The sequence below is a fragment of the Callionymus lyra genome, chromosome 19 (assembly GCF_982586985.1).
Source record: "Callionymus lyra chromosome 19, fCalLyr1.hap1.1, whole genome shotgun sequence".
Lineage (NCBI taxonomy): Eukaryota > Metazoa > Chordata > Actinopteri > Syngnathiformes > Callionymidae > Callionymus > Callionymus lyra.
In genome coordinates, this window is record NC_141836.1 from 5,025,410 (window position 1) to 5,167,100 (window position 141,691).

General features: G+C 41.3%; 9 protein-coding genes, 2 long non-coding RNA genes and 1 pseudogene across 20 annotated transcripts in view; 5 read left to right on the plus strand and 7 right to left on the minus strand.

Moving 5' to 3' along the window:
- Nucleotides 1-5,402, plus strand: part of tmem269 (transmembrane protein 269) — an 8,546-nt gene extending 3,144 nt beyond the window's left edge. Inside the window, exons 7-14 of one of the 6 annotated variants that reach the window (XR_015709455.1) lie at nt 2,230-2,373; nt 2,436-2,636; nt 3,555-3,593; nt 3,707-3,786; nt 4,311-4,388; nt 4,457-4,505; nt 5,132-5,190; nt 5,261-5,402. Coding sequence is in view for 2 of the 6 variants with exons in the window: in XM_087782181.1 (XP_087638307.1) it covers nt 2,230-2,373; nt 2,436-2,636; nt 3,555-3,664 (455 nt within the window). In the remaining 4 variants the exon portion in view is untranslated. Of the gene's footprint in view, nt 1-2,229; nt 2,374-2,435; nt 2,637-3,554; nt 4,267-4,310; nt 4,389-4,456; nt 4,506-5,131; nt 5,191-5,260 lie in introns of those variants that run through there. The other 5 variants (XR_015709456.1, XR_015709453.1, XR_015709454.1 and 2 more) reach the window with 5 other exon arrangements.
- On the minus strand, nt 5,279-7,524 carry kcng1 (potassium voltage-gated channel, subfamily G, member 1). Its single transcript, XM_087782183.1, has 2 exons — nt 6,583-7,524; nt 5,279-6,025 (listed from the first exon to the last, which is right to left on the minus strand). Exons 1-2 carry the CDS (start codon nt 7,414-7,416, stop codon nt 5,279-5,281), a joined length of 1,581 nt encoding a protein of 526 aa, XP_087638309.1. The 5' UTR covers nt 7,417-7,524.
- Nucleotides 7,525-22,174: 14,650 nt separating this feature from the next.
- On the plus strand, nt 22,175-24,527 carry LOC148059093 (tripartite motif-containing protein 16-like). The gene is made up of 2 exons (XM_087782180.1): nt 22,175-24,129; nt 24,325-24,527. The coding sequence occupies exon 1, from the start codon at nt 22,446-22,448 to the stop codon at nt 24,063-24,065; it is 1,620 nt and encodes a 539-aa protein (XP_087638306.1). The 5' UTR covers nt 22,175-22,445; the 3' UTR covers nt 24,066-24,129; nt 24,325-24,527.
- Nucleotides 24,528-26,577: 2,050 nt separating this feature from the next.
- On the plus strand, nt 26,578-27,172 carry LOC148059094 (uncharacterized). Its single transcript, XR_015709457.1, has 3 exons — nt 26,578-26,905; nt 26,966-27,036; nt 27,095-27,172. It is a non-coding gene; the product is annotated as an uncharacterized LOC148059094 (long non-coding RNA).
- A 110-nt stretch (nt 27,173-27,282) lies between these two features.
- LOC148059095 (tripartite motif-containing protein 16-like) lies at nt 27,283-30,800 on the plus strand (annotated as a pseudogene).
- A 7,964-nt stretch (nt 30,801-38,764) lies between these two features.
- Nucleotides 38,765-41,216, minus strand: LOC148059096 (tripartite motif-containing protein 16-like). Of its 2 annotated transcripts, none has more exons than XR_015709356.1 (2): nt 39,011-41,216; nt 38,765-38,815 (listed from the first exon to the last, which is right to left on the minus strand). XR_015709356.1 is itself a non-coding variant. In XM_087780808.1 (2 exons), the coding sequence occupies exons 1-2, from the start codon at nt 40,914-40,916 to the stop codon at nt 39,075-39,077; spliced, it is 1,572 nt and encodes a 523-aa protein (XP_087636934.1). In that variant the 5' UTR covers nt 40,917-41,216; the 3' UTR covers nt 38,777-39,074. The 2 variants fall into 2 exon arrangements, 1 of the variants encoding a protein (XP_087636934.1); XM_087780808.1 differs by having other exon boundaries at nt 38,777-39,725; nt 39,996-41,216.
- A 1,408-nt stretch (nt 41,217-42,624) lies between these two features.
- On the minus strand, nt 42,625-57,218 carry nfatc2a (nuclear factor of activated T cells 2a). Of its 3 annotated transcripts, none has more exons than XM_087780807.1 (10): nt 56,783-57,218; nt 53,444-54,344; nt 52,848-53,007; nt 49,231-49,433; nt 48,988-49,160; nt 48,344-48,484; nt 47,391-47,446; nt 47,188-47,320; nt 45,999-46,475; nt 42,625-43,297 (listed from the first exon to the last, which is right to left on the minus strand). In XM_087780807.1, exons 1-10 carry the CDS (start codon nt 56,838-56,840, stop codon nt 43,242-43,244), a joined length of 2,358 nt encoding a protein of 785 aa, XP_087636933.1. In that variant the 5' UTR covers nt 56,841-57,218; the 3' UTR covers nt 42,625-43,241. The 3 variants fall into 3 exon arrangements, with proteins under 3 accessions (XP_087636933.1, XP_087636932.1, XP_087636931.1); XM_087780806.1 differs by lacking the exon at nt 56,783-57,218 and adding an exon at nt 55,231-55,432 and having other exon boundaries at nt 46,005-46,475; XM_087780805.1 differs by lacking the exon at nt 56,783-57,218 and adding an exon at nt 55,231-55,432.
- A 3,934-nt stretch (nt 57,219-61,152) lies between these two features.
- Nucleotides 61,153-85,714, minus strand: atp9a (ATPase phospholipid transporting 9A). Its single transcript, XM_087781042.1, has 28 exons — nt 85,566-85,714; nt 82,150-82,294; nt 80,129-80,242; nt 79,955-80,063; nt 78,449-78,507; nt 78,127-78,178; nt 76,626-76,720; nt 75,465-75,545; nt 75,313-75,388; nt 74,366-74,442; nt 74,140-74,300; nt 73,920-74,062; nt 72,163-72,275; nt 71,481-71,690; nt 70,331-70,492; nt 70,155-70,247; nt 69,183-69,266; nt 68,597-68,767; nt 68,173-68,271; nt 67,224-67,313; nt 66,991-67,135; nt 66,831-66,895; nt 66,403-66,558; nt 65,019-65,083; nt 64,847-64,955; nt 64,716-64,773; nt 63,914-64,117; nt 61,153-63,280 (listed from the first exon to the last, which is right to left on the minus strand). Exons 1-28 carry the CDS (start codon nt 85,631-85,633, stop codon nt 63,144-63,146), a joined length of 3,141 nt encoding a protein of 1,046 aa, XP_087637168.1. The 5' UTR covers nt 85,634-85,714; the 3' UTR covers nt 61,153-63,143.
- A 758-nt stretch (nt 85,715-86,472) lies between these two features.
- sall4 (spalt-like transcription factor 4) lies at nt 86,473-111,972 on the minus strand. 2 transcript variants are annotated; one of them, XM_087780804.1, is made up of 4 exons: nt 111,918-111,972; nt 88,576-90,969; nt 88,214-88,515; nt 86,473-87,836 (listed from the first exon to the last, which is right to left on the minus strand). In XM_087780804.1, exons 2-4 carry the CDS (start codon nt 90,914-90,916, stop codon nt 87,402-87,404), a joined length of 3,078 nt encoding a protein of 1,025 aa, XP_087636930.1. In that variant the 5' UTR covers nt 90,917-90,969; nt 111,918-111,972; the 3' UTR covers nt 86,473-87,401. The 2 variants fall into 2 exon arrangements, with proteins under 2 accessions (XP_087636930.1, XP_087636929.1); XM_087780803.1 differs by lacking the exon at nt 111,918-111,972 and adding an exon at nt 92,850-93,033.
- A 608-nt stretch (nt 111,973-112,580) lies between these two features.
- LOC148059100 (uncharacterized) lies at nt 112,581-113,088 on the minus strand. The gene is made up of 3 exons (XR_015709357.1): nt 112,999-113,088; nt 112,713-112,841; nt 112,581-112,647 (listed from the first exon to the last, which is right to left on the minus strand). It is a non-coding gene; the product is annotated as an uncharacterized LOC148059100 (long non-coding RNA).
- Nucleotides 113,089-113,652: 564 nt separating this feature from the next.
- Nucleotides 113,653-117,519, minus strand: zfp64 (zinc finger protein 64 homolog (mouse)). The gene is made up of 6 exons (XM_087781362.1): nt 117,334-117,519; nt 117,137-117,277; nt 116,000-116,146; nt 115,879-115,941; nt 115,566-115,817; nt 113,653-114,874 (listed from the first exon to the last, which is right to left on the minus strand). The coding sequence occupies exons 1-6, from the start codon at nt 117,353-117,355 to the stop codon at nt 113,700-113,702; spliced, it is 1,800 nt and encodes a 599-aa protein (XP_087637488.1). The 5' UTR covers nt 117,356-117,519; the 3' UTR covers nt 113,653-113,699.
- An 11,999-nt stretch (nt 117,520-129,518) lies between these two features.
- LOC148059102 (tripartite motif-containing protein 16-like) lies at nt 129,519-131,753 on the plus strand. Its single transcript, XM_087781140.1, has 2 exons — nt 129,519-130,439; nt 131,139-131,753. The coding sequence occupies exons 1-2, from the start codon at nt 129,519-129,521 to the stop codon at nt 131,511-131,513; spliced, it is 1,296 nt and encodes a 431-aa protein (XP_087637266.1). The 3' UTR covers nt 131,514-131,753.
- Nucleotides 131,754-141,691: the final 9,938 nt, after the last annotated feature.

Below are 141,691 nucleotides of genomic sequence, written 5' to 3' on the forward strand. Positions count from 1 at the left end.
TGGGTTCGAATCCCTCGCTTGAGTCTCGCTCACGGGTTCGAATCCCTCGCTTGAGTCTCGCTCACGGGTTCGAATCCCTCGCTTGAGTCTCGCTCACGGGTTCGAATCCCTCGCTTGAGTCTCACTCACGGGTTCGAACCCGTGAGTCTCGCTCACGGGTTCGAATCCCTCGCGTGAGTCTCGCTCACGGGTTCGATTCCCTCGCTTGAGTCTCGCTCACGGGTTCGATTCCCTCGCTTGAATCTCGCTCACGGGTTCGAACCCGTGAGCGAGACTCACGGGTTCGAATCCCTCGCTTGAGTCTCGCTCACGGGTTCGAATCCCTCGCGTGAGTCTCGCTCACGGGTTCGAATCCCTCGCGTGAGTCTCGCTCACGGGTTCGAATCCCTCGCGTGAGTCTCGCTCACGGGTTCGAATCCCTCGCGTGAGTCTCGCTCACGGGTTCGAATCCCTCGCGTGAGTCTCGCTCACGGGTTCGAATCCCTCGCGTGAGTCTCGCTCACGGGTTCGAATCCCTCGCGTGAGTCTCGCTCACGGGTTCGAATCCCTCGCGTGAAAGTGTCATCAGAATAAACGGTTGAACATGTCAAACAGTGAAAGTTTTACTTTTTAATAACACAAATCTATAATTTGTTTTAATTTAATAACTTTATTTTAAAATTCAATATTCTTTTCTATTCGTGACCTTCTAAACTCTCATCTAAACTCCATCTAAAAATGTTGCAGTCAGTCATGATGACTCGACCCACGAGCGCTTCTACGTCGCCACGTGCTTGATTGACATTTTTATATACTGAATTCAAAAGGCTACAAATATTACAATTAAAAAATATATCTTTTAGTTCCATCATGACATAAAAGTTGAAACCAAGTAGCTCGAAACTCTTTTGGTTTCACCATGTGGAATTATTATAGCAACATTTTTATATTGAATTAAAAAAATGCAGAGTTTGTCAAATAAATCATTGAATAATTGGAGTTCAAAGGTCAAACTCCAAGTGTATAAAATAATAAATTAATTTTGAAAATATTCTCAATAATTCAAAACGCATTAAACCGCTCAATTTAGAAACGGCTTAATTCGATTATCCATACAAATACATTTTGATAACAAAAAATGAATCAAAGTTTCCACATTGAAAGTCAATATTCTTTTGACCCTAATATACTTCCCTGGAGGCCGTGATTTATTTTTTCTGCTGCGTGACCCATTTCAGTCCAAAACATGTTTCCAAATAAGTGGAATTCTCGGGGATCACCCTCCGAATTGTCCTGGTTATCCTTTCGCTTTTGGCCGCGCTGCATGCCTGGCGTGCCTGTTGCGCGTCGGAATTCTACCATTCATTCATTCATTCATTCATTCATTCATTCATTCATTCTAAAGCGGCGAAAAACATGCTAACGGAGGAATGTTGTTTGTGGAGCTTCTGGCCAGAGACTCCCATGTTTGTTTTTCAACATGTTCACACAATTACACACATGTCACTCCTGTCAGTTTCCATCGAGGATCCAGAGATTTAATTTGAATTAAGGAAGGATTATAAAGTAACATTTTAAATGTTGAAACGTAATTATTACTTTATTTAGAGCGATTTTTTTATTTAAGCATTGATATTTTTTATAATTAAATAATTCCTATATTAAAATGTATTAAAAGTTTTTTTAATTAATCGTTTTTTTCACACCGAGTTTGATATTAGTTCCTGCAGATTCTTAACCCTTGTGTTATCTCTGGGTCATGGTGACCCGGAGGCACGAAAACGACCTGCCTGGCTTCCATAAATGCATGTGCAGTGTGTCGCAGGATTGGCTGAAAGTTCAATCAAGTTGCTCTGCACTTTTTTCCTAGAACTCTACATTATCAGTATAATCTTGATCTTTAAAGTATATACTTTTTTGAATGTTGTTTTGATTGTTTAAGCGCTTTGTGACCCTGGTCTGGAAAAGCGCTATATAAATAAAAATTACTTACTTACTTACTTACATTAAAAACAGAGAAAAATATTCAATCTTTTTATTCAATTATTAAACTATATAATGATAATATAAATATATAAATAAAGAATTCTGACCAGCTCTAGTAGAAGAACTCACATTTCCCTGATCTTTTGGATAAGCGCTGTACAAATATAAATGACTTAAAAATATAGATAATTTAACCGTTTGAATATACAAAGTATTGAATTATTTCCCCCCCGCTCTGATAAACGTCCTCCGCATGTTTTCCAGGAGCGAAGCTGGACGACTTTGCCGACTTCACCACTTTCGGAATCGCCACGTCGCTGATGCTGCGGACGCCGGACCTGCTGGACAACGTCCTGTGCATGTGTTACGTCCTCGCCGTGTTCGCCCGCCTCTGCTTCTCGTCCAGCGGTTGGTTGTTTCCGACGAGTCGGCGAGAGGCGCCCCCGTTTGACTCTGGTTCTGGTCCACAGGAATCCCCTTCATGTACCGCGGCCTGCCTTGCCCCTACGCCTCCGCCATCCTGGCCAGCGCGTCGCTGCTGTCGGGGGGGAACGTGGCCATGCTGAGGGTGAGCGCCGTGGTGATGATCGTCTTCATGTCCAGCCAGAACTTCTACCCTCACGACCGGGTGCTGGAGTCTCAGGCCTGGAAGAAAGCCGTCTTCGCTGGAGGTACTTTAGCTTTTTCCACGAGACCATTGAGTTAGAAATATAGATCCTTATTTGATTGAAATCATAATAAATCTTACATTTTTAATAAGGTCAATATTCAGCACAACTTTTAATTATTTGTATTTCAATCATTTATCATTTGACCGTGTCTTATGGTTTATATTTCAATGGAATGTGTTCAAAATTTTTTAATTTTTTAATTTATTTACAATCAACATGCTTTATTCACGTTTGTGTTGGTTTTGAAATTAAACTTCCGGCCTCTAGATGGCAGCAGTCTTTACATTCTCTGCAGCTAAATGAACATTGAAATCCCGCGAGATCCAGGCGATGACTGAGGACGAGAGGATACAGTGAGTCCAGCAGCTTTAAAAGCTGATATTTGGACATATTTTGGTTTGAAAACAAATGAAAGTAGTTACGACTTCATCAAGAGTCATGTGGTCTGTAAATACTACAACACCAGAGTCAAGTACTGGACAATACTACACATATATACTTGTTACTACACTATCACAACACCAGAGTCAAGTACTGGACAATACTACACATATATACTTGTTACTACACTATCACAACACCAGAGTCAAGTACTGGACAATACTACACATATATACTTGTTACTACAGTATCACAACACCAGAGTCAAGTACTGGACAATACTACACATATATACTTGTTACTACAGTATCACAACACCAGAGTCAAGTACTGGACAATACTACACATGGATACTTGTTACTAAACTATCACAACACCAAATATATTCTTACTACAGTATCAATATATATCGTCTTTTTGCCTCTGTATAGTAGCGTATCGTATCATGGCGATACACATCCCTTCCCTGAAAACTGTGTTTTAACCTTGTTTGTTTTCAAACTACTGTCCCTCTTTGATGATGTCATTTCCTTCCAGGAGTGGCGATGGTCTTCTGCTCGTGCTTCCCAGCAGCCTGTGTGTACTACCTGCTGTGGTCCATCTCCTACACCCTGTTCCCCACCTTCATCTGGAGCAGCAAAGTCTAACCCTGGACTCCTGTTTTCTTTCTTTCCCGTCCACATTTCCAGAGGTCGTGCTCCAGCTCCGCCTGACCTTTGACCTGTTCTGGGGCTAAGATTGGCTGGACGGTGAGAGGTGAACGTTGCAGGTTCATCTCTGCTCTAGTATTAATTCTGTCTTTCATCTGTGTTTTCAACAATAATCATGAAGCTCGTGTTTTATTTTTCTATCTGTGAACGATAACTCTTTTTATTTTTATTTAAAGAGATTTGAATGTAAGAAAGAACAAAGAAATACCGCTTAATCAGGATTAATTACATTTGTTAACCATTAATTTTAATTAACTCCTTTTAAAAATGAAAAAAAAAGAAATTCATGGTATAATTGTGTTTTATGAAATTTTTTCTAGAACTTTTAAAGTTGAATTAATCATAAATTCTTTTTTTTCACGTACGTGTAATAAATATGATGTTCTTTATGCTTTCTACCAACAATATTTAAAAAGGGTCACCGTGGGAATACATTTGTTCTCGTTGAAGAAGTCCATGAGGGTTAAATCAAAGATGTTTTTGCTTAGAAAAGTGTCTACATTTATAGAAACATCAATAAATCGAACCATAAAAAGGGACTTTTGTGTGATGTTTGCCGTGATGACTCCTCTGTTGTGTCCAGGTGATGATCTTATGTCACCTTGTTTAACATTATGACCTCGAGGTGTGAACGCGCCAGGACGAGAAGATGCTCGTGGAGGTTGAGTTGAATCTTCATCATCCATCATCTTCTCCACACATTTCTAAACATCTGCTGTTTTCACTCAGGTGTGTTCAGGGTTGTGTTGAGTTCAAGGTCACAGGAACGTTCCCCCCGGTGAGTTTTCCCTCCAACACAAATGTGTTTTGGTACAATTTATTGTGACGTAACAACGAGTCGTAGATCGTCAGCGTCCAAGTTCATCATGAATCCTTCAAGTATACACGACAACAAACACACACTTGATATTTCACTTAACAATTGTGTCGCACTGAACACAACGTAAACCTGATGACGCCATGTTTTTTATTCATTTATTTGGAGGAGGGTGTTGGTAAAGGTAGATTTGTTTCTTTATTATTCAACATATTATTCAACAGTTTCTAAATTCTAAAAAAAAAAAATTGTTTATTAAAAAAAGTTGCTCAGAAAACAAGTTTAAAAATGTTATTTCAATCAAAAATTGTTAATTTTCTATGAAAAAAGTTGCTTTAATAATAAAAAGTTGCTTCAATGAAAAGGATTTAAATCACAAATATTAAAATACTTTATACAAAAGTGGTGCTTTAATCAAAAAAAATGTTTTATCTTTTTTTTTCTTTATAATCTTTATTATTAAAGCTACTTTTAAGTTCATTTAAGTATTTTTGCTGTTATTGAAGCAAATGTCTTGAATGAAATAATAAAGAAACAAATACGTCTTAATATTTGTCTGAAAGATGTTTTTTTCCCTACGATGACAGGACAACTTTAAGTTGGCGAATAACAATCTTACTTTCCTGTCAAAGGATTTGGTTCTCAAGTGAGTCGCCAACATTTTCACTACATTTGCACTCGATGAGGTCACGTATGTCTCACTTCCTGTCCATGAGCTGCTACAGAGGAGGTCTCTAGGAAGGCTTGAGGAGATCTCGGGGGTCCAGCGAGAGCTCGCTGCCCAGCCCCGCCATGCGGCTGCGCAGCAGGAAGTGCGTCCTCCTCTGCAGCGCCCTCTGCTGCTCCTGCTTCAGCTCCACGTAGGAGCGCGAGAAGGTGTGGAAGATGGAGGTGACGGGGAACGCCATGAGCAGGATCCCGCTCAGGATGCTGCTCAGCGCCACCACCTGGCCCGGGATGCTGCGCGGCACCATGTCGCCGTAGCCCACCGTCGTCATGGTGATGACGGCCCACCAGTAGGTGGCGGGGATGCTGCTGAACTCCCGCGCCGACGACATCTCCGTCTCGATGAGGAAGAGCAGCGGCGAGTAGAGGGCGATGGCCACGCACAGGAAGAGCAGCAGAAGTCCGAACTCTCGGGTGCAGCGGCGAGCCGTCAGACCCAGAGTCTGCAGGCCCAGGGAGTGGCGCGCCAGACGCATCACGTAGAGGATGCGCAGGGCGCGCAGCACCCGCAGGACCAGGCCCACCTTGTCCAGGTAGCTGCTGCCGGAGCCCAGGCGCCCCCCCGAGGTGCTGTCCAGCAGCAGCGTGATGTAGTAGGGCAGGATGGCCACCACGTCGATGAGGTTGAGCGGCTGCCGCAGGAAGGTCAGTTTGCTCCGGTCCTGGATGAAGCGCAGGGAGAACTCCAGCGAGAACCAGGCCACGCACACCGTCTCCACGATGAAGATGTTGTAGCACATCTGCGAGCAGCGCCCCTGGTCCACAGACGGAACAGGAAATACATCATTATCACGGTCAGACATGTGCTGCAGGAGGAGGCCGCCAGAGGGCGCCAGAGTGGTAATTACAACGCTACTGATGGAACTTTGGTATAAATCACTTTTTTACTACAGTAAATATCTTTAATAAAAGGTTGTTTCGAATATAAATTAATCATTTTATTTATCATATAATTCTATTAAATATTTTCAAGTCAATCAACAGATTAAAAACATTTAAAGAAGTCAACCAAAAAACTGAGTGTGTAAAGTGTGTCTTTGTGTGTACGTGTAAGATGTGTTTGTGGGTGAAAAGTGTGTGTGTGTGTGCATGGAAGGAGGGTTTGTGTGCGTTAAAAAGTTTTTGTTTGTGGGGTTTATGTAAAGTTCATATTTGTCAGTTGTGTGAATGTGTAAAGTGTGTGTGTTAAGTTCATGTGTGTGTCAAGTGTGTGGGTGTATGTGTGTAGATTGTGTGGTGTGTGTGTGTTGTGTGTAGTGTGTGTGCGTCAAGTGTGGTGTGTGTGTGTGTGTATGTGTGTGTGTGCTCTCACAGCCTCCTCCTCCTCCCTCATGGCTGGCATGGTGCTGATCGACAGGTTGACGGCCGTGATGGTGACGAACAAGACTGACAGGCAGGCGAAGATCTTCCCAGGAAGTCCAGAGTGAGGTCTCTCCACCATGTCCCTCAGCCGGCCCATGCAGCGACTCAGACCCGACTCGGCCGGGAGTCCCGCCTGCCCCCCCTCCGACTCCAGCAGCTCCTCCAGGTACTCCTCCTCCTCCGCCCTCTCCAGGGCCTCGAACTCGTCCATGCGCTGCAGGAGGCGGCGGCGGCAGCACCACTCCAGGTTCTCCTCAGGGACCCCCCAGTAGAGCAGCTCGTCCCTGAAGGACAGGGCGCACATCTCCCGCAGGGAGCGCAGCTTCCCGGCCCGCAGGTAGACCAGGATGGTCCTGAAGGCCCCGGGGCTGCGGTCGAAGAAGAACTCGTTGCGAGCGACGTCGTAGTCGTCGCAGACGCGCATGATCTCGTCCAGACTGCTGCACTCGTGCAGCTGACCCAGGCGGCTCAGAGGGAAGTCCTCCAGGGTGGTCCAGGGCAGCTGGTAGCGGAGGCCGCCCACGTTGATGACGGCGTGGAGTTTGCGCGAGGCAGGGAGGCTCCGGTCCGACTCCGGGGCGCGCCGGGCCCTCTGGTAGAAGACGCCCTTCTGGGGCTCGGGCTCGTGCAGAGGCGGGGGGTTCAAGGACGTGTCGGAGCAGCTCAGGACGCTGTAGTCGTAGTCGGAGCCGTCGCCCGCCAGCAGGGTCATGGTTACTGCCGCGTCCTCATCCTCCGGGCCCCGCAGACCACCTTCAGGGACGGGCACGTAGATCAGCGTCATCACAGTATTCAACCTTTGACCTCAAACATTTCAAGTGTTGGATATAAATAACTTTCATATTTTCAAAAAGGAATGATTATTTTACAAATGAACTAATTTCAAAAGTTCAATTATTTTTCGAAGTTGAATTTCTCACGTTTTTTTTTTAATCAATGAAATGAGAAAAAAATAAAAATAATTAAAATATATACAGTATATTTTGAATTTTTTTCTAAAAACGTGTATTTAATTAATTAAAAAAAACAAATTTTTATACAAATTATATGGTGTGAAGTGTGAAGTGTGTGTTTGTACGTTTGTAGTGTTTGTTTTGGCATGAAAAGTGTGTGTTTCTGCAAGTAAAATTTGTGTATGTGTAAAGTGAAAGTTTTTTGTTTCTAGTGTGTTTGTGCATGTATAGTGAGTATGTGCATGTGTTTCTGGAACTCCTGTGTTGTTCTCAGTATTATCTTGATCTTTAAAGTATATACTTTTTTGAATATTGTTTTGATTGTTAAAGCGCTTTGTGACCCTGGTCTGGAAAAGCGCTATATAAATAAAAATTACTTACTTACTTACTTACATGTAAAATTAGTTTTTGTGTGTATGAGTAAAGTGAACATTTGTGTGTGAAAACTGTGTATCCGTGCATGTATAGTGTGTATGTGTGCGTGTAAAATGTTTGTTTTTGTGTATCTAAATATTGTAATGACAGTAATTAATATTTGTGTGCATGTATAGTGTGTATATGTGTGTTGAAAGTATACATTTGTGTGTGTTTGTGTGCATGTTGTACAATGTCTTCAATTACAAATTCAACCTTAGAATATAGAAATAATCCAAGTTTCAACATTTAAATGTTAAATACTTCAACATGACTCTGAGATACTTGTTCAGCAGTGACAGTAGTAACGTCTCAGTCGTGTTAAACACAAAAATACCAACAACTTGTAGAAAAAAAACGTGAGAATAGTTAAATAAAGATGGAAAACAAGGTCAACTCGAGTGATTTAAACCAGAACTTTCTCTTCTTTCTCAGCCGTGTGGACGCAGGCGGACTCGAACCCGCCAACACGTCAACAGCGTTGTCCAAACAAATCCCAGCGACGACAGTAATGGAGGAGCCAGTCAGGAATTAAAGTGTCAGCGCGGATCAGAGGCAGCGAGGAGGAGGACGAGGCCCAAATGGAGGGATGTCGACGTGTGACTGGATGGTGATTAGACACCTGGCTGTCACTCGCTGACGCCGTGATTACAGGAGTTAAAGAGAGGAAGGATTAACTAAAGAATGAATGTTCTTTATCTTTTTATATTTGGTTTTTCTAGCGCACAATCGAGAATCTCTCAAATCACCGTCTGTCGATTCTTGACCTTCGTCTCAACGTTTGTTCTTTTTGCTTCCTCTGATCCCTCAGCGTTTCCCTCACATGTCCATGTTGGAGCAGATTGTCGTCTCCCGGTGCCAAGTGTGATCCACGGGCCATGTTTCTCCAGATTGCCTGGTGAGTCACGAGCCTGCAGGGTTCTGCTGCTGCATCTGCCTTTGAACATCGTTGATCTTTCGTGTTTCATATCCATCCCAAACCACAAATGCACAGAGTGTGATCTCAACTATTTATGGATCTCTTATATCTCACTTCCCCACCCTCAACCTGTTGCACCACCACTGGGATTCGCAATCCAACTTGACCCAGTCACCCGGGTGTGAATGTTGCTTCTGTGGTGCGTTCCTATTTTCAATTCCATTTGAATTCTGAAGGATTCTTTTTTTTCCTCTTAAAAACAAACTGTAAATAATCATTTCGTTTTGATTTATTGATCATGTCACATCTTTAAAACGTCACAATATACTGTTCTAAAATCCAACAATTCTAAATTCTGCGACCAAACGTTAAATAAAATAAAAAAACTTGATTTTTTTTTTAACGTAAACAGGTTAATGTACAATTAAATTACTGCCAGCAGGCGCTAGGACCCAGCGGAACTGCAATGATACGTCAAGAAAATGTAATTTATTTTTTCAAATTCTACAATTTAATCCTTTTTGTCACAAATAAAATATCGACGTCTTCAGAATCTACTCGTGTATTTTTTTTATGACTTATAAGACAATATTTATAAAAATCTTTACAGATAGGGTGTGGTCTTCGCTGATTGGCTGCACCTGTGTTGGTAAGCTACGTGTTAGCATTAGCTCGCCTATTTATTCGTGTTTACGGTTCATTATTTATTATTTATTGGAAACGGTAATATATTAAGGTAATGTCTTATTTACTTATTAAAATCATTTCGCGACCAACATGTTAAATTAAAGATGCATTTTATTTGTTATTATTTTTTAGTATTGACTTCATATGTGATGTAGTTTTTTTACACATGTTTTTTTTTCTTTGAATTGCAGGACAACCAAGAGGACGATTACATTTTTGGTAAGATCCTTCTTCTGGTTCTGCTCATGGATACTGTTTCCTGGATTTATGTCAGGTACGTGAGTAGAGATGTGTATTGGCAATAATCTGGCGATACGATACGTATCATGATACAGGGTCAACGTAAAGGTATATTGTGAAATATTGATGCTGTAGTAACAAGTATATATGTGTAGTATTGTCCAGTACTTGACTCTGGTGTTGTACTATTTACAGACCACATGACTCTTGAGGAAGTCGTAACTGCTTTCATTTGTGTCCAAAACATCAGCTTTAAAAGTCCACTGTATCCTCTCGTTCTCAGTTGTCCCCGTGATCTCATGGGATTAAAAATTGTCAACGACGAGAATGTTTGTATGTACAGTATTGTAAAAACTATAATTGTTTTATTGTACAAACACATTATTGAACTATGAACCAAACACATAAAATATGATTTGCAATGGATTGTATGACGACAGACGTCAGCGCCTGTAGTCGTTCACTGCTGTGATCCTTGGCTTCTTGGGAACAGGAATGATGGTGGAGGATATGAAACAGGACGTGACAGGACTTTAAAGACGCGTTAAAGATGTCCGTGAACATCGGAGTCAGCTCATTTAAAAACAATGTCTGGTGTTTAGATTCTCATCTTCACATCTGCCTTATAGTGACTCAGGATTCTTCGTATCGTGAATATTCTGAACAGCTTCTTCAGAACGAGCTCGGCTCTGTCGCCACCTCTGTTCTTAGGAAGCGTGTTCGGGGTGAAGGACGAGGGAAGGTTTAAAAAAAAAAAGCCCGGGATCAGCCACAGGCCTCTAGAGGTTTCAGTGAAAATATTAAGGTGGATGAAAAGCTTCTACACAGAGTTTGAGTCCGGTCAGTAAAACCGCTGCTGACCGCTAAGTTGCATCTTGCTCTCAAAACCAGACGAGGAAATTGAGTGTTGCTTCTGAAACACGTCAGGGTTACACCGTCACCTCAGGTGAGATCCGAGTCTAACCTGTGCTGCAGGGTTTCTCAGCCAAGTGTGGAGGTGAGGGTGTGAAGCTGAGGTGTCGGAGGAGGATGAGCTCCGACGATTTGACTTGATTTACTTTCCTCTATGTCGCGACAATAACCATGAAAGCAAAGGGTGAGGTTCTTGTTATTTGTGGCTGTTTCTTCCTCCCGTTTGTGTTGCTCCTGAGTAAATAACATACATGTTGATGAACGATACTGATTATATAAAGATTACATAACATTGAGGACTCTAGATTTTCGGCGGCTATTTCTATCGTCCAACGACGTTACGCAACAGCTTCTCTGTGGCGGATCATGAAGGTGTGACAGCGGTCGCGAACCTTGGAGCATGTGTGTGAAAGTTGCACAGAACATCTCAACAGCTGCTGGAGCCGTGAATGTGTAAAACGTATCGATACATGCACTGAAGGAAGAAGAGGCGACAACAAAGCTGTGACCTCGTCCTCTCTGAGGAAATATCAATACACTTGTATGGCTTGTTTTCTTCTCTATTCTGTATCGATGTCTAACAGAACTGTACACATTATATTTTGTTGGCTGTTGAATAATATTGTTGAATTATCATGGTTCTTTTATGGTTTATATTTCAATTATGTATGTCTAACATCATTTTAAATCTATTTATTTACAATTTACATGCAAATCTTCGAAATGTTTTATATTTTTATGTGATATGCAATTGAAATTCAGGCCATTAGGGGGCAGCAATCATTACGTCCTCCGCAGCTTAAGGAACAATGAAATCTTACTAGATTCTGGCGACAACTGAGGACGAGAGGATACAGTGACTCCAGCAGCTTTAAAAGCTGATGTTTGGACATATTTTGGTTTGAAAACAAATGAAAGCAGTTACGACTTCGTCAAGAGTCATGTGGTCTGTAAATACTACAACACCAGAGTCAAGTACTGGACAATACTACACATATATACTTGTTACTACACTATCACAACACCAGAGTCAAGTACTGGACAATACTACACATATATACTTGTTACTACACTATCACATCACCAGAGTCAAGTACTGGACAATACTACACATATATACTTGTTACTACACTATCACAACACCAGAGTCAAGTACTGGACAATACTACACATATATACTTGTTACTACACTATCACATCACCAGAGTCAAGTACTGGACAATACTACACATATATACTTGTTACTACACTATCACAACACCAGAGTCAAGTACTGGACAATACTACACATATATACTTGTTACTACACTATCACATCACCAGAGTCAAGTACTGGACAATACTACACATATATACTTGTTACTACACTATCACAACACCAGAGTCAAGTACTGGACAATACTACACATATATACTTGTTACTATACTATCACATCACCAGAGTCAAGTACTGGACAATACTACACATATATACTTGTTACTACACTATCACAACACCAGAGTCAAGTACTGGACAATACTACACATATATACTTGTTACTACACTATCACATCACCAGAGTCAAGTACTGGACAATACTACACATATATACTTGTTACTACACTATCACAACACCAGAGTCAAGTACTGGACAATACTACACATATATACTTGTTACTACACTATCACATCACCAGAGTCAAGTACTGGACAATACTACACATATATACTTGTTACTACACTATCACAACACCAGAGTCAAGTACTGGACAATACTACACATATATACTTGTTACTACAGTATCACAACACCAGAGTCAACTACTTGACAATACTACACATATATACTTGTTACTACACTATCACAACACCAGAGTCAAGTACTGGACAATACTACACATATATACTTGTTACTACAGTATCACAACACCAGAGTCAACTACTTGACAATACTACACATATATCCTTCGTTTCGCTGAATGTGGCTCTGTGAGTGAAGGTTATTCTTCTCTATGTTCACATATTAAACACTGAAACGTTCTCTCCGGCAGAAGACACAGGAATGTTGATGGTTTTTGTTACTTCAACTATTCTGTCCCCTGACCTTGTTGATACATTCCATCTCACTGTCCATTAGTCTACGAGACTCTGTTCTCTCGGAGACTAACATGTTTTTTTTTATTAAGTTAAGAATCATATCTTAGCAACAAGTGTACTGTTACTGTCAAAGTCTGACCTCTTTGTCATCGTTGTTAGAATTCAAGGTCCTTCTTTTTTAACTGGTTTAACAAAGAGCTTCACGATCATTTTTCCATTATGCTTGACTTGTATCTCCCCACATCAGAATTTCATCAGAGTCGGGAACAAACGAGGATTGCTCAGACTTAGGTTGTGTCGAAAAGCACTTAGACAGCACATACCTCTGCCAAAGAGCTCGTTTCACTTGCACAACACGACAAAGTTCTACTGTATGTTGAGACACGAACAACTAACGAACCTGATGATCTTTAAAAAACTTCCCATGGATCATTAAATAGTCTCAAATAGCATTACATTCATGAATTTAAAAGGCATTAAAATGTCGTTAATCAAATGTAATTAAGTCTTAAAAAAGCAGGAGTAAGATTTATGTTAGCTTCCAATCTGGAAATATTTAATAAAGTTTATTTGTTTTTAAGATAATTAACAGCAGAACTGCTTGACGTCACGATTCCACGTCCACTAGGTTCACGTAGCAACGTAAGAAATGCACATTTCTTTGGGCAACATTCAATGACATGACAATAGTCCAGGCTTGAGGAAATGTTTCATAGTCATTGGACTAAAAAAAATCATGTTTAATTTGGTTGCATTGTTCCCTAAACTATCTCATTAATATGGTGTTTTTTTTTTTACCTTATTACATTCTTTAAAAGTCTCCTAAAAACCTCAACTTGGAGGAGGACGAAAATAGAATTCCAGGTTCAGACTCGGAGATGAAGTGTGAGCTGCAACATGGTCTTGTTGAAAATCTATTCAGACTTGGTAAACATCCATGATTGCCAATCGAGGATCAGAAGCGCTGATTGTTGTTGACTCAGTCCGGACTGAAAATCTCTCCGCACACTTTTCCACGCAAGACTCTTTCTTTCGCTCTAATGACTTTTGCCCACGTTCACGCACAAAGACACCTGGGGATCGCACGTTATAATTACTTCTCGGGCCCGGTACGATACGCCGCTCGACGAGGAAGGAAACCATTAACTGGTCTTATTATAGTTGTAATTATGTGGAGGAGGAGAGAAGAAGATCATGCATCACGTCGCTGTAGAGAGGAGCTACTGTGGCCGACGTGTAATCTCATTATTGCCTTTATTCAACTGTCATATCAGAAGTGAACGTCGGGAAATGAGCCCGCATGAATCATCCCAACTGGAACCGTTATTCAATTAAAGAGCATTATCTCATGAGCTCGTGTCCTGTGATGGTGCCAGTGTTGTTGCTTCGGTCCGAGTATTGGTTTAGAAACAAACTCTCCTGGTTAACAAAGTCGTCTCTTTAGACTGTTCGGTTCTTAAAGGTCACGACCTGTGGTACAGTTGGATAACAACCACTCAAGCAGTGGTTCTGTGTTTTGGGAGTTGATTCCAGTCATATTAAACTGTTGATGCGAGTCTCTGACGCTGATTTATACCAACGATAGCGTCGCCTAGGAGACCAACATGGTCTGATTTCATAAACTATACTCATCATGGAGTCTTTTCTACCTACAGTATGTGGCCAACAACACGTGTTATATAAATATTTATATTTCTCTTGAGTCTCAGTTGAAACGCCACATTTTCCTCACAGTTGTAGGACCGAGGATTCAATAAATGTAGCCTTGCTTGTATGTGGATGATGTCATAACGTCATCTACCAACGATGGTCGACTTCTTTAATCAAATAAATATTATTCCTGTACATTTGCAATAACTATCATAAATATAATTGTCTCTTATCGGTTGACCCAAAGCATTTATTGTATAATTAAAAACGTGTTTTGATATGAAGCGACTAAACTTGTCTCAGAGGTGAATGACAGAAGTTGTGCTTTGTGAAGTCAGAAAAGTGTTGTTGCGTACTACTTTAATAAAACTATATTATTGGTATTTGTGAATGAACAGCCGCGGTCGTTGGTGTTATAACGCTAGGGGGCGCTGCTCTACGTGCACATATGGTTATAAAGAATCCACTGAACATGGAGGATGATTCTTGATTGACAAGAGTGAAGCTTCTGTTTGACGCTGGATCGTCTTGTCACCCAAACGTGTCTCGACTTCTTCACGTGTCTAGAACAAAAGTGTGTGGTGATGAATGTGTCGCTCCTGCCCTGTGTCTCACACCAGAGACAACATTCCCACGTTTTCAAAGTCTCCAGGAACTTTACTGTGACCCCCCCCCCTCCACAACTCCCCTCAACTCCTGACCAGAACCAGCAGCCCTTGAGCAAGAACCAGACAAACGTACTCACGGTGTAGAATCCTCCAGATCAGGACCACGGCTGCTCCCGTCTCGACTCCAGGTGGTGCAGGCGGAAAACACGAGGAGGTTCTCTGGTGGTGATGAGCAACAGGCTGCCTCTCTCCTCCCGCTCCTCCTCTCTCCTCCCCCTCTTCCTGGAGCGCTGACATCATGTATGGAAAGCTTTGAGGAGAAATCCATGGCAACTACCAAGAGCCGTCTCGACCTTTCATGTGAATCTGGCTCTCTTGACTGGTTACTTGGTGAAGGTGCTAAATGATGGTGATGAAGATGATGATGAAGATGATGGTAATGTTGCTTATGGTGATGAAGATGATGATGGTGATGATGATGGTGATGAAGATGATGGTGATGAAGATGGTCATTATAATGAAGATGATGATGAAGATGGTGATGAAGATGATGATGATTAAGATGATTATAATGAAGAGTAAGATGATGAAGATAAAGGGGAAGATGATGATGAAGATGATAAAGATGATGGTGATGAAGATGATTATAATGAAGATTAAGATTATGATGATAAAGGTGAAGATGAAGATGATGATGGTGATGAAGATGATGATTATAATGAAGATGATGATTATAATGAAGATGAAGATGATGTTGAAGATGATGATTATAATGAAGATGATGAAGATGATGATTATAATGAAGATGATGAAGATGTTGAAGATGATAAAACAATTTACTCGAAGACACACAGACGTGGAGGATCACAAGGGTCTGTCTTTGATTCTGGTTTGAACTTGTCCTGGAGTGAAGGAACGATGGAGACACATGGACAGTTTGTGTAAAAAAAAAAAAAAAAGCTGAGCTAAAAGGTAAAATTCTCCATCGACTGGATCTTCACTAAGGTCTGCAGCTTTACAGTTATAGTCACGTTTGTAGACACCAGATATTTCTCTGCAGATATCGAGAGTCTCTTCAGGAGTGATTGACATGTAAAGTCAATGAATTTGTTCTGTTACAAACTGTGTCAGTGCATGATGGGAGTGCGACGGGTACGGTGAGTAATGAAGGTGTAATTTCAAAGTGAATTAATGGAGTCACTTATTTAGGACTCAATACTTTTATTTACTCGCCTCTGAGCTCCTTCATTACACCGTTAAAGAAGGTCATGAAGTGATGCTGTATTTGAGCTGGTTCTGGAAGAGTCTCGATAAAGATGGTGCAGAGCTGAGGTTCAAACATGGCTCGAGTCCTCATGACTGTCTTTGTTTTATTGGAGTGAACGCAGGAGTCGCTCTGGACTCGGAGAAACATCAAATTACTGTCATTCATAAAATTCTGTCGAACGTCTAAACAACATGACGTGTTTCAAGTCACGAGTTCACAGTATACTGTCACAACAATGGCTTCATGGAAGAAATAACGTGTGCGTGAAACCGTGAAAAATTTAAATTATTACCTTTTATTTTGCAACAGAAATGCACAGTAGAGTTAAAAATGAAAGTATAATTTTAAAAGTAAACTTAAAAGTCAAAATGTAATTAAAAAAGTCCATCAGTATATATATATGTATGTATATATACTGTATATAACTTTGGGGAAACCTTTTCATATTTTCTGTCATGATTTCTCCAGCTGGTGTTGAATTATGCTCTTCTTCGAACAAATTACCCTTTGTTTTGTTTTGTTTTGTGGAAGAATTTTCAGGAAACTGAAAATTCCCATTAACAGTTACATTATTCCGGCACTGGGGGGAGCCAGAAACACTCTTTTAAATCCTACAAATATGGGCTTTAAAGTGTCCAATTAACTTTTACTGTAAATTAAATAATTGTCATCATGTCAAAGAAATTCCTCTCGATAACTAATAATATTAATCTAAGTCTAAATTAGGTTTTAATGCTGATATCAAGCAATACAAAGAAAAAGTGATCACAAGAAAACATGTGATGCTCATTCTCTATTGATTTGACCTGTTAACCTAACACTTCCTCAGAGGTCAGAGGTCAAAGGCGAATTGATGATTCTCCAGAGTCTTTTATTGTGAAGGTCATAAGAAGCGTTGACTTAAAAAAACAAAACACTTTCCCTCAGTGTTGGTAACGTTCAGTTGACACTGGAGGACGACGAAGAAGCATCCTCTCGTCCTCTGCTCCCGCAGAAATAAAGTCGTTGTTTCCGTAGACGTCAGCGCGGAGGCGGCTTTTGTTAACGTTTGCTCGTGAGCAGCTAATCACGCGCATTCATCCGCCGACAATCCATGACCTTCACTTCTCACCTCGTCTTTCCACTTCAACCGACCTGTGAGTCGCTTCTGCGTGTGTGTTTGTTTGGTCGCTTCATCGCAGCCGCCGGACTGAATGACACGCATGTTTGACATTTAAAAAGTCATTTACTGATGGAATAATACGGTTTATAATGGGCCTCGTGAGATCATGTTTGCTTCATACTATCTCAATCTCAATAAAAACGCTTATTTTTGTGATGACGTGAAGCTCTAGCGAGTCAGTTCAGATCATAAATGTTTTAATCACATATAGACCGTAGGAAATGATATTTGTGGAATTTAAAAACATCTTTAAAATACATTTTCAATATTTCAATCATTATTCAGTGTCTGATTAAGATGGTTTTAAGATTAGCAGCAGGAGGTTCGTCCTGACTGAGTCTGGTTCTGCTGGAGGATTCTGCCCGTTAACAGGCAGCGACCGCTGTCGGTGACTTTGATTCGCTCAACTCTTTTTTTCTTCTATTATTATGTTGTTTTCAACACTGGCGATAGAAGTTCATGATTCTGATATACAAGCTAATGTTTTTATCGTCTTCATCTCGTTTTAAATGTCTTTATCCTGTTTTAAAACTGTAGCGCTTTGACCAAATTTAAAGTCAAATACAGATCAATTATTATTATATAGTTTGATTTAAATTGTGAAGTGAGTTTGTTCCGATCCCAGAGTCCAAGTGAGCCGAGAGGGAAACACAGCGGCGCCTCTGAAGCCAAACTAAACACAGACTGTTGACGCAGGATCAGAGCGAAGCACGAACGTTCGTACAGTGTCTCGTGAGACCCCGAGAACACACACACGGGGGCGTGTCTGTGACCTCCGTCTATTCCTGACACAGCTGTGCTTGTGTTGCCGCTGCTGTCGACGAGTCGTTCTGACCCCTCGGTGGGCTGCGAGGTGCGTCTGCGTGGGAGTTGTGTGCGCTACAAACAACAAACGCACACGTTTATGTAGATCCGCTGCAGAGAGCATTAAATCTGGCTTTTCTAATGGAAACTACATGATTATTATATAACAATTCATTTTACCAGAAAGAAACTACATGATTATTATATAACAATTCATTTTACCAGAAAGAAATGGAATAAACATGTTATAGAAATGTAAGTCATGGATGTAATTACAATTTAAATGAGCAGTTTTGTTAAAAAAAAAAAAACAACAACGTGATATTTTGACATTATTTTTGATTATTGGTTTACTTTTTTTATTTTAATGCATCTCTAGATGTTATCGTAACCAGGCTCTTCCTAAAATACCCTTATATGTTGTTTTTGTGAACAAATTAACGGGCAGAAAACTACAGAAATAAAAATTGTCGACATCGCGATTACATCATTTGGACACTAGGGGGAGCCATAAATATTCAGTGTGTGTGTGTGTGTGTGTGTGTGTGTGTGTGTGTGTGTGTGTGTGTGTGTGTGTGTGTGTGTGTGTGTGTGTGTGTGTGTGTGTGTGTGTGTGTGTGTGTGTGTGTGTGTGTGTGTGTGTGTGTGTGTGTGTGTGTGTGTGTGTGTGTGTGTGTGTGTGTGTGTGTGTGTGTGTGTGTGTGTGTGTGTGTGTGTGTGACTAATTATTTAAGATTCTTGGAAGAGCTGCAACATTCGCCCACACACGTTGTGTTTGACTATTTATAGCATCATGAACTGTGTAATTACTGTTGTGTAGTTGCACTTGTGTAGTTACACTTGTGTAGTCTTTACCAGTGAAAAGAATCCTGGTTGCAGATCACGTCCTGGATTCACCTCTACTCCTGGTCAATGTTCCCGCAAAGTTGCTTGAATGTTGATGCAAGGACAAGTGTTGGCCTCGGGTTCAACGTCGTACTCGTTCACATCCTGTTAAGCAAGTCGCACTCTTGCTATGGGAATGTCTCGTCCGTCTTCGAGGGGGGTTTGAATCCTTTCCTTCTCGTCACGAGGTTCTGGCGGTCGACGTGTCCGGTGATAACAAGCGGCTCCTCGCGAACACATCGGTGGTTGTCGTGGTTTCAGCAGCAGTTGTGTGTGGATGAGAGTTCATGGTCTCATCACGTCCACCTGCTGCCGTCACACACTCCAGAGTCGAGTTCACGCGACCGACCACCGACAACCCAAAATAGCTGCAGTTAGAATCGGACGTCGCTCGGTTCGACCCGCTGGACTTGACCCGCGGTACCGTCGGATCAAGTCTTGGCGACAGAAAACAACATTGATTCGACAAATGAAGGCGTTTTCTGAATCGCATGGATAACTTTATGCTTTATTTATATTTGATATTTATGTTGCTCTTGAACATACAGTACAAACGCAAAAATGTAACGATTTTAAATCATCAACAGTTACAGATTATTAATATCTATTCACATTTTGTATCTTTGTTCACTTTAATAATATCACTCATTTAAAGGCAACTAAAGCTGTGATTTCTGCAATATTTTGGAAACAAAATGTATTATTGTCGATAAATAGAAATGCGATTGACTCTTGTCTCCACAAGAGGGAGACGTTTCTCCAGAATAAAACCTTAGCGCAGAGAGATTTTATTTAAATTGTTGAAACATTTTGTCTGGACTTTGAACATGAATCTATGAAAACATTGTCACTTGACGTTTTTATTGAGCTGATGAGAAAGAAACATGTGCACGTGTTTGTCAATGTGGTGAATAAGACGAATCTCTAATGGACGAGTTATGTTTCCTTAGATCCACCAGAGGGCGCTCTAAGAAGAAGAAATCACACCCGGATGTCCACCTGCGCCGTCACAGTCACGTGACCAAACGAGCTGATGCTCCAGCTTGAACAACATTGAAGATGAAAACTTCCAACATGCTCATGACCCTGGCTTACTGGGACATCTGCGGGTGAGAACGTTGACTTTCTACACAACTACAGCAGCTGAGAACCATGTTGTGACTTAAACTCATATTAATGACGAAACTAGCGTTTATTAAAAGTCGTGATTCTATTTTGTTGAACTTTTATATTCATTCACTTTTGTCCTGAAGTTTGTTTGTAAATAAAACAATAGAACTGAGTCTTTCTCGTTCATGCATGTGTCGAAATAAAGTCACTTTCAGTAAAACTCTACTTGTTGAAGCTAAAGCTAAAGCTAATGCTAAGAAGAGCGCCTGACACTGATGAGGTCAAAGGTCAAATAAACATTGGTCAAGAAAATGTGGTAAAATATTGTAAAAGGTCTTTCAAGTGAAGCTTTTATTGATGGAATCTAAGGTTTAACGTTAGAAAAATGATTATTTCAAAGGTTTTACTTTTGTTTACTTTGTTGATAGTTTTTACATTTTTTAAAATCCACCCTTAAATCTGTCAAACAGTGTTTATTTATTTTGAGAAATAAAAATCACTGGAAACTAAATATTTAATTTAAACACTCGGAACATTAATTTATTTTCCTTTCCTTTATTAAAGATTAAAACAACATATTCACTCAATAGTTTATACAGAATGAGACGTTTATTCATAACTTATTAAACAAAGACCCACATGAACAAAAAAGATAATAATAGAAATAAAATAAATACATTTAAATTTGCTCCTGAAAAAACCCCACAAAAATAATCCTAAGAAAACGTAGTCAAGTAATTTATAAATAATACTTTCAGTAAAGTTCTTCAAATATCATGGAACTACAAAGTTATTGATGGAGAAGAAGAAACAACAACATAAAGTGAGAAACATAAACATCTTTCAGTGAAAACGGAACTAAACACAACAAAAGCTTTTATAGAATAAAGAAAAGGATTCAGGATGGAAACCATATTTAAACAAGAGAATCAAGGTCATCGTATCGTCACGTGGTTTCAAGGAAGCTTGAACGTTTGTGGATCAGCAGGTTGGATCAGATTGTGGCAGAAACTTATTTGTTACAGTGATTTATTTTTAGATTAAAAAAATGTTGGTCGACTCAAATCTCATGTCTTGATGTCAAACATCGTGTCTCTTAAGTCTTTAAATTCTAATGGTAGTGAAAAGTCTTCCGAAATTTAAATTTTTGAATGTAACTAGAGACCGGTAATTCCGGCCACTAGATGGCAGCAGTCATTTCATCCTCCTCAACTAAAGTAACAATAAAATCCTGCGAGATCCTGGTGATGACTGAGGATGAGAGGATACAGTGACTCCGTACATGTTTGGACATATTTTTGTTTGAAAACAAATGAAAGAAGTTACAACTTCGTCAAGAGTCATGTGGTCTGTAAATACTACAACACCAGAGTCAAGTACTCGACAATACTACACATATATACTTGTTACTACAGTATCACAACACCAGAGTCAAGTACTCGACAATACAACAAATGTATACATGTAACTACACTATCACAACACCAGAGTCAAGTACTGGACAATACTACACATATATACTTGTTAATACACTATCAGGACACCAGAGTCAAGTACTGGACAATACTACACATATATACTTGTTAATACACTATCAGGACACCAGTGTCAAGTACTGGACAATACTACACATATATACTTGTTAATACACTATCAGGACACCAGTGTCAAGTACTGGACAATACTACACATGTATACTTTTTACTACACTATCACAACACTAGAGTCAAGTACTGGACAATACTACACATACATTTTGGTTGCTACAGTATCACAACACCAAAGTCAAGTACTCGACAATACTACACATACATACTTGTTACTACACTATCACAACACCAGAGTCAAGTACTCGACAATACTACACATATATACTTGTCACTACACTATCACAGTATATTGCAATGTTTTTGAACCGTTTCCCCTGTATATGAGACATATTGGCTGATTTGTGAAATGTATATTCACACACACGTGAGAATCAAGGTGTGTTCAGGTATTTGTCCTGAATCATCAGGTGGTTTTATAAGTTTAAACATGTGGGTCAACAGGTTGATCAGATTATGGCAGCAACATGAAACTATAAAGAGTTCAGCTGTGAAGGGAGAGTTTCAGTGGCAGAGACATGGAGACTAGAGTTGATCTGAGCAGAGAATCTTTCTCTTGTTCCATCTGTCTGGATCTACTGAAGGATCCAGTCACTCTTCACTGTGGACACAACTACTGTAAGACCTGTGTTGAAGGTCACTGGCAGGACAAGAACATCTACAAGTGTACTCAGTGCAGACAGAGCTTCGAACCGAGACCTGTCCTGCAGAAGAACATACTGTTGGCCGAGCTAGTGGAGGAGCTGAAGAAGAAACAAGCAGCTGAGGACCTCTGCTCTGCTGGACTTGAAGATGTGGCCTGTGACGTCTGCACTGGGAGGAAGATGAAAGCCCTCAAGTCCTGTCTGGTGTGTCTGGTCTCCTACTGTCAGGAACATCTTCAGCCTCATCTAGAATCTCCGGCCTTCAGGAGACACAAGCTGGTCCAGCCGTCCAAGCAGCTCCAAGAGATGATCTGCTCTGAACACGAGGAGGAGAAGAAGATGTTCTGTCGTTCTGATCAGCAGCTCATCTGTCATCTCTGTGCTGTGGACCAACACAAAGATCATGACATCGTCTCGGCCGCAGCAGAGAGGAGGGAGAGAGAGAAAGACGTGGATCAGAGTCAAGGAAGGATTCAGAACAGAGAGAAGGAAGTGAAGATGCTCCAGCAGGAGAAGAAGAACATCAGAGTCTCTGCTGATAAAGTAGTGAAGACCAGTCAGGAGACCCTCAACCAGATGATCCAGATCCTCCAGAGAACATACTCTGATGTGGAACAGCAGGTCAGATCTCTGCAGGAGACTGAAGCTGCTCGAGTCCAAGGACTTCAGGAGCAGCTGGAGCAGGAGATTTCTGAGCTGAAGAAGAAAGAAGCTGAGCTGCAGCAGCTGTTACTCACCGACAGTCACATCATCTTCCTGCAGAACTGGACCTCACTCTCAGAGGTCAGTGAAGACACAACCTCACTCTCAGAGGTCAGTGAAGACACAACCTCACTCTCAGAGGTCAGTGAAGACACGACCTCCTCCATGACCCTTGAGCAAACTCACCGCCGCTTTGAGGAAGTGACAGCAGACCTTCTGAGAGACACGTGGACCAACATCTCACTGATGATCCATCCAGAGAGAGAGCAGTTCCTCACACACTCACAGGACATCACTCTGGATCCAAACACTGCAGAGTCAAGCTTGATGTTGTCTGAAGGAAACAAGAAAGTGACAAACATAGGAGAACATCAGCCTCGTCCTGATCATCCAGACAGATTCAATTTTTGGCCTCAGGTCTTGAGTCAAGAGTCTCTGACTGGACGTTGTTACTGGGAGGTGAAGATAATAGGATATGATGATGTATCAGTTTCATACAAGTACAGCAGCAGATCAAGATATGAAAGTTTATTTGGATTAAATGACAAATCCTGGACTTTATATTGTTACGACTCTGGTTGTTCATTTAAACACAACAACATCAAGACTTTCATCTCCAGAGTCAGACCCTCCACAGTGGGGGTCTACCTGGATCACTCTGCAGGTCTTCTGTCCTTCTACAGCGTCTCTGAGACCATGACTCTCCTCCACAGAGTCCAGACCAGGTTCACTGAGCCTCTTCATGCTGGAGTCTGTGTTCAGACCTCGTGTGAGTTTGTGAAGCTGAAGTAGACGACAGTGAGATCGTGTCTCCAGGAGTGACATCATCACATGAAGCTTCAATGTTTGGATGAAAGTCTCTGAGAACATTTGTTGTTTGTGCTGCAGTGAAGACACAGTGACGTCATGTGACTCGACTTGATCCGATTCTCTGGGATTTGATTCTCACTCACGATGACGAGTCTTCTTTAAATCTTCTCCACTGAACACGTTCATGATGGATCTGGTGTTTCTCCTTCTCTGACGAGTCAAACCTGTCAATCATGAGAAGATAACTTTGACCTTTGAACTGATCACGTTCAATCTTGTTGATGACAAATAATTACTTACTTACACACACAAAAATCTTTACAGAAAGACATCAACATTTAACAAATATGTTTTATTGTAAATGATGTTCGTCAAACTCATTTTATTTCTGGTTGATTTTCAATTTTATTTTCGTTTTGAGTATTAATTACTTTATGTTTTAGATGTTCGGGCTCTGTTTTTTTTCAATTGACATATTTTGTTACTGTTTATTTCAAAATGTTTGGCATGAAAAATTTCTGGTTTGTTTTTATCTGTTTATGAATAAACACGAATGGAAATTCGTGTTGTTACGCATCACTGTCGTTTGAGGGCGCTGTGGTTACTACAGGTCTTTAAATGAAATGAAAATGAAATTTAAATGAGAAGCGGACAAGAAATTGAAAAACAAACATTGGTTTAAGTTGAATACAATGTTTTTTAACCTTATAATTGCAGAAAATGAATATTTTTGTTCCCTTTAAATCCTTCAAAGTGTTTCAATATATTATTTAAAAGATCAATTAAACGATGAAGTTTCAGAGGATTCACAATGAACGTGCGCGCGCATGTGTGCGTGTGAGAATCAACAAGAAAGTGACAAACATGGAAGAACATCAGTCTCGTCCTCGTTTTAGTTTAAGTTTTTCTAAAGCATAGACTCCAGCCAACCCTGTGAGAGGTTGCAAGTTCAACTCCCATCCTTGTCTTTATTATTTGAAAGATTAACGTTGAAGTTTCAGCGGATTCTCAATGGACGAGTTATGTTTTCTTAGATCCACCAGAGGGCGCTCTAAGAAGAAGAAATCACACCCGGATGTCCACCTGCGCCGTCACAGTCACGTGACCAAACTAGCTGATGCTCCAGCTTGAACAACATTGAAGATGAAAACTTCCAACATGCTCATGACCCTGGCTTACTGGGACATCTGCGGGTGAGAACGTTGACTTTCTACACAACTACAGTAGCTGAGAACCATGTTGTGACTTAAACTCATATTAATGACGAAACTAGCGTTTATTAAAAGTCGTGATTCTATTTTGTTGAACTTTTATATTCATTCACTTTTGTCCTGAAGTTTGTTTGTAAATAAAACAATAGAACTGAGTCTTTCTCGTTCATGCATGTGTTGAATTAAAGTCACTTTCAGTAAAACTCTACTTGTTGTTGAAGCTAAAGCTAATGCTAAGAAGAACACCTGACACTGATGAGGTCAAAGGTCAAATAAACATTGGTCAAGAAAATGTGGTAAAATATTGTAAACGGTCTTTCAAGTGAAGCTTTTATTGATGGAATCTAAGGTTTAACGTTAGAAAAATGATTATTTCAAAGGTTTTATTTTTGTTTACTTTGTTGATAGTTTTGACATTTTTAAAATCCAGCCTTAAATCTGTCAAACAGTGTTTATTTAAACTAAATATTTAATTTGAACACTTGGAACATAAATGTATTTACTTTCCTTTATTAAAGATTAAAACAACATATTCATACAATAGTTTATACAGAATGAGACGTTTATTTATAACTTATTAAACAAAGACACGCATGAAAAAAAAAGATAATATAGAAATAAAATAAATGGATTTATCTAAATTTGCTCCTAAAAATAACAAATCATGTTTTTTATGTTTTATTATTGTATTACAAAACTATTTTATTGTTAAAGAATAGTTTCTGATGTTTATCTCAGCATTAATTTTTATTAATGAATGAACACGAATGAACACATTAAAATGCACTATTTGCTTTTTGTTACGTGTCAATGCCGCTTGAGGGCGCTGTTGTTACTTAAGGTCTCGGAGCTGCATTTAAACGAGAAGCGAACAACAAAGTCAATCGTTTAAAGAAACGCAGACATTGATTTAAATTGAATACAAGATGTTTTATGACTTAATCCCTGCAGAAAAGATACATTTTTGTTCCCTTTAAATCCCGAAAGTGTTGATTTAAGTCTATAATTCCAGCTCAGATCTATTCATAAATACAAAGTATTCCAGAAAAATCTAAGTTTATTTTATATAGGTTTTAAGATTATAATATTGATGATTTAAATCAGTCAAACAAGTGAAGTAATTGTATAACTTTTTTTTACTTTTATTTCTATGTACATGTTTGTATTAATTGTTAATTTGTTTGAAAAAAAACTGTGATAATTAATATGATAAAAGGTTTGGTAACAAAGCTCTTAAAGTTGTGTTCACGGTGTCTTAGAAACATCTACACATGAAAGTTCATGACATGTTTAATCGTTCAAGTGATGATGAAAATAAATTATTTGAATCATGAACTCCGGAGGAAAATGACAAACACTGAATATTTTCCTCCATCATTCTGAACCTTTAATGTATTTCAACTCTTCACAGTAGAATCTGTTGTTGTGTAGTTTCATTGATTGTTCTTCTCTTTAGTCTCCAGCTGGCTCAGCTCGTCCGCCCCCTGCTGGAGTTCACTGGTACTGGGTACGAAGAGAAGAAGTCCAACTGTGGAGAAGATTGTTGAACATATCTGACAAAGATTGAAGCTTCAAGGTCATCATGAGATCCATCCCTTGCTAACACCACCTGTGAGTGTCTTCAGTCGTCCATGAACTCTGGTTTGGTCCTAATGTCTCTTTTCTGAACAGGTGGTGAGACTGAAGAGAAGGTGTGCGAGGACATGATGGAGAAGCAGGTGATGGACTTGAGGAACATCTAGGTGAGGATGAGCTCCTGTGACTGTTGTATTTTTGTGACATCCTATGTTCTGCACCCAGGACCTGCTGCATGGAGAACCTGAGGAGTCTTCATGCTTTTCTTCAACTTCCTGGGCGACAGGAAGTGGTTGGATGAACACTTGCTCTTCATCCAACCACTTCCTGTTGGGGAGGAGGGGCCATAGTGGGGTCCGCAGAGGGGGGAGGAGAGACCAATTTTTGATACCATAGTTTTAGAGATTTTCCATATGCAAAATAAAAGTATAACCCCCTCCTTTTGCTCTCTTGATGTTTCGGGGGAGGACACGGCCCTACTACCCCGGATTCGCGCCCGGTCTGGTTTGCTCCAGCTCCCTGAGTGAAGGGTGGGATTCGAACCCTGAGCTTGTGAGGCTCAGAGAACCGCCAGTCGGTTGATCTCACCACTACACTAGATCACCTTCACAGCTAATATTTTGGTTTTGTTCTATTTGACCTTCACTCTCGGTCAAAATCTCAAAACTAAGGTAGCAGCTGGGGCTTGAACCCATGACCTGTGGTTGTTCACGCAGAGAGTCCAACCACTGGACTAGATCACCTTCACAGCGATTATTTTGGTTTTGTTCTATTTGACCTTCACTCGCAGTCAAAATCTCAAAACTAAGGTAGCAGCTGGGGCTTGAACCCATGACCTCTGGTTATTCATGCAGAGAGTCTGACCACTGGACTAGATCACCTTCACAGCTATTATTTTGGTTTTGTTCTATTTGACCTTCACTCTCGGTCAAAATCTCAAAACTATGGTAGCAGCTGGGGCTTGAACCCATGACCTGTGGTTGTTGGTGCAGAGAGTCCGACCACTAGACTAGATCACCTTCACAGCAAATGTTTTGGTTTTGTTTTATTTAACCTTCACTCTTTGTCAAAATCTCAATAATAGAATTACAGGTAGGCCTTGAACCTAAGACCTTTGGTTGTCTATGCAGGGAGTCTGACCACTACACTAGATCACCTTCACAGTAAATCTTATGTTTTTGTTTTATTTGACCTTCACTCTTAGTCAAAATCTCAATAATAGAATTACAGGTAGGCCTTGAACCTAAGACCTTTGGTTGTCTATGCAGGGAGTCTGACCACTACACTAGATCACCAGTCGTAAAAAAGAGATCTATATAGTACCATTTATTTATTTATTTTTTACATTTTGGGTGGTGGTGTGCCTCATGATTTTTTTCTATGAAAAAGTGTACCTTGTCTTGAAAAAGGTTGAAAAACACTGCACTAGATCACCTTCACACTGATTTTTTTTCGTTTTGTTTAATTTGACCTTTACTCTAAGCCAAAATCTCAAGACTAAATACAGAGTTGGGTATTGAACCCAAGTCCTCTGGATGTCAATGCATAGAGTCTGACCACTACACTAGATTACATTCACACTGATTAATTTTTCGTTTCGTTTTATTTGACCTTCACTCTCAGTCAAAATCTCAAGACTAAAAAAAACAATCAGGCCTTGAACTCAATACCTTTGGTTGTCTATCTAGAGTCTGCTACCACTACACTAGATCACCTTCAAAGCAGTTATTTTGGTTTTGTTTTATTTGACCTTCACTCTAATTCAAAATCTCAAGACTTAAGACATAGTTGGGCATTGAACCCAAGACCTCTGGATGTCAATGCAGAGAGTCTGACCACTACACTAGATCACCTTGACACAGTTTTTTTGTTTTGTTTTATTTGACCTTCACTCAAGGCCAAAATCTCGACTAAAACATAGTTGGCATAGAACCCAAGACCTCTGGATGTGAATGCAGAGAGTCTCACAACTACACTAGATCACAATGATTTGTTTTCGTTTTGTTTTATTTGACCTTCACTCTCAGTCAAAATCTCAAGACAGGCATTGAACCAAAGACCTCTGAATGTTGATACAGAAAGTTTGACTGCTGTACTAGATCACCTTCAAAATAAATTTTTATTATTTTTTTTTTATTTGACCTTCATTCTAAGTGAAAATCTCAAGAAATAGTTGAGCATTGAACCCAAGACCTCTGGATGTCAATACAGAGAGGCTGGCCACTACACTAGATAACCTTCAGATTGCATTTTTCGTTTTGCTTTATTTGACCTTCACTCTCTGTCAAAATCTCAAGACAAGAGTAACAGGTGGGCTGTGAACCCAAGACCTCTGGATGCCCATGCAGCGAGTCTGACCGCTACACCAGATCACCTTCACAGCAAATATTGTGGTTAGGATTTATTTGACCTTCACTCTGATTTAAAAATAGGTCACTGGCAGAGCAGGAGCGTCTGCGAGTGTCCTCAGTGCAGACAGAGCTTCGAACCGAGACCTGTCCTGCAGAAGAACATCCTGTTGGCCGAGCTAGTGGAGGAGCTGAAGATGAAACAAGCAGCTGAGGACCTCTGCTCTGCTGGACCTGAAGATGTGGCCTGTGACTTCTGCACTGGGAGGAAGATGAAAGCCCTCAAGTCCTGTCTGGTGTGTCTGGTCTCCTACTGTCAGGAACGTCTTTAGCCTCATCTAGAATCTCCGGCCTTCAGGAGACACAAGCTGGTCCAGCCGTCCAAGCAGCTGCAGGAGATGATCTGCTCTGAACACAAGGAGGAGGAGAAGATGTTCTGTCGTTCTGATCAGCAGCTCATCTGTCATCTCTGTGCTGTGGACCAACACAAAGATCATGACATCGTCTCGGCCGCAGCAGAGAGGAGGGAGAGAGAGAAAGACGTGGATCAGAGTCAAGGAAGGATCCAGAAGAAGATCCAGAACAGAGAGAAGGAAGTGAAGCTGCTCCAGCAGGAACAGGAGAACATCAGCGTCTCTGCTGATGAAGCAGTGGAGACAAGTCAGGAGACCCTCAACCAGATGATCCAGATCCTCCAGAGAACATACTCTGATGTGGAACAGCAGGTCAGATCTCTGCAGGAGACTGAAGCCGCTCGAGTCCGAGGACTTCAGGAGCAGCTGGAGCAGGAGATTTCTGAGCTGAAGAAGAAAGAAGCTGAGCTGCAGCAGCTGTTACTCACCGACAGTCACATCGTGTTCCTGCAGAACTGGACCTCACTCTCAGAGGTCAGTGAAGACACGACCTCACTCTCAGAGGTCAGTGAAGACACGACCTCCTCCATGACCCTTGAGCAAACTCACCGCCGCTTTGAGGAAGTGACAGTAGACCTTCTGAGAGACACGTGGACCAACATCTCACTGATGATCCATCCAGAGAGAGAGCAGTTCCTCACACACTCACAGGACATCACTCTGGATCCAAACACTGCAGAGTCAAGGTTGATGTTGTCTGAAGGAAACAAGAAAGTGACAAACATAGGAGAACATCAGCCTCGTCCTGATCATCCAGACAGATTCAATATTTGTCCTCAGGTCTTGAGTCAAGAGTCTCTGACTGGACGTTGTTACTGGGAGGTGAAGATAAGAGGATATGGTGAAGTAGCAGTTTCATACAAGAACATCAGCAGATCAGGATATGAAAGTGTATTTGGATTAAATGACAAATCCTGGAGTTTATATTGTTACGACTCTGGTTGTTCATTTTTTCACAACGGCATCGACACTTTCATCTCCAGTGTCAGACCCTCCACAGTGGGGGTCTACCTGGATCACTCTGCAGGTCTTCTGTCCTTCTACAGCGTCTCTGAGACCATGACTCTCCTCCACAGAGTCCAGACCAGGTTCACTGAGCCTCTTCATGCTGGAGTCTATGTTTGGTCCTCGTGTGAGTTTGTGAAGTCCCGTTTAGAAACAAAGTCGTGAGAGCTTAGTGGCTTAAGAAGTTGACTCCTTTTACTTTACACGTTAATGGTGAGTATAAATAAGTTACTTGCATTAATAACTTTATCTTGACACCTGCAGGTTTAGTAACAACAGCGCCCTCCAGCGGCATTGATGCGTAACAACAAGTATTTTATTTTCATGAGTAACTTACTTTACGTAAGCATAAAATTAGACTCAAGTAATATGAGAGGTTTAAAGGGAACAAACTAAGTCGTGATTCTATTTTGTTGAACTTTTGTCCTGAAGTGTGTAAATAAAACAATAGAACTGAGTCTTTCTCGTTCATGTGTCGAATTAAAGTCACTTTCAGTGAAACTGTACTTGTTGTTGAAGCTAATTCTAAGAAGCGCACCTGACACTGATGAGGTCAAAGGTCAGAAGCACATCATCCACACATGCGCAGAAGGTCGACTATTGTAAGGGAGAAGTTTATACATAATTTAAGGTTCAAAGTTAGAAATATGTTTCAAGGGTTTTACTTTTACGTTTTTTCACTTTATCGCCTTTAAAAGGGTTAAACGTCACGTAATAAGTGACATCAGTGCTTTCATTACGTTTATATGAAAGATTCCATGTAAATATAGTTATGAAAGAATTTAGAGGAAATTAAAAATAACTAAATAGTTGTAATTGTAAAAATGTTGTAATTAAAAAATACGTTTGAACGAAAGTCTGCTGATTAAAATCAGACAATATTTTTCAACACTACATTTTTGTCAGTGTAAGTAATTTGTAGACGGTCCCTCATCTGATGAGTCTTTCACGCTATTTTTGCTGTTTACGTTCAACCACGAGGGTGTAGTTCAATAGTTAGTGTAACAATGATCAAAATACAGCTGACTTTGTTATATTTAAAAAATCCTATAAAGAGGTATTCGAGCACAAAGATTGAATCTGTCGATGTCGAGCCAACTTTACTTAAGTATCTTAAGTTATGTTAGGTCCTGGTTCAACATCCAAACATGAGGAGACGCTCGTGGACGACCTTCTAACAAAGTGAAGGATCATAGATGATTATTTAGAACTAATCTTTTCGTTTTCTTCTATTTGACCTTCACTCTCGGTCAAAAATCTCAAGACTAAATTACAGCTCGACTCTGTTTGAGTTCGTTTGGACGCCTTTGACCTTCACTCTTGTAGATCTGAGCTCTTGATCAGTTGAACTTGTGTCTGATAGTAGCTCAGTCAGTTGAGCACTGGGTTAGTAACTGAATGGTTATCGGTTCAATCCCCACACTGTCATGTTGCTCCAGTCACTGGTTCTTTTAAGGAGGGGTCAGATCTCTCTTGAAAGTATGCAATTGTTAAATAGATGCAGACAATTATATTATTCAGAGATAAATGGTCACGACGCCTCGGTCAGTGACCAGGTTAACCTTTTGTTAAATTCTTTTTTATTAGCACAAGCTAAAGTTAACCACACTGGCAAGAGTTATAAGTTATAAAAGTGTCTTTAATGTCTGACTTACATGAAGTTGACCTACTTAAGTATCCTTAAGTTTTATGAAATGGTTTAAAAAAAGTTAATTTTCTAAAGGTAACATGTTTAAAAACATCTTGAACACGGATTATACTTTTATTTTGCAGCTGAACAAGTGTCTTAAAAATGTCTCTACGACCCACAGGAAGTGGTTCAAGTGAGATCAAGTGAGGAAGTGAAAGAAAAGCGTGAAGAATCCTCAGGTTCTTCATGCAGCAGCTTCAGATGCTCCTGTGGTGGAGAACAGAGGATGTCACAAGTCTACAGGTCAAGTCCATGACCTGCTTCTCCATCATGTCCTCGCTCACCTTCTCCTGCTCAGGAAGGAGACATTAGGACCAAACCAGAGTTGATGGACTGAAGACACTCACACAGGTGGTGTTAGCGAGCCATGGATCTCATGACGACCTTGAAGGTTCAATCTCCGTCACATATGTTCCACAATCATCTCAAGAGCTGGACTTCTGCTCTTCGTACCCAGTACCAGTGAACTCCAGCAGGGGGCGGACGAGCTGAGCCAGCAGGAGACTATAGAGAAGAAATCAGTGAAACTACACGTTTACACGACAACAGAATATCAAGTGAAGTTTCTAAGACACAACTTTAAGATGTTTGTTACAAAATCTTTGATCATGTTATCCTAGTTTTGTCCTCGAAAAACAAGATATTTATTTAAACGAGGGAAACAAAAAAACATGGACCAAAAACATCTTGTATTCAACTTAAATGTTTCTCTAGAGTTTGTTGTTCACTTTTCATTTAAATGCTGCTCCGAGGCCTTTAGTAACAACAGCGCCCTCAAACGGCATTGACACGTAACAACAAGGAAGTATTTCAATAGTTTCAACATCTTTTCATTCATTTTAAAAAATATTTTTATAAAAAAACAGGGAAGATTTAGACGACGCCTGTCATCACTAGAATCCGCTTTAATTCACTAAACAGTGAGTTTAATACAAGTTAAATAAAGGTTAAATAAATAAAAATGATTACATACATACATACAGCTGCTACCTTAGTTTTGAGATTTTGACTGAGAGTGAAGGTCAAATAGAACAAAACCAAAAAACAAAGCATGAAGGTGATCTAGTCCAGTGGTCAGACTCTCTCCATGAACAACCAGAGGTCATGGGTTCAAGCCCCAGCTGCTACCTTAGTCTTGAGATTTTTGACTGAGAGTGAAGGTCAAATAGAACAAGACCAAAAAAATGAAGAGTGAAGGTGATCTAGTCTAGTGGTCAGACTCTCTGCATGAACAACCAGAGGTCATGGGTTCAAGCCCCAGCTGCTACCTTACTTTTGAGATTTTGACTGCAAGTGAAGGTCAAATAGAACAAAACCAAAATATTAGCTGTGAAGGTGATCTAGTCTAGTTGTAGCACTCTCCGCATAGACAACCAAAGGTCTTGGGTTCAAGGCCTGGCTGTATTTTTAGTCTTGACATTTTGACTGAGAGTGAAGGTCAAATAAAACAAAACGAAAATATTTGCTGTGAAGGTGATCTAGTGTAGTGGTGAGATCAACCGACTGGCAGTTGTCTGTTTTGATCAGTAAACAAAAAATAAAAGTTGAAAATGTATATATTTGTTCTATCTTATTTTAGAACGGTGCAGCATTTGAATCTTCATGTAGGTTCTCAATCTTATTTGAGGACATGAGCATAATCATTCTTATTGAGCTCATTACCTCCTGTGGTCTGATGGTGTAGTCTCTGCTCAATGCTCGTGGGTCGTGAGTTCAAGTCTCTGTCTGGTACATTTTAACAATCGGATTTGTTCATGTTAGTTGAACAAATATTAGAATCGAAAATTCGCTTGTGTTGCTGAAAACCTCATGTGATTAACATCTGCATCTCAGAGTGGAGGTGCAGGACAGCTACTGGTTCAAATCCTTCATTTCACTCAAATTTTCATCAACTATTGAATTGTTGGGAGTGAAACGTTTGCAGAAAGACATCTATGTGGTGAATTAGGTCACTGAAAAAATCTCTGCAAGTTCCTTACTTCTCTACCAACAGATTTACAAGAGTGAAGGTCAAAGGCGTCCAAACGGAACTAAGCAGAGTCTAGTTGATCCAGCGTAGTTGCTAAATTCTTGGCATGGGCAGCCAGAGGTCTTGGGTTCAAGACCCAGCTGCTACTTTAGTCTAGAGTTTTTGACCAAGAGAGAAGGTCAAATAGAACAAAACCGAAAATCTTAAGTTGGAAGGTGATCTAGTGAAGTGGTCAGACTCTCTTCATTGACATCCGTAGGTCTTGGTTTCAATGTCTCTCTTTAGTCTTATATTTTGACTGAGAGTGAAGGTCAAATATAACAAAACCAAAAAAATGAAGAGTGAAGGTCATCTAGTCTAGCGGTTTGACTCTCTGCGCGAACAACCAGAGGTCATGGGTTCAAAACCCAGCTGCTACCTTAGTTTTGAGATTTTGACTGAGAGTGAAGGTCAAATAAAACAAAACCAAAAAACAGAGTGTGAAGGTGATCTAGTCTAGTGGTCGGACTCTCTGCATGAATAACCAGAGGTCATGGGTTCAAGCCCCAGCTGCTACCTTAGTTTTGAGATTTTGACTGCGAGGGAAGGTCAAATAAAACAAAACCAAAAAACAGAGTGTGAAGGTGATCTAGTCCAGTGGTTAGACTCTCTGCGCGAACAACCAGAGGTCATGGGTTCAAGCCCCAGCTGCTACCTTAGTTTTGAAATTTTGACCGAGAGTGAAGGTCAAATAGAACAAAACCAAAATATTAGCTGTGAAGGTGATCTAGTCCAGTGGTCAGACTCTCTCCATGAACAACCAGAGGTCATGGGTTCAAGCCCCAGCTGCTACCTTAGTTTTGAGATTTTGACTGCGATTGAAGGTCAAATAGAACAAAACCAAAATAATAGCTGTGAAGGTGATCTAGTCTAGTGGTCAGACTCTCTGCGCGAACAACCAGAGGTCATGGGTTCAAGCCCCAGCTGCTACCTTAGTTTTGAGATTTTGACCGAGAGTGAAGGTCAAATAGAACAAAACCAAAATATTAGCTGTGAAGGTGATCTAGTGTAGTGGTGAGATCAACCGACTGGCGGTTCTCTGAGCCTCACAAGCTCAGGGTTCGAATCCCACCCTTCACTCAGGGAGCTGGAGCAAACCAGACCGGGCGCGAATCCGGGGTAGTAGGGCCGTGTCCTCCCCCGAAACATCAAGAGAGCAAAAGGAGGGGGTTATACTTTTATTTTGCATATGGAAAATCTCTAAAACTATGGCATCAAAAATTGGTCTCTCCTCCCCCCCTCTGCGGACCCCACTATGGCCCCTCCTCCCCAACAGGAAGTGGTTGGATGAAGATCAGAACACTTGATCTTCATCCAACCACTTCCTGTCACACAGGAAGTTGAAGAAAAGTGTGAAGACTCCTCAGGTTCTCCATGCAGCAGCTTCAGATGCTCCTTTGGTGGAGAACAGAGGACATCACAACTCTGCAGGTCAAATACAACAGTCACAGAAGCTCATCCTCACCCAGATGTTCCTGAAGTCCATCACCTGCTTCTCCATCATGTCCTCGCACACCTTCTCCTCTTCAGTCTCACCACCTGTTCAGGAAGGAGACATTAGGACCAAACCAGAGTTCATGGATCGACTGAAGACACTCACACAGGTGGTGTTAGCAACGAAGGATCTCATGACGACCTTGAAGGTTCAATCTCCGTCACATATGTTCGACAATCTTCTCAAGAGCTGGACTTCCTGTCTTCGTACCCAGTACCAGTGAACTCCAGCAGGGGGCGGACGAGCTCAGCCAGCTGGAGACTAAAGAGAAGAACAATCAGTGAAACTACAGTTTACACAACAACAACAACAACAACAGAATCTAATAAGTGAAGTCTCAATACATTCAGATGTTTCTAAGACACTAAACACAACTTTAAGATGTTTGTTACCATGTTATCCTAGTTTTGTCCTCAAAAAAACAAGATATTTACTTAAACGAGGGAAACAAAAAAACATGGACCAAAAACATTTTGTGTTCAACTTAAACCAAAGTCTGTTGCTGTCTCAAATCGCATACTAGCATACTAAAAGTTAGTATTTTTAGTGCGTTGGTGCGTCTCAATTCTTAGTATGCGAAATTTAGTGCGCCATGCACACTAAATTGGCGTACTAACACGCCCACAAAACTGAGTATGGTTGGATGCACTAACCACCCTAAACCTCCGCCATCTTGATGTAATTTTAAACGGAAGTTACGTCATATATAAATGCATAAATATTAATATACTTACAGGTGTGTTTTCAGCAGCATTAGAAGGATGACACGTCTTCGGTGCTGATACCAGCTTAAATATCTCACGAATATTTAGATTCTCATATTTTTTCTTTATTTTTTTTTCCAAACTTTCAAAATGTGCTGCCAGCAGGTGGCGATAGGATTCCAACAGTTGGTTGAAACATCGTTAAATAGAAGAAGAAGCTGTCGAGTCATTTCCGGTTAGTGTGTAGCAGCAGAGTTTGATTTAAGACATACTATCTGTGGAGAATTTGCGTACTAGTTAGTACGTACACTAAACTGATGCATACTAACTTCTAGCATACTAAGAGTAGTATGCAATTTGAGACAGAGCACGTGTTTCTAGAGTTTGTTGTTCGCTTTTCATTTAAATACTGCTCCGAGGCCTTTAGTAACAACAGCGCCCTCCAACGGCATTGACACGTAACAACAAGGAAGTATTTCAATAGTTTCAACATCTTTTCATTCATTCATTTTAAAAAATATATTTTGAATCAAATTATTTTGTATTACATAATAATACGACCGATGTATTCTTAATTTTGAAAGTAAAATATAAAAATATTAATAAGATTTATAAGACAATAAATATTCACTATATATTGAAATTAATTTATTGAAGCAAAATAAAAAAAATGGGGAAGATTCAGACGACGCCTGTCATCACTAGAATCTGCTTTAATTCACTAAACAGTGAGTTTAATACAAATTAAATGAAGGTTAAATAAATAAAAATGACTTCATGGCGATCAATGATAAATAACACAGATATATATATATGACACAAGTTTAGTTTAGGTCGTAACAATGTTAAACACTTTACTAACTTTAAATAATGTTTAATGGATCAAATGATCCAAATTTTAGGATCGCGACAGAAAACTAATTCAGTTATTGGATTTGTTTACATCACTTTTATTGTTATAACATATGATCATATCTGAGCATTTATTTTATTCACGTTTATTTGCAAAACTTAATTTAAGATTTAAAAACATTTGAAGGCGATAAAGTGAAGAAACGTAAAAGTAAAACCCTTGAAACATATTTCTAACTTTAAACCTTAAATTATGTATAAACTTCTCCCTTACAATAGTCGACCTTCTGCGCATGTGTGGATGATGTGCTTCTGACCTTTGACCTCATTAGTGTCAGGTGCGCTTCTTAGCATTAGCTTTAGCTTCAACAACAAGTAGAGTTTTACTGAAAGTGACTTTAATTCAACACATGCATGAACGAGAAAGACTCAGTTCTATTGTTTTATTTACAAACAAACTTCAGGACAAAAGTTAATGAATATAAAAGTTCAACAAAATAGAATCACGACTTTTAATAAACGCTAGTTTCGTCATTAATGAGTTTAAGTCACAACATGGTTCTCAGCTGCTGTAGTTGTGTAGAAAGTCAACGTTCTCACCCGCAGATGTCCCAGTAAGCCAGGGTCATGAGCATGTTGGAAGTTTTCATCTTCAATGTTGTTCAAGCTGGAGCATCAGCTAGTTTGGTCACGTGACTGTGACGGCGCAGGTGGACATCCGGGTGTGATTTCTTCTTCTTAGAGCGCCCTCTGGTGGATCTAAGAAAACATAACTCGTCCATTGAGAATCCGCTGAAACTTCAACGTTAATCTTTCAAATAATAAAGACAAGGATGGGAGTTGAACTTGCAACCTCTCACAGGGTTGGCTGGAGTCTATGCTTTAAAAACTTAAACTAAAACGAGGACGAGACTGATGTTCTTCCATGTTTGTCACTTTCTTGTTGATTCTCACACGCACACATGCGCGCGCACGTTCATTGTGAATCCTATGAAACTTCAACGTTTAATTGATCTTTTAAATAATATATTGAAACACTTTGAAGGATTTAAAGGGAACAAAAATATTCATTTTCTGCAATTATAAGGTTAAAAAACATTGTATTTAACTTAAATCAATGTTTGTTTTTCAATTTCTTGTCCGCTTCTCATTTAAATGCGGCTCCGAGACCTGTAGTAACCACAGCGCCCTCAAACGACAGTGATGCGTAACAACAAGGAAGTATTTCATTATTTCATTTCCATATTATGTTTATTCATAAACAGATAAAAACAAACACCAGAAATCATTTTTTATGCTAAACATTTTGAATTAAACAGTAACAAAATATGTCAATTGAAAAGAAAACAGAGCCCGAACGTCTGAAACATGTGTAAGTAATTATTTGTAATCAACAAGATTGAACGTGATCAGTTCAAAGGTCAAAGTTATCTTCTCAGGATTGACAGGTTTGACTCGTCAGAGAAGGAGAAACACCAGATCCATCATGAACGTGTTCAGTGGAGAACATTTAAAGAAGACTCGTCATCGTGAGCGAGAATCAAATCCCAGAGAATCTGATCAAGTCGAGTCACATGACATCACTGTGTCTTCACTGCAGCACAAACAACAAACGTTCTCAGAGACTTTCATCCAAACATTGAAGCTTCATGTGATGATGTCACTCCTGGAGACACGATCTCACTGTCGTCTACTTCAGCTTCACAAACTCACACGAGGACCGAACACCAACTCCAGCATGAAGAGGCTCAGTGAACCTGGTCTGGACTCTGTGGAGGAGAGTCATGGTCTCAGAGACGCTGTAGAAGGACAGAAGACCTGCAGAGTGATCCAGGTAGACCCCCACTGTGGAGGGTCTGACTCTGGAGATGAAAGTGGCGATGCGGTTGTGTATAAATGAACAACCAGAGTCGCGACAATATAAACCCCAGGATTTGTCATTTAATCCAAATAAACTTTCATATCTTGATCTGCTGATGTTCTTGTATGAAACTGCTACTTGAACATCTTCTCTTATCTTCACCTCCCAGTAACAACGTCCAGTCATAGACTCTTGACTCAAGACCTGAAGATATTCCATGAATCTGTCTGGATGATCAGGACGAGGCTGATCTTTTCTCATGTTTCTCACTTTCTTGTTTCCTTCAGACAACATCAACCTTGACTGTGCAGTGTTTGGATCCAGAGTGATGTCCTGTGAGTGTGTGAGGAACTGCTCTCTCTCTAGATGGATTATCAGTGAGATGTTGGTCCACGTGTCTCTCAGAAGGTCTACTGTCACTTCCTCAAAGCGGCGGTGAGTTTGCTCAAGGGTCATGGAGGAGGTTGTGTCTTCACTGACCTCTGAGAGTGAGGTCGTGTCTTCACTGACCTCTGAGAGTGAGGTCGTGTCTTCACTGACCTCTGAGAGTGAGGTCGTGTCTTCACTGACCTCTGAGAGTGAGGTCGTGTCTTCACTGACCTCTGAGAGTGAGGTTGTGTCTTCACTGACCTCTGAGAGTGAGGTCGTGTCTTCACTGACCTCTGAGAGTGAGGTCGTGTCTTCACTGACCTCTGAGAGTGAGGTTGTGTCTTCACTGACCTCTGAGAGTGAGGTAGTGTCTTCACTGACCTCTGAGAGTGAGGTCCAGTTCTGCAGGAACACGATGTGACTGTCGGTGAGTAACAGCTGCTGCAGCTCAGCTTCTTTCTTCTTCAGCTCAGAAATCTCCTGCTCCAGCTGCTCCTGAAGTCCTCGGACTCGAGCAGCTTCAGTCTCCTGCAGAGATCTGACCTGCTGTTCCACATCAGAGTATGTCCTCTGGAGGATCTGGATCATCTGGTGGAGGGTCTTCTGACTGGTCTTCACTACTTCATCAGCAGAGACTCTGATGTTCTTCTTCTCCTGTTGGAGCGACTTCACTTCCTTCTCTCTGTTCTGGATCTTCTTCTGGATCCTTCCTAGACTCTGATCCACGTCTTTCTCTCTCTCCCTCCTCTCTGCTGCGGCCGAGACGATGACATGATCTTTGTGTTGGTCCACAGCACAGAGATGACAGATGAGCTGCTGATCAGAACGACAGAACATCTTCTTCTCCTTCTCGTGTTCAGAGCAGATCATCTCCTGGAGCTGCTTGGACGGCTGGACCAGCTTGTGTCTCCTGAAGGCCGGAGATTCTCGATGAGGCTGAAGATGTTCCTGACAGTAGGAGACCAGACACACCAGACAGGACTTGAGGGCTTTCGTCTTCCTCCCAGTGCAGAAGTCACAGGCCACATCTTCAGGTCCAGCAGAGCAGTGGTCCTCAGCTGCTTGTTTCTTCTTCAGCTCCTCCACTAGCTCGGCCAACAGGATGTTCTTCTGCAGGACAGGTCTCGGTTCGAAGCTCTGTCTGCACTGAGGACACTTGTAGATGTTCTTGTCCTGCCAGTGACCTTCAACACAGGTCTTACAGTAGGTGTGTCCACAGTGAAGAGTGACTGGATCCTTCAGTAGATCCAGACAGATGGAACAAGAGAAAGATTCTCTGCTCAGATCAACTCTAGTCTCCATGTCTCTGCCACTGAAACTCTACCTTCACAGCTGAACTCTTTATAGTTTCATGTTGCTGCCATAATCTGATCAACCTGTTGATCCACATGTTTAAACTTATAAAACCACCTGATGATTCAGGACAAATACCTGAACACACCTTGATTCTCACGTGTGTGTGAATATACATTTCACAAATCAGCCAATATGTCTCATATACAGGGGAAACGATACAATAAACTGCAATATACTATGATAGTGTAGTAACAAGTATATATGTGTAGTATTGTCGAGTACTTGACTCTGGTGTTGTGATAGTGTAGTAACAAGTATATATGTGTAGTATTGTCTAGTACTTGACTGTGGTGTTGTCATAGTGTAGTAACAAGTATATATATGTAGTATTGTCTAGTAGTTGACTCTGGTGTTGTGATAGTGTAGTAACAAGTATATATGTGTAGTATTGTCGAGTACTTGACTGTGGTGTTGTCATAGTGTAGTAACAAGTATATATTTGTAGTATTGTCTAGTAGTTGACTCTGGTGTTGTGATAGTGTGGTAACAAGTATATATGGGTAGTATTGTCGAATACTTGACTGTGGTGTTGTGATAGTGTAGTAACAAGTATATAGATGTGTAGTATTGTCGAGTACTTGACTGTGGTGTTGTCATAGTGTAGTAACAAGTATATATATATGTGTAGTATTGTCGAGTACTTGACTGTGGTGTTGTGATAGTGTAGTAACAAGTATATATGTATAGTATTGTCCAGTACTTGACTGTGGTGTTGTGATAGTGTAGTAACAAGTATTTATATGTGTAGTATTGTCCAGTACTGGACTCTGGTGTTGTGATATTGTAGTAACAAGTATATATGTGTAGTATTGTCCAGTACTTTAATCTGGTGTTGTAGTATTTACAGACCACATGACTCTTGACGAAGTCGTAACTGATTTCATTTGTTTTCAAACCAAAATATGTCCAAACATCAGCTTTAAAAGCTGCTGGAGTCACTGTATCCTCTCGCCCTCAGTCATCACCAGGATCTCGCAGGATTTTATTGTTACTTTAGTTGAGGAGGATGTAATGACTGCTTCCATATAGTGGCCGGAATCATCGATCTCTAGTTACATTGAAAAATGTAAATTTTAATTTTAAAGACTTTTCACTACCATTAGAATTTAAAGAGTCAACGAGAGACATGATGTTTGACATCAAGACATGAGATTTGAGTCGACCAACATTTTTTTTTAATAAAAAATAAATCACTGTAACAAATAAGTTTCTGCCACAATCTGATCCAACCTGCTGATCCACAAACGTTCAAGCTTCCTTGAAACCACGTGACGATACGATGACCTTGATTCTCTTGTTTAAATATGGTTTCCATCCTGAAGCGACAGATCAAATGTTTAGAGGAGAGTTTGTCAACATGAAGGACACGTGTGTGTCGTCTCTGGATCTTTACCAATGTTGCGAGTCGAAAATAAAAAGAGAAAACTATTTATTTTCTGTCAGCGTTATTTTGTGGATCAACTCTGTGTGAGACCTTTTTTCGCTTTGAACTCAAATTTGGAATTTTCCTTGTGTTTCTTTTCACGTCTGGTCCTGACCATTTATGACACAACTGTTGTCATTATGTGTGTCGTTGTGAGTGGCTTAACTCTGACCTGGGAATGTTTCGGGACTCCTGGGTCACGTCTGCAGCCACTTAACAAGTGAAAATGAAAGATTTTAATACAGGTTTATTATTGATACATGAAGCAGGAGCAGAATATTTACAGAGGTTAGATTCACAACTGGCTCGTCCTCCTGTCAGTGTGTGTGTGTGTGTGTGTGTGTGCATGTGTGTGCGTGTGTGTGCGTGCGTGTGTGTGTGTGTGTGTGTGTGCGTGTGTGTGCGAACTAACTTCTGGTCACAATGAAGCTGGTAAAGGATCTCGGCATGTTTCTCTAAAGGCACTTTGGCTGAAAAAGCTTATTTTTTAAAAACATGACATGAAGCTGCTCTTCGGGTGTTTACAAAGAAGTTATGTACAACCTGGTCATAATGTTTTGGTCGTCATTTGGCTTCAGATGAAGTTAAATATAAACGTGAGTTTAACACATTTATAATGTTACAAAAATAAAAAGCATTTTTTTTCATTTTCTCCAAATAGAACAAAGTATAAAAATATGTACAAAGACTGCAGGAGAGCCACGACGACTGTGTGTGTTTGTGTGAGTCTGTGTGTGTCTGTGTGTGAGGCACGACACGCTGCGGTGAAGCTTTGATCACCGTGGATATAACCCCCAGCTTCACGTTTGTTGTTGTCGTCAGCGACAGTCCGGAAGGTTGTGTTTCCCTCATGTCTGCTCGCTGACCTGCACGCCGGTCAGATCCTTGGTGATGATCTCGTTCACTGTGGAGAAGAACATCTGCGGTCACCGGAGAGAACAGTGTGTGTGTGTGTGTGCAAAGGATAGGGCTAAACTGGACAGCCTTATTAAGAAGGCCGGTTACGTCCTAGGGCGCCCCCTGGATCCTGTGGAGGAAGTGACTGGAGGGAGGATGCGGAGCAAGCTGGGCTCCATGAGGAGGAACTTGTCTCACCCTCTCCAGCACACACTGAGGGCATTGAGGAGCTCCATCAGTGATAGGATGCTCCATCCCAGGTGTGTGAGGGAGAGGTACTGCAGGTCTTTCCTCCCTGCTGCCATCAGACTCCACAACAAGAACACAGCCAGATAACTATTTAACTGCACCTCTTGTTATTTATGTAAATATGATTGTGTATATATTATATAGCGCAGATTTATCTTTTATTCTATTTCTCGTTTTTATTTCTGGGTGTTTTTATTTCTCTTGCTGCTGTTAAACCGAATTTCCCCTCGCGGGACTAATAAAGGTTTTCTGATTCTGATTCTGTGTGTGTGGAAGTCATTTATATGTATAGAGCGCTTTTCTAGACCAGGGTCACAAAGCGCTTAAACAATCAAAACAATAATCAATCAAATATATACTTTAAAGATCAAGATAACACTGAGAACAACACAGGAGATCCAGAAAAAACAAAGAAAAAGTGCTTTTCTTCTCCTCCGGGATGCAAAAGGTGCTCGCACTGGCGTGTGTTCCCCACTAGAGGGCGTCATCCGCACAGTCAGACTCCACTTCCTGCCGCTCGTGTTTCCACGTCAACACGAGAGGAAGGGTGTCGACACGGAAACTTTCACCGAGCGCTGCTCTAAAAATAGACGCGTGTGTGTGTGTGTGTGTGTGTGTGTGTGCGAGGCCCTTGTCAATAAACAAGTTTCAAATCAAACACTTTGAGGAAGTGATGTCACGAACGTGGGTCTTCTGAAGTTCCCGTGTCAGAGTGCGACTCTTGAAGTCCACGGGTTCCTGCCTCACAGTGGCGGCTCAGTGTGTCGTGAAGGGTTGGCAGCACCGACACCTGAGGTCAGGAACACTCGCGCTTCTGTGCGCCATGTTTCACACACACACACACTGACTCAGTGTCAGCCGAGGTGTGTGTTCGTTTGTGAGTCCACATACACACACACACGCTCGTGATGTTGACGTTTACCAGCCGAGTGTAAACAAGCGGTCGCCATGGAAACGCCGCCGCGCGTCCGACCGAGACTAACGACTAACTTTATCTCGTTCCCACACTCGGTGACCCGGCAGCCCGTGTTGGCCTGCACACGCGTGTGATGATCGGGACCATGAGACGAACAGGAAGTGGTGCAGGATCGGCAGTGACACGACAGGAAGTCACTCGAGTCAACCTGATACTTTCACTCCAACTTGACAGGACGCGCCACGTCACCGTTGAACTACACACACACACACACACACACACACGCACACGCACACGTTACCACGACTACTGTGGTGTGTGAGTTACCTGCACAGGTGAGTCTGTGAGGTCCTCTGAGGAAGAAAAGTCCCTTCATTAAACTCATCTACACTGATGGTGCTGTTGAGCCGCCAAGAAATACACACTCGTGCCTTTTTTTCCACACACTCTCTCGCACACACACACACACACACACACACACACACACTTGTGCACCTCCTTCCGTACTACCACTGCTCTGCAAACACTTGGGGGGGGGGGTCTAGCAGCATCTCACTGTAGAGCGAGTGAAGATCAACATGTCTCCATTGATGGTCATGTTTCTACACGTATGTTCTACAGCAGGCGTGACGGATACGTGGGTCGAGGCTGGCGTGAGTAGATGGCGTGACATAATGAGATACGATCTAAGAAAGTATCTCCAAGAGCTCTGATGCTGCAGGTTCAAAATAAAGCGCCACAAAAGCCGGTTTTTCCTCCTGATCTGAGACACATTCTTAAGAACAAACTTATGTTGAAACACCGTCACGTTAAGACCTTTCGTGAAACACTTTTATCCTGTAATCATAGTAAGAAAACACGCGTGTGTTGCGCAAGCGAGCCACAGATTCCAATCAGACAAAGCGCTCGGACGTGATGACGATGATCCGAAGTTTAAGTTTCTGACTGTTTAAGTTTAGAATAAGCCACTGCTCTGTAAATACAGTTTTCTTGATAATTACCGTGTATGACACGTTTACACCGGAGCTCGTCTGAACTTATTTACTTTATTTTTTTTTTTCCATGATCACACGGAAAGGAGAATCTCGAGGTCTTGCGGTTGATTTGAATATGATTGACGTATATTTAAATAGGGATGAACCCGTCTGAATTCTACATTGATTTGCATGAACAAAGGAGAAGTGCATTCGTGTCACGCACAGATTCTTACATCTGAATACATTTCCTGGGTTTGAGTGTACGACCATTTTTTCAGTAGGAAATGATTAATAGTATAGTAGGAAGACATTTTTGGAAGTTACTCTCACATGAAAAGTATCCAAACATGAGGAAATATACTCCTTACTGACTGCACTATTTGAGCATTGAATCCTCAGATCCTTCCATCATGGCTATCAGAGTAAAGTTCTAAATCTGATGAAGGTAGAACTTTTGAACTTGATCATTTTAAAAGTAGCTCGCCAACCGACAGGATGTGGGAACCCCCTGCTCTACAGAAGGTAAAGGTCAAAGGTCAACATGGACTGAGAAGCGGGGAACTTACACTCACCATCATCGAGGAACATCTGGTCCAGGTTCTCCTCCTTCACGGAGACCCTGCTCTTCTGGGGCGAGGGCGTCTGCATGTACTGGTCACAGTACAGCACCTGCTGCTCGTCCATCTGCACGCCTGCAGAGAAGTGGATGATGGACGAGTGCTGCTGGGCCACGGAGCCGGTGTGGACCAGCACCGAGCGCTGCGGCTCCGGGGCCGACCCGTGGTACCCGGCGGGACTGCTGCTGAGGCTGCGGCCCCCACGGGAGAAGACGATGGCGGGACTCTGCTGATGGAAGCGCCCGTCCTGGTCGGGCAGGCTGGAGCTGAGGCGCTGGCAGGAGGACATGCTGGACAGCAGGCCGGGGTCCGGGTGGAGGGAGCCGCGGTAGTAGGAGTGAGGGGGCGAGCCCAGGATGTGGGACACGGTGAAGCCCATGTGGTCGGCCTCGTACTCGTCCGCCGGCTCGGTCTTGATGGACGGAGCTGAAGAGATGCAGCTTTGAGTTACCAATCTGTCGTTACGACGTCACGACACAGGAAACAATACGTTGTGATACTGAAGGATCAACATTTACAACTAGATACTGATACAAATATTGGATACTTAGTACCATTTTTGATTGATTGATTTAGAAATTTAATCAATATTTATTAAAAAAAACAACATTTTACAACATGTTACAATTAACAAAACGACATTATATATTGACAAGTGCAAAAAACGAATGAATGTTATAAACAACGGTGTCGATACTTTAAAAATTGAATTAGATGTAACTTCAAACAACATCCTAGTATCAATACTTTGTTGAGTTTCAATACTTTTGACTACTGTATTAGGAACGAGGACATATTTGCTGTATATCAACTGCTTCGATTGGTTTTGAAGTCGAAACATGTCCAAACATCAACTTTAAAAGCTGCTGTATCCTCTCGTCCTCAGTCTTTCCAAGGATTTCATTGTTCTTTAAGCTGCGGAGGATCTAAATACTGCTGCCATCTGGTGGCCGGAGGTTTAATTGCAACACAAACACTGCGAGTGTTTGCATGTTAGTTGTAAATAAAAATCAAATGATTTTATTTAATACTTTATTGAAATATAAACCATAAAGAACTATGATAGAAATCAAATATGATTTTAAAGTCGATAAATATTGTGGTATTTAAGAGTATATTCTGAGTTACACGTTCTCACATGGCAGAGGTGTGAAGGTGAAGTGCTGCGCTTGGCTTCTCTTCCTCTTCCCGTTGATGACGTAGAAGTTGACCTTGACGGGGCGACAGGCGTTCAGGTCCCTGTAGGACGGGACCTCCACGAACAGGAGACTCTGAGGAGACACACCACCGTCACCGACGACAACTCAACAAGCTGAAGCAGGCGTGGAGCCGCGAACGCACCGGCTGACTCTTGTCCTTGTCCACCGTCGCCTCCATCTCCCAGAGGTGCTGCCCGTCTGAGGAGAGAAGACCGGGTTCAGAACAACCTTAGAGTGACGGAGGAAGTGGGGCTGGAAACTCGGGGGTGAAACATGAAGGTGGGAGTGGAGTTCAGGTCGTCAGATTGAAACCACATGTCGGGGGTGAGTCAGCAGGAAAGAAAAAAAAAGGAAAAAGGGGGGGATTCCAAACTTCCTGCCAGCGAGAGCTTCGAACACGATGACTCCCGCTCTCCTGGCGACCGGCTTGTTTGCCTGTCGTTGCTAGTCTCAGGGATCCCCCCCTCGCTATCCCCCCCCCCCACCTTTGTGGTTCTGAGAGCAGCTGCTGGGTCCAGAACACAGAACCTCGTAAATACTTTTTCCAACTACTTTCGTAAGAGGGAAGCCGGAAGAAACGGAGTGACGCACTACGACTCCACGATCGGTCATGTGACTAGTGGTGTGTTGACAAGAATCAGGAGATACGATACCATATATAGTGATACTGCAGTAACAAGTATATATGTGTAGTATTACTTGACTCTGGTGTTGTAGTATTTACAGACCACATGACTCTTGACGAAGTCGTAACTGCTTTCATTTGTTTACAAACCAAAATATGTCCAAACATCAGCTTTAAAAGCTGCTGGAGTCACTGTATCCTCTCGTCCTCAGTCATCGCCAGGATCTCACAGTTATTACTTTAGCTGCCGAGGACGTAATCAATGATTTAAAAGAAAAGGCACAGTGAATATTTGCAAGTTGATTGAAAAAATTAATATTAAAAATCGAATTATTTTATTTCAAAAACATGTCATTGAACTATAAACCATAAAATAAATATTGTAAACAGTATCGTGAAAGAAATGTTGCGATCTATGTCGTCGATATTTCTCTAACACGTAAATATCCGAGTTGAGGTTCGTGTCTCACCTGGACTTTTCTCCATGAACACCACCTTGGAGTCGGAGCTGAAGTTCTGACCCGTGAGGATCATCTGCTGACCTCCCCGGACCGAGCAGCTGTCCGTGTCCTGCTTCTCCACCAGGGGGAGCTCATGAGCGGAGCGCTGGGCTGCAGGGAAACACGGAGCGTTACGAGCTAGACGGACGAAGAAAAGGGAAATAAGAGGAATAAAAGCTGTGATGAGAGAAGTGGTTCCTGGACGCCAGTGATGCGTGTGAGGACAAACAACCTGGTGACCTTTGAGCAGGTTCATCCTCTCGTGACGCTTCACAGCTCAACTGCTTTGGTCTGATCATCTTCACTTATGGCGATATAAAAAGAGAGTTGATCTATTCATTTAAAATCCAAACAAAAAGAAAACATTTTTTCTCTGTTTTCATTCTTTCTAGTTTGTATTTGCTTTAAAAAAAAAAAAAATTCAAGCTGATCTTGAAAGACATATTTTGAAAAATCATAATTAAATTGGATTGACAGCCCCTAATGTGGACCCTGATCCAGAGGCGGTCGTCATGACGACCCTCAACATTAGCAGTTTCCTGGACCGATCAGTTCTGATCAATCGTGGAAAGAGAAGTTGTATAAAAGCCCAAAAAAAAAGTGTATTTTCTTACAGCACTCGACGGGATGCGATGCCACCTGCAGTGACACGTGTTGGCCACTGGGCTGCGGGATGAGTACCCGGAACACCAGGCGGACTCGGGTGTTTTTGCGCCCCACGTCCGTCTCGCCCTTCCTCAGCTCGATGTCGGCGTTCCTCAGCTTCAAGATGCCGGCGCAGTCGATTCTGGGACACAAATGAATCTCATGATCACACAACTGAGCGTGATCACATGACCCGCGGTCAGAGTCCTCACATGGCTCTCATGTTGTTCTTGGGCTCCAGCGGGATCTCCAGCACTTTGGTGCCGTGGACGATCTTCTCGTAGCTGCTGGTGGTGACGGTCTTGCCGGTGATGCGGTGCACCTGGTAGAAGGCGTGCGGCTTGAGGATGCGCTCGTCGGCCGTGCCGATGAAGATCTGCAGCCCGAGCGGCTCCTTGCCTCGGTACCCGTGCAGCTGCAGAACACACACCGGGGTCAGGACCCGAAAAAGATGGCGGGACTTTTTTTGAATCTGACCCTGTTCTTGGCCGCCTACTACAGGAAGTGTTAGTCACGGCGATGGTGAGATACTTTTGGAGTTGAAAGTGTTGCTCAAAGGCGACGTGCAAGAAAACCACAGAGAGAAGCTGCAGTTGCTGAGGTTAGCAACAACCTTTAGCTATATAGCATTACAACGCTACAAGAAAGACGTATCGCAAATTCAAATATAAATATATATAAAATCAGAACTAAAGCTTCATACTATAAGATATTTTTGGAACTTTTTGTTGTCTCCCTTTTTTGGGGGGATATAAATGATATTGTTGCAAGATGCTAACATACATCTTTGACTTCTATTTAAAACTAGTTTTTAACAGTAACGTTGAAGAAAAAGCTTTATTTATTTTAATCCTTCTATTGGACAATTCATTTTATAATATACAAGTACTTTTGCTCAGGCAAGATCGCTGAAATAGTTATTTAAAAAGTGCAAATCTTGATAAACAATTGTAAAGCTAACGTGCTAACAGTTAGCAAGTGTGCTACGGGTGTTTTACTAGTGGTTGTCCAAGAAAAATTTCTCAAAGTCCTTCAAAATCTTGTCTGGTAGCATAGCTAACGTGCTGCCATGAGACTTAACTTAGATGTTACCTATATTATCAATGAGTTAAAGATTAAATTTAACATAGTTGAGAACATGAGATGCTAACATGTATGAAGGTGTGCGAGCTAACGTGCTACCATAAGAGTTAACTTGGATGTTACCCATATTATCAATGAGTTAAAGATTAAACTTAACATAGTTGAGAGCATGAGATGCTAACATGTATGAAGGTGTGCGAGCTAACGTGCTACCATAAGAGTTAACTTGGATGTTACCCATATTATCAATGAGTTAAAGACTACATTTAAAATAGTTGAGAACATGAGATGCTAACATGTATGAAGGTGTGCGAGCTAACGTGCTACCATAAGAGTTAACTTGGATGTTACCCATATTATCAATGAGTTAAAGACTACATTTAAAATAGTTGAGAACATGAGATGCTAACATGTATGAAGGTGTGCGAGCTAACGTGCTACCATAAGAGTTAACTTGGATGTTACCTATATTATCAATGAGTTAAAGATTAAATTTAACATAGTTGAGAACATGAGATGCTAACATGTATGAAGGTGTGCGAGCTAACGTGCTACCATAAGAGTTAACTTGGATGTTACCCATATTATCAATGAGTTAAAGACTAAATTTAACATAGTTGAGAACATGAGATGCTAACATCTATGAAGGTGTGCGAGCTAACGTGCTACCATAAGAGTTAACTTAGATGTTACCTATATTATCAATGAGTTAAAGACTAAATTTAAAATAGTTGAGAACATGAGATGCTAACATCTATGAAGGTGTGCGAGCTAACGTGCTACCATAAGAGTTAACTTAGATGTTACCTATATTATCAATGAGTTAAAGACTAAATTTAAAATAGTTGAGAACATGAGATGCTAACATCTATGAAGGTGTGCGAGCTAACGTGCTACCATAAGAGTTAACTTAGATGTTACCTATATTATCAATGAGTTAAAGACTAAATTTAAAATAGTTGAGAACATGAGATGCTAACATCTATGAAGGTGTGCGAGCTAACGTGCTACCATAAGAGTTAACTTGGATGTTACCCATATTATCAATGAGTTAAAGACTAAATTTAAAATAGTTGAGAACATGAGATGCTAACATCTATGAAGGTGTGCGAGCTAACGTGCTACCATAAGAGTTAACTTGGATGTTACCCATATTATCAATGAGTTAAAGACTAAATTTAAAATAGTTGAGAACATGAGATGCTAACATGTATGAAGGTGTGCGAGCTAACGTGCTACCATAAGAGTTAACTTAGATGTTACCCATATTATCAATGAGTTAAAGACTAAATTTAAAATAGTTGAGAACATGAGATGCTAACATGTATGAAGGTGTGCGAGCTAACGTGCTACCATAAGAGTTAACTTAGATGTTACCCATATTATCAATGAGTTAAAGACTAAATTTAAAATAGTTGAGAACATGAGATGCTAACATCTATGAAGGTGTGCGAGCTAACGTGCTACCATAAGAGTTAACTTAGATGTTACCTATATTATCAATGAGTTAAAGACTAAATTTAAAATAGTTGAGAACATGAGATGCTAACATGTATGAAGGTGTGCGAGCTAACGTGCTACCATAAGAGTTAACTTAGATGTTACCTATATTATCAATGAGTTAAAGACTAAATTTAAAATAGTTGAGAACATGAGATGCTAACATCTATGAAGGTGTGCGAGCTAACGTGCTACCATAAGAGTTAACTTAGATGTTACCTATATTATCAATGAGTTAAAGACTAAATTTAAAATAGTTGAGAACATGAGATGCTAACATCTATGAAGGTGTGCGAGCTAACGTGCTACCATAAGAGTTAACTTAGATGTTACTTATATTATCAATGAGTTAAAGACTAAATTTAAAATAGTTGAGAACATGAGATGCTAACATCTATGAAGGTGTGCGAGCTAACGTGCTACCATAAGAGTTAACTTGGATGTTACCTATATTATCAATGAGTTAAAGATTAAATTTAACATCGTTAAGAACATGAGATGCTAACATGTATGAAGGTGTGCGAGCTAACGTGCTACCATAAGAGTTAACTTGGATGTTACCTATATTATCAATGAGTTAAAGATTAAATTTAACATCGTTAAGAACATGAGATGCTAACATCTATGAAGGTGTGCGAGCTAACGTGCTAGCCGAAGATTCAGATTCTTCCCTGAGCGAGAACGGGAACCATGACAACCACCGCGAGCTTCATATCCAGGTACGGAGCGCCGGACGCAAACACTGTGAGAGCAGTCGGAGCGTTGTCACGGCGACGGCCGGAGCAGTGAGTCATGACAGGAAAAGAGCCGACCGGTCCGGCCGACCTCGGTCGAGTCCGCCGGGACCGCCGTGAGACACAAGTGGGGCTTTATGTGGTCAACAAAAAAAAAAAAAGAACACGTCGCCATGGCGACGACAGTCAGAAGGGAAGTGGACCGGGCACGTGTCAGAGATAATGGGCGACGGCTCTCCAGTCAAAGCACAATTATCTTGATGATGTTTCTCTTTAAGGAAACAACGGCGTGAGAGGAAGTCGTGTGTTTTTGTGGTGCGCAGCGGAAACACCAGTTCTAGTGTGAAGAAGTCTGGTCTTCACGACCAGTTTCCATAACCCTGTCTATCGAGGTCGTTTAAGTCCCTTTTTAACTCTTCAATCGACGGATGTTTTCTCTGTGGCTCAAGAACGTGACTCAGCACTTTCCCCTGTTCTGCAGCTTGTAGAATCTCCAAAATAAACCGCCGTACCTGCACCACGGGGTGTCCCCCCGTGTGGGCCTTCACGGCCCCCCGGCTGCCCTCGGTCTCGTAGTGGGCTCTGTGGTGCGGCTTGGGCTGCACCTCGATGTGGAGCTCGTACGGGTCGTGGCGGCTGGGCATGGGCCACTCCAGCGGCGGCACCGGGATGCTGCGGGACACGGAGGACACGGGATGACAAGCTGCTACTTAGAGGCGTTACAACATCATCATACGTCAGGATTTCGCAATATTTATTCTTTGAATATTCACGGCGCGTTTGTTGAGTTTTGTGTTGCAATTAAAACTTCCAGCCGCTAGATGGCAGCAGTCATTTCGTCCTCCGCAGCTAAACATACAACAAAATCCTGCGAGTTCCAGGCTATGACTGAGGACGAGAGGATACAGTCGACTACAACAGCTTTTAACGCTGATGTTTGGACATATTTTGGTTTCAAAACATATTAATTCTGCAACACCAGAGTCAAGTACTCGACAATACTACAAATATCTCCTTGTTACTACAGTATCACGATAGATCGTTGTATTGTATCGCCAGATTCTTGCCAACACACACCACTACTAGGATGTCTGAGTCCTGGGTTTACCTGCAGAGGCTGGACACCAGAGGCTTGGACCAGATCGGAGGGATTACAAAGAAGGACTCTGGGGCGGGTTTGGTCTTGACGTCCTGGTCACACACCAAGTAGTTCCCGTCCACGTGGCTCTCCGGGAGGAGGGTGTACAGTTGGTTGGACGTCTTGACTATTTTGGTGGGCACCAGGCCCGGCTGACCGGTGCCAAACCCGTTGGTGCCATCAGAGGGGCTGCTGTGTGTGTAGTGGGCCCCCATGTGCTGCTCTTTGTGAGGGGACGGGCTGCGGGAGCGGTGGCAGGGAACCAGGCCTGGATTCCTGTACATGTCGTAGGTGCGCTTGCCTTGAGGGGAGGTGGAGCGGGAGCCGGGCCGAGAGGAGGCGGATCCGTCCTCCACTAGGCTGGTGCGGGGAGACGTGCCTGGGGAGGTGCGGGGCGAGCCAGTGTGGATGTTCTGTAACCGGGGGCAGAGGTCTCCGGGGTTCTGGGCGCTACTGGGGGACACGCAGGGGGAGCCCCAGGGGGAGTAGCTCTCCGAGTGCCAGCTGGTGGAGGAGTTGCTGCTGGCGGGGCTCAGGCACTGGGCCTCACGGTAGGCCAGGTTGTCGTGGCCGGGCACGGTGAGGGTGGGCCGGGGGCTGATGTTCAGGTGGTGGCTCTGCTGCGCCTCTCGGCCGTGGTTGTAGTGCTCCCTGGAGGGGGTGATCTCGATACGGGGGCTCAGGGCGAGACCGACGGGACGGGTCTGGTCCAGGTAGTAGTTCCTGGTCTCCTGGTTCTCGTATCCCACCAGGACCTCCGCGTTGAGGTCGGTGTAGGAGGACTTGAGGCCGTAGGGCAAGGTCTGGTCCAGAGGGTAGACCTGCTCCGACTGAGGGCCGAGGACTTTGTGGGGGTCAAGATTCGGGTCATCTGGGAAGAAAAATATTAAAACGGTCAAAAGGGGAGGAGCCGACACAGAGAAGAAGAACAAACAGTTTTTAAGTTAAGAAAAATGTTAAATTACATCCTTATCATGTGTCAGTGTTAGTTAGCATAGTTTAAACTTCAATGTAATGTTCTTTCTAACAATCATGCAGACACACGACGAGCTAGCAAGTGATCGTGATGCAACGAAAACACAACTGCGGGTTCGCAAGATAGAAATAGTAGCTTCATGCAAAAATATAGCAAATTACAGTTGAAAAGGTGAAATATAAAAAACAGAATTCAGACCGGAAATGTTTTGACATATTATCCGAAAACTTTATTTACTGACTGACTTACTTATATTTGTGTTTAAATCAACTTTTTTCCTTTTATTTGTTGTCAGACACAACTTCAAATGAGACAATGGAATAATTATTTTTATACTTAATCACATCAGCAGGACAGTAAATGAACTTATTATTAGAAAAATGTTGGATTAAAGGTAATTATCAGGAAGTTTAAATTATCTACTGATGATAAAATTGACTTTTGTTGTTTAATAAGGTTTTTCTTTACAGTTATTACAGTGTGTTAATATCGTTAAGCGTCTATTTTATCATAAGCGATTTATATAAAACACGATAATAGGTCGAAATACGATTTTCTACCTTTTTTAATTCAAAATAGAAACTATTTTTTTTAAGGGAAAAACAGTTACACAAGTTGAACTTCTCGTTTCCACGAGATCATTAAACGCCATTAAAACCAGGAACACCTGCACAGGTGCGAACACAGACTGAACTGCGGAGAAAGTTCGATCCATTGAACGAGGTTCGACTCGTGGGCTCAGAGACAAGAAAAGGAGGTTCAGGAGGTTCAGGGTTCAAACCTTGTCCCTCGACAAAGTGGCTGCTCGGCGGTTCATATTCGAACAGGTACGCAAAGTCCAAGTCGCCGTCGGTGCCGTTGACCCCGCTCAGCTCCTCCGGCTCCTTCTGCTCGTAAAGAGAGCTCATCTGTTTGAAATGCCTCCAGACGAACCGCTTCGGAACCGTCCCGGGAGAGTTTAGTGGACCTGCAGCGAAGTGATGCTTCTGAGGGTGGTGAGGGGGGCGTGGGGGGGGTGGGGGGCTGAGGGGCGACTTCCTGATTCTAAAAACTCTCTCACGCGGATATATCCCTGAAACCTTCCAATAGCTGAGCGTCTTTAAAAACAACTTTAACGACTTGAATTTTCTCTCGATCTTTTAAAAACTATATTTTTTCAAGAATTGAAGGCGGGAGGAGAAACTTTGGTGCTGCCCTCTGCTGGACGAACGCTGACATGACAGACGCAAGTGTGGCAACTTTGATTTTCCACTTTTAAACAAACATCTTTCGCTTTAATTAAGTCGTCAAATATTTACAGCGAGACTTTTTATAGCTCTTTAAACAGAAGCCGGGTTTTAATATGAGAGGGAAAGCCCACTGACGCAGGAGACCTCGATGACCCTGAAGCCCCGGCGACATAACACACTTACTGATAAGATAGTTCATATAAATGACATTATAAAACAAATATTACTACTGTTTTTGTTTTTTTTATTTGACACCTCATTGACAACATTTGTATATTTGAAGAAGAAAAGAGTGTATATAGCAGAACGAGAGAGCGCTTCCTTCTCTCTCGTTCTGCTATATACAGTACAAATGAACAAATAAATATCAATTTCATGTTAAAATGGAACCGATTTTAAATTGGTTTGTGGAATGAAAGTGTTTCTTATTCCTAATTCTTATATCCAGTCCATTTTATTGTGTCTGAAGATTCAAAATATTTGCCTGTTTTAATTTATTTTCTTAAAAGGTTTTAATATTACTGGATGTATGTTAAATGATATTAAAATCAAACTGTAAAAATAGTAATAATAATGTCATTATCAGCTTAAATATATGTTGATCAACCGCTTCTGGAACAATAAAATATTAGCACAAGTTTCAGTGAAACTTAATTTCAAATAAATGTAGTTTTAATTAGTTAAACACATTAAAGTGTGTATTCATAGCATTAACAAGATTGTATTTTAAAGTAATAGAGATAATAACAGCATAAATAATACGAAGGAGTAAATAGTCATTATAACAATTCAACTAATTCACTCATTCATTGAATTCACATGCCAGAAAAACTCACTTATAAACAATAAAATGACACAAAAGTTTGCTTAAATAGACACAAACAATAGCAATAAAACAAACATTAATTGAATTATAAATAACTAGGTAAAGAGTTGAAAACGTGATTAAAAAAAGTCAATGAAGAGTTGTTATTTTCTTTAAAGAAGGTCCCGTAAACGACATTAAAGTCCTCGCACATGCAGCAGTTGTCAGCAGGATAGAAGGAGAGTGAGTTGATAAACAAATGGTTTGATTACCAGATAATCACAACACTTGAGCAGTACCTTGATCCATGGACCTCATGTTGTGGTACTGAGCCAGTCTCCAGGTCTCTCTGAACATCTGGAGAGAAGGGCAACAAAAAAAAAAAAAGTGTCGCGGGAGAAAACAAAAAAGGAAGAAATAGCGTCACAGCTCAAACATAGCAGGGAAAAGTTCTCAAAAACAGACGGAGGATCTGCTGAGAAACATGCGGCCGGTCCTTCCCAGAGCTCGGAGCGGATTAGTGGAGCATCAGGAACGCTTTCCTTCGCTGCTCTGGGTGTTTATAATGCTCCAATGCTGTAAAATAACGGGATTCCCTCACTGTTTCCTCCTGTTTGGTCGCCTTTGCCATGGAAACCTGGAGCGGCTCCATGTCGGAGACTCAGGGCTTTCCTGCAAAGCCCCCACACTCAGGAATCCATGACGTGCCCGGGTCCGGAGCCAGAACATTTCTGTGGCTTCTCTCAGACAGTAGCGCACAAGAACTTCATTGTGGCCCATGAAGAAATCTCTGTAGCCCCGGTCGAGGAGGACCTGCTCACTGGACTTTGTACATTCAGACCTGACTCCGCATGCTGGGTCAGAACCGAGCCCCGGTCTGGACCGACCGGCCCAGTCTGCTGGAGACTTAATTGCGAGGCCGTTTGAAGACGTAATATAGAGAATTCCTTTGTTTCCACTGAGGGAAAGAGGCTACTTTGTGTTTCCATTTCCTCATGGAAATGAGCAGCGTCTTCTGACCAGCACACACACTGACCCCAGTGGTTCGGGGGCCCCTTCCTCCATGACATAGAAATTATATAAGTCAGGGATTTAAACCAACAACTTCGGATCAGAGCCAACAGAAGAAAAAAAAGAAGCACTTGACATCCTTGTTTTTCCTACACTTGAAGGCAAAGTTGCTGACACACTAGGTTGAAGTGGTTAGCGTGCTAGTTAGCTACGTGGCTAACACACCTGAGGCAACACACCTGAGGCTCAACTGTCGCCTAAAGTCAAGATAGTTTCATGTTTTTTTCTGAAGTATTTCAATGTGGCATCAACGTTTGACTGAAATCCAGATCTTCTTCTTGAACCTAATAGCAAAACGCTATTTTCTTAGCTAAACCTTTAGAGTACGGTTAAAGTTAAAGTACTAATTAAAGTCCCTAAAGTGCTAAAGTTGTGAAAGTGGTTTAAAAAAAAGAGAAGAAAAAGTCATTTTGAATTTGATAAATGTTTTTATCAAATTCAAAATAATGTCAAAAGTTTAGGATCAAAACAGATTATTCAGACGACTGGTTGAATCATACGAATGTAGCTCAACGTGCTAGCGTGGCTACAATGTAGCATTAGCAGAGGGAGAAGATTAAAGAGGATAGATAAGTGAATACAACTTAAAAGAGTGACAAAAGATAAAAGATAGATAAAGAAGATACAAATACTACCATTGTTTGTAGTTCTAATGAGTAAACAAGTATCATCTAGTTTCATGTGGAAAGTTTGTTCGATTGTGTGTAGATGTCGGACATGATAGAAATAATAACAATAATAGATTGAAGAAGACTCTTGCCGGTGTCAATAAATCTAGGACTGTTGTCATTACGTCATGTGTTCGTCCTACAGAGGATCTCGACGCCTGAACCGAGCTCCTGCCGTGTCGTGGAAGTGTTGCGCAACGACTCGGCTTCTTTCATTAAAAAAAAACAAACTGTTCAAATGGGAAAGTCTTCCAGACGACCGAGAGTGCACTTCCGACACCGAGCTGGAGTTTCCATCTGTGTGAAGCTGCCCCGGTTGTCTGGAACCCCCTCCTGCACTTTTCCAGGGTCTGACACGAGAGCGTCCAAAACTCTGGAAATCAGATCTGGGAGCTGCTGCGGGTCTCCTGGAGGAGCTCCGCGTCTAAAAGGGGAACATGTGGCGCTAAAATTGTTTCTTACACGACAAGCTTGGAACGTCCTTGTGGCTCGGAGGTGTCGGAATATTTTCGACCGGGTCAGCGTCACGGGCCAAACTAAGCCTCTGTCGATCGAGCTATAGCAGAAAACTAAAGTCTGGGGAGTTTGTACTTGTACTAGGTGAACTAAATACTGTGTTTTAAAACACCATCAAATAGTGGTATAATGTAAGTAAGTAAGCAAGTAAGTAATATTTATTTGTATAGCGCTTTTCCAGACCAGGGTCACAAAGCGCTTAAACAATCAAAACAATATTCAATAAAGTATATATTTTAAAGGTCAATATAACACTGATAACACAACAGGAGTTCCAGAAAATCAAGGAAAAGCCTGAACAAATAAAAACGTCTTAAGATGTTTCTTAAAGGAGTCAGTAGATCATCAAGCGCAAAGAGAGGAAGATCGTTCCAAAGCTTAGGAGCAACAGCCTGAAAAGATTTCTCTCCTCTGGTCCTGAACGTTGTGCGAGGAACCATAAGTAGATTCTGATCCACAGACCTCAGAACCCGAGCTGGGGTGTAAGTCTGGATCAGATCAGTGATGTAAGGAGGAGCCTGACCATGAATAGATCTGAAAGTAAGAACCAGAATTTTAAAATGGATCCTGAAAGAAACTGGAAGCCAGTGAGGAGTTTTAAGGATCGGAGAAATGTGAGTTCTTCTACTAGAGCGGCTCAGAATTCTTGCTGCAGAGTTCTGAATCAACTGCAGGCGAGACAGATCCTTCTTGTACGAGATGTAGATGTAGCTCCAGTCAGGCACATCATTTCGTTTTGATACTGAATCCACCTTATACAAGTCTATGATGTCGAAAGCAATGGACAGCGGTGATTGGTCGGCTGGGCGGCAAAGCATCGTGGGAGCCGTTCATGTCATTGTTACCGAGGATGATGGTCCCTCACATCCAACGTTGAGTCCAACGTTATTTTTCCCAGCCTACCTTTTAACCAACAAGCTTCCAGACTCATCTGTGCGAGTCGTGATATGGACTTTCATCGAAGGTGACCTTCACGGTTCTCTTAGAGGCGACTCGACAACAGGTCGCAGCCTCAGATAAGAGCCGCCGCCGAAACTTCTAAAAACGGTGGCGTGTGAACACGAGTTTAACGTCTGCTGACGATTCCTGGATTACATTCGGTGGAAATAAAAAGATTCCCGTTTATCTGTGGAAAAAAAAAAAATTCTCCATCCGTCTCGGGGTCGTCACGGAAACTACATACGTGAAGCCCGACCGCGTCGTTAGCAACAATTTTTGAGGAATTCAGTGGAAAGGCGGAAGACGGAGTTGGCAGTTTTCCTAGAGGGCCAGCTATGCTCCAACAGGACTTCCCTTCAGTCGTGAGCCGTCAGAGATAAGAGCTCGTGTAGGATGTGAGCTGAGCCAGAGGCCACAGATGAATTCCACAGAATCTATGTACGTATGTTTACTCAGAATACTGGTCACCGCTACAGTAGTCAGGACATGGATCTTCTTCTAGTATTCCGTTACCTCAGTGAGCAGAGCCCTCGTAGATTCGGTCGACATCCAGTCCGTGTGGTTGGTTCGCATTCCCAGTCGTCTGTCGTGTAATTCCAGGCTGGAAACTCGGAGCGAGCAGAAGCCTGAACTCAAGTTGTGCAACGAGAGTTATTAAAAGCACAGATTCTTGAATTCAAGATTAGGGAAAAACTGGTGGCACTCTGTAGGACAAAGAGGTTTGGAAGGAGAGTAAGTTGCTCATTTATGACCCGGAATCTGGTCCAAGTCAAACTGGTTTTAAGGCTTTTAACGGGTCTTAAACTTAATGAGAAACTTTCGTTTTTAACGTGGAATTTATGGATGAACCAGAAAACAGATTTATTCACCATTAAATGATTCTGTTTACAGGTTTAGCGACGGGGGGATGATCACGATTCATGTTTGCACACTTGAAAAGATCATTGCACTCATGGCCACAGTAGGAACACAATGATTCATAGTCAATAGATCTGACTTAACTGATATTAAAGAGTTTATAAAGTCAGAACACTCTCCTAAGATCCTGTTCTTCTTTCACGACCACGACTCACCTCCTCCGACAGATGAGCATTAAGTCGTCCAAGAGCTGTGAGGCTGTGAGGAGTCTGGAGGCGAGAAAACACAAAGCGAGACCAGGATGACCGCAGAGATGTCCCGTGTTTTCCATTAAGAACCAGATTGAAATGAAAGATTTACGTCATGCAACAGGTTGTTGTCTGGAAACGCCGCGCATGGAGCAACACCTTGAAACAGAAAACATGCATTACATCTTTAATTATTGACAGATTTCAGAGAAAAACCCATACAACTCACCATCTTCCAGACTCACGGCTGGTCTTTGAAAAGTTCCTACGAACTGTAGTAAAATCATCACTTCATGAAAGCGAGACGCGAGTGAAAACATGGGATTTATTCGTCTCCGACACAACATGAAGTCCCTTTTGATCTGATAGTAGAGTGCAGTCATCAGTGTTTTATTTAAAAAAAATTGATAAATAAAAAACAAATACAGGTTATTTACAAGCAGCCAAAACAAAAACTACACGAGTCATTAGATACAAAACAAAACAGTCCTTGTGGGGTTATTTCATCAGAGGTTATGGCACGATTCATCCGTTCACAGCAGAAAACCTTTTGAATCACAAATGATAAAGTTATTTATTCAAGAATTACTCACTCTTTCATGTCTACACTGATGAAGGTATATTTTCAGGCTGCACAACATATCCACGTAGATCATCCCAATGACCCGTAGAACACCCAAAATAAATATAAAGTGCATTTGAACAACTGAAACACCCTTAAACTAATTTGTTTATCGTGATAAAGATGAAAAATAACTAAATAATAATGAATTTTCCCTTCAATATAAAATAAAAACATTATAAAGAGTGAAAACGAAGAATCATAATGTTTTATCATGCAGCCTGAAAACACCACCAGAACCTAAAACTTCTCACATCGAGCTTCTCTTCTGGTGAAAGATGATCTGAGGTCAGTAGCGGCGAGAGCCGAGGCGGCTCCGGGATCGGACGACCTGATTGGCCGGCGAGTATTTCTGGGTAATGGCTTACATGGACTCATCATGCGGTGATTACAAGGGGCGACCACATGAGAACGCTTCTTCTGGGCCGGAGCCGCGGCGACTTGATTTAACTTCAGACGCCCCGGGTTTTTTCGGCTAAAATAAACAGGGTCACGGTGACGCACGCGCCGACACACGGGCCTGCAGTCTGGGCCGTGAGCCCTAAACCGCTTCGTTCCTCGGCTTCCGGTCAGAGCTTCGTCGGTCAAGCCGCGTCATCGTCCTTCTGACTACAGGGGGCGACAGTCAAAATGACAAAGGCGTTTGTTTTCACTGACGACTAACAAGTCTTAATTTAAGAACCGTGAATCATCCAACCACGCTTCGCGCGTCCTTGGGCAATCAAACCGACAACCCTTCGGTCACCGTCCTTTACAAAAAACATGACAAACCAGAACGGTCAGGAATCAGACCAGCAACCTGACCTATACTCACACAAGATGCCTGATCATGACATGTGCTTGGACAAGCTTGTGCCCGGGATCCAACCGTCAACCTCTCTGTCACTGAACACGGTTATAATAAGAGCCACTTCCTGTTCCTGCACTGCTTTAAAATATTCAACCTCATCAAATAAATGATCTTCCAGGAACTACATTAGACTGGTATTGAATGAGTGCCATGCTCAAAGGAACAACTGCAGGGAAGAGTGAATGGACCACCCAAGGAATTCAACCCTAGACTCTAAGCAAACCTGCGATTAAATGGTTACGTATAAGCCAACAACGATCGACCTGAACGTCGCCGCTATCGTGTCTTGCTCAAGGGTACGGGCAGGCATCGAAGTGCCCGGCTCAAAGTCATTTCCCACGGCCTGCCTATCATTAAAGGAATTTCAAGGTCCTTCATGGCTTCAGGAATCAAACTACCAACTCTCTCGTTTGAGATAAATACTTGCTCAGTCAATTCATAACGACTCAAAAACACCATCAAGCTGTCATACTAGGGACACTTTACGGTCGCTGGTTAGATTCCAGTGCAGCATGACAGAGAGTGTTGCTCAATGGTACTTGAGCGGCAAATTTAAGTCGCAAATTCATAAGTGGAAAAAGTTGTGTTGTGTGAAAACACCGTCTCTGGTGAGGTCCAGTGATGGCTCAAGGTCTCGTATTAATGGTATTTGAACCGGCAACATTCTGCGTGAAAATCTCGCTCTGATAAATTAAGTGATAAAGAATCTTCAAGTTGTTATTTTCGGACCTTCATGTTAGTCGAGGGAAAGCGGATTTCGGATTATTGGTTGACCAACCTTTCAGGACGAATCCGCACACACACACACACACACACACGCGCAGAGTTAATGGTTGTAAACCGGTGTTTGGATCCCGTGGCCGGTGCAGGAGAGGTCGGGGGCCACATTTAGGCGGTGAGCTTGGAGTAGCTGGGCGGGGAGAAGCGGCGCCGCAGGTACTTGAGGATGTAGAGCGGCAGGCAGCTGACCAGCGTGATGACCGTCACCTTCCAGAGGAACGACGGTGACGTGATGAAGTTCACATCTGCAGACAGAAGGAGCAGAGAAGGTTATTTCCAGGTCGGAATCGCTAAACCAGCACCTCGAAAAAAAAAATGGACGGGCTGACGTGTGGTCAGCATCAGGACAAAGTTGCACTTCCTGTTTTGTTTTCGCTCATCGGCGGCGAAATGACACGTTGACGTCACTCGCAGAGCGACGCTGGCGTTTAAAAAACCATCAGCTGCAGGATAATGAACAACGCCGGACTCTCAGTATTTCAGGACGGACTTCAAAGAGGTCAAAGTGACCACAGGCCCGTCACGGTCTTGTGTGTTGTGGAGCGGCCGCCGAAAATAAAAGGCTCTGCGTCACATAAATAACAGAAATAGAAGGAAAGCTCAGTTTAGATTTATGTGTCCGAATGAGGAGTTCTAGGACGGAGGGACACCACGGAGAGAAACCTCCACATTTTACGGGGCCCCTCAGTCACATGACCGCTTTTAAATATCCAGTTCTTCACTGGAACCACACTGCTTTTTCCAAAGGAAGGCAACAAAAATGCAAGTATTTCCTTCTTTTTTTTTTCAAACACTGGGGTGTTTGAGTGGCGGGGTCAGGCCGGGACGAGGTTCTGCGAAGGTCGACCGGCGGGGGCCGCCCTGACGCACTCGCTCACCGATGAGGTCGTGCATGAAGACCAGCGAGGCGATGTAGCAGGCCAGACTCAGCAGCTCGCCCACGATCATCAGCCAGTGCCACGTCTGGATGGTCAGCGCCACCATCAGCAGCTCGGTCAGGATCAGCGAGGTGAAGGAGATCGCCACGATGTGGACGAACTCCGACTCGAAGAGCAGCAGCGCTCCGTACATGATGATGGTCCCTGAGGAGCAGAGTGTTAGGAAGTCATCCGCAAACATCATAGTCGAAACAAGCTCTTTCATCTCATCAGACTCGCCACCAGCTCACTGCTCGCTAAACACTGCTTGCTCTCAAGAACTATTAAGAGTTATTATCTTTGTTTCACAATCCTACCATAAGTCTGCATTTCTTTTTACATAAAGTAAACAAAACATCTCAATACAAAATAATTATAAAGAAACAATCCATGGTAATAAATAAAAAAATACATTCAGAAATACAAAAAATTAAAAATTAAATGAATATATACTAAAGAAATACCAAAAACAACATAATGGTAAAAAAAACGAATATGTATTTGGAAAAAACAACAACAACATAATATTCAAAATACAATGTTAGTTATTTATTTTATTTAAAGAGTTTGATTTAATTTCAAGAATTATAAAGACTATAATTACTTAATTAATAAGGACAAAAAAAACAATTTGAAAAATAACTATAGAACGTAAATATGCATTAAAAAAATTAACGAATTAGGCATAGAAATAAATTGATATGAATATCCAAAAGCTGGTTTAAAAATAAAATATTCTTAAATAAAATACAATATCACTCACCTTGATAGATACTTATCAAAACCCAGATGAGAAAAGTCTTGTAAGACAACGGTCGACCCTGCGTGACCACAGACATGTCATTAGTGTTAGTTAGTAACAGTTTATACACCAGAGTGAGACTCTTCCATCACCTTTAGAAGATCTTTGTACAACTCGGGATACAACATGGCCACTTCCGACTTCACGTCTTTATCCAGCACCAGCGAGAACACGGGGAACATGGTGTAGACGGTGGAGTATCTGCGACACGGAAGGACCGGTTTTCACGAAGACGTTCGACAGGGTTGCTGGTTGGAGTCTTACCCGATGATGAGGAAGCCTTGATAGAGCGGCACCGACGCAAAGTAGAACACGGAGGAGAAGACGGCCTGACGGGATAAGAGGAAGTTTGGAGTGAAACACACTTCTTTAAAATACACATCAATCACATCTTAATTGATCAATAATAATTGTAATTGTTTTGTATAACTTAATTCATTCATTTACATTTTATTTTGTGCTTGTAAATCATTCAATTGTTTTTTTTTAAGGCCCATCTCTCACTAAGTCATATTTATTATTAATTAGACATGAATTAAAAATGGAAGAAATGTTCTGAAACCACAATAAAACGCAAAGAAATACAAAAAAACCCTGTTATTTCATCTACTAAAAGAAGGAAACTACTGAATCTATGTCCAGGTGAAAGCAGCTCTGACGGAAACGTCGTTCCAACACAGGAGCAAACGTTTTTCTCGATCCAGATTTGATCGGTGTGTCTCATGGAAATTGAGTCGCGTCTGTGGTTGCCGTTACTATGGCGACCCGGGACGACGGCGTCCCTGAAGACGACGCGGTGAGTCATGAGGTTGCACTCCAGGACGGAGGCCGAAGTTGGACCACAGCTCGGGATTGGTGGGAGAGGAAGGGGGAGGGGAACGGGTGAGTCAGAGCCGGAGGTCACGGAACAGAACAAATTCTTTATCCATCCTTCCTACCGTAGCAGCAATAATATTGATAATTATCACTATTTATTCTCATGAACTTTGTTGATTTTCTATTATATTTAAGATACAAAATATTTGAACTCGTTATTTAAGATTTAGGACCAAAATTAATTAAATTAACAGGTAGGTATTAGGGAAGCCAACATTCACCATATGCTCTACACGTGTAACAGAAGCTACTAATCATTGCGGAACCGTTACACAACGAGGATGTATGATCTTCCTATCGCAGTTGCACTATATAACCACTAGAAGGTTCTGTCTCAAATAAAAAAAACAACCTAATCCCATTAAAGCAAAGCCCTTCCAGTAGTTATCAGAAAACCTTTTTTTGTAGACTTTACTTTAAACAAGTACGAAATTATAGCCAACTTAACAGATAAATAACAACACTTCATTTACCATATTTTTCGGACTATAAGGTGCACTTTAAAATGCTTTGATTTCTCAAAAAAGTGTGCCTTATAAGTTTTAATTCTGGTAGATCAAAATGGTGTGATAAAAGTACTGCCGTACTACATTTAGTTTGTCATTTGCGAAAGTTTTAAACCCTGTACAAGTACATTCAACACTTAGGAATAAAACTGTTGTACTTGTCAAATCTTTTAACAAGATTTGATTGAATACTATCACATAAAAAGGTTAAGGATTTTTTAACTCGTAAGGTTCCTCATGGGTAGGATTGTGCGTCTGGTGTGTACCTGCATGGCGCTGATGCAGAGACTCCTGTGGATGACAAACTGGCTCAGAGCTGCGGACCTCTTGTAGCTGTTGCGCCCGTGGACCATCAGCAGACGACCCAGATGTTTGAACTGAGTCACGGAGAAGTCGGCGGCCAGCGAGGCTTGTTTCCCTTCCTGTCAGACACAAACAACAACATCTCAGCTGCAGAAACGTGTGACCAACACAATCACCACTCAGGGTTTCTCAGTGGTGGGAGTGTAGTTTATAATTTAAGTGTGTGTGTGTACATGTGTGTGACCAACTCTCACTTTCAACACAAAAGCATCCTCTCACTTTCCTGCACACACACACACTCGAGGTCCTCAGAGAGCGAGTGTGTTTGCGACCCGTGTATCTCTTCATGTCTTGACAGGAAACCTTTTCTACGAGACGGAGCGAGACTTACTTTTCCCTCCACTCCCACGCCACAGTCGGCTTCCTGGATCATGCTGACATCGTTTCCTCCGTCCCCTGGGACAGAACAAAAGATTCACGTGCGATGACACAAACGGTTTCACGTCCGTCCACGGGCTCCCCGGGCAAACCGGTGACGAGGAGACACTGACCGACCGCACAGGTGAGCTTGCCCGTCCGCTCCTGCAGCAGCCGCACGATCTGAGCCTTCTGGGTGGGGGCGCATCTGCAGCAGATCACGGCCGGACTCTGACACGCCAGCTCCATGAACTCGTACTCGTAGTACTTCAGGCACACCTGGGTGACACACAAGACGGCGGGGAGTTGAACCCGCAGCCCTTGCAGAAGGTGGATCTTAAGCACACGACCACGAAAAACAAGTCACCTCCAGTGAGTCTCCGGAGATGACCAGAGCGCAGTCGTGTTTCCTCCTGAAGGCGTTGAGCTCCAGATGAGCTTCCCCCCGTGTGGTCACCTGAGGAGGTCATATGAGGAGAAATAAATAACTTTATTTGAGAAACAAACTCATTTATCGGCTGCTATGGCGACTTCCAAATGTCAATAAGTGTAGACCAATGTTGCGTGTCACCCTGGCTAGCTGTGTCACTGATGGTGCTTCACAGTGTCCACACATTTACTTTGGAAGATTCAAACGGAGCTGCAGGACTAACAATGAGCATTTCCTCTGGGTCCCCCAGTTTCCTACTGACGGCCCAGATACACGCAGGCGGCAGAATCTCGGAGTGTCACGGTCTCCAGATTCTCACGCTGGTCTGACTTGGAACGGTGACACGGACGAGGTCGACTTTTTTTTAATGTGAACATTTTTGGGGTTGAAAAAAAAACAAACCCCCCCAGCACTTCTGACAGCGAGTGTTGTCAATCTGTCAGCTCCGGAGCGAAACATCCCTCGACCGCTGACTGTTCCTACGTCAGTCCGGATCAGGAAACTCGTCCAGATGTGTCTGACTCTGGCCCACTCAGCACTCCCCCTCGTCCAGGGGACAGAGTTTTTTTCAAGACGTGCCAACCATTGTTTTTTGCTCTTCCAGTTACTTGTGCGCAGATTTTAACCTTCCTATGTGGCAGACGCCGCCGCAACTCTGGCAGCAGACCAGAGGGAAGGAGACCAAAAACCTGCAAAACAAATTAGGAAGCGAGTCCTCTGAGTGATCCCCCCTGGAAGACCCTGAGCTGGCTCGTCCTCCGTGTCGGCAGCTTGGATAGTCGGGCTGGTGGGAAGTGATTTATTCAGCTGTGGACATGAGGGGGACGGAGGGGGGGGGGGCGTCCTAGGCTGAACCGCGATGGGAAGGCTGTGCCGAGGTACTCACGGCTCTGAAGACGTGGATGTCCTGGTTGCGGGTGATCAGGTGTGCGTTCTTGGCCGTGCATGTGGCAGTTTCTAGCTTGTCCCCGGTCAGCATCCAAACCTGCAGAGATGAAATCATCATCAACAGTTTCACAGGAAGTTTCTTCACTTGATTCATGGGTCCCTCGCTACAATACTGTGTTGAAATTCTACGTCTATGTTTTATGTCAAAAGTGATGCAGTCGCTGGCTGGGCGGCAAAGCGTTACGGGAACAGATCTGGTCACTGGTAGTGAGAAGCTCTAAGTAACAAGTTCAAAACATGTTCATGATGATGGACTTACTGCAATATGGAGATGAAGACGTCAACATTTGAAACAAGTCAGGAGAGTTGAAGTGTGACATTAGTTGACATTAATTAGGTGTGTGTCTCTGGTGCCTTCAGACCTTGATCCCAGAGTTGCGCAGGATCTCCAGCGTGGGGCGGACATCGGTCTGGAGCTGGTCCTCCACCCCCGTCAGGCAAAGCAGCTCCATCTCCATCTCAAGACTCTCGATCACGGTCGCCACCTTCAGCGAGCGGTCGTGCACGCTCAGCTTGGCCTGGACGTAGCGAGACTGCAGGACAGGTTGTCGTGTCAACACTTGCTTCAGACTTTGACTCACATGTTGTCTTTATTTTATTTTTATTTTCGTGCGGGGGTGAGGATCTATAAGTGTATAAACAAGGCTGCAGGTATTTCTCGGTCCACGCCCGTCTCGGGGTCTGGGGCTCCGGGGCCGTTTGACCACATGAGATAACGCCAAAACAATCTGAGTGTGACTCACACAGGAAGACAAACTGTGTGTGACTCAGCGGGTGACTCACTGCTGCCCACCAGCTCGGAGCACAATCGTACACTTCACTAACGGGCCTCAGGCGGCCAAGGGGGGGCCGTGGCCTGGAGGGGCGGGACCCTGCCCCGCTCCAACAATAACTTAGGCTTGGCTCTGTGTGTTTTTCGACCGGGGCTCGCCAGATTTAAACTCATACCTCGAAATCTTGATACTGCTCTTCGGTCAGCGACTTCTTGGAGACCACCAGGACCCTCAGACCCTCCCGCGCCATGTTGCCACACTGGAAAACAGCAAACATCTGGATTAATTATGCGATGATCGTGGAGAACACTAATGGAATAACTGAGCTGTGTGTCGATGGTGCATCATGTTTAAGACATCAGTGTGTGTGTGTGTGTGTGTGTGTGTGTAGACCTAACGATACGTCCCCAGACAGAAGTGATGTGTCTACTGAACATTTAAAACATTAGTCATCACAACAATCCACAGAGTAGTCCGGCTGGTGAATCAGAAGTCAGTAGCAACAACGTAATGTTACAGGTTTGACCCAGTTTTGAATCACAACAAGAAGTGAAGTTTCCTCTGGTTTAATTCAAACCACCTTGAAGACTTTAAAAATAGTCTTGAATTGTCAGATACAGATGTTCATGATACACATTAGTCCAACAAACTATGGTTACATTTGAATAGCTAGTTACCTTTTTAAAGCACCTTATTCCAACTTTGGTCTCTATTGGATGTAGAAACTATTTCTGCCAGTATCAGTCCTGTTTTTTTTAATTGTAAAAAACACTGTAGCATCTCACACACAAATGCCCAGCATCAGATCATACGTGTTGTTTGTTAGACATGTTTTGAAAATAGTAAATTAAATTAGATATAATAAAGGTTAAATGGCTCAGGAGTCATCTGCTGCTGTAGTACAGAGACCAGGCTCCATATGTCAACCAGACCAGAACTAGTCATTAAACTATTAAATTAAAAGAGTGCAAATATGTTTGTTTAATCTTCAGAAAAATTCAAGTTAAAATGTAAGTTGTTTTTGTCCGCTCTACAACCGAAGTCTAGATGCTGAACATTTTACTGAGGTTTCTGTTAGCATTTGGATCGAATCTAGAAGTGTGAGAATAGAAAATTGAAGAATAAATGACAAAAATAGGGTCCAGACCTCCTCCTCCAGCCAGTCGTTGTACTGGACAATACCAGCCATGACCACGTCTGCTCCCTTCATGTAGAAGGTAATCTCTCCCGTTGACTCATCCTGAAAAAAAACCCCATCATTGTTGAATCCAATAATATCGATGGCGTGACTCATTTAAAAATGGATGCCGTTCCCGGACTCACCCGGACAATGATCCCCATCCTCTTGCTCTCGTAGGTGAAGGGGAAGATCTGCAGGATGGTGAAGTTCAGGATTTGGCCAGTAGGGGTCCGCAGCTGCATGGAGGACTGATCTCTGCCTACCAGAGTCAAACCGACGCTCTCAGTCCACTGCACCAGAGACACCTGGTACAAGTACAACATAATAATTCAACTTGTTCAATGGTTCTTTCTTCAAAGTCTGCAGGAGATTTGGAACTCACAACGTTTGACTGAGATTCTGAACTCAACATTTCACAAACTTTTTTTTTCAAAGTGTCAACTAACAAAAACAACTGACGATGAAAGAAAATAAATATTCAGTTTACTAAGAGGCTTCGAGGAGCTGAAAGGTTCAGTCGTGTTTGTTTAGAATCAATACGTTCCATCAAGAAAATATGGAGGCCAGAAGCGCCATCGATTAAACAACCTCGCAAGCATCCACACAAAAACTAATGTCATTTTTTTCTTGAAAAAAAAAACCGTTGTTTGTATTGTTCAATCAGCATCAGTATGCCTTTTTTTTGGCAGATGGTAAATGGCGCCGTCAAGCGGTCAACGGCGGAACTTCATAAACCACTGTCCTAAAACTTTACCGTGTAGATATGGAATTATGTGAAGAATTTGTGTGATTGATTAAATGACTGGTGTGTGTTTATTGTTATTAATAATAATGGAAGTGTGTGTGAGATCCATTGATCAACCTCCTGATTGACTAATAGCAGAGCAAACAACTGGACACAAAGGGAGGAAAAAACAAAGACGCTGGCGGACAAAATCTTTTGTCTCACTATGTCAACAGATTGGTGCGACAGCAGGCTCTTTGTGGTCTTCTCCTTTTCAGGAAAATATGACACGGACAGAGTCAATATATTGAAACATTGTACAAAGATTTCCACCACTTTAAAAAGATTATAGGGTTTGACGTTGAACCGTTTATCGAAGAGTTGTCACCATTGATTGTGGTCATTTATTTTCCTTATTCAGCAACGGACAAAGAGTCTGTTGTGACTTTCTTGAGCTTATTCAAACGTGGAGATGTGGAGCAACTTGGGATCGAATTCATCTTGCGTCATTTGGAACAATGGCTGACCAAAGATGTGATCTGAGTGAACGACAAAAGTGGCGTGTGTACCTCGTCTGGACTGGAGGCTTGATAAACCCTGCAGGTGTCCTCGTAGTGCTGCTCTGCCTCCGCCTGGTCCGTCACTCCGTTGGCCTCGTACACGGGCGTCACGTTATGCACCAGGGCGATGGCCTTCACCGCCTCGTGGACTCTGCTGCTGATGGTCTTTCGGACCTTTGTGGCGGCCGGCGTCCTGGAGCTGGGAAGGTCATGGGCAGGCTGCAAACAAGAAGAAGATCATTTAAAGATAAAAGAGCAACGATCCACTTGTGTTTACCAACTTTTAAGTGTAAATTCAATATGGACATCCCACTTGTGATACCATTTGTAGTCTCATCATCATGACTACATGTACTATCATGGAGGACCGTCGGTGAAAAGGGCAGCCTCTGATGTGATGTGTAAACATAGCCAGATGTGTTAACACGAGCCATTTCACGTTTGCTATTTTTAGAAAGCAGTGCATTGTGGGAGATAATAGCAGCATCATTAAAGAAGTCCGGTCAGTGCATTGCTCATGGGCTAATCCTGTTTCCTGCTCGGCTAACCTCTGGTGTAGCGGGGGAACAAAAGAGTGTCGTCTGAGGTCAGGAAGCATTCATGCAAACAATCATCACAAACTGATATAGCGCTTGAAACAATGTTTTCTTTTGTGGCCCCGGAATGCTGCTGCTCATCCCATTGTTGGTACCTGAGTGTAGGCGCTGAACACGTGACTCTGCACTTCGTCCATAGAGTCCATCCCATAGGCCACGGTGCCGAGGTGGAGTCGGCGGAACACCATCTCGTTCTGCGTCAGAGTGCCTGGGAGATTAAGAAGCCGTTGTCAAACACAAACAATTGTAAGTTGAGTTTTCAAATAGTGTAGTAAAAAGTGTGGAACAAATACAAGATAGTAGGTCTGGAATATAAACAAATAAATAAAACACTTGTTTGAATTCCAGACGAATAAATGTGTGATCGTTTGCATTGTTTGTGCTAGCATAATGTTAGCATAAAGTTGGCTAATGTTTGTGTTTAGATTTTATTTTTGTGGATATTTCTATTTTCTTCAGTCAGAGGTGGAAATCACGGCTAAAATCTGTCGCTTTTATGTTTTGCTTTGACTTTGGCATTTTATTCCTTCAATAACATTAAGCACATTTACAACTTTATTGACGCTGCCAAGTCCGAGGAGCAACATTTGAGAAGATCCAGCCTCTGTTTGAAATTAAAGCAATTGGTTCTTTGTGATAAAAAGTTCGCCTAATGAGTCGAAGCTGTCAATTGAAACGGATGATTTGTTTTTTTTACAAACTCACTGGATTAAATTGAATTAATTTTATCACAGAAAACAGCTCCCCCCATGTTCGTGGCGAGTCTTTGCATTAGTCCCAGCAGCAAAAACAACACTGTTGGTTTGAGTCCAGGGTCAACGTACACTGAGAAGCATACGCTCTTGAACAGAACTCTCATATTAGTGCCTCATCACCTTCTTAATAAGCTTTTGTTTCCTGGCAGAACCTTTTACCCCCCAACAAGTCACACAACCTTTCAATCCGCACACTTCCTGTAAAAGCATTTCCTGCAGTGTATCAAAAAGACCTCCGGGGGCCTCGCACATACATTAGCGTGACCCGCTGACCTCGGGCGGCTTATCGTGCTCTGGACGGGGAAATGGCTGATCGCTTTATTGGCCATGAGGGTCGTAAATCCGACAACCTTTTTCGACCGAGGGAGTGGAGCGGCCGTGTCTGCCTGGTGCTCTCGAGGTGTGCTCGGACCTTCGGGGTGATTTAATAGTTTGAGGTCACCAGAAGCCTGAATCCCACCACAGAGAACCCCAACACGAGAGGCTCTGTGACCCAGATCCATCACGTTTTGTCCGCCTTCAAAGCATAATAACGGGATGAATAAGTTGAAGAGTTGAATTTAAGTTTTGTTACAGTGATCCTTTGCCATCTTGTCATTGATCACACAAAGAGAGGATTTATTTGAACAGCAGACAAATGTCAACACAATAACTGAACTTAGTAGGGGGGCCTTATTACTGCACCCACCTTCCTTATTGTGCCCTTCTACACTACTCTATTGAGGCTACAAATCTGTATTTAAATTCTACGTTGCTATGTCGAAAGTGATCGACAGCTGTGATTGATTGGCTGGGCGGCAAAGCATTACACATTTTACTGAGAGAGAAGAGTTGTTGATTAATATCTTGTCCATTTGACTTTCAGAAACTACACCATTTCACGACATTTGTGAAACTTTGTGAAATGTTAATATCAGTTTTGGGAAGTTTTATCAAGGTTAATGAAGTTTTATCAAGGTTAATGAAGGTTAATGAAGGTTTATGAAGGTTTATGATGGTTTATGAAGGTATAATGAGGCATAAACATGTATTTCAACAGAGAAAAATACAACGATCACTACTTTTTTCCACCTGTATATCAACGCTCATCCACTCACCTGTCTTGTCCGTCAGCAGGTACGAGATACGACCGAGCTCCTCCGGTATGGTGCTGGACCGGACCACGGTACCAGGTATTTTGGAGTCCCTCTTGATCATCCAGCTGAACACCACCTTCCCCATGTCCAGGTTCACTCTCAGGCTGAGTCGGACGAGAGTCGTTTTTGATGGTCAGCGTCACACACCAGGGGTGAGAAAAGTCTCGGTGCACCGTCTCACCTGATGGGAACAATGTTGGAGAAGAGGAGCAGGAAGCGCAGGATCTGCAGGTACCAGCGGCCGGCGAAGTGCTGCAGCGCCACCATCACCATTGAAACCACGACCAGAGCGACGAACAGGATCTTGGTCAGACAGTTCACCTCCAGGTCAAAGAGGCCGACCTGGAGACGGAAAGAACGAGTGGATAAAAATCATCATTTTATTCAGAAACGCTTCTGCACTGTACCTTGTGTCTCGGGTTTGAGGTGTTCATGACACTCCGCAGCTCCTTGCCGGTGTAAATCACAACCCCCACCACGGTGCCTGCAGAGAGGAAGAGGAAGGGATATATCCCCCGAAACAAAAACAGCTTCAGGCTCATCCAATAAAGGTAAAGCACAGCGTGTCAGGAAGATGTTTTCCAGACGTGTAATCTTGACATGAGTGGACTTGTTAAAATGACGGACGTCGCCGAGAATAGATGGATCGGACGACTCCCGTTTCTCGTGGCACTATAATTCCAACATTTTTATATTGAATTTTAAAGGCTACAAATTGAAATATATTGAGTTTAGATACTAAAAAAGGAAATGGTATAAGAATTTCATATTTGTAAAAAACATTCATTTTGAAAATGTAATTATGGGTTGAAAGAAAATAAACCTTTCATTATCCATATTATTGAGTTAATTTATGAAAAAGATTAAAAATAATCACATACACATTATTGAATTCAATTATTCAATTAAAAAAACATTTAAACAAAATAGTTCATTAAATTATTAATAGTCAAAAATTATAATAATTTAATAATTTTCATTCAACATTTGAAATGTAAAATTTACTGTGTGAAATGTGAAATGTGAAATTTAACCACTCGATCTTCTGACGCTGACGTCTATAGTACTAACTTAAAGCCTCAGTTGAGGATTTGTGGAAATGTGTCTGCAGTGACTGGATGGTAAATGAAAGGTTAACAAGTTCATGCGACAGTATATTGGCATTATCTGGAATTAATCAAGTTTGTTTAAAGCAGCGGATAACACTGACAAAAGCTTCTGTTTATATTCTAATCAAACAGCCTGGAGATACGAACGATCCTGAATCATAAGTCCCGCATCTTTGCTTTGTCATGAAAGTCAACAACTGGAGGAATCAACACTTCCAAATCCTGTTGATGTGCAAGGAACTCACCGGAGGCGACCACCGTGCTGGCCCACAGGGTGTTTTCGATGCTGAGGCTCTCATTGACCGGAGGGTCTCCGTCTTCCTGCAGGGAGAGAAAAAAACTTTACGATCAAGACGGATGTTAATGAATAAGTAGCTCGACAAACAGCGAGTCTCACCCTGGTGAACGTTCCGATGAAGTTGTGGATGTCGATGTTGGGTTCTTCCGCGTACACGTACGATCGGATCTGGAGGAGATCCTGCCGAGAGACAGAACCAAAGACTTGTTTTTTAAGTCAAAATGATCCACCTGGAGTGTTTGTAAGACGATCTTCGAGTTCTGGATCCTGTGCTTCTTTACGCTAAGACTTCATAACTGATGTTACACACATTTGTATGAATGTTTCCAGCTTTGACGTGTTCATACACATGTGAGAAACACGTATAGAGCTGCAGGTTCTGGTGTTAATAAGGAGGAGGAATCTTGTTTCTCTCAAGACACCAAGTTGGACATAAAAACAAGGGAAGAAGATGGTCCGAGAGACAGACCCTTCCTACAGTTAAATGAAAGTTACATTTTTAAATACCATTTAAAGTATAATCTGTCTAGTACATGTGTTGTACATTGTTTACTTTTTTTGCTATTGTGCGTCAATCCATATATTATTAAAACATGAATACATAAACAAATGCTACCAGATATTTAACTAAATGTGTGTTCATATTTTTAAGACTTTTGAACATTAGATTCAAGACATTTTAAAGCCAATTAAGTGATTTTATGTGACCTTGCCAGATGGTTTTCTCAAGATGAAAGTAGTTGAACGCTCACGTTGATATCATGACACATAATCGAGTGATCGACACTCCTGGACAGCACTTTAGCTGCGACTTCTAACAATAGCAAATAACGCCTCACAGATAAAGACATGAAGCCTGTATGATAAGCAGCGTGCAAACAATTGTAAACCTTGGATCAACAGAGTTAGCATGTTCAATAGAGATTTGAAGCACAACCCCTGCAGCCTCAAACACATCCTTCCCAAAAAAAAAAAAGATAACTTCACAATGTTTGCTCTCTTTAAATTTTCCATTTTAAACATAATAGGGGTCATCTTATTGTCAACCAAGAACACGGCTGAGTCACAAAGAGGTCCATTTTGCCTAAATACAGACTCCGGCAGTGCAGAGTTCATCAATACCAAACATGCATTGAAGCACCATTAGCTGCTTGAAAACCTCAAATCAACGTCTTTTGTTCTGATCTGATCTGCTGGAGCTCCGACGGGCTCGATAATCGGCCTTCAATGTGTCATTTCTGCTCTTGTTCCGAGACTCACGGCGGCGGTGGGCAGGCGCTGCGTGCAGGCCACCGGGAGGCGCAGTTTCCAGTCCGTCTCTCCGTCCAGCTGGTCGGTCCGCAGGAAGCAAGATCCTGGAAGAGGAGATGAACGATGACGCTCACGCTGAGAGGAAACTGACACATCAGGGGCCTCAGAGTGATTATAGATTACATCATCACACGATTGATACACTTCTATTGCAAAAACCCACAGCTACAAATGCAGCTTTAGCTGTGTGAGGCAAATTTTAAGACAACAATTTTGTACATTTGCAGGTTTTTACAGCAAATTTTATTATAACATTGTAAGGTGTTGCTGCTTCAAACAAATGCTAGAACTTTGATGATACATTAAAATCACGTTTGCAAAGATTATTTTTGGTATGTAGATTATAAAGGCATCTTGAACATTTACTGAATAAACAAAAGCCTTGTGTTAAATGGACAAAGACATAACATTGAGGATATTTAATATAAATGTATCTTTATTTCATCTTATACAATATGAAACGGTATTAGTTATATTGTATGAATGAAAACTTCTTGATAAAGTTTTTGTATTAATGATTCATGTATCTCGTTTTATTTTTAATTTATTGTGTTTTTATTTAATTCATCTCTTCCTTTCATTTTTATATTCTGTAGTGACACCACAAAACATTCCAGTGTTGCGTTAACAACGCTGGCTATAAAAGTTTTCTTATTCTGATCATTATAACCATTGATTATTGATCAAGATCAAGATGATCACAAAAGTTTTTTACCAACATAAAAAAAAGGTTATTACACGGGACTGTTTATTTGCTGCATCATTATCATGCAAAATGCTTTTTCTTTTATATATCTGCAGAACTGGAGTATTATACACTGATAGTAACGATATAGTAATTACAAAAGGTTGTGTCACAACATTTGCAGTTGTATATAAGACACTTATTATTGCTGAACCTTTCATGTTCACCTCAGATTAACAAGAAAAGGAACATAATATTGACAAGTTAAGAGATCAAAAGTTGCCAGTAAAGACTCCTGAGAGACTTTAAGTGAAGTGAAAGAATCCCAGGAGCCCATCCCCCTCTGCACGCGTCCCCTCGCCCCCCTCACCCCTCTGGCCCGCCTCATAATTGACCTAATGGCCTCCACATGGACCAGAGATAACCAAACTCCATTTCCAGTAAAACAAACCTGTTGTTTTTCCTTGGCTGGACAGGAAGTGGAGCCAAGTCACATTTGCCTCTTTGAGGAGGAGAAACATCTGGAGGACTTTGAATATCCTGGTTTTGTATGTTTGCAAATGTAAGATGTCGTCGTGTTATTGCCGACTAATCGCGTCAAGATTCATATTTGATTATTCAGATTAACCTCCCGCTGCCAGCGTCTCCTCCCGTGGCTCATAAACACTCCGGTCTGGACACTCGTGGCCACTTCCTGGGTTAATCTCAGCGCCTCTTTATAACAAGTCAAAACGCGTCAGATGTGAACGAGCAGCAGATGTTTACCGTTCCTCTCGGAGGTCCTCAGGAAGATCATGTCGGCAGGGACGCGCTGGTTCTGGAAAGAGGAAGTCGAGACGTCACAACGAACAGTTGATGAAGGACGAGACCGGAGCATGACCCCGGTTCTTTACCGTTCTGATAAAAATTACATTTTACACATTTAGGTTTACTCGTTTCATATTTCTTAAAGCTGTAAGATAAAGAAACTCTTCACAAGAGTTTTGCAGAAAGATCTGCGTCGACAGAGAAGTCCTGCATCGATCTGTCCGGTCGTTATTGTCCCTCGTCACGAGCGTCTGATTATAACGTGACAAAACACTCGAACCTTCTCCACAATTATCAGGTCGCCCACTTGGATGCTGCTGCTCTTCACCTTCACCGTCCCTGGAGGAGAGAGCAAAGTCCAACCATCAGCCTGATCCTGCAATATTGCTGCTATAATGTCTTGCATATGCAAAGATGGAAGGTCAACACTGGGGTCAAAGGTCGATGATCTCTCCCAAACAAATTTGACTGTTTATGCTGAATGGAATTCTTTCTAGAACACCCCCGTCCCCCACACACACACACTTCTACTCCCTGATCCAGTAACATGTACTAAACACTAAGTTGAGTATAAACATTCTTACTCTTAAATTTTAAAACAAGGAAACAAATGGAAAAACTCCCCCAAGTGTATGAACTACAAATAAATGATCCCATAACATTTAAAATACAAAATAAATTGTGACTAATTTCTTTCTCTGACGTCGTTTTAATATGTAATTAAACACACATCAATGAATAATAATTATTAACGTAGGGTTAATATTTATGATCCTGAGGTGACATTAAAAATGTAGTTACGTGTAAATATCTCACTTTAAATCACTTAAAAATAGTAACAATTATATCTTAATTCAACTGATAATTCATATAACAGATAACAATAAATAATAATGTTATTTAATAATGTGTTAAAGGACTTACGAGGTCAATTTATAGAGAAAAAGAACAATAATAAGATTTTAAAGAAACATAAAATCAATATGAGGGAAGTAGGGAAAGTGTATAAGTGAATAACTTCATTCAAACTAATAATACAAACAGTTTTGTAACTTTACTGGTAAAAAGAAACTTTTCTGTTTTACAATGTATGTAATATGTGTTATAGATTGTATGTTTAATTTAATATAAATTGTAATTTAAGAGCGACATTTTTTCCAAAAGCTTCATTGGAATGATTTAATATACACACACTTTAATCTTCAATAAGTATCAGGGGAACATTTATTAAACCATACTTTCAGTGAAATATATTATGTCCATTTAGACTTAGATTGTGTCATCTTGTTCTTTCTCTTTATGTTCTTCTTCTTATTTTATTTTTCATTTATTATTTTTTATTGTTTATGAAAAATTGCTGGCTATTGGAAAAAAACAATTTCCTGAAGGAGACCTCCTGAGGGATCAATAAAGTTTTACCTTACCTTTACCTTACCTTAAACTTAAATGCTAGTAAGTAGTGATTTAATGCAAGTTAAAAGCATTTTTTTTAAGTACAAAAGGCACAGGATAACTGAGTGTCGTGGTGGCAGCGTTGGCTCTGGCGTGAGGTCCAGTTGGTCAACAGGTCTGACCACAGAGACGACTCCTTGTTGTGTTTATGGCCACGACAAGCTGCCACATCAAAGCCGGGACGTGATGGAAACCACGAGAGCTTTTTATGGCTGCTAGCACTTTATACTGAGGCCTCCTCTGCTCACTTTTACGTAGCTGCTTTGAATTAGCCTCCTGCCCCCCCCGTACCCCACGCCTCCCCCTCCTGGGATGTGAACCTCCGTGTTCTCACCTCTGGAGCAGAGTTTGCTGTAGATCTGCGAGTTCACCTCTTTGTCTCGAATGTAGCACCTGATCTCCTCCACCGCCTCCCTGAGGATGGTGATCATCAGGACCAGACCCTGCAGGACAAACATCCTCAGCCACGCTCGACACCGGCCGCTCGGACCGACAGTCAAAGACTCACCAGAGGGACCCAGTAGGTGTAGAGGGCGCCGAGGCGAAGCTCGGGGATGAACTGCGAGCAGGCCAGGAGCAGGAAGTACATGTTGAAGAAGTACTTGAACTGATGGAACAGAACCTGCAGGAAGAAAAAGACACACATCACTTTCAATTATAACCATTATAGCAAAATAAAAAGTTATTCTACTCAAAATCAATAATAATGTGACAGAATTTCAGGATATTTGGTAAAGAGGCTGGTTCGATAAATACATTTAAATAACTTTATTTATACGTATGAGTCAACTTAAGTTGTAGAGTTAAAAGATTCAATGTAAAAATGTATTTTGATTTATTCATTCATTCATTTTCTAATGCTTTATCCCTTGTTGGGGTCGCAGGAAAGACTGGAGCCTAACCAAGTTTCATAGGGCGAGAGTCAGGGGACACCCTGGACAGGAAGCCAGTCTGTCGCAGGGCACACAAAGACAGACAACCATTCACACACACACACACACTCATACCTACGGACAATTCCCCCAAGTTCTCAATAAATTTATAAAAATAAAATGTAGAAATATCAAAACAGAACAATATATATATTTATTTAAATATATATATTGAAATATCAAAACAGAACAATATATATATTTATTTAAATATATATATTGTTCTGTTTTGATATTTCTACATTTTATTTTTATAAATTTATTGAGAACTTGGGGGAATTGTCCGTTAATAAATATATATATATTTTTACTAGATATATGGCATCAGAAATATCCAACGACTATTTATTATCTATTATTTTATTACCACTTTATCACAATTATAATTATATTGTTTTTTAACATTTTCTGAGGCAAATAATTGAACATTTTATTGCCAAGAAATGTATTTAATACAACGTTGTGTTGCTATTTTTTGTAGCAAAAGATAGTTAATGGTCAATAAAAAACATTTCTGGTATGAAGATGTAACATTTTGACTAGAAATATCAAAATCTGCTTCTTAATAAAACATTTAGTTCATTAAGAGGTGATTTATTACAAATAATTATTGATTATTATCAATATGACTAACATTTTAGGTCAAATTAAAAGTTACTAAAACACATTTATAATGAAGCAGAGTTTATATGGGAACGATTGATAAGCTGCAGCCTCTTGAGTTCGTAACATTGAGCGAACGTTTCTCTTTGTCGCTCATCCGACCAGCGCTGCCTGTTATTTGAGTTACAGTTTAACACGACTCCCTTAACTTGTGACATTCCTGGAGATGGAGTCATCCTGGACAAAACTTGCCACCTCTAATTTGCTCGGGAGCTTTTACGGCCAATAAAGGCCATAAAGGAGAGAGGAGTGGACAATAAAGTTTGCACCATCCCATAATAATCCGGAGGTTACCAGCCTTTGGCCACAATATGGTGGCGCTCAAACCTCGCGGATGGAAAAGTAACAATGCTTTTATGTTGCTCTTGTTGAAGGAAAACAACGGGATCCATCGATCATCTCCCCCAACAGTGTCTCCTTATCTCCTGCTTGGTCTCCTAACTCTAGTCAAGCTCTTCCTTAGCCTGGAGCTTCTCCCATTGTCTCACTATCAGCTCCATCTATCCACCAATAATTATCTACAACACAAGCCCGACTTCTCCGGAGTCTGATCGGCAATATTCCTCAGCGCGTCCTTGAGCCATGAAGCCGGAAGATATTGAAATTTAAAAAAAAAAAACATTTGCAATGCAAACGCACTTTGTTCTTGTCTTCTGCTTCCCAAGCAAATAAGAGCTACTTTTAATATCCCACTTCAGATTTTAAGACAACTGAAAACAAATGCAAATACGCAAAGAGAAGCAATAAGCAGCACATCTTTCCTTCCGACATGAAACAAGAGACAAATATTTGAGTAAAGGGGGGATGAGGAGGAGGGAGGGGGGTCTTTATCTCTTTTGTACGTTGCATCAGAAAAAAAAATAACACCTCCAGAGGTGCTGAGAAATGAGGAAGTGACTCTGGATTAACCGCTTGACCCCTCGCCGACACTCACCCCCGGCAGGAAGGTGAAGAAGTTGTACTTCTGGTTGTTAATGACGTTCCGCGGGTATCGCTGCTCCCTCTTTTCCGGGTGGCCGAGCCACACCGTGCGGGGTCGGAGGTCGCCCATGCCGCAGCATCGAGACCACGGGCAGCACCTGGACGGAGACGAGGACTCGGTCATTTTAGCTCGTGTGTGAGTGTGTGTGTGTGTGTGTGTGTGTGTGTGTGTGTGTGTGTGTGTGTGTGACGTCGCGTCAGCTGACCTCAGGTGTTTTCCGGTCAAGACGGTACAAAGTTTCAAGAGTGAAACCACAGCATAAAAACACTGTCAATATTACTAAACACTAAACTCTTAAAAATTTGAGGAAGTTGCTGCTGTGAGATGCAAATTCAAGGAGGTGAGATGCATATCGGGGGGGAAGTTGAAAACGTGACAAAACCAGACTCAAGATAATGACAAAATACTAATAATGTACATAATTATGTGCAAGAGTTTAGAAAATATCCAATAAAATCTCTTTATTTTGATTTTGCTAAGTGATAAGAAGCACACGAAGTACACTAAAAATGTAAATCATACTAATATGAAACAAAAAAAATATAGATATTAAACATTTTGCATTTTTCTATTTTTTCATATTCAGTCTCAGTGTTTTTCTGCCTTCACTCTCTGTTGATGTGAAATATATCTTCCACTATAATAAACCACTGATCCATCTTGAAGATTTTATTTAGACTTTTAAACAAATTGCTTTTTTAAAGTCAGAACGTTTAAGAGATAGAAAACATTCTTATTTACGACAGTTATAAACCCAAATATACAGATAATGTGAATATTTTGGCCCTGAAACCTTTTTTTAAGCAGAATTCTGTCCATCTTTTGGAGCAAGTTGATATTCGATCCAAAGACAACCATCACTTCTGTCCTCCCTCGAGTTACTTTATTCACTTTTGGAAATAAAAGTCAAGTTTTGAGACATTTTTGGAAAGAGGGAGTTTATATGCATCCATCAGTAGAACTTAAATCGAATTACTATATGTAGTTAGATTACCTTTAATTTATGAGTTGTATAAATATCTGTTCATTTATCTTTGCTCTAAATTGTTTTATGCAAAATGACAACAAACTCTCGTGTTATGGATATGTTGCTACATTTTTAATAGGATTAAGAATATATACAAACAGAGTCAGCAACTTAAATTTGAAGTTTATAATCCTAGGGGACATCGTGTTGTTTTGTCCATCATTCTTAAGATGACCTGGAAATATTGATCATTTTGATCCACATTTTTAAACTCATTTCATCTTTTAATTTCTGTACCACGTTGTGCAATGTTAATGTTCCCTCGTCCAAGAGTAGTTTTAATAATAACATTTCGAAACAGGTTTAGGTTTGTTTAAATAACATTTATTACCACAAATATAATACTTATTTTCAGTAATTCTACTTTAAACACGTTTCATTTCTATCAGTCACTTTTGTGAAAATCATCTTTTGACCATGAAACCAATAGAAGCAAATGAAAAGGACGGTTAACAATAGTTGTAGTATTTTGTCTTTCATTTATTAATATTTATTGTAAAATAGATGCTGCTAGAAATGTAAATGTATCGCATTGAGATCAATAAAGTATCCATCTTTCCATGTAGAGAACATTCATATGAAATCTGGGTCAAGTGTGGCGACGTTGAATGTGTTAAATCATTAATAAAAGATGCGAACAGCTGAACCTAGTGACAGTTTAACTAGGTAGCTAACACTGTTTATACTAGTGACAGTTTAGCTAGCTAACTAACACCGTTTATACTAGTGTCAGTTTAGCTAGCTAGCTAACATTGTTTATACTAGTGACAGTTTAGCTAGCTAACTAACACCGTTTATACTAGTGACAGTTTAGCTAGCTGACACCGTTTATACCAGTGTTAGTTTAGCTAGCTAGCTAACACTGTTTATACTAGTGACAGTTTAGCTAGCTAGCTAACACTGTTTAAAATAGTGACAGTTTAGCTGGCTAGCTAACACCGTTTATACTAGTGACAGTTTAGCTAGCTAGCTAACACTATTTATACTGGTGACTGTTTAGCTAGCTAGCTAACACCATTCATACGAGTCACAGTCTATACTAGGTACAATTTATATTAGGTTACACTATTTATACTGGTGACAGTGTAGCTAGCTAGCTAGCTAACACTGTTTATACTGGTGACAGTTTAGCTAGCTAGCCAACACTATTCATACCTGGGACAGTTAAGCTAGCTAGCTAACACTATTTATACTGGTGACAGTTTAGCTAGCTAGCCAACACTATTTATAATGGTGACAGTTTAGCTAGCTAGCTAACACTGTTTATACTAGTGACAGTTTAGCTAGCTAGCTAACACTATTTATACTGGTGAAAGTTTAGCTAGCTAGCCAACACTATTTATACTGATGACAGTTTAGCTAGCTAGCCAACACTATTTATACTGGTGACAGTTTAGCTAGCTAGCTAACACTGTTTATACTAGTGACAGTTTAGCTAGCTAGCTAACACTATTTATACTGGTGAACGTTTAGCTAGCTAGCCAACACTATTTATACTGATGACAGTTTAGCTAGCTAGCCAACACTATTTATACTGGTGACAGTTTAGCTAGCTAGCTAACACTGTTTATACTAGTGACAGTTTAGCTAGCTAGCTAACACTATTTATAATGGTGACAATTTAGTTAGCAAGCTAAAACTATTTATACTGGTGACAGTTTAGCTACCTATCTAACACTATTTATACTAGTGACAGTTTAGCTAGCTAGCTAACACTATTTTTTACTGGTGACAGTTTAGCCAGCTAGCAACACTATTTATACTGGTGACAGTTTGGCTAGGTAGCAAACAATACTTATACTGGTGACAGTTTAGCTAGCTAGCTATCACTGTTTATACTAGTAACAGTTTAGCTAGCTAACACTATTTATACTGGTGACAGTTAAGCTAGCTAGCTTACAGTGTTTATACTAGTGACAGGTGTGTCATCATAGTAGCTTCCTTGGCAGACTTTCAACACTCCATCACGCTCCACCTGCTCCACTGATACCACTTATCTTAACACAACTATTATTGTGGATATAATGTTTTAAATTTGATAATAATTTCAGTCGTTTTCCTGTCGTTACCACATGCTGCAATGAGCAAATATTGACATGGGCGTCAGTTGTTTCAGCTACACCGGCTAACAGCACTCGAGGAAAACACGAGAAAATACGAGATAAAAATAAAAAAGATTTTAAAAAAAATGTAAAACGTGTTGGATTTTAAACGTGTATTTCATTGTTGGACTGTTAGCTAAAACCATCCGCGTCAACAAATAGCGACAGCAGCTGCGGAGGAAACAAGTGCGTTAAGATGGCGGTTCCGGTGTCGAGTGCTCTGCCGTGAGGGTTCTTACCCATGTCTGTGTTTACTGTCGGTTCTTTTGGGCCTCCTGACGGGCTGCAGGGGGATGTTATCCGTCATTCCTGCAGCCTGGTAGCGGTGAGAGGAGGTCGGAGCTTCGGCTGCCTGGTGGAGCGCTGCTGGGCGTGGCCTCCGCCTGTCAGTCAAGAGCGAGGCCGCCAGACGGATGTCGGATGTTTTATTTTTATATTTGTATTTTTGATATTTTTATTACCGTCAGGGAAATATTAGTAAGGCGATGCTAATAAGAATGGCCAATTCCGAAAAAAAAATGTCTGAGGTTAGATTTTTTTTGCGTTAAATAGGTTAATACAGGAGCTTTTATAACGAAATTATAAGTGACTTAAGTCTTTATATTCGGCCTCAACTCGTTTTAACATCGAATGTGGCTCACTTAAAAAAAGAAAGAAGTTTTCTGCTTTAAACCAACAAATATTCGTTTAATTGTTAATGATACAGTTAAATAAACTTTGCGCTTTGATGTTAAACTTGTACATTTCACACCATGTTTAATAAAATCCTGTTTTAAACTGCAGTCAATCCCAGCTAGTTAGGACAAGAGGCAGGGGACATCTCCTTCCTTTAACCCTTTGTTTTTATTGGACTCCAGAAGGAAATCATTTAATAGTTCGTAAACTGTATTAACACAAAGCCAAACTTTATTTGTCAAGACTCAGGGATTAAACGACCAAGAGAAGAGAACTAACGTAAACGAGGCTCATCGCTTGTATAAAGAACACGACCTCACTTCAGTTGGAATGCAAATGTGGTTTCATCCTGGATGCAAATCTTTAAGCTTCATAAAATCACAGTGGTCAACCGAAGGTGAATGGATGCAAACGTCAACTCTGGATGTGTTTTTAGACGGCGATTAAAAGCCAGAAACGTGTATTGAAAAAAGGTCACCCTGATTTTATTCTTCAAAACCAGAAACATTTAAATGAAACACTTGAAAACCTGGAGGGGAAAAAAAACAAAAACAACTTTACATTGTAAACAAGCCAGACAGCGGCTCAACGCGGACATGAGAAGTTCTGGTTGGCTGATGAAAGGCACAACTTGGTAAATAAACTCAAAACAAAAAGGAATGTACAGCAAGAGAACTGGAGATGGGAGTCGAGAGAGTCGCTCAGCAGGTCGACAGTGAAGCTCGCTCCAGCCAGAGCTTAAGAGAAGAGGAAAGAAAAATCCAAACGAGGTAGACGTATCTCTAAACTCAAGCATTATGGGTAAATAAATTAACGTTGCTACATGAGAAAGATGGGAGAGGATGTCAAAGATGGCCACGAGCAGTGAAAGGTAACATGAAGCTGTTAATAAAGTGCAGACTGGACAACATTAGAATCACAGGAGTGGATGAACTGAGATGCTACATGAATAAAAATCCGTCAAAACTGGTCGTCGTGACGTCAGATTAGGCACTTAAAACGTTCATCGGCAACATTGGGATCTCTGCACAGGATAGAGTTGTACCTCTCGGACAAACGCTTCGGGAAGGGAACGCGCTTAGAAAAATTGTTAAAACGATTAAGCCATGATGGTGACGCAATAGTTAGCAACTCCTCAAAATAAACCTGAAGTCAAAACAATCCTTCACAAAGTTGGAATTAAAGCAGTTTCAAGTAGGTTTTACATTCAAACTTCTGGATAGACAAAACAAAAATACCCGCATATATATTCATATAAAATAATACAACTACAGTAGTTATATTAGCTTCAACACTCGCGTTGAAATTAGTGGAAGTTTTTCTTCAAAAAGGTTTTTCCTGAAAATGTGATTGTACCTCATGGGAAACAAACAAAAAGGACATTCAGAGTTCAGCCGAGACTAGTTGACCGCGATCTTTCCCTCTTCCATGAAGTGTGGGAAGTGGGATTTGGGAACGCCGTCGGAGCCCGTCTTCTCCATCTCCGCCATGGCGGCGGGGAGGCCGGAGTGGGAGACGTCCATCTTGACCAGGCCCCCTGTGGAGCCGATCATGGGGCCCCCGGCGGGGCTGCCGGGCATGGGGATGCCGCCGCCCTGGATGACGGAGATCTCATTGGTCTTCATGGTGAGGCCGCCGGTGAAGGCCGCGTACTGGTTCCACAGGGAAGGGTCAAAGTTCATCGGCCCGGGGAGGAGTTCTTTCGGCGGGAGGGGGATCATCTCGGGCATCATCTTCGGCTCCGGGCCCATCGCCATCAGCGCCATGGGGTTGTCCAGGGAGAGGCGCTGGCCACGGCGAGAGGCGTTGTTCCACATGTGAGTGCCGATGTGGACCTGGAGACAAGAGGGACACGTGAGCCATGTGTAGAAGGATTTATAATCAGCCATGTCTTGGATCATTGAAGAAGAAAAAAAACATTGCTTGGTTATTTAAACATTTAATATTCCGATGTTCTTCTATACTTGGAAACACTTCCTGTAGTTTCTTGCCAGGAAAACTACTTCCTGTCCCTCAGGTTAATATGAAAAAGTGCATTGATAGACCCGGGTGGGGGGTCTCAAGTTAGTGGAGAGTCAAAATGGAGGATCAGTAGTTTAAAAGCAAACATTGTGTTTGATGTAATGTCCTACAAAATACGAATCCCACCATGTTCTTTGCTGGCATCAACTTATAATGCTAAAATAAAAGATTCAACAGGGTCAAAGTTTACCTTCAGGTTTCCTTTGGTGGTGAAGGCGCGGCCGCAGATGTTGCAGGCGAAAGGCTTCTCCCCGGTGTGAGTGCGCTCGTGGATCTGCAGGGCGCTGGCGGACGAGAAGTTCTTGCCGCAGGCGTTGCACACGTGCAGCTTGGCCGACCTGCGTGGCGCGGACGAGATGGAGGAGGGCATGGCGGTGCCCTGGGGCATGTGGGAGCTGAACAGACCATGCGGGCCCAGAGGGTTCTCGGGGATCTTCATGTCCAGGCTGGCCAGACTCGACGGTATTCTCATGAAGGACATGCCGGGCGATGCTGTGGAGAGCAGCGAGAGTCAGACATGGACGATATGATCGAGGAGGTCAATCATCTTACCATAATCTCCGTTAGTGTACGGGACCCCGGGCTCTTCCTTGATTGGTAGCGGGGCGAAGGTGCTGGCGGCGGTGAGGTCGAGGGCCGAGTTGGACTCGAATCCCCCTTTGCCGTCGCCCTCGGGCTCCAGCGAGGCTCCGTCGCGGCACTGTTCGTTCACGGCGACAGCTTCAGGAGACTTGCTGCTGCTGCTCGTGGTGTTCACCGGAGACGACGAATGGAAAGACGCCGCAGAGTCGGACGCCGAAGGACTGCGGCCGTTCTGGAAGTCCTGCTCTCTGGGGGCCGACGGGGACGCCTTGGAGGCCACTTCGCTCTCCGACGTCGTGCTGCTCTGCCGGTTCAGGGCGAGGGCGGAGGTCAGGTTCTTCAGCACGTCGAGGCTGGAGAACATCGGGACCGTCGACATCTGTTCCTCGGAGGAGACCGGATCCGGGCCGTCGCTCGTCTTCTGGTCCGGTTCTGGGAGCTCCATGCTGGTGTCAAACACGTTGGCGTCCAGGGACATCTCGTCGGGGAGTGGAGAATCCATGGTCTCCGCCGCTTCAAACTGGCTCTCGGGCATGGGTGTGTTCGGGATCTGTCCTCCCATGTGCATGCGGATGTGCTGCTGGAGGACGACGGCGTTGGTGAACTTCTTCTGGCAGATGGGGCAGGAGTGCTGCATCTTCAGGGGGGTGTTCGCTCGGTGTACGCCATAGTGGGCCTTCAGGTTCCCCTTGGTGGAGAAGGCCCGGCCACAGATTTTACACTTGTATGGCCGCTCGCCCGTGTGCGTGCGGTAGTGCATCTTTAGGGAACTCTGGCAGCTCAGCACGCGGTGGCAGATCACGCACTCGTTGGGGTCGCCGGTCCTCTTCTCAAGGCCGTCCACCATCTGCTGGAGCTTGGCCGTCCCGGAGCTCTGCTCCGAGTGGAGGGAGTTTCCATTCAGAAGCTGCAAGGATCCAAAGCCGTCCTTCGGAGCGGCGTCCAAGCCGGCGTCCTGGCTGAAGGTGGAGGACAGGGACGGGGAATTCTCGTTGGCCGATGGAGAAGGTCTTTGCGAGAACGGCTCGCCTCCGAAACCGTCGAACGGCTTGAAGCCTTGAACGGGGGAAGGATGGAACCCGGGCGACTGGTGGCTGATCACCGGCTTCACGTCGGTCATGTTGGACTCGTCCAGCGGCATGGACATCCCGAACGGGATCCCACTGCTGGTGGGAATGTTGTCCAGGTGCTCCGGCACGGGATGAGGGTTCATGGTGATGTTGGGATACTTGTCCCGGTGTCTCTGAAAATGCACTTTGAGGTTTCCTTTGGTGGTGAATCTGTTCCCGCAGATGTTGCACTTGAAGGGCCGCTCTCCGGTGTGGGAGCGCAGGTGGATCTGGAGCGCGCTGTCGTTGCCGAACGTCTTCCCGCAGTACTTGCACTTGTGCTTGTACAGAGACTCTCCGGTCCTGGGCTCTGGAGCCGCGGTCAAGGGTTTGCTCTTCGCCTTCTTGGACGCGTCGATCGCCGACGTCTGGCCGCCGTTGAAGGTTCCGGGGAAGCCGACCGGCGACTGCGGCAGCAACGCCGGCAGTCGACTGACCAGGTCCGGAATTCCCTTCAGTATGTCCATTTTAGAGTTCATGGTGCCCGGTCCTCCTGGAAGAGAGGCCGGCACGCTCGCGGTGAGAGGTAGTTTGCCGGGTTTCAGCGACTCAAGAGAAAGACTTTGAGTTCCCGTTCTCCTCCCGATCAAGGCCGCGGCAGCAGACAGCTGCTGAGAGAGATGCGCTCCGAGGGCTTTTAGAGGATCCATGGCCGCTCCCAGCGAGGTCTGAAGACCCTGTGGCATCATCATGGCTACCTGGATCCGGATCTGCTCCGTCAGCTGGATCTGCTGCAGTTGCTGCTGCTGCAGGCAGACCAGCTGCTCCAGGATCATGGGGACGACCTGCAGCAGCTCCTGCGGCGAGTTCAGGGACACGGAGTTGGACGAGTGTTGGGACACGGCGACCTTCGTGTCGGCCATCGCCTCCAGGGTCACGTTCGTGTCGTGCATGTCGGGCGAGATGTGGTAATTCATCTCCGGGCTCCCGGACAAGTCCTCCTGCCCGAGGTCCTCCACGTCTTCAGTCCGGTCCATGGCGTCCTGGTTAGCCAGGGACAGAGAGTTGCTGCTGGACCGGCTGTCGTCGTGTTCGCTCCCATTAGGAGAGCCTTGGGAATATTCCTCAGGGCCGTCGTTGACGTCGCCGTCCCTCATGATCAGGACCCGCTGGCTCTTGGTGCAGGTCCTCTCGTGCTCCGAGAATTCTGCGTCGTCGAAGAACTCGCCGCAGCACTTGCCGCAGACCTTCGTCTCGTCCATCCGGAAGCGTTTCACCTCATTCCCGACGACGTCCTCCGTCTGTCCCTCGCGTCCTGCAGCAGAAGATGGAGAAGATGAGACGCAGAAACTTTGACACACGGAACTCAAGCAATTTCAGAGGATAAAACAAAAAAATCTAAACAAATATACAAGTTTTAAACCAAATTACATCTTTTACAACACTTTGAATCTCTTACAGTTTATACATAATTAAAAGTTGTGTTTGTAAAAAATATACAATATTCTTATTATGTTTGTTATTTAACAATATGCTTTTTCCAATTCATGAGTTTTCTATTTAATTTCTCTTTAAATAACTCTTAATAATAATAAAATAGGTTTTCTTAAAAGTATTTTTTCATGTTATTTACCCAACAATTTAATCCGCATCATAAACTTTCATTAAACATTTTTGGTAGATATATTTTCATTGGTGTGACATAAAATAAAAGTCTTAGTTCTTCATCCATGTGATCCTAAATCTCCCAGATTTAAAGAGAGAAAATGGAAACTTAAAGTCGAAAAATGATTTTAAAAGAACAAGAAAAATCTAAAAATTGACAGAAAACTGAAGCTTTAACAAAAATTAATACAAGAACTTCTATGAGCACAAATCTTTGTAGTTTAAGATTTCAAATGTAAAAATAAAGAATATCCTTGCGCTGCAATAACTAACATTTCCATTTAGATTATTAATTCAAATTTATACAACAAGTATTAGTACTTTATACTGAGATGATCATATAAATATTTCAGTGGAGGGGAAAATTAATAAAAGTGAGAAAAGAAGAAACACATGAAAGACCATAATAGAAAAACAACATCACTAGACCAAAAACTAAAAAAAAAAAGTGGCTTTAATAAAGAAAAGCATATTCATTTATGACCAGGTTTTAAACGTTTTATAAAAAAAAGGTATTAAAACTAATGGCAAGTTTAATTATTATTTACACTACACTTGCCATTCTTAGTTTCACTTATTTAACCATTAGTTTTATTATACATTCGTTTCTATTGTTCAGATTGTATTTATGAAAAAGAAAAAAAGTTTGAAAATACAAAACGAACATATAGAACATAAACGCATTTAAACTAAACACGCTTATGATAACTGATGTAATCTAACATCGGATCAAAGTTGTTGGAACAATAAATAAATCTGACTTTAGTAACTACAAGCGCAGTCAGAAGTTTCCAACTTTGAATGTGGTCATTGTCCAGAAGAGGGCGACCCTCCACCTCAGGAACGTGTCGGGAGGACAAAGCTGTGAACATGAAATCACTGACTTTAAAAAAAAAAAAAAAGGATATTCTGTGGGTGGCAAATAATCCCCCCTTTATTTCACACTCAGTTTCTCAATAGTTAAATGCTAATGCTCGAGTATGAAACCTGTTAAGAGATCACCAGGAGGCGAGGAGAAGTTGCATGACAATATGAGGGGGGGGGGGGGGGGGGGGGCGCAAAAAGTGCTCGGAAAATATGGAAAGTTTGGAAGGGTCACAGGTCAAGCTCGAGGTTGCATATGGCAACACCAAAAAAAAAAAGGCACCCCCACCCCCCGGGCTCACAAAGGTCTCCATCCCCCCACAGATGCAGGAGAGGAAACAGTCATGCATTAAACTGGGGGATTTATTGCCTTCAGGTCAGCCAGAGTCACATTTCATACAGTTCGAGGCACCTTTGTCTCAGAGGCTCCACGACACTCACCCGCGGGAACTTTCACACAATAAAGTCCGAATATCAAGTTTAAAAAAAAAACAACAACAACTTTCCTAAAGTTTGCTCAATGAATGAAAAGTTTCAATGAGGATTAAAGTGAATATTTTTCCTCTAAAACAAGTGTCGTTTCTTCTCTTCTTTTTCCCCCCCGGAGGGTTCGGTTCATCCCGGGTGAGCGCGCGACACCTGTGGACCCGCAGGACGAGGACTCACCGTCGGAGTTGAGGTGCTGAGGTTTGGCTTGTTTGCGCCTCGACATGCTGCCTCCACGAGAAGCTGGACCGGGATCTCCTCGCTCGGGTCCTCGCGCTGAGCTGCTGCACACGATCGCTCTCCGGCTCGACCGCGCATGTCAGCGTGGTTATGATGATCAATAATGCATTGCGATTTATCCCGGTGCGGCGACACCTGATTGGCTGCGGGCCAGGCCGGCCAAACATTATTCTAATGACGGGGGAGGAGCGAGGGCGGCCCCTGGTCAGCCTCACCCGCCTCACCCTCTCTCTCACCCTCTCTCTCACCCGCTCTCTCACCCTCTCTCTCACCCTGCGGAGAGAGAGAGAGAGTCACCGTGTGTTCGTTCAAACTTTTATTCTAAAATAACTTTGTCTCACTTTCACCTGTGGCGCAGCAGGACTGCAGTGGTCAGTGGCTACGATGAAGACTCACTTCTTCACACTTAAAATAATACTTCCATGAAATACTTTGAAATTAGATTGTTTTTATATATTATTAAAACAATGAAACCCCTTTTTTTATTTCGATGAAAAAAAAAACGGTTGGATGTATTTTTTTAAAGGAGCTTTTTTAAGTTGAATGATCCAAACACAAGAAATGATTACTTTAATCAAAGAAAACTGTTTTAATAACTGAAAATGTGCGTTTTTTATTCAAGAAACTTTATTAGTTGAACATTTTTTGTTTGATTGATGCACCTTTTTTATTTAATTTACTCTTTTTTTAACCAAAGTCTATTCTTATATATATATACTATGAATATATGTATATACATAAATATACAATCAACATATATATATGTATATTTCAATAAAAAATAATAATTCTAACTCCTTCTAACCTTTTTTTTTTTTTCTTGAACAGTTAAAAAAAAATTGCAAATCTAAAAAATATTTTTCAAAAAGTAGTTTTTCATAATTAAAACACTAAAACATTTTCAAACCTCAGACATCAAAACCTTTTCATCAAAAAGTCATTTTATTACTATTGACATTTTTATTTACTTTGATTGAAGCAGCTTTTCTTTTGTTTGAATATATACATTTTTTTATTGACTTTTCTCACACTTTTACTTTACTTGTACAAATATATGTCTTTAGTTGAATACAAAAAAAAACAAATCCACCTCCTTTCATATTTAAATACAACACAAATGTGAACATTCTTTAAACATAACACCTTCACTGGTGAATATCAAATGTAAAGTCAATGTTTGATCTGGTTATTAACTCAAGAAACTTAATGGAAACAGTTCGAATGATGTTTGCATTGAACTCCTGTGATCACACACAACAGTTTGACTGTTGTGTACATTTGTCGTCACTTTCAAACAACACGGGCGTTAAATGTGTGCGAAAGATGGAAACAACAAGAGATTGAAGTTTGAAGAGAGAAATCATTCGTTCACAAGAAAAAAATCATCTTCGGGAAACATTTCAAAATAAAACGAGCACTTTTGTGTCCATAACTGCGATGCTAGACACACAAATAGAGACACAAACAGTTTAGTGCGAGTGAACACAGACGGAGCCTCCAGATCAATGCTCAGAGACACAGATGAGGGTGAGGAGGGTGAGGAGGGCGAGGGTCTGTCTAGACACTTTATTGCCCCCAATAAGAATCCAAACTTGAATACATTCAATCTAAACACGTCAGAGTGAGTCGTAAACTTCCACAGCAGCGGGAACAAGAGCCGGAGAAATGAAAGTGGAGCGTTTGTGGAAACACCAGATGATCACATGACCTGCTGCACACCATGGCTCTCGTTCTCCGCACACAACCTCCGACCATCACCGGCGGACGAGTCACTCGAGCGACGCGACAGAATGACCAGAAAAAAAAACGACATTATTTTGAAGGCTGGACATGTATGTTTGGACGTCTGTGGATTTGAGGTTTTTTTTTATTAAAAGAGCTGAGCTAAAAGGCAAGTTTCATGAAGTGGATGCAATAGAAAAAAAGTGTTATCTGAACTTTAAGAGATGAGAAACCGTATATAAATATATATATAATATAAAATAAATACATTTTAACTTCACACATGTTTGTCCACTTATATATAAATACATTTATATTTATATATAAAAAAGGAAAAACTGCTTTGACAAAATTCAATAATAATTGAAAATGTTATATAAGTATTTGATATAAAAAGAGTAAACAAGTAGATACTATTGAAACCCAATCATTTCACATTGATTACATTGAGAGGAGGATCTCCTTATATGGTCGCTCGAGTGCCTTATAAAACGGGTCAGAACCACATCAGGTGCTGGACTGGAGAGGAAGTCTGAAGGTGAGGGTCCTGTATTAAGCCAGACCTGCGTCCTGAGAGATAAGAAGACCCTTTTTTTGTCTCACGCCGTTTGGTGGTCCAGGTCCGGGGGAGGGGGGGGGGGGGGGGAGTAAGGTTTTTTTGGGGGGGGGTTTGGGGGGTTGGACTCTAACATTCCACAAACAACTTCAGCTGCCCTGAATCTTTCGTCGCAGTTCCTCATCAGACTCAGTCATATCTGGTCAGAGAGGGGGCTGGTCCGGGTGAGTGGTGGAGGGGCAGGGGGGTGAGGGGTGAGAGGGGGGTGAGGGGTGAGGCACACATGGCTGTAATTTAATGGAGAATTGCCCAGCAGTTCCTGTGCAGAGGTAAACACGGCAATAGTCGGGCTTTTGTTACGGCCACTATGACGACCATCAATAAACAATGGAGACAAAGAGTCACTGTATGGAGCAGAGATTCACACTCAGGCTCCAATCAACAGTCGCCGCAGCTCCAGGAGTTCGGATGTTAAAGTATCAGACAAATAATACGTGGATTCGACACGACAGACGGGAGAAGAGACTTCCAGCTGTGCTGAAGATCCTCGGATCTCATCACAGAGTTACTTAAATATTAAACATGATGTTAAACTTCAGTCAGGTGAGGGTAGACAGAAAATACACATGTGATATAATAATAATATAAACACTTGTTAATATTAGTTATATTTATACAAAAACAATACAAATTATTAACTTGAAAAAATCACATGGAAACCAACATATGTAAAAACATGAAAAATAACTTTGATATAAAAATGAAAATATATTCTGGGTGGATTCATTTCAGGTTTTTAAAAATAATACATCATTTTAAACTAACTTTCTCAACTTAATGGACACGTATAAGTAGTAATACTACTAACAAATTTAGAGGTATTTCTAAATCAAAGTCAAAATAAAAAATTAAATTTAACTATTGTAAAACAAATAGTTGATGATATATAAAAGTATATAACATCATATAAAAAGGAGGGAAAATATACAATAATACAATTTCAATTATAATACGATACATATTTCAACACCAAAAGTAATGGAATTCAATATTTAAACATTTTATACAACATTATATAATAAATCAAAGATATATATCTTAAGAGTTCTCGTTAAGAACATTGTGTATAAAGGTTATAATACCAAATAAAAAACAGGGGGAAAATATAAATAATTTCTCAATAATAAAACATTCACCAAAAGTTATTGTTCTTTTACACTTATTTATAAAAATATATATCATAGAAAAATATAATAAATAATAAAACATAATGGAATCATCTTGTAAATAAAGCAGAGAAAGTAAGTCAATATATTTGTTACATTCAACAGTCATACAAAACAAGCCAAAGGTTTTAAAAAAGACTGTTGTCTCTGAAGGAAAATCTTGTTTATTTTAAACCAGAGAGATAAGATAGAAGCAGGGGGGAGACAGTCGGGGGGGAGGGGGGGAGATAGTCTCTCTCGAGGATTGAAGAATTCAAGTCACCAGAGAAACATGAATTCTTCTATAGAACTACATCAACAACTGTATTTCCTCATGAAGCGTCAAGAGCATCAAACGTTGTGAACGGTCGGGGAGCTGGAGGTTTAAGGGCCGGGGGTTGAGGGGGGGGACCGGGGGGCACAAAAGAGAGCCCTTGATAGTGAATGTGCTTGTTGGCTTGAAAGACACCTGGAGGGTTTTTAGGATTCTTCATTGTGGCTTTACAGCAGCCATTGATGGAGCAGCTGTGACGCTCAGAACATCCTCCCGGAGCTCAGATATGGATCGACTAGTTAGCCGTTAGCACGAGGCTAATGTGAACCTGAGACGTAAACAATTCATGCCTGGAGTCGCATCTAAACAAACAGTCCGGAATAAGGTAATTAAAATAGTTGTTGGTCAAATTCCTGAACCTTCAAATTGACACATGTTCTCGTGGATTGTCCAGCAGCTGCTTCCACCAAAAACAACTGCATCTAAGTATAAACTCCACCTGTTGCCATGGTGACTACTTAACCTTAGAGTCCTGAATGCACTGTAACATGGTGGTCACACTCTCCTGCCCCCCCCACCCCTCGCACCGACGCCTCACTTCACGAGGCTGGCCTGGACAGATGTGAGCAGAATCTGGGATCCTGCCTTTATTCAAAGTAATTGGCAGAACATCCCATTGGTTTGAGAACACACACACTTAGGGGTGTGGAAGTCATGATGGGGGGTCTGGCAACAGAAGGAACGATGTGCAGCTAATGTAGCAGATGTGCGTCCACTCGTATTAGCATTAGCATGTTAAGCTTTCGTTGCTGAAGTAGCGTCTAGTACTTTTAATAGTAGCATGTTTTCCGTGTGCAGCTAATGTAAGAGATGAGCGTCTAGTAGTATTAGCATTAGCATGTTAAGCTCGTGTAGCTAATACAGCAGATGTAGTGTAGAAGTATTAGCATAAGCATGTTTAGCTTATGTAGCTATAAAGGCAATATGTGCATATTGTAGCATTAGCATGTTTAGCTTGTGGAACTAAATGAGCAGATATGCACCCAGTATGTTATTATCAGCCTGTTTAGCTTGTGCAGCTAATTTAGCAGATGAGCATCTAGTAGTATTAACATTAGCATGTTTAGCTTGTGAAGCTAATGTAGCAGATTCTCTGTATAACATGTGCTATTAGCATGTTTAGCTTGCAAGACTAATGTTGCAGATATGTGTCTAGTACTTTAGCAGTAGCCTGTTTAGCTTGTGAAGCCAATGTAGCAACTTTTGGAACTCCTGTGTTGTTCTCAGTATTATCTTGACCTTTAAAGTATATATTTTATTGAGTATTGTTTTGATTGTTTAAGCGCTTTGTGACCCTGGTCTAGAAAAGCGCTATAAAAATAAAAATTACTTACTTACTTAGATTTGTCTCTATAACATGTTCCATTATCATCTTAGCATTATCTTTTACTATGAGCATGTTTAGCTTGGGGAGTTCAAGTAGCAGATATGCATCTAGTACTTTATTATTAGCCTGTTGAGCTTGTGCAGCTAATTTAGCAGATGAGCATCTAGTAATATTAGCATCAGCATGTTTAGCTTGTGAAGCTAATTTAGCAAATGTGCAGCTTTCACCATGAGCATTAGCATGTTTAGCTTGTGAAGCTAATTTAGCAGATGAGCATCTAGTAATATTAGCATCAGCATGTTTAGCTTATAAAGCTAATTTAGCAAATGTGCATCTTTTACCATAAGCATTAGCATGTTCAGCTTGTAAGGCTAGTGTAGCAGATGTGCGTCTATGAGTCCGACTGTGAGCTGCTTCTTCAAAGCTACTCTGAAACCTTCAATATGAGTCGACACGATCAATAACTCAGGTGGCGAAGGTGTCCCACAAAGACCCCCCGACGGGTGAGTGGTAAGACCCCCACATCCATATTGATTCAACAAATTTGCCACAAATCATTTTACAAATGCTCGGCGGGGGGGCTTTAGAGGCGAGTGGAAGTGGCCCATTCAGGCCCGTCGCCCCCCCACAGGGCCGGAGCTGCGACTCTTGGCTTGTTTAAGCCGCCGAGGGACTGTGATCCCCCTGACATCTGCATGGTGGGCCGGCCATGTCTGAGGGAGAGAGGGGGGGGGGGTTTGTCTTTAATAATGACTTCTGTGAAAATATCTTTTGTGTTTCAATACATGAGTCTCATTAAAGTACAATTAAAAAAATATTAAAAAATGACGTACTACTTATGATGAGTTATGATGACACAGTTACACACTTCCTACACACTCACCAGTGTCTCACTGGTTCCAAACATTTCAAACATTGTTTAAGTTTATAGTAAGTTCAATGAAAGACCCCCCCCTCCTGTGTGGAGAGCTTAGCTCCGCCCCCTGACTCTTTTTGTGAATGAGAGGCAGCTTTGACCCTTGAGTCGTTCGCGTGTGTCGCCACGTGTTCCGAGTGTGTGCGGTTCACATTAAAATCACGTTCAGTTGAAGAAAATGATGCTTAAATTATTATTATTATTATTATTGACAAACATATTTAATGAATAAACAAATGATTATTAATCAAATTATTTGTCTCTTTTTCAACTTTTTTTTAAATTTTCTTTTCACGATTTTCAAATGTTAAGCAAATGTTTAATGTGTGAAGTTTATGTGTGGTGGGTGTGTACCCCCCCAAACACACCCCCATCCTCGTGCACGTCGACCACTTCCACTAACCTGGGATCTCTTGACCTCTGTAATCAGCGGCACCAGAACAAACCGACGACCCGCTGCAGCTTCAGTTACCCAAGATCGCCGTTTCATTTCAGGCCCCCGGACCATATCCACGACGCTCACGACCTTTCACCCCCACGCGTGTTCGAACCGCACAACCATCGCACAACACCAGGAACATCTAAATATGACGTTAAAGGTTTTTATTTCATGATAAAATAACTTCTAGATCGAATAAATAGTATATTAAATTCAACATATCGACCGCTCTAACTCCTTTCCCACTGGTACTGGAGTAAATTTTCCCGGCCTCGGGTCAGGCAGGAGTCAGAACCACTATGACGAGTGGACTCATGGGGGCGCTGAGCGCTGATGAGAACGACAAACAGGTAATGTGTACAGCAGCTGTCACACGTAAACACTCCTGGATCTGAATGAAAAAGTCCGCGCTAGGGAAGTGGACCCAGGACTCCGCCCTGAGTGCTTCCACAGAAACCCAATCCAACGTGGCGGGCCGTCGCTCATAAAGACGCCACATGAGTGATGAGAGGCGGACGGGTTATGGCGACCCGGGGACGCACAACTCTTCTGCCCCCACGATACACACACACACACACACACACACAGAGCCCAGACTTAAACGTAAACAGAGACAATATTATTAAAGCGGTTGTTGTTGTTGTTTTGGTGATCCACGGTTAGCTTGTTAGCATAGCAACATTGTTTACTAGTTCAACAGCAGAGAATAAACGTGCGTTTTAGTTTGAATTTTTATTCATTTTTAATCATCTTAGTTATCTTCGCGTTTCTTATGTTTCCCCCAAGAAAATAATTTACTTTAAAATCAGTTTTACTGTCAATCAAAGTAGACATCAATGAGTTCATTATCTTAAACATTCTAATCACAAAATTAACTTTACTTTGAGAAAAAACATCTGGATAAAGTAGGTAAGTTTGATGTTTTTTCCACAGACCAGGGTCACAAGGCGCTTACACAACAAAACAAGGATGTTTTACTGTGTATTTGTGCTTCAGGTATGAGTGCTTTTGTCATAAGAGTGTATTGTATTGTACGTGAATGTCAGTGTGTACGCATGCGTACACAATGTGTGTTTTGCTGGTTTGTGAATGTTAGTGTATGAACATGTGTCTTAGTAAAATAAAATAAAAGTAAGGTTAAATTAAATATAATATAATATAATATAATATAATATAATATAATATAATATAATATAATATAATATAAAATAAAATAAAATAAAATAAAATAAAATAAAAAATATAAATACAATCAAGTAAAATATACATTAAGGTTTTCATATACACATTAAATAATCCAAAAAAATAGGTGAAAATGTATTGTGTTAACTGTGTTGTGAGTACAAATCAATGAAGTGGCCTAGGTGTGTGTACTTGTATGGATTGTGAACGTTAGTACGTGAACCTGTGTCTTAATAAAATAAAATAAGTGGCTTGTACATTAAGGATGTCATACACAAATTAAATAAATCCATAAAATAATAAGGAAATGTACTTAACCTTAAGACTTAAAACATCATGAGAGTCGAACCAGCAACCTTTTGTCATCTTTCTATTGAGTTTAGTAGTTAAACTTTTTTCAATGTTTCTATGCGTTCAACTAGTTGTTGATATTTATGACACTCTACACACTAAGATACATACACTTCTTCACTCTTGCCGACACATTTGTGCTCATAAAAAAAAAGCCTTTGATAGTTTAGCCATCTGGCCGGAGCCCAAAAAGTCCTCATAAAAGAGGCCCAAATAAGGTCAGGGGTCACTCCCTCCCTAGGTCAGGGGGCCCTGGAAGGTTGTTATAGTGGACTTTACCAAAGTTGTCAGCCCTGAGCTGCCGCGGCCAAAATTACAGCGCATTCTTGGCTTTTTTAACAAGTGTTGTGTTACAGTCGCACCTCAGATGTTCCTGTGCTGCCGGGAACGTCGTAAACCGAGCGCGCTAGCTGCTAACGTAGCGCCGCGCCGCTCAACGGAGAGTGTAGGGTTGCCATGGCGACAAGATGTTTCGTAAAACCAGCGACAACCAGGTCGTTTTTTTTTGGCATCAGCAAGACTTCCTGTCCGTGTGACGTAAGAGCTGCGACATTGGTCAACGTGTAGTACATTAACGGGGGCCCCCCGAGGGGCCGTCATTAACCCTGACCCGGAGACCCCCTGACGAAAGAGTCCACTCCTGTCTCAGATCAGACACCATCACCGGATGGACAATCGTCAGGACTATTAATAAGTTGTTACTAGTCCTTCATATCTACCTCACGATTCAAACAAACCACCTGAGATATTGTGGCCCCTCTGTGACCCCAAAACAAAGCCCGTGTTTCCACCACACAGCTGCTCTCACGGCGGACATGGACGCCATGGTCCACTCGCTCCCTGAAGCCAGCGCTCGAGGGTCCAGTTTCAGAGGAGAAGTGGCGGAGACGACGAGCTCCATTAAACACCACTGAAGAAGAGGATACGTCGCTGTGAAGTGGAAACACGCTCCGGCGAGGTCCAGCACGTTTCAAAATAAAAGCTTCCAATCGCTTCACGTCATCAGGAAAAATGACCTTCGACCTCTGATGATCACAAAACCTAGAGACGCAACTAAACTTTTGTATTACACTGAAAACTAATAGACGTTTTACTTCAAAATGAATAAAGAAAACAACCTGTGATACAATAAAAATAAAAACCACAAATCAAGCCATGGGTTGATACCAAAATAAAAGCTTAAAAACTGAAACTAATAATTATGACAATTATGTTTTTAAAGTCAGATTTAAATGAGAGTTAAAAAATCTTTTAATGAGACTAGGAATGAAAACGGAACGGAATATAATGACAAAACAAAAATAGAACTTTACACATAAGAATGATTTTTGTCAAAGTCTGAGAAAATAAAAGATGAGAATTACAAAATGAAAAAAAGCTTTTTTCAAATATATTCCGAAAGTGTTATCGTGTATTTTATCCCTTTATCTGACTTTTAACCGTAAATCATTCAAACATCTACCAAGACCACTGTTCAAATGATCAAATTAAACATTTCCTGACGTGGAAAACTTCAAAATAAAAGCCATATATGTTGGTGTGATTCTTAATAAAAACTAATTGAATATATTCAATATACATTCAGTGAGTTTACTCCAAAATAAAAGCTCAGAGACACAATAACTTGAAGCTCAAACTGTGGTGAACGTCTCTACTTTCTCATAATGAAGATGAAAACTTCACGGTGTTGGCCCCGGGTGTAAGGAGGGGTCTTCACAACTGTGAGGAGGGGTCTTCCCAACACTGTTATTAATCTTTGTTGGTGGTTTTAGTCTCGGACGGTCAAGAGTCGGACGCTGCTATTTATTTCCAGTTGATAGTTGTATCTGGAGAGTGTGTTTGTGCGTCAGATAAGCCGCGGCCGCATGCACCTCGTCATCTGTCCGGACCTCCCAGAGGTGACGAGAAGTGGGCTCCGAGCTAAGAAGATCATGTGACCCCTAAAAACTTCACCCTAATCCCTGTCTGACCAGAGGAGTCTCTTGGATCCGATCTCACTTCTGAAGAATCTGAAATCGAAACATAAATCAACTTTTTTTTATTGATTTATTTTCTTTTGATCAGAATTCATTTCCAAACCATTTCCCAATTTTTCCTAACTCGCCCCTCCCCCGTGTGCGCCCCTCTACCTCCCCCCCGGTGGGAGGAGGGGGTGACAGAAATCCCAAACCATCTGAATCCCTTTTAAGAGAGTAATTATTCCAGTGACGCATTCCTTCCCAGAAGAGGAGGAATGTGACGCAACAGTGTTCAACTGTGGAGCAGAAACTCAAGCGAAAATATATATATATTTTTTTAAGTTTCTCACGACAATAAAGTTATTTTAATATTAAATTATATATTTTTAATATTAAATGTGTCAAACAATGTCCTTCAGGGGGCAGCAGTGAGCACCAGCTGAAGAGGAAGAAGAGTCGCAGTAAATATTTTAGACTTGAAGTCGACTTTCCTGACATTTGAGACCCGGGGCTGACGACCAGGATGGTGTCCCGGGTCGACGACCAGGATGGTGTCCGGGGGGTCGATCTTTAATTCTTTAAAAGTGTCTCTTCGGCGAAGAATCCTGGTTCGACTCTGGTGCATATTGTTGTTTGTTGACATTCCTGCCGAGTTCACGTGAAGCAGTTGTTGCTGCTGCTGTTTCCATCTGTGCCTGCAGAGCGGCGATAATCCCCGACAACTGCTGCATTTTAAAGACCCCCCCCCTCTTTAAATTGTATTAATTACCCCCCCCTAGGAGAGCAAACACATGTTTAAATCACAACATTCTTCGATAATCAGAACTTCAATTACTCAAGACTTATTGATCATTTCATCCATCACTCACACCTGCCCAACTCGTTTTATTCTTCCCTCATCATTCGTTTAATCATTGATTTAATAAAGATGATAAATCAATGAATGGATTCTGTTAATCCATACATTCATCCATTCATCCATCTATCATCTCATTAATCCTCATATATGGTGACATTATGATCCATGTTTTATAAAGTTGTCGTCGCCTCAGGAACTAAGTTCTCTTCGTCCTTATTGTCAATAAAAAAAAAAGTTCCTCCTCCCTCTTGTCTATTCTTCTTCCAGCGGCTCGTCAATCAGTCTCAGGAATCCGTGGACTGACAGCTCGCGTCTCATCCGTGCTGTTTTTAAAGGCCATTGTTGTTATCAGAGCGCGGCGCTCTTATCTGGCTCTCAGGGAAACTGTATTGGAGCAGAAACAATCGTGATGGATGGAGAACATTCCCCCGGAGGTGTCGGGTGACTCTTCCTGGACGAGATGCGTCCGAGAGCAACTTCTCTACGTTCAAGTCATTATCCAGCAGTGACGGCAGGAAGTGGCCCCGGGGCCGGTGTTTGGGGGGGGGGTCCAGATATTGTTTTGTGGACCTCATTAATGAAGAGTTCGGATCCTAAATATGAACATGTCGAACAGAGGTTCTGTGTGTCGTCATGATCACATCGATGAACGGCTGAAGTTTCAAGGAAACTTAAAGACGGAGCTTTTAAGGGCAAAAACTATTTGTTTAATCATGGTTTAATCAATCATATTTAATATTAAACAATATCTTATTTAGTTTAAAATGAATGAACGTGGTTATTACACTTCATTACAGGCACAGATTTAATCAATATTTTAATAATTCAAAATAAATAACAATGTGTCGTTTTACTTCTGAATACATTGGTTCAGATCATTAAAAAAATAATAATTATAAAACGTTAACTTATATATTAGTTATTTTTCTATTTTAAATTGTAGTAATAAAAAATATATATATATTTGTGGCAATTATATTATTATCTTCTTTAATAAATACACATTTAATCATGAATAGTTAGATTATTGTTTTATTAAATGTAATGCATTTTATTAATTATTGATTTATATGCATTTTTATGTCTTTTTTAAATTTAATTAATATCCATTATTACATTCACGTTATTCTACTTTTATATTGTGTAACGGCACCACGACAAAGTATTAAACAATATCAGATTTGCTTTAAAAAAAAAAAAGCATTATTAAAAAAGTGAATAAATATTTTATTAATTCAAAATAAATAACGATGTGTCGTTTCAGTTCCAAATCCATTGGTTCAGATCATTAAAATGAAAATATGAAAAATATTTAATTTCCTTTTTATTTGACGAATTAATAATCCATTGTTACACTTATTAATTATAAATCATTCACTTATATGTTAATTTGTTCAAATTGAAGTAATAAAATTAAAAAAAAGATTTATATTTGTAATAATATTATTGTTGACTTGAATAAATACACATTTAATGATTAATGGTTTAATTAAATGTTTTATTTTTATTTTTTATTAATATTGATTTATATGCCTTTTCATGGTCCCTTATTTTATTTAATTAATATCAGTTATTACATTCATATTATTTTATTTTATTCTTTAATGACATCACAACAACTTGTCTCTTTACAACTGATTCTCTCTGACACTCATTGTCGAAGATCATTCCGACACCGTTTTTTTAATCTTGATTTGTGAAATAAACCCTCGGCCCCTCCTCACGCCGCAGACTCACATTTCCATGTGAAGAAAAGCAGAAATCTCATTTATAAGTACATTCAGAGCCACAATAACGGCATTAGCGCGACAAAGAAGATGCTAATGCAGGCTGGGATGCATGTGTAAAGACCCCGAGATGCTTTTATGTTCACGCAGCTGCAGGAGAGTTTTCTGCTCACGGCGGAGAATAATGTGTTGAATATCAACTGTTGCATCAGATCATAATTCAACGTGTCATTTTAATTTTGAATACTATTTCTGATTCATATTTCTATATTTGAACTTTCCTTGATCCATCATTTAAGACGTTGATTTAAAACAAATCAATATGTAAGAAAGTATTAAAAAAAGACTTAAACTTCACCAGGGTTGAGTCGAACATGGTTTAACTAGTTTATATTATTTATAAGACACGTGATATGAACGCGACACAAAGGTCCGTATGTTCGCGGCTCAGCGGCCGCTGATAACGCAGTGGTCGGGGGTTGAATCTCCAATGCTAATAAAACACACGTCAACATTCCTGACGCGTTATCAAAACATCTTCCTCCCCCAGAGAGAACACACACCAGTTTTGAGGAGGGATCGCACGAACACACCCGGCTCAATAAAAACAAGGAAGACGCTAATTCAACCTGGTGGACCAGGTGACTTGAGATAAGTTAAGTGGTTCGGTAAAGAGAGGCGAGGTGGATTCATTTGAATACAGTGACGCAGGTTAGTTGAGTCAATAAAGAATCAACTCTTTAAGTTACTTTCTTAAAAGAATATTGAGTTAAAGACTTATTGACTTAGAATCTGATTATTAGCTCAAGTCTAGTTGGTTAATAAGTCATAGTTAGTAGTTATGTTGAGTACGCAATAATATCCACACTTCAAGTTGAGCGAAGGTTCTGAAGTTGAGTTAAATAAACCATTATTCCAAGTTAAGATATTATGAAAGTAGGATCGGTCAAGTTAGATTCGACTACATAAGTTTAGTTTAAAGAATGTGTGTAAGATTAAGGAATACTCTAGGTTAGGTGAAGATAAAAGTTAAATACATTTACAGATATTCAGATAGAGATGAATAATTAAAGAACAGCTAACTAGGTTCAGATGAATGATCATTAAATCAAAACAAATTAAGTTTTACTTAGTCGGTTTAAGTTTAAGCCAGGTTTAATAATTAAGTCAATAAAGTCCACTTCAGGTTGAGCCATCTCAGGTTTTTAGTTAAAGTCGAGTTAAGTTAAGTGGAATTTTGTTTATCTTTTGAAATCATTTTACACAATTATATTCAAAGTCAAAGTTTTTTAAGATGACTTAGTTAAGCTAGTTAAACTTGTGTTGAATTAAAGAATATTCTAGGTTTGGTTAAGATGTTATAAAAGTTAAAAACATTCACAGATATTTAATTATTTTGTCAATATTGTCAACTATAGGTTGAGTTTTCCCGGGTTCTAGTTGATAAGATAAGATAGGTTAAGTTAATTTGAATTTAGTTAATAAGTAAACTTCAGAATAACTTTGCGTTTGAAACATTCACACAAAAATATCTACATTTCAAAGTTCAGGAGAGTTTTTTAACTTAATTTAGGTTATTTATTATTTAAGTTTGGGTTAAATCAGTGAATAATCCGGGTCAAGTTAAGATATAAATGTTGGTTAAGATTCAACTAGACTAGATTGATTTTAAGGACTGGTAACTATGGTTAGATTCATTTATTTGCAGTTTAATCAACTAAGTTCTACCTAATAGTTTAAGTTCTACATCAGATTGAGTTGTCGCTGGTTCTAGTCACTGCTTGGTAAAGGTAAGTTAAGGTCAGGTCGTGGACGTCTCCAGGTGATCATCTCAGGGCGTGTTTGGAGAGAAGGTGTCGTCGGGAAACTTTCCACGACTCTGGAGATTTCTGTGGATTCATCAGCCATTGTTTCTGCTCGACAGGCATTTATGATGTCACTGCAAACATAAGCTTTGTCCTCGGATGAAAGATCAGTCAGGGTTCGTGCCCCGTCGGGGTCAAACAAACACGGAATATGGCTCCGATGGCTCATGGTGGGAGGTGCTGGGGTGGTGGGGGGGGGGGGGGTCCTCTTTAGTGGTCAGTTTAGGACACACACACTCATGTATACACACAAATATATTGATCAATAGTGGACTTAAAAATGGCTGCTTTTGTCATTGAACGAGTGGGATAGTTTTGGGAAAGATGGACGGATGAACGGGGGTCAGTTGGATGAACGGGGGTTCAGTTGGATGAACGGGGGTTCAGTTGGATGAACGGGGGTCAGTTGGATGACGGGAGGAAATATTGTTGGACGAGTGAAGTGAGGGCTGATGGGAAGACGAGGTGAACGGAGGATGAATGAAAAGCTGAATGAAAGGAAACTTCAGGTTTTTTCTGAACTCACACACACACACGCACACACACACGCACACACACACACGAGGAACAATGTCAGAGTGTGTGTGAGGATCAGATTTCCATGGTGTTTGTTTTCTCAGGATCAGGCGAGTGTCAACAAAGAATATTCTGGAATTTCTCACACGTTTGCGAGTGAGAAAGAAACGCACACATGTTGTGCTGCATCATCAGTGGACGCTGCGGAGAATTAAAGACATTTCTGGTCAAGTCGGATGAGAATAAGTCAGATTCATATCTGATATTGTTTAATATTCCTCATATTTTAAGATAGGATAAGTTTGTCTTAATTGTTGACCTTTAACTGATTCTTTTCCTCATTGATGTCTTTCATTTTTAAGTTTATTCTTGTTTTGTTCTTTTCTGACGTCGACGACTATCGTCTTGTTGGCAACTGGTGGATTATTTTGTTATGACGCAGCTCAACACAACATTTGAGTGACATTTGAGTGGGACGACAATAGTTTTGTGATCAAGAAAACTAAACTTTACACAAAAGAACGTCTCTTAAACTCTCTTAAACTCTGATCCGGCTCCATGTTTTTGTTTAGAGGACTTAACACAAGTTATACAGTGAGCGAAAAGTATAAAATCAAGCTCAACATGTTTAAATTATTATTTAATTGTAGTTTATATGACCTTTTATTTTCCCAAAAATGTAATACATTTTTTTTAAAACATGATTTTATATCTACTTAAATCATCTCAAGGGGCGATAAATACACACTTAAATGACAAAAGTTGAGGTAAAAAAACTAAAACAAACAAGCAGGGACTAGCAATGAATAATAAAAATTAATTATTTATTATTGTCATTGATTATATGAGTTTCTACTTGACCTTTGACCTCATTAAAGACGCATGAATACAGTCAAAGGAGCCGCACGTTGCCCAGTTATGGTGTGAATAATACATAAGTTATTATTTTCACACAAACATCTGAACTATTTAGTTTTACTTTGAATCACTAAAACTTTCCTTCATAGTCTCATAAATGCACTATTAAATATAGTAATACATCATGGATAAAATATATTATTGTTGTTGTTGTTGTCAAGTAAATCTAATCATTTATTACAAACATTATTTTATTGACTCGTATAGAAAACAGATCTTTTACGTCCAACAATTCAAAATGGCTTCCGTTGAAATACAAGTTGAGATGCTAAGACATCATTAAACCTTTTTTTTTGTGATAAAAGCGTTAAATGAAAAGGTTCCCGATGAAAAGAACAGAGATTCCATGTTTTCTCTGCGGCCGGACGGAGACGAAAGCAGCGACCGCAGCAAAAACAACAACATGTTTCTGGCGATAAATGCCAAAAAAGTGCAAATCAGCAAAGCGCCGACACACAAAACCGGCTGCTGACTGGTCGGAATGAAGACAAATCTGATGCAACATTGGGGATAAAAGAGGACGAGCGGGACAATGGGTTCAGCTCCGGCTCTCAAACAATCATCAAGACAAAAGCTTGTTTACATCCGTCAGTGGCCGCCGCTGCCCAACACTGACCCGGACCCCAGCGTCGAACCAGCGTCTTCCTTGAACCCTCTTTCTGCAGGAGCGCCTGACGGACACGCAGCTGATTGGTCGAGGATGGAAGACCCCCCCACACCCCCCCCTCGCTGAGGAATGGTTGTTAAATCTTTTAGTCTTAAAGCAACAAGAGAGAAGACACTGGCAGGATCAACACTTCCTGGACTCGCAGGAACAACAAGCTGCTCACTGAAGACGTCGAGATCTTTTTCTCAGAGGACCGTAAATTATGTGACGCGTCGCACGACAGACACGAACATCCTCCGAAATCAATCAATCATATAGTCAGGCTATTTCAACTGTCAGTATAATTATAACCTATACTTTTTTTTATTTAAATAAAAATATTATTTTTCAGATAAAATAAACATGAAAATATAAAAATAAATACAAATATTTACTCATATTTAACTTATATAGTCAGACAATTTTAACTAATATTAAAATTACTTATTATTTATACTTTATATTTTAAATGGATACTCTTTTCATATAAAATAAACATGACATATCAAATAAATACAAATATTTACTTTTATTTAACTTATATAGTCAGACAATTTTAACTAATCTTAAAATTACTTATTATTTATACTTTATATTTTAAATGGATACTCTTTTCATATAAAATAAACATGAAAATATAAAAATAAATACAAATAATTAATAATATTTAACTTATATAGTGGGACAATTTTAACTAATATTAAAAATACATATTATTTATACTTTATATTTTAAATGGATCCTTTTTTTCATATAAAATAAAGATGATAATATAAAAATAAATCCTTATATTTACTAATATTTAACTTACATAGTCAGACAATTTTAACTAATATTAAAAGTACTTATTATTTATACTTTATATTTTAAATGGATACTTTTTTCTTATAAAATAAACATGAAATATCAAAATAAATACAAATATATTTGACATAAATTGACAAACAAACGTTTAACATCATATTTAAGACTTAGTTTTGACATTTGTGAGTTTAAAATCGACTTAAAAAAAAAGAAACGTATATATCGTCAGACAATTTAAACCAGGAGTTCAAGTACTTTTGATTTATATTATACAGTATTTTCAATTGATACTTGTTCCGTTAAAATAAACATGAAAATATAAAAATAAGTCACAATATATTCTATATAAAAGTACATACAAATATTCTACATCATATTTAATAATTTGTTTTGACAATTGTGAGTTTAAAAATCAACTTAAATAGTTTGAGAATTTTAACCAGTAGTTTAAGTACTTATAATGTATCCTTTATATTTAAATGGATACTTTTCAGATAAAATAAACATGAAAGAATTAAAATAAATACAAATATATTTTGAATAAATGGACAAACAAATGTTTAACATCATATTTAAGACTTAGTTCTGACATGCGAGTTAAAAATCTACTTCAAAAAAATAATATTAACCAGTAGTATAAGTACTTACAATTTATATTATATTTTAAATGGATACCTTTTCAAATAAAATAAACATGAAAAAAACAAATAAATAAAAATATTCAACATCATATTTAAGAATTAGTTTTTACATTTGTGAGCTAAAAAAACTACCTAAATTGTCAGACAATTTAAACCAGTAGTTCAAGTACTTATCATTTATATTATACAGTATTTTAAATTGAAACTTTTTCAAGTAAAATAGACATGAAAATATCAAAATAAGTCACAATATATTCAACATAAAAGTACTTTGATAACTTGGTTCGATACTTTTTCCCATGAAATAAACAAAAAAAATACACAAACGGACAAATATTTAATAATATTTAATATTTAAGAATTAATTTAGACATTTGTGAGCCTTATAAATAATTGAAATAACGTTCTTCCAAATGTACTTTGGTATAAACCAGAACGAGCGTCCAGCAGCTGCTGTGGGCTTTATTTTTCGGGGGGAGTCTGTGGGTGGGAGTTTGAGGAGCAGGGTGTGGGAGGAGGGTATTTATGACCCATTCAAAGGGTCTCAAACACAGGAAGGAAGGAAATGAGAAGAGCAATAGAAAATCAAGAGGTGAAGAAAAATCCTGCAGCTTTAAAAAAAGAACAACAAACAAACAAAAAGCTGAGTTGTTTATGTGTCGACAATAAACAACCCAGAGTGATTTAAACGGCTTTGTCAACGTGACTTTATCGATAAAACTGATGTCGACTCACATAAATAAAATAGATTTCAACTCCTTTTAGTTAAAATTTTTAATTTAATCGATTAAAAACTTAAATGTACTTCCTCACCATTTAACTATTTACCTAATAATTGGTATTATATTTCTTATTTTTAAAGTATTTGATCTTGATTCTCTTTCAGTTTGAGGATATTTTTTATTTTAGTCGAGTCTATTTAAAAAAAACCTTCATATTCATTGAAATAAATGTTGTTTTTCTGCATCAATTTGTCATTTAAGCTCATGATGATTCCTCCAAGTTGACAATAAAGTTCCATAAATGTTTGACGTCCACTGACCTGCAGAGTGATGTCACACAGGGGGGAGGAGCAGGGTGTTGGGGGGGGGGGGGGGGGGGGGGGGGGTGGTCCTCCTGGAGGGTACTTCAGGATTAGAGCCTGGAAGTCTGTCAGATAAAAGATCAAAGACAGCTCTTTTTAGTTTCCTCACCGATACTCGTCCTCCTCTGGGACGTCCGTCCGGCTCCGGGGATCAGATGTCGCCACTTATGTGTCATTATTCACGTGTGAGAAATGAGCTTTTAATGAGCAGAGTCACCTGTTAATAACACGTTTAAATTAAAGTATTGACGGAATATGACCAGCGGCTCGACACTGTCTCCATCTAGTGGCGACTCAAGGAAACGTCATTGTTTCCAGAAAACAAACGGGAATAATGTGTTTAACATGATAGAAATTAACTTGAAAATATAATAATAATTCATTAATATATTTCCAAAATGATGAGACAAATTGAAGAAACTATTATAAATAAAAAAAACGGGTTAAAGAAACAAGTAATATATTAAATAAAGGACAATAAAATCAAAATGGATAAAATATTAAATTTAAAGGTTTTAAAATAGAACTTAAGAGAGTCGTTTGAGTGAGAAAATCATGTTTACTTCTAAACGTGTAATTTATCTATTTAATTAAACAGGACTGGATTTACCTCGTCGTCGTTTAATGACGTCAACGGCTCGACATGACGTCACCTGACCGTCCAGGAAAGCCTTCTTCTTGCTCCGTGCTATACACATAAATTATTATTGTTATTATGATTATTACCTGGAGACAAAAAGCTACTTAACACACCTGAATACAGGAACGACGATGTTGTAGTTTTACCTCACCTCTAGCGCCATCTTGTGGTCTTTCCGCGTCATGGCGTCGACGTATACAATTTTTCTCAGTCAGATTTAGATAACTAGATACCGCTAAAACCTGATTTTAAACAACAAAAAAGAATACGTTCTTAAAAGTCAAACCAACGTATTTAACAAATATATAATAAATTCAAAGTTTTATGAGAAACAACTGCTCACCAAGACAAAATAAAGCGAATTGTTCGCAAAAAAAGTGGATTAATAAATCAAATTACCTCGTTGAACTGTTGAAAAGAGGACATTTTACTTCCGAATACAATTACAGGAGGTCGATGATGCGTTTGTTAAATTATCTTTTCAATAATAGTTTTAATCCTTAAAATAATTTTGCATCGTGGGAAGTCCGTTTATTTAATGTGTCCCGGCGGAACCAACAGATTAGTTCCGGGGCAATTATTAAAGTTAAGAAATAGAAAGATAAACTACCCTTAATGATAATAATTAACTAATAGTTAACCAACATTTTCAAATAATATTTAAACTACATTGTAATCGTTTTTTTCCTGTTCATAAAGAATATATGATTTATGACTCAACGATTTTTATATTGTTAATGTTGTAATTATATTTCTGTTTTAACACTGAATATTATTTTGCAATTTTTTACTTTAATTTGAAGTAATTTATAATTTCAATTTAAAAACTTTTGGAATACATGTCCCTCCTTTAATTTTAACGTTAGTCAGTCTTTTTAAAGAAACTAAACACAAACTCAGTAAACATGAACAATGTTCAAAATCATAATTGCTATTTGTTTTAAGATTTTGGCCAAAAAAACTCATAAACGTACAACGTAAGTGAAATAATTATTTTAAGATTTAATTTTAAGCAGCATGTACTGTAAGGCGCGAGGATTAAGACGTCAATAATACTTGTAACAACAATTGTTTATTCTAAATATTCAACTGAACATGTTTCACTCAGTGTCGCCCTCTAGTGTCTGAGTGTCTGCATAAAGCTGCTCCAGAGAGCTCGGCTGCTGCTGAGTGGACACGATCAGAGGGACGCTGTGGATCACCATGTTCTGCCCACTGAGGTTGATGTTCGGCACCAGGAGGGACCCGTCCTGGCCCGGCTTGTCCAGCGACGACGCTCCCTCTGCTGCGTCGCCCACGGTCACCACCGTCACCTCCGTGCCCTCCTGGATCAGACGGTCCAGTTCTGAGCAGCCGGTGATGAAAGTCTGCGCGGCGCCGTCGGACTCTGGTCCCGGGATAGAAGTCTGGAGCAGCGCCTGGTGGAGCGGGTTCTGGTCCTCGGAGTTCAGGTGAGCCAACAGGACCGTCTGGGCTTCCAGAGCGGGTTCCGTGTTCAGCTCCACCTGCTGGATCATGGAGTTCACGACCAGGTCCTGGTGTTCCGAGCTAAGCAGAACCATTTTGTTCGGACTCTGCTGAATGTTCTCCTGACCCGAGGACACGATGATTTTGAACTTTGGTAACGTGGACAGAGTCTCTGCTGGATTCTTGGGCAGATTCACCGGAGCCACTTTGTGCTGCTTCTGGTGGCTCCGCAGAGAGTCCTCCCGCACGAACGAGGCGCTGCACGAGTCGCAGGAAAACGCTCGCGCCGCTTCCAGTTTGGCCCGGTACCGAGAGCTGCCGGGCTTCGACGGATCTCCTTTGCCGCCGCAGCCGCCGGCTCCGCCCACTTTCTCCGCTACATCGGCGTGGAACTTCCTGCAGTGGATGAGCAGGTTGCTGCGCTGCTTGGAGGCGAACGTGCAGTGCTGGCACTTGAAGGGCCGCTCCTCCGAGTGCACGCGCTCGTGGACCCGCAGCGCCCCCTTGCTGGAGCAGGAGTACGCGCACTGGGAGCAGCGGACGGGCTGCGCCGGCTGGTGTGCCCGGGCGTGCTGCCGCAGGGCGGTCCTGCTGCCGCAGGTGAAGTTGCAGAGCTGGCAGCTGTGGGCGTTCTCGCTGGCGTGCTTGATCTGGACGTGGGACTTGAGGTTCCCCTTCATGGCGCAGCGGTAGTCGCAGAAGTCGCACTTGTACGGCTTCTCGCCCGAGTGGATCCGCACGTGTCGCTTCAGGTCCGAGTTGATCTTGAACTTGGCGTCGCACTGCTGGCACTGGAACGGAGCGTCGCCTGAACACACACTTCATTGTTTTAGACTTTGTTTTATATACGACACCATATTCAAAATTTATATTATCTATTCTGGCTTACAAATCAAATAAGATTTTTATCTTGATTCTTTTATGGATTATATTTAAATTAACTGTGTATAAAATTAAAATCATTCATTTTAATATGTTCAATTAACAATATTCAATGTTTTCATTTTTTTGTTGCAAACAAACTTCTGGACACTAGATGGCAGCATTCATTATGTCCCGGCAACTTAAGCCCCACAGAGGCAGCCAAACAATTAAGATGCTGCCGATGACTGAGGACGAGAGGATACAGTGACTCCAGCAGCTTTTAAAGCTGATGTTTCGACATATTTTGGTTGGAAAACAAATGAAAGCAGTTACATTCTTTCCTAAGCAGCTAAAAGACCAATAAAAACCTGCAAGATCTTGGTGATGACTGAGGACGAGAGGATACAGTGACTCCAGCAGCTTTTAAAGCTGATGTTTGCACATATTTTGGTTTGAAAACAAATGAAAGCAGTTACGACTTCGTCAAGAGTCATGTGGTCTGTAAATACTGCAACACCAGATTAAAGTACTGGACAATACTACACATATATACTTGTTACTACAGTGTCACTATATAAAGTATCGTTGATACATATGGTCAGATAGTTGACCAGAAGAGAGGGCAGCAGACGCACCGGTGTGTGAGCGCAGATGCACGGTGAGCTGGCTGGAGTTGCGACTGGCGTACGGACAGATCTGGCACTTGAAGGGTCTCTCGTCGAAGTGGATGCGCAGGTGCTTCTTCAGGCTGCTGCTGTCCGCGGCCGCGTACGAACACAACTTGCACTTGTGCGGCTTCTCGCCCGTGTGCGAGCGGCTGTGCATGTTGAGTTTGTCCCGCCGACTGAAGCGCTTGTGGCAGAGCTCGCACTCGAACGGCTTCTCTCCTTCAGAGTCAGATCGTTACCACGGAGACACGTTTGAGGATCATGCATGTGATCAACGTACCTGTGTGAGTCTTCAGGTGTCTCTCCATGTCCTTCTGGCCGTACTGCGTCTTGAAGGTGCATCCTGCAGGAGACAGATCAGAGATCAGTTCAGACGTCATTTTCTAACAGCGCGGTCGCACCTGAGAAGCAGCAGCTGTGTCGCTTCTGCGTGAGCGTCGGCTTGAGCTTCTTGGCAGCAGTTTTGGGGGTTTTGCTGAGGATCCTCTTGATGCCTCTGGGCGCGCAGGTCTGGTACGTCTGCTGCAGCACAAACTCTGCGCTGGAATCTTAACAGAAACCAGGAAGGTAATAATAAATAATACAAAAAATGAATTTTGAAACTTTGAAAAATACATGTTTATAGTTCAGGGAAGAATAGTAGAACAAAATGATACAATTAAATTATTAAAATATAAATAAAGTTATATTAACATATATGTTTTAATAGATTTTAATATACTTTGTTACATATTATTGTTATCATGATTATTATCATTAATAACATTAAATATATATAATAATTACTTATACAGTATGTATATAAATAACTAACATATATTTTTATTATTATTACATATATTTCTAATATGAGACCAAGAAGAGAAATATTACTTACTTAAGTAAGTAAGTAATTTATATTTATATAGAGCTTTTCCAGACCAGGGTCACAAAGCGCTTAAACAATCAAAACAATATTCAATAAAGTATATACTTTAAAGGTCAAGATAATACTGAGAACAACACAGGAGTTCCAGAAAATCAAGGAAAAGTCTGCAAGAATAAAAAGGTCTTACGTTCTAATGTTTATGTTATTGTTGGACCATAAACTTATTTCATTAAAATTTAATGTTAATATTATATAAATATCAGCCGAAAACAGGGAAATTAATGAACAAAGCATTTTAAAACGCATCTGAAATGCAAATGTCCTCAGAATGAAAAAGCTATAGATAATTAATTGCAGGATAAAAACAAAGAACATAAAAAACATGCAAAAGAAACAACACAATAACATATATTTAACATGTTTCTTTTTAAATAATATCGTCACTATCATTGATAAATAAATATATATAATAATTAGCCTTAGAATTGTATATTTAATTGAAGAGGACAAATATAATTGCTTAAGATATTTAAAGTCCTAAATGTTTTTGTTGTTTTTTTCCAGCATTAACCATATTTTATTAACATCAAATGTTACTATTATATCATATTTTTGTTCTAGTGAGAAACGCAGCTGGTCTGTGGTTGAAAGACTCTCAGTGTGTTGTTACCTGGGAGGGCACCTGGGTCAGACGCAGAGAACGAGCAGCCATGTTGCTTGTGGGCGAGAAAAACCTCAAAATGATTGAACTGCTGTTTGCAGAAGCCGCAGATGTGGATGTCAGGACTGACCTCCACCACCAGAGCATGAGCTGGAGACACACATGTCAGGAACAACAACAACAACAACAACAACAACAATCTTCACCTGCAGAGCTAAACGTCTCCATTTCTTCACTTCTTCTCCGACATTAACTCATTTTTATCAGCCTCCTGCAGCGGAAGAGAACCGAACCGACTTATGAGCAGAACACGAACATCCGAAACAAACATTTAACGAGTGAAAAATCAACTCTAGTTTTTGGGAAAGAAAGATTCTGCGACAACAACACTGGTGATGGGATCGACTTTGCGACAGACGGCACCGCGTTTACGACAGCTGCCGGCACGATGGGTCGGAAACAGTGAGCCCAGAATTATTTCTGACAGAATCAACGCGCCAGAAGAAAGGCGTCTTTGTCGTTCAAGATTAAATTAATTCAGATGGAAATGTCCAGATTAGTTGATAACAAAGTGTGTAAACAGTTTTATTTTCCTCCCTTGCCCCTTTTATTTTTAGATATTATTAATCTATTCTATTTATTACTGAAACATCAGATTCAATTAAATATAATCATTTCTATTGGACACTCACACATTTCGACAATTTAAACTGATTTTCAAACTTCTATCTCCTTAAATAACACAATATATTAAGTGCAACTTTGAAAGAATACACTAACACTTTATTTGGTCTTTTGTCTTCTGTTCTTTCATGAATGTATTTATTGATATATTTGTTTTTTCAACAGAAACAGACGCTCCTGGTGTAGCATCAGCAGGATTGTCTGAAGGACATTAAATTAAATTTTATTGCATGAATAATCTCTTCAGATGCCCCTCCATAGGTGGAAGATAAGATGGATGTTTGTTTTTTTTAAAGTTGCTTTGTTGACAAGCAAAAAAAAAACACACATATGTTTCTCGTGATCACGACATTCAATGTCTTTTCTTTCGTCATCATCTGCGTTTCCTTCTTCCACGCTCACTTCCTGTCATCCCCAGTTGGTCTTTGACTTTCCCAACCAGCACCACCTTCACAGAGGCTGCTCGGCTCCACACTGGAACCTCTCAAGTGCTGCTGAATTACCCAGTGTGTGAATGTAAAGAGTGTGTTTTTTCTTCTTTCAGCAGCAGAACTGTGGTGCTGGAGTGAATAAGCCATGAAAGTGACTGACACACAGCTCCATTTTCACTGGCAGCTCCTTAACTGCCTGATTGCCACCGTGAAGCTCCGGAATTTCCTTACGACGACTTTCCCACTCGCAAACGCACATCACTGATTCCTTCACTGCTGAAACAGCAAATCTAGACAGGACACACAAATGCACAAAGACACACACACACACACTCGCTCACTGTGCCAATCCCTTTTCCAAATAATGTCATGACAATAATTACAGTGCATTTTTAGAATGAATTGAAAGTGATTTACTATTTAATAATATACTATACCATAATAATAAGATAATTAATGTTACAAAGACCAATTTTTTGTTCCAGTTGTTTAGTGATGATTGTTGTTTTAGTTACACATTTTTGTTTAAACATTTTCCGAGTATTTATTGTTTATTTCATTAATATAATTATATAATAATATTAGCAAGTGTTAATGATGAGCATCACAATTACAATGTAAACGTTTGATTACATTTTTTCTATGTATTATTTCAGTGATATATTTCTAGTTCAACACTGCAAACTGACCACAAACAAGTGAGAAAAATCTCTAAACTTAGGAAAATGATCTCATAATTATGATTATATTAAAAAAAAAATACAACTACATTTTGGATGAATATTTTCTTCTATTTTCTTTATTTTTTCTACAGTTTTTGAGGTGTTTTAGAATTAATAATGATAAAAAATCTAATATATTGTCTTGTAATTCATCAACATTATTGTAACAATCTTTTCACGGACACAACGAAAAGTATTATTAGCGCAAGTGCTAATGATTATCACCACAATCGCAATATAAAGAAATATTTATTAAAAAATAAATCTTTATCTTGATTTTCTTCTTCAGTTTCTGTAGAATAAATGTAAATAGTTCTATTAAAATAAATGAATTATAGTGATAATAACATACACACAGTGCTGCTGCAACATCTACAACCAAATTAAGTGAAAATAATACTTTGACGCGTCACCTTAGCGCCACCTGCTGTTGAGAAATGGTTCACATTAGAGAGCGAACATTTGTCCCTTTGACTGTATTTACGTGGCCCTCGTGAGGTCAAAGATCACGTAGAAACTAACCATTATATTTTCTTATTCATTACTAGTCTATTAATATGAATAAAGGGTTTTTTATTGGGACTTTTCTTTTTGTAGTATTTATTGAGCCTCAAAAATAGTGAATATTAAAAAAAATGCTTTTATATAATGTTTTTTTTAAAACAATAATGATATAAATACAATAAAATACGCATATTTATCTTGATTTAATCATTGAATATTTTTCGCTTTTTTATTTTTGCTTGATAGCCCCTCACAAGAGTCCCTGTACAAACAGGGCCCCTGAGGAACATGCATCCACACCCTTGCTCCCAGCTTGCCGGGACAAAGTTAGTCATAGCAAACAATAGTCGGGGGCAGGGCTGGGGTGTGTGCAGGGTGGGGTGGGGGGTCTGTCACATCACTTCCCTCCCCGAGTCTCTCCAGCTGCTTACAGTTGCTTAATGGCCCCCCGACCTGTCACGAGCCGTCACAGGCCGCAGACACACAGCAGCAGATACAGCGAGTGTCCAGTTGGGGGCAGCGTGACGACACAGGCCTTCCCTCTGTCCAGCTCCCCTGTGCTGCAGGACCCCCGCCCTCGTCCCCCACAATCATATTTAGACATCAAATATTTATCAGCCTTTGTCACCTTCGGGCCGGCGGCAGCAGGTCGCGTGTGTGTGTGTGTTAGTGTGTGTGTGTGTGTGTGTGTGTGTGTGTGTGTGTGTGTGTGTGTGTGTGTGTGTGTGTGTGTGTGTGTGTTTAATTATTCATGTCTTCCATTGTCTCTTCAGGACGATCGTTGGAGACGAGCTGAGAGGACTTCTAACATAGTGTGGAGACTATGAGCTGCAGTTTGTGCGTGCCACTGTCCACTGCCGATTCAGTCTGTCACAGAGAGACCCCCCCCTTAAAAAAGATCTCCCACCCTGCCACCCCGTAAATATTCTACTAGATCCACCCCTGCATTTCATCAAGATCAGTGGTGGACATTTTCCTCAGGGGCCACATTATGTACAGACTGTTAAATACAAATGAATATTCATTAAGAAATGTGACAAAATCAAGCCAAATATGCCTAAATAATAGTTTTATTTAATATTACTTGAAAATAATCTGATGTTAATTTTCATCCCGTATATTCTTTTATGTTCACTTAAATCTCGTTGAGAGAAATAACGAAAATGACCCCCAAAAAAAGGAGGCAAATGTACTTTTTAAAAACTCAATTTAAAATCTTCTTTGACACAGTTTTCACGGTGTTTAGTTCACTTGGACGTGCGCAGCTCTTCGTACGAGCCAACGGATGAGCTGTGAGTCGAGGATTAAGACTCGGATGATTCACAGCGAGAAGGTTTCGGGGCTTCCAGCTTCCTCTGGCACAAAAGTGGATGTAGTTCCTCGCCCGGTCAGCAGGGGGCGGCCCCAGAGCACAGCGGCGTCCAGGCTGACATTTGGGCAGCAGTGGGTCAGCGGAGAAGAGAAACCGCAGAAATGAATCAGAAGCAGCGAGTGTTCCGACGAGTCATGTCATTGATGGTCTCTTCAACCCACGAGTCCTTGTTAGAGACTCACGTCTGCGGGGGTCCGTAGTTCTGACGTACAGAAGTCGGTTTCCTGTCGAGCGTCTCCACTCACACACACTTCCTGTGACCACTAGAATTATACAGGTGAGTCCGGTTCACTTCCTGTTGAGCAACAGAAGCCAGTTTGGTTGTCAGCAAATCATCCATTCCTGAGTCTTTCCAACTTCCTGCTGAGAGTCAAGTTTGACTGGTGGACACTATAATAAACACTATCTTGAAATTAACGATAGACACAACAACGCAATGACTGAGGACGAGAGGATACATTCGAACCCCAGCAGCTTTGAAAGCTGTTGTTTGGAACAAATTAAAGCAGTTACGACTTCGTCAAGAGTCATGTGGTCTGTGAATACTACAACACCAGAGACAAGTACTGGACAATACTACACATATATCCTTGTTACTACACTATCACAACACCAGAGTCAAGTACTCTACAATACTACACATAAATCCTTGTTACTACACTATCACAACACCAGAGTCAAGTACTCGACAATACTACACATATATCCTTGTTACTACACTATCACAACACCAGAGTCAAGTACTCGACAATACTACACATATATCCTTGTTACTACACTATCACAACACCAGAGTCAAGTACTCGACAATACTACACATATATCCTTGTTATTACAGTATCACAACACCAGAGTCAAGTACTGGACAATACTACACATATATACTTGTTACTACAGTATCACAACACCAGAGTCAAGTACTGGACAATACTACACATATATACTTGTTACTACAGTATCACAACACCAGAGTAAAGTACTGGACAATACTACACATATATACTTGTTACTAAAGTATCACTATATATTGCAATTTATTGTATTGTTTTCCCTGAATGTGAGACGTATCTGCCGATTTTGTGACATGAAGGAGACATCCAGAGGGATCAATAAAGTTTTATCTATCTATCTAGAATCAAGGTGCGTCGAGGACTTTGTCCTAAATCATCAGGTGGTTATATAAGTTCAAACATGTGGATCAACAGGTTGATCAGATTATGGCAGCAACATGAAACTATAAAGGTTTCAGCTGTGAAGGGAGAGTTTCAGTGGCAGAGACATGGAGACTAGAGTTGATCTGAGCAGAGAATCTTTCTCTTGTTGCATCTGTCTGGATCTACTGAAGGATCCAGTCACTCTTCACTGTGGAGACAACTACTGTAAGACCTGTGTTGAAGGTCACTGGCAGGACAAGAACAAATACCAGTATCAGACACAATGTTACACAAGTAAACAAGACACTTAACAGTTGAAGTAAGACTATAGTGGAGAAAGAGAAAAAAGATCCAGCAACTCAATAATGAGTAAAGCACAGTGTGGCTAGGCAAGGAAAAACATCGAGCAGAACCAGACTCACTGTTGACGGCCCCCTGCTGTTACCGGCTGGGAGGAAGGATGAGGGGGTAGACAGATTGACTGAAGCCGTGGTTGGTTCCACAGCAGAGGAGCTTGAAAACTGAAGGCCCTGGCTCCAAATCTACATTTAGAGATTTGTGGTATAACTAACAGACCAGAGTCACAGGAACTCACTCAGATGTTCAAGGTTAATAACTACTTAAACCAATAGGAACGTATTTCCTCAAGTACCCAAAGTCAGACACACTTCCTGTTCCTGTCCACAGCTCGGTGCAGGACGATGATGAGTTTGTAAATGAATGTAAAGAGCAGGTGAAGCGATGAATATTACTTTAAATCAAAATATCTTGGTCAATTATTCCACCCTGGTCAAATCACCTGAACTGTACTTTTGTGAATAGTTCCTGACTTCTGTGTAAATAAATATAATAAACACTATCTTGAATATAATGACAGACAGAACGACTGAGGACGAGAGGATACATTTGAACTCCAGCAGCTTTTAAAGCTGATGTTTGGACATATTTTGGTTTGAAAACAAATGAAAGCAGTTACGACTTCGTCAAGAGTCAAGTGGTCTGTAAATACTACAACACCAGAGTCAAGTACTGGACACTACTACACATATATACTTGTTACTACAGTATCACTATATTTTGCAATTTATTGTATTGTTTTCCCTGAATGTGAGACGTATCTGCCGATTTTGTGACATCAAGGAGACATCCAGAGGGATCAATAAAGTTTTATCAATCTATCTACAATCAAGGTGCGTCGAGGACTTTGTCCTGAATCATCAGGTGGTTTTATAAGTTTGATAACATGTGAGTCGGATCAACAAGAAACTATAAAAGAGTTCTGCTGTGAAGGGAGAGTTTCAGTGGCAAAGACATGGAGACTAGAGTTGATCTGAGCAGAGAATCTTTCTCTTGTTGCATCTGTCTGGATCTACTGAAGGATCCAGTCACTCTTCACTGTGGACACAACTACTGTAAGACCTGTGTTGAAGGTCACTGGCAGGACAAGAACATCTACGAGTGTCCGACACAATGTTACACAAGTAAACAAGACACTTAACAGTTGAAGTAAGACTATAGTGGAGAAAGAAAAAAAAGATCAAGCAACTCAATAATGAGTAAAGCACAGTGTGGCTAGGCAAGGAAAAACTTCCTTTTAGAAGGCAGAAACCTCGAGCAAAACCAGACTCAGTGTTGACGGCCCCCTGCTGTGTCCGGCTGGGAGGAAGGATGGGGGGGAGGGGGGGGGGGTAGACAGATGGACCGAAACCGTGGTTGGTTCCACAGCAGAGGGGCTCGAAAACTGAAGGCCCTGGCTCCAAATCTACATTTAGAGATGTGTGGTATAACTAATAGACCAGAGTCACATGAACTCACTCAGATGTTCAAGGTTAATAACTACTTAAACCAACAGGAACGTATTTCCTCAAGTACCCAAAGTCAGACACACTTCCTGTTCCTGTCCACAGCTCATTGCAGGACGACGGTGAGTTTGTAAATTAATGTAAAGAGCAGGTGAAGCGATGAATATTACTTTAAATCAAAATATCTTGATCAATTATTCCACCCTGGTCAAATCACATGAACTGTACATCTGTGAAGAGTTCCTGACTCCTGTGAACATAAACATAATAAACACTATCTTGAATATAACGAAAGACACAACGACTAAGGACGAGAGGATACATTTGAACTCCAGCAGCTTTTAAAGCTGATGTTTGAACATATTTTGGTTTGAAAACAAATTAAAGCAGTTATGACTTTGTCAAGAGTCATGTGGTCTGTAAATACTACAATACCAGAGTCAAGTACTCAACAATACTACACATATATACTTGTTACTACAATATCACAACACCAGAGTCAAGTACTCGACAATACTAAACATATATCCTTGTTACTACACTATAACAACACCAGATTCAAGTACTCCACAATATTACACATATATCCTTGTTACTACAGTATCACAACATCAGAGTCAATTACTCCACAATACTACACATATATCCTTGTTACTACAGTATCACAACATCAGAGTCAAGTACTCCACAATACTACACATATATCCTTGTAACTACAGTATTACAACATCAGAGTCAAGTACTCCACAATACTACACATATATCCTTGTTACTACAGTATCACTATATATTGCAATTTATTGTATTGTTTTCCCTGAATGTGAGACGTATCTGCCAATTTTGTGACATCTAGGAGACATCCAGAGGGATCAATAAAGTTTTATCTATCTATCTAGAATGAAGGTGCGTCGAGGACTTTGTCCTGAATCATCAGGTGGTTTTATAAGTTTGATAACATGTGAGTCGGATCAACAAGAAACTATAATAGAGTTCTGCTGTGAAGGGAGAGTTTCAGTGGCAAAGACATGGAGACTAGAGTTGATCTGAGCAGAGAATCTTTCTCTTGTTGCATCTGTCTGGATCTACTGAAGGATCCAGTCACTCTTCACTGTGGACACACCTACTGTAAGACCTGTGTTGAAGGTCACTGGCAGGACAAGAACATCTACAAGTGTCCGACACAATGTTACACAAGTAAACAAGACACTTAACAGTTGAAGTAAGACTATAGTGGAGAAAGAGAAAAAATATCCAGCAACTCAATAATGAGTAAAGCACAGTGTGGCTAGGCAAGGAAAAACCTCGAGCAGAACCAGACTCACTGTTGACGGCCCCCTGCTGTTACCGGCTGGGAGGAAGTATGAGGGGGTAGACGGGTGGACTGAAGCCGTGGTTGTTTCCACAGCAGAGGGGCTTGAAAACTGAAGGCCCTGGCTCCAAATCTACATTTAGAGATTTGTGGTATAACTAACAGACCAGAGTCACAGGAACTCACTCAGATGTTCAAGGTTAATAACTACTTAAACCAACAGGAGCGTATTTCCTCAGGTACCCACGAGTCAGACACACTTCCTGTTCCTGTCCACACCTCGTCGCAGGACGATGATGAGTTTGTAAATGAATGTAAAGAGCAGGTGAAGTGATGAATATTACTTTAAATCAAATTATCTTGGTCAATTATTCCACCCTGGTCAAATCACCTGAACTCTATGTTTGTGAATAGTTCCTGACTTCTGTGTAAATAAATATAATAAACACTATGTTGAATATAATGACAGACACAACGACTGAGGACGAGAGGATACATTTGAACTCCAGCAGCTTTTAAAGCTGATGTTTGGACATATTTTGGTTTGAAAACAAATGAAAGCAGTTACGACTTCGTCAAGAGTCATGTGGTCTGTAAATACTACAACACCAGAGTCAAGTACTGGACAATACTACACATATATACTTGTTACTACACTATCACAACACCAGAGTCAAGTACTGGACAATACTACACATACTGTATATCCTTGTTACTACAGTATCACAACACCAGTTATATCCTTGTTACTACAGTATCACTATATTTTGCAATTTATTGTTTTGTTTTCCATGAATGTGAGACGTATCTGCCAATTTTGTGACATCAAGGAGACATCCAGAGGGATCAATAAAGTTTTATCTATCTATCTAGAATCAAGGTGCGTCGAGGACTTTGTCCTAAATCATCAGGTAGTTTTATAATTTTGATAACATGTGAGTCGGATCAACATGAAACTATAAAGAGTTCAGCTGTGAAGGGAGAGTTTCAGTGGCAGAGACATGGAGACTAGAGTTGATCTGAGCAGAGAATCTTTCTCTTGTTGCATCTGTCTGGATCTACTGAAGGATCCAGTCACTCTTCACTGTGGACACACCTACTGTAAGACCTGTGTTGAAGGTCACTGGCAGGACAAGAACATCTACAAGTGTCCGACACAATGTTACACAAGTAAACAAGACACTTAACAGTTGAAGTAAGACTATAGTTGAGAAAGAAAAAAAATATCCAGCAACTCAATAATGAGTAAAGCACAGTGTGGCTAGGCAAGGAAAAACGTCCTTTCAGAAGGCAAAAACCTGGAGCAGAACCAGACTCAGTGTTGATGGCCCCCTGCTGTGACCGGCTGGGAGGAAGGATGAGGGGGTAGACGGATGGACTGAAGCCGTGGTTGGTTCCACAGCAGAGGGGCTTGAAAACTGAAGGCCCTGGCTCCAAATCTACATTTAGAGATGTGTGGTATAACTAATGACCAGTCACAGGAACTCACTCAGATGTTCAAGGTTAATAACTACTTAAACCAATAGGAACGTATTTCCTCAGGTACCCAAAGTCAGACACACTTCCTGTTCCTGTCCACAGCTCGGTGCAGGACGACAGTGAGTTTGTAAATGAATGTAAAGAGCAGGTGAAGCGATGAATATTACTTTAAATCGAAATATCTTGGTCAATTATTCCACCCTGGTCAAATCACCTGAACCGTACATTTGTGAAGAGTCCCTGACTCCTGTGTAAATAAACATAATAAACTCTATCTTGAATATAACGACAGACACAATGACTGAGGACGAGTGGATACATTTGAACTCGAGATGTTTGGACATATTTTGGTTTTAAAACAAATGAAAGCAGTTACGATTTCGTCAAGAGTCATGTGGTCTGTAAATGCTACGACACCAGAGTCAAGTACTGGACAATACTACACATATATACGTGTTACTACAGTATCACGATAAGTTTATTTTATCATTTTCCCTGAATGTGTGTGCGTGTGAGAATCAAGGTGCGTCCAGGTATTTGTTCTGAATAATCACGTGGTTTCAATGAAAGTTTTAGAACATGTGGATCAGCAGGTTGGATCAGAGTATCGCAGCAACTATACAGTAAAGGTCTTGACACACCACACCCATTATCGGGCGTCTGGCGCCATCGGGCAGTCCTTTGTGGTAAACATAAGTAAACATGTCATTGTTCACTTTATCAATTCTTCTAAATTGTCACCTGAGAAGTTCATAAGGAAGCAAGTTTAACACATGGTCCATGTTTGTTTCACGCCTGTCGTCATGGTAACGGGATCATCGGATAATTGCTGGAGCGGTGTGAGTGGAACTATGGGTGATGTCACACTGGGAGAGTTGGACAGATAAGCCACTAATTCCTCCCCAACACACACTCGGCATCATCATCATCATCATCATCATCATCATCATCATCATCATCACCGTCGTCACAGCAGCGAGGCTGGTAATTGGACGGAGGTGTCTGCAGATAATGAAGCAGGAGCTCACACCTGCCAAACTGCAGGGAATTCGCTTGACTGGCCACTTAAATCTGAAGGTCTGGAGGGCAGAAGAAGAGCCACGTGGTGGATCCTTGTCATGGCGCCGACCCCCCACTCTCGCCTCCCCTTCCCCCCGGGGTGGCGAGGCTTCAGCGGAGGGTGGGAAATGCTGCACCAGCTATTTTGTTTCTGACAAAAAAAAAAAGGAGCCGGAGACTTTGGTGACAGCGTTCCGGGCGGGAAGCGTTGTAGCTGGCTCTTAGCCGGCTGTCATCCCGGGAGCTGGGAGGGAAGTCACACAGATGCGGGAACAGAGGAATACCGGGATGTGGAAAGTTTACCTGACAGGGTGACAGTCGGGGAGCGACACCAATTAGGGAGTTTAGCTCGGAGGAATCTCACCAGGGAACCAAAGTGACTTCTGAGTCGGAGGTATTGGGATCATGGCTGCGTGTTTTGAGCCGTGAGTATAAAACCATGAGGTCACATGGTCAAGGTTGACCTTTACTGGTCCTCGGTGCAGCTTCCATGATCCTCAAAATCTACTACATCACGTGGTTGTGAATATGATTGTGATTCACGATACTCAACAGAATTGCATCGATATAGACATATTAAAAAAAGGTCGCGCAAGATCCCGGTTATGACTGAGGATGAGAGGATACAGTGACTCCAGCAGCTTTTAAGGCTGATTTTTGGACATATTTTGGTTTGAAAACAAATGAAAGCAGTTACGACTTCATCAAGAGTCATGTGGTCTGTAAATTCACCAGATTCAAGTACTAGACAATACTACACATATACTGTATACTTGTTACTACACTATCACAACACCAGAGTCAAGTACTAGACAATACTACACATATATACGTGTTACTACACTATCACAACACCAGAGTCAAGTACTGGACAATACTACACATATATACTTGTTACTACACTATCACAACACCAGAGTCAAGTCCTCGACAATACTACACTTGTATACTTGTTACTATACTATGACAACACCAGAGTCAAGTACATTACAATACTACAGATATATCCTTGTTACTACAGTACAGTATATATATAATATTGTATTATATATATTGTATTGTTAACCCTGTATCGTGAGACGTATCGGCCGATTTGTGAAATATATATAATACAGATAAAATATACAGTGTATTAACCAATAAAGAATAAACTGAACATTCCACAGAGTACAATCTAACCTGGTAAGAAATCTAACCTGAATTTAACCCTGAATGCATGGAAAGGCCACGATGTAAGTGTGAAGTGAGAATTAAAAGTGTGAAATGCTGACGAGTGAAAGAACAGGAACCATCAGTGCTGGAAAGAGGAACCGAACGCGCCATTCTTCAACCGCAGAACTGGTCTGATGACGGTCCATGTCTGGGTCAAAGGTTCACGTCTGGGTACACTGCTACAACACCCTAATCTGCCCAGCAACCTGACGTGTACCAACCCAAAACGAGGTCCGGGTCCATGGAGCCAATCCGAAGCGTCCTCGCCCAAGTTCGACTGTATAGGAAATGTCTGTTTCTGTGTTTCTGTCGTCAGTTGGTAGGCTGTATCTGAGAGTTCCTCAGGTAACAGTCGCTGACCCAGAATTCTGTGCCTTAATCTCCTTCTGTTGTTAGAATAAATACAAGTTCTTTTAACGGTTTGCCTTCTGGTTCTCTTTGAGGTCGAAACAACGAACGATACAGTGGGAAACTATACTTCCAATAATATACACGTATGTGTTTGTGTGTGTGTGAGAATCAAGGTGAGTCGAGGACTTTGTCCTGAATCATCACGTGGTTTCAAGGTTGATAACATGTGGATCAACAGGTTGATCAGATTATGGCAGCAACATGAAACTATAAAGAGTTCAGCTGTGAAGGGAGAGTTTCAGTGGCAGAGACATGGAGACTAGAGTTGATCTGAGCAGAGAATCTTTCTCTTGTTCCATCTGTCTGGATCTACTGAAGGATCCAGTCGCTCTTCTATGTGGACACAACTACTGTAAGACCTGTGTTGAAGGTCACTGGCAGGACAAGAACATCTACAAGTGTCCTCAGTGCAGACAGAGCTTCGAACCGAGACCTGTCCTGCAGAAGAACTTCCTGTTGGCCGAGCTAGTGGAGGAGCTGAAGAAGAAACAAGCAGCTGAGGACCTCTGCTCTGCTGGACCTGAAGATGTGGCCTGTGACGTCTGCACTGGGAGGAAGATGAAAGCCCTCAAGTCCTGTCTGGTGTGTCTGGTCTCCTACTGTCAGGAACATCTTCAGCCTCATCTAGAATCTCCGGCCTTCAGGAGACACAAGCTGGTCCAGCCGTCCAAGCAGCTCCAGGAGATGATCTGCTCTGAACACGAGGAGGAGAAGAAGATGTTCTGTCGTTCTGATCAGCAGCTCATCTGTCATCTCTGTGCTGTGGACCAACACAAAGATCATGACATCGTCTCGGCCGCAGCAGAGAGGAGGGAGAGAGAGAAAGACGTGGATCAGAGTCAAGGAAGGATCCAGAAGAAGATCCAGAACAGAGAGAAGGAAGTGAAGTCGTTTCAGCAGGAACAGGAGAACATCAGAGTCTCTGCTGATGAAGTAGTGAAGACCAGTCAGGAGACCCTCAACCAGATGATCCAGATCCTCCAGAGGACATACTCTGATGTGGAACAGCAGGTCAGATCTCTGCAGGAGACTGAAGCTGCTCGAGTCCGAGGACTTCAGGAGCAGCTGGAGCAGGAGATTTCTGAGCTGAAGAAGAAAGAAGCGGAGCTGCAGCAGCTGTTACTCACCGACAGTCACATCGTGTTCCTGCAGAACTGGACCTCACTCTCAGAGGTCAGTGAAGACACGACCTCACTCCCAGAGGTCAGTGAAGACACGACCTCACTCTCAGAGGTCAGTGAAGACACAACCTCACTCTCAGAGGTCAGTGAAGACATGACCTCACTCTCAGAGGTCAGTGAAGACACAACCTTACTCTCAGAGGTCAGTGAAGACACAACCTCACTCTCAGAGGTCAGTGAAGACACGACCTCACTCTCAGAGGTCAGTGAAGACACGACCTTACTCTCAGAGGTCAGTGAAGACACAACCTCACTCTCAGAGGTCAGTGAAGACAGGACCTCACTCTCAGAGGTCAGTGAAGACACAACCTCACTCTCAGAGGTCAGTGAAGACATGACCTCACTCTCAGAGGTCAGTGAAGACACGACCTCACTCCCAGAGGTCAGTGAAGACACAACCTCACTCCCAGAGGTCAGTGAAGACACAACCTCCTCCATGACCCTTGATCAAACTCACCGCCGCTTTGAGGAAGTGACAGTAGACCTTCTGATAGACACGTGGACGAACATCTCAATGATGTTCCTTCGAAAAACCAGAGAGCAGTTCCTCACACACTCACAGGACATCACTCTGGATCCAAACACTGCAGAGTCAAGCTTGATGTTGTCTGAAGGAAACAAGAAAGTGAGAAACATGAGAAAAGATCAGCCTCGTCCTGATCATCCAGACAGATTCATTAAATATTGTCAGGTCTTGAGTCAAGAGTCTCTGACTGGACGTTGTTACTGGGAGGTGAAGATAGGAGAAGATGTTGAAGTAGCAGTTTCATACAAGAACATCAGCAGATCACGAGGTAAAAGTGAATTTGGATATAATGACAAATCCTGGAGTTTATATTGTCACGACTCTGGTTGTTCATTTTATCACAACAGCATCTACACTTTCATCTCCAGTGTCAGACCCTCCACAGTGGGGGTCTACCTGGATCACTCTGCAGGTCTTCTGTCCTTCTACAGCGTCTCTGAGACCATGACTCTCCTCCACAGAGTCCAGACCAGGTTCACTGAGCCTCTTCATGCTGGAGTCAGGGTTTCATCCTCGTGTGAGTTTGTGAAGCTGAAGTAGACGACAGTGAGATCGTGTCTCCAGGAGTGACATCATCACATGAAGCTTCAATGTTTGGATGAAAGTCTCTGAGAACGTTTGTTGTTTGTGCTGCAGTGAAGACATCAACAGTGGAATTTAATTTCTGTACAAACAGTTCTAACTATAGAAACTCAAACATCTTATCAAGATGCAAGTCTTGTGTCATCAAGGGACGCCGGGAAAAAAATAATTGAAGGTAAACTTTGGGAAACTCGTTGGTAAAATGTAGAGTAAGGAAGACAGGAAGGACGACCAGGATCGTGTCTAATGTGAGCGTTTCTTCATTAGCTAATGTTGCTAGCCCCGCAACGACGAGAAGAGGTAGCGTTTTAAGCTAACACGGATCGACGTCTTTCATACAAATCATTTGATACTTGCTCTGAAATGGTAACTTGCAAATGGACGGATGGTTTCGAGATCTTTATCACTTCTGCAGCGACACTGACGAGCCGGAGAGACGGAGGAAATACGTGAAACTGTAGAAACCTAGCTCAGCTCTAATCTTCCATCTGCCACGCCGTGACGTTTAGAGTCGTCCGGCCGACATCGGCGCGCCCGGATCTTCTTTCCGAAATCTCCTCGATAAGCCGAAATCGCGCGGAAACCGAAATCTTATCAAGATGTGCAACAAGCCCCGCGGTCGACGGCCGCCCGTCACGTATTTGTTTGCAGGAAACAGATGATCTTAATTGAAATATTATTTTACCGCGATTTGAATTATTGATGAGGCCAGATAAAAAAAAAAAGAAATTCCTCATCTATAATTCAGGCGTCCGTGGAAGGATATCAAAGTGCCCGACTTTGATACAATTTACCGGCCAGATCCGAGCTGTCCGTCTGCAGACCGTCGCTAATGAGATCGGGGGGTAGAATTGAGAGCGGTGGGCTGGCTGTCATCCGCTAGGTGACGGTTTTAAGACCAAGCAGTGATACTTCATTAATTAACCTTCACATTCTATGTAGATCTGCTCATCAAGATGCAGTTAATTAAAGAAAGGTCAGAGCAAGGGCTGCTGGGAAGCGGCGCTCTCACAATGGAGGGACGGCGCTGCTCCCAGCCAGATAACACGGAGGAGGGGGCCGGGAGGGGGCCGTCGCACACTCGCTGTTCAAATGGCAGACGACTTGTCAGGGTCCGACTGCGGCCGTCAGCTCCAGACGAAGGAGAGGAGCGTCGTCGCCGGTGTGTATTATGTATAAAGAGGAAGACAGGCGAGGACCAGAAGCGTTAATGGAGGGGAAAAAAAAAACCCTCCGTGAAACATTCATCGTTTCGATCCAGAGCATCTTGAGCGAAAGAAATGACCATTAGAACGATTAAAAATTCAGATCCAACATCATGGCATCAATTTTAATACAGAGAAAAAGCATATTGTTGTATATTGTAGATAACTTGGACGAATAGAAGAATGACGTATCGATATAATTCCTGTTTATGTTTTTACTTTTCCATGTATTTTTATTTTCATTTGTTTATGATTTGATCTTGTTTGTTTATGCACAACTTTTTATTCTAATTTTAAATAACTATGCATTTATTAACACTTCTTGAGTTGGTTTGGGACAAATGTGTGCGGTTCTGCATTTATGCATTAATAGATATTTGTTGTTTATTTTATTTTCATAAACTGCCATGTATTCAGCTTCTCTGGCCAAGTTATGCTTGTTTTTGTTTTCTTTTAAATGATTGTTGTACACTTTCCCTTTAAACATACGCTTGAAAATCACTAAAGAATTGTTTGAAAAAGAAAATAAAAATCCCAAAATGATAATGAATACAGCTTCTTTTTTTCATTTAAAATCAAAACAATAGTATAGGAGGTAAAAAACAATAAAAAACACACTTATTTTATGAGAATTATGCTACTCAGAATATAGAAATCTCATCAATAGACGATACTTGTTGTAAATATGGTTTGAAGTGAAATAGTGTCCAAATAAAAGTTTAAAAAGTTTAATTGTGATAATATTCAAGAACTAAGAGACACTAAGTGAAATATATTGTGATATAAAGACATGAATGAAGAGATCAATGGTATGATCTGAACACTGTGATTAGAGATAAAGAAGAAATATTCAGTCTTCTGATGTCGAAAGCTTCACTTGTGAGAGAAAAATGGTGTTTTTTTATTCTCTATACAGAGAAAAAGTGTTTAAAAGCAGAAGCGGCGGAAGAAGAAGTTAAATATTCATCCCTCTCGATCGACAGCATCTATCTTTCAGCATCCGACGCTCAGTTGTCCGTCCAGAGGAATCGCGCTTCCCCTGCGACCTCGCTCTGATAAAAGGCTTCACGGGTAGATAAAAGGCCGACGACATGAAATAGTCATGTGACGCCCCAAAGTGAGATTCACTTCGCTCGCCTGGACGACTCCAGGGTCAACGGTTGAGTGCAAATGGCTCCGAGGATTTAGAAATGAAGATAAATAAGACAATAGTTCGCTTCTTGAGAGTCCGACCATCTTTTTTTATCAACCCTCCATTATTGATGCCTGGGTCGCGGGGGCAGCAGATTTCTCACAGGCGTCGACCGAGAGACAGGATCTACACCGGGTCTGTCCTGGGGCCTCCTCCCAGTCGAACATGTGTCCAGATGAAGACATCTTGAGAATCTTAAAAAGTAGGGGAATTTCCTGAGGGGTGTGAGGGTCTTAAGTTAGTGGAGAGTCCGTCGGATTTGAACCTTTATCCGATGAGAAAACACAAGAGATTTGTACGTCTCTTGTCAGATCCAAAGAAAGATAGAAAGAAAGACAACGGTGCATGTTGTTCCTCAGAAGTTTGCCTGGTTGTTGGACAAACCCACTCAAGTCGTCATATCGAGGTCAACCTTCCACGGTCTGTGACAGTTTTCTTTTTTTTGCACACGGCCCTTTCTTATTTAATCAAACTGCATCAACCTGCAATCAGTAAAATCAAAGTTCCTCGTCCTTCGAACCTAGTGGGCGACACTCGTTACCATGCGACCAAACAATGAACTCCCATGATTCCTCTCTACAAACGACTACTACTAGTGACGGCCGATCGGTGGCCACGATACTGAATTGAAATCCTACGTTGCTATGCCAAATCACCATCTACTGCGATTGGTCGGCTGGGCGGCAAAGCATTGCAAAGCATTACATCTCGTTAACTCGATCCACTGAACAATGAAACCGTCTTCTGTGCACATTAGCGACAGCACCTCTTTGTGAACCCTCACATTTTTGTTCAACACTATCTTGCCAGTTTTTCAAAGTAGCAATCTCAGGAACACCTCTGCCCCCCCCCCCCGCCCCGATGTCCACTCACTCGCCGTGGAGTCACCGGTGATGCACGGGGGTTCCAGCGAGAGCGCAGATTAGATCCGGAGCAGGTTTAGGGGGTACAGTCGTCGCCGCTGACCCTGGACTCGCTGCCATGGCGGCGGACGAGGCTCTCCCCGGCAGCCGTTGCTAGGTGGAGAGACATTACCGCGGGCCTCTGCAATAATTTATCGTGAGAGCGCGGCGAGCCGTCATGTAGCCGCTGACAGAGAGCTGCAGTACTTTATCAGCGCGCCTGTAAATCAGCCGTGTGTGGGTGCAGACGGCAACATTGTTTGATCTCTTTCAGACACTCTAATAATCTGCTGCCCTCTGATTGATACCTTCACACAACAAAGCACATTACAGCCACAAAGCACAGCGGTCGCTCCGGCCTGTGTGTGTGTGTGTGTGTGTGTGTGTGATTGTGGTGGTCATCAGTATCGCCAGTGGCCTGGGGAAGTGAAGCGAGGGGAGGGGGGGGGGGATGAATGAGTCTTCTGCACAAACACAGGGTCATTTGGAGTCTCTAAAGCGATGACAGGCTAACGGGTTCAGGAAATGATGTCTGGGTGAGGAGAGGGGTGAGGGAGGGCGAGAGGGTATTTGTGAGTGAGGCCAGAAGACACGGTAAGCAGATCGAGATTGAACTGACTCTCGCTCTGGAACACACTTGTGCAGGTCACGTCATGGCCGCCGCAACACGATGTACATTCGTTTTTATTTGAACGACTAAAGTCATTTTTTTGTGACTCACAGGACGAATCACGAGGTCAAGATTCAAACCATTCTCTGACTCGAACGTATTGATCGAGAGTTCAAAGCAAACACTGTCTCGCTACTGACTATTCAGACTATTACATTTACCTTGACAAGCTATTGTGCGACAATATGGTTTGCTTTGAGCTTTTCAATGTGTTTATAAGTCATGAGATTCGTTGTTGTCTTATCAGCTCACCAGAGCAGCCGCGTGGTTTCTCCTTAACCAGGCAATGACGGAGCCTGTTCGAGCGGCAGTGAGTTGGGCCGTGATTGACTGGCCAGTCATTTGAGTACGAGGTGAAGGAGATCAAGTGTGTTGAACCATTTGTCAGGATACATTGGTAAATTAAAGGGAAAAAAATCACAGGTACAATAGATTTGTCTGCAGATGTTATTAAGAAATGAATGTCCAGTCGCAATAGAATCACTTCTGAGGTGTTAAAACCATAGTAATATGTATCACAATACAGGCTCAACGATACAATATATAGTGATACTGTAGTAACAAGTATATATGTATAGTATTGTCGAGTACTTGACTCTGGTGTTGCAGTATTTACAGACCACATGACTCTTGACGAAGTCGTAACTGTTTTCATTTGTTTTCAAACCAAAATATGTCCAAACATCAGCTTTAAAAGGTGCTGGAGTCACTGTATCCTCTCGTCCTCAGTCATTGCCGGGACCTCTCAGTTTTTCACCATTCCTTCAACTGCGGAGGACGTAATGACTGCTGCCATCTAGCGGCCTGAAGGTAAATTGCAATGCAAAAATGAACAAATTTCTTTAATTAATTTTATTTTGAAAATAATTTATTAAACTTTGAACCATAAAATGAATATGAAATAGTTAAAATATGATTTTAAAACCGAAAAATAAGAATTTCATTAATCCAGTATTGTAAAATATAACTTGCCAAATTAAATGTATTTGTATATTTTTCACACTCCTACTTGGAAACACCTTCATATTCCTCAAGTGCACGCGTGGCTGTAACGCTTTACTTCATGTGCTGCCCCCACGATCTGACCTCAGGCAAGACGACGAAAAAAGACGCAACTTACCGAGAGAAACATTCTCTAATACTTGTTTTATGTCTTTTATGAACAATGGAACAATAGTATCTGTTCGTGTTCACGTGGACATGCGAGGTCTTTTGCTTTAAAATGCTGATGTTTATTTTTTACTTCTTCATTTCTTCTCCCGGCGCAAGTCTATCAAATCAGCGGCGTCGTCTCCGAATTGCCTCCCGACGGTTCGCCTCGCACAAAAGAAGAGCAATGTTCCGTCCAACAATACCCCATAACATTTGTGCCGCCGACCGTCATCGCTTTGAGTGTGACAGTAGAACATAACTCTCCCGGCGTCGGAACACGGCTCCCAATTATTCAGCTCCAAATTCAATAGCAATTTTCTGCTCAATGAAATAGAGGTTTCAATCTGGGGAGTAATGTCACTTTGGAGAGATTTCCAGAACGACATGTCTGTGAGTGAGTAGACGGACGCGGGAGGATTCATCTCTGCTCCAGGAAATGACACTCGTGTGTGCTGGAGCTTGTCATTTATTGATGAAGAGACGGGCTCTCAGATGTAACACAATCAGAGTTCAGACTTCAAGCTTTTTCTCTCTTCACCTTTTTTTCCAAATACTCACTATTGTGGACGGAACTGTCGATAACAGCGACTTAGGAAAGACAAACCTCAGACGCTGTTACGACAAGAGCTCTGAAGGTCAGAGAAGCAAGTAAGGGAAGCTTGCTTTAGACCCGACTCTGTACTCGACCTCCCTTCACTCGAGAACAAGACCTGGAGTCGTATAGATATAGTTGATGATCGTACTATACCCGGGCTATTCAAGTACAAAGTACAAATACATTTGGGCCAATTATCTAACTAGGCCAGAACCTTTAAGTTCATGAGACATTTTACACTAACAGAAATGATTAAAGGGCCAATTAAAGTGATTCAGGGGCCACATTGTATATTGTTGTAAGGGGCCACCAAGAAAAAACATTAACTTCATTAAAAAAATACATTTTGCTAAAATGTTGATACATTTAAGGTCATACTGTGAACTCACAAGGACCACATAAATACAGTCAAAGGGGCCGCTTGTGGCCCTCGGGCCCCAGGTCTGAATTAATTCAATGAAAGGGAAAAAAAAGTTTATTCGCTTGCCCTTTCGGATTTGGTGAAATCTGACAAAATGAAATCAAAAAGGGCAAATTAAACACATTGGTTTGGTGGCATTATTAAAAAGGGCCTTCCAGTCCAGACAGGATTAAAAAGGACAGTTTTTATGATCAATTCTGTGTTTTTAAAGCTGGTATTACGACAATTAAGGCTCACGTTGTTAACAGGTTTAGTGTTGCATTCATGCTCAGAACTACTGTAGGAACAGTTTCTTTGGCTTTTCAGGGACAGCTTATGGGCCCTATTTGGCCCCCGAGGGCCACACTTTCAAGATCCCTGTACTCAGGTTCATTGGTGACACAAACATTAATTTTTATCTTTTATCATAATTAAAAATAATTATTCAAAACTTTGAAGACAGTTTAATAGTTTCAATCATGAACTAAACTTCATTCTATCTGGTCTCACAAGGAACAGGAAACGGTGGAAGTAGCTGTAGTTTCGAATTCTCCGGTCATAATGTTACGGCTGAAACGATCGGAAAAAAAAAAAAACAACGTACCGACGCGTCGTCCTGTTACCATGGCAGCAGGAAGTAAAAACCATCAGATATGTTAAAACAGGTCACCGGCCCGCGGCGAGGAAGAAAAAGTCGCACCACAATAAAGGGAAACACAATTATAAGCGTGTTTGTGTGCGACGCATCAGAAGCACATCCCGGGTAATGAATGTGCGGCGGCGTGCGGGCGCTGAGGCGTGCACCGGCCCCCAAAATAAACAGAGAGTGGAAATGATTCTCATTAGTGTTGTTTTCATATTAACTCTCCAGACAAGGTTGACAAAGCCCTCTCGCCGTGCCCAGCTCCTCGGGGACCCCTGCTTCAACGCGGCGAGGGCAGCAGCACCAACACCATTATACCTCCCCCTATAGCTCCTCACCCTCCTCCCCCCGCGAGGAGAGAGATCCTCCGACTGTCGTCAATTGATCTGTGTGTTTTTGTGTAGTTCAGGTTTGCATTTGTGTGTTTAAGAGAAAGCCTAGACATGAACAAGGACTGTGTGTTTTGGTGTGTGTATATTTATGCAACGTGTGTGTAGTTTGTTGTGTCTGTAGAAGATTCTTGTGTGTATTAGTGTGTTTTTTCCGTGTCTTAAAGCTTTATTTGATGTGTTTTTAGTTGAATTCCTAAACAATTAGGAGTTTTAGTGTGTGTTTTTCACACTTTCCGTGTTGTGTGTGCATTTGTCAGTGGTGGCTGATGGATGTCGGTCCAGATATGTGTGTCAGTTTATTCGTGTTGTGTATCAAACTGTGTGTTAAAGTGTGCAAACGCAAGAGACACAATCGACGCTAAGCTAATGCTAATACTGTAGCAAAAATACTAAAAACCAATACTGTCCGTTCAACACACAACAGCGGGAAATTAACTCCAAGATAAAAATACAATTTAAAATCAAGATCAATGCAAAGATAATGCAAACTATTGTTTAGTTTAAGTTAATCAAATAAAAAAGTCAACTAAATACTTGACTGAAGTTATAAGGAGGTTATTTCGGTGATTAAATCCCTGAAAATTGTGTTAAATAAATAACTCAACAAAACCTAAAAATAGGGGGAAAGTGTTGTTAAAGATGAAAGGAATATAAAACAGTGTTTAAAAAATGATCAAAGGAACTGATGCTAACTGCTGATGAAGCAAAAGTGTTTTCCTGCTGATGCTCTTTATCACGTCGTTGTTGTTGTTGTTGTCGACTCCGCCCTGATGCTTGTTTATCAACAATAACCACAGAATTGCTCGGAACAAATGAAAGGCGGCGGATTCTCCCGCCCGGCCTCGTGTAATTCCTCGTCCTCGGCTGCGACTTTAATATCGCGCGGTCGCTTCAATCGGAGACAAAGTTCCAATTTTCATTTCGGGGGATTAAGTTTGTGCGTCGTCCGCGTCTCCAGGTGTTTGTTGTGTTTTGTTTTATTTATGAATTATTTACCAGCTTGCAGATAGAGAGGTGCGGGAGCAGCCGCGGTCGCCTCTTTAATTTGGTCTGCGACTACGACCGGGATTAGCTGGAGACTACCGTAATTTCCCTGAAGGAGGAGCAGACGAAATTGGACTTTAATGACATAGTGGAGGAAGTGAGGATTTGAGAGTGGAAATAAAAGATTGTAGAATTCACACGTCCTTCCCTCGTACACATTAGGACTTCTGCAGACTTTTTTCTTTGGTTTGGATTATTATTATTTTCAAAGGTCACTTTTATTTAATCACGTACAATGTTTAGGAAATTAGCGTCCGAAAAAATCTTTATTTTGAAGCCATTCCCTCTTTCAATTTCCAATATCTCAATTTAGTCCAAACCATTAAAACTCAAGATATTCTTTGCACTGATTAGTGATTAAAACAATGTTGTTGATCATCTTGATTGACAGGACTCACTCACATATGTGGGACTCATTTTTGAAGCCATTACTACTTCCTGTAAAGCAACTAGACCTTTTTAAAATGAGCATAAAAGTGACAAAGCGTTTGTTCAAACAGCACGTGAGCTCAACTGACACCATGAGTCAATGAGCATGTTAAGTATATAAGCACAAGCAGGGACTCTAGAGATGCAGTAACAATAACTGTTACTCTAGTAGGACGGTGGGACTCAATGATTCCTTGAGTCCGACTCACTTCCAAACCGATTCTGGCAAATGAGGTTGGCAGGACTTTAGCATGTACTTCAACCATGAGGTTGGCAGGACTTTAGCATGTACTTCAACCATGAGGTTGGCAGGACTTTAGCATGTACTTCAACCATGAGGTTGGCAGGACTTTAGCATGTACTTCAACCATGAGGTTGGCAGGACTTTAGCATGTACTTCAACCATGAGGTCGGCAGGACTTTAGCATGTACTTCAACCATGAGGTTGGCAGGACTTTAGCATGTACTTCAACCATGAGGTTGGCAGGACTTTAGCATGTACTTCAACCATGAGGTTGGCAGGACTTTAGCATGTACTTCAACCATGAGGTCGGCAGGACTTTAGCATGTACTTCAACCATGAGGTTGGCAGGACTTTAGCATGTACTTCAACCATGAGGTTGGCAGGACTTTAGCATGTACTTCAACCATGAGGTTGGCAGGACTTTAGCATGTACTTCAACCATGAGGTTGGCAGGACTTTAGCATGTACTTCATCCATGAGGTTGGCAGGACTTTAGCATGTACTTCAACCATGAGGTTGGCAGGACTTTAGCATGTACTTCAACCATGAGGTTGGCAGGACTTTAGCATGTACTTCAACCATGAGGTTGGCAGGACTTTAGCATGTACTTCATCCATGAGGTTGGCTGGACTTTAGCATGTACTTCAACCATGAGGTTGGCAGGACTTTAGCATGTACTTCAACCATGAGGTTGGCAGGACTTTAGCATGTACTTCATCCATGAGGTTGGCAGGACTTTAGCATGTACTTCAACCATGAGGTTGGCAGGACTTTAGCATGTACTTCATCCATGAGGTTGGCAGGACTTTAGCATGTACTTCAACCATGAGGTTGGCAGGACTTTAGCATGTACTTCATCCATGAGGTTGGCAGGACTTTAGCATGTACTTCAACCATGAGGTTGGCAGGACTTTAGCATTTACTTCAACCATGAGGTCGGCAGGACTTTAGCATGTACTTCAACCATGAGGTTGGCAGGACTTTAGCATGTACTTCATCCATGAGGTTGGCTGGACTTTAGCATGTACTTCAACCATGAGGTTGGCAGGACTTTAGCATGTACTTCAACCATGAGGTTGGCAGGACTTTAGCATGTACTTCATCCATGAGGTTGGCAGGACTTTAGCATGTACTTCAACCATGAGGTTGGCAGGACTTTAGCATGTACTTCAACCATGAGGTTGGCAGGACTTTAGCATGTACTTCAACCATGAGGTTGGCAGGACTTTAGCATGTACTTCAACCATGAGGTTGGCAGGACTTTAGCA

Excerpts from the sequence above, each read along its gene's own strand:
- zfp64 (XM_087781362.1), bottom strand. The coding sequence starts at position 117,355 with ATGGAGACGTTTAGCTCTGCAG. Across the intron at positions 117,278-117,333 it reads GGAGACGTTTAGCTCTGCAG|CTCATGCTCTGGTGGTGGAG; the intron begins GTGAAGATTGTT and ends GTGTGTCTCCAG. Across the intron at positions 116,147-117,136 it reads TGACCCAGGTGCCCTCCCAG|ATTCCAGCGCAGAGTTTGTG; the intron begins GTAACAACACAC and ends GTTTCTGTTAAG.
- atp9a (XM_087781042.1), bottom strand. The coding sequence starts at position 85,633 with ATGACGGATAACATCCCCCTGCAGCCCGTCAGGAGGCCCAAAAGAACC. Across the intron at positions 80,243-82,149 it reads TCTTCACCTTCCTGCCGGGG|GTTCTGTTCCATCAGTTCAA; the intron begins GTGAGTGTCGGC and ends TTCTTCCTGCAG. Across the intron at positions 78,179-78,448 it reads ACCTGATAATTGTGGAGAAG|AACCAGCGCGTCCCTGCCGA; the intron begins GTTCGAGTGTTT and ends TCCTCTTTCCAG.
- nfatc2a (XM_087780805.1), bottom strand. The coding sequence starts at position 55,357 with ATGAGCTCTCTTTACGAGCAGAAGGAGCCGGAGGAGCTGAGCGGGGTC. Across the intron at positions 47,321-47,390 it reads ACAAGGACAAGAGTCAGCCG|AGTCTCCTGTTCGTGGAGGT; the intron begins GTGCGTTCGCGG and ends GTGTCTCCTCAG. Across the intron at positions 43,298-45,998 it reads GTTCCTCGATGATGGTGAGT|TGAACGAGATCATCACCAAG; the intron begins GTAAGTTCCCCG and ends TCTTCTCCACAG.
- sall4 (XM_087780803.1), bottom strand. The coding sequence starts at position 92,895 with ATGTCGAGGCGCAAACAAGCCAAACCTCAGCACCTCAACTCCGACG. Across the intron at positions 90,970-92,849 it reads TCAGCACCTCAACTCCGACG|GACGCGAGGGACAGACGGAG; the intron begins GTGAGTCCTCGT and ends CTTCTGCTGCAG. Across the intron at positions 88,516-88,575 it reads GTACACTAACGGAGATTATG|CATCGCCCGGCATGTCCTTC; the intron begins GTAAGATGATTG and ends TGCTCTCCACAG.
- kcng1 (XM_087782183.1), bottom strand. The coding sequence starts at position 7,416 with ATGACGCTGATCTACGTGCCCGTCCCTGAAGGTGGTCTGCGGGGCCCG. Across the intron at positions 6,026-6,582 it reads TGAGGGAGGAGGAGGAGGCT|GGGCGCTGCTCGCAGATGTG; the intron begins GTGAGAGCACAC and ends TCTGTGGACCAG.
- LOC148059096 (XM_087780808.1), bottom strand. The coding sequence starts at position 40,916 with ATGGAGACTAGAGTTGATCTGAGCAGAGAATCTTTCTCTTGTTCCATC. Across the intron at positions 39,726-39,995 it reads ACTGGACCTCACTCTCAGAG|GTCAGTGAAGACACAACCTC; the intron begins GTCAGTGAAGAC and ends TCACTCTCAGAG.
- LOC148059102 (XM_087781140.1), top strand. The coding sequence starts at position 129,519 with ATGGAGACTAGAGTTGATCTGAGCAGAGAATCTTTCTCTTGTTCCATC. Across the intron at positions 130,440-131,138 it reads ACTGGACCTCACTCTCAGAG|GTCTTGAGTCAAGAGTCTCT; the intron begins GTCAGTGAAGAC and ends AAATATTGTCAG.
- LOC148059093 (XM_087782180.1), top strand. The coding sequence starts at position 22,446 with ATGGAGACTAGAGTTGATCTGAGCAGAGAATCTTTCTCTTGTTCCATC.